Source organism: Amblyomma maculatum, chromosome 1 (genome assembly GCF_055883805.1).
Source record: "Amblyomma maculatum isolate TAMU_Amacu chromosome 1, ASM5588380v1, whole genome shotgun sequence".
In the NCBI taxonomy this organism is placed as follows: Eukaryota; Metazoa; Arthropoda; class Arachnida; order Ixodida; family Ixodidae; genus Amblyomma; species Amblyomma maculatum.
This window is the reverse complement of record NC_139344.1, coordinates 8,449,232-8,593,410: the sequence shown is the minus strand read 5'-3', so window position 1 is coordinate 8,593,410 and position 144,179 is coordinate 8,449,232. Positions and strand designations below refer to the sequence as shown.

Genomic DNA, 144,179 nt, shown 5'->3' with positions numbered 1-144,179 from the left:
CCCTTAAATTTACTGAAGGTTAGCACACAGTGACCCAAGTGGCTACAATTCACTTGACAAAATTCTGGACTTTGCCCCAAGATTTAACCTGTACACAGGGCCCTCTCTTACAAAGAGCGGGTAAAGCAAACACGAGGACGCAACCTTTCCTTTCGCTTGTGTTGCCTACGCGTCGACATAATTGTGGTCAATTCAAAGCCACAGTTGTCAACGCCAATTCGGCAGTGACGTTTCGACGCATATTTCCCCTACTTCTTGCCGCCGTGCAAGGCGAGAAGTGGCTCTCTGGTTCCCGCGAGCTCTGTCCTGCGGTGACCTTCACCACGGTCCAACTAGATGCATGTAGATGCATGGCTCTCCTTTATTAAGGCGAAAGCCTTTATTGCCTCACCGTTGTCATCAGCAAAAGTGTCACGCTTTTGCGGCGGCTCTGATTGGTCGAGATGGAATGACGTCATGGAGGTCTCGACCAATCACAGAGAACCACCACATTATGCGCGAATGCGTGCCTCATATGACCATATGCCAATCAATGATCAATTACTAATTGATTATTATTACTTAATTAGACCCGCTGGTCGAGACCTCCATCCCGTCACGACCAATCGGAGAGCACTACTACAGTATGCGTGAATGCATGCTTTATTAGGCCATATACCAATGACCAATTACTAATTAATGACTAAATAAATATTTATGTACTAATACTAATTGAATAATAATTATAATACTAGCTAGGTAATTCATAATTATTATTTACTAATTAGTGACAGTTGCGCATAATTATTAATCACTAATTATAGCCGCGCCCCCGGTAAAATCAACCACACAACAGCAAATGTAGAACAACTGCGAAGATACAAGGAGCGCGACCTCGTCGCTGCTAAGCAGAATTCACTGAATAAATGCATTCGAAGAATGTGAGAGTAGTCATAGCAGCATTCATCGCTACACGTGCTACAGTCGCGTAGCAGAATGCAGCACTCAGGCTTTCGCCTTTCATCACTTTAGTCGCCAAAGTGTCCTCGAACTTTTATACACGGGTCTGCCCGGTCCAACCTCGACACACTAGTTAAAACTGGCTACGCCTGACGCTTCTAAGGCTTTCGTCGGTGCCGTCAGCTTTCAAAGCGCGAATACCTCATTGCTTTTCGATGGAGGAGAAAATCTAGGCGCCCGTGTGTTGTGCGATGTCTAAGCACGTTAATGAACCCCAGGTGGTAGAAATTTCCGGAGCCATCCAGTGCGGTGTCCATAGCCTGAGTTGGTTTGGGACATTACAGCCCGTAAACCAAATCAAACCTCAGTGCCGACACGCATTTTTGTACTATTGTCCCGTAGAGGGACAGTGCCGTTGGCGACAAATGAGGAGCATTGAAATTCACTGTAGTATACTTTTTATTGGGCTGGCTTGTGACCACAAATGAACTAAGCAATCGGCGGCGACGATAGCAGCAAGCGCATAGAGAAAGGATTTGGTAAATTAGAGCGGATGGTGCGACCAGCATTGGTGGCGCGCGCTGTGCGCGCAGGTACCTCCGGTGTAGACCAAAGGATAGTGCGGAAGGGCGCAGCCGTCGACACGCGCGGCGTGTTTGTTCGTGACAACAGACCGCGTATTTTCGAGTCTCCCTTGGCCTTTGAAGCGGCAATACGGCAGTTTGTCAGGACGGCAAAATGAGGAACGTTTTTTTCTCTTTTTTTTTTTTTTTTTTTTTTGCTGAACAACGCTGCATTTAAAACTGACCCCGCCGGCCGGTCGCTTGAATTGCGCAGCTCGTGAACAGGCACCGGTGCGCACGTCATGGGCCAGCCAGTTTGTGACACCAGGACAGCTTTCAGCAAAGGGAAGCTGAGAAATGTTTTCTTGCGAACTACGCTTCATTTCTAGCAGTTTAGCTCAGCTTTTTTGACTGGCGCGGTTGTGAAGGGAAGGCCTATGTGCACAACCATGGCGCAACAAGTACTCGCCGGTTGGTGCGCAGCTAGATAAGAGCGGATCCACGCTTACGCTTTTTGCTTGTTTTGCCTAGCGTTTAATTTTTCGTGGTTTCGCGTTAACTTTTACGCTTTGGAGTGTTTTTTTTTTACGGCCTCCACTAACACACTATTCCTTTTAGGTTCTATGTGTTAACCGGGTGAAATGTGAACACCGAAGGAATATGCTAATGTGGTAAAGACGAGCGATCTCATGCAATACGTGCGGGATCGTTATTGTTAAGATGGCCGAAAAAACGTATCGCAAAAAAAGATGGAAATCCAGACTTGGGCGTCGAAGATTCAGCCATCTGCGATGAAAGACCCTCATTGCGCTCGCTAGTACGAGAATGTGCTTTAAAAAATAGCCGCACAAAAGGAAACGCTGAGATCTTTTTAAAAAGCTTTATAACAAAGAAATGGTGCGTCGATAAATCTGTCCTCTGTTTCTGAAAAAATGCCTTCCACCCGCATTTATTTTCAATGCTCCTAACACACACTAGGCATATATTGCTGGTAGCCCACGTGTTGTTGCTGCCCGTGTATGAAATACGTTTATCGAATGAAACGCTAAGTCGACTGTCAGTGCAGCTTTTACAAACCAAAGCTTAACATTGGGAAATAGCAATGCTTGGAAATTACTAATAAGAAAACAAGCTTCACTGTGCTGTCTGATATGCGTATTTTACGTGGGCTTGCACGCGCGGTTCGGTAAATAATATTGACACTGTTCGTAATTTCATTCCTTTACAGCTTTCTCATGTTTCAACTGTTTACACAGCTCCGGTAAAAAAGATGCATCACAATGAGAAATACCTTTACTGTAAACTTTCCAGCTGATGCCATGACCTGGCATCTCTGCTGTGTGCCGTCGTGAAACAATTGCAGCATACGTGCAAGAGGCCCGAAGCAATCTTTCGCATCCCACGACTCAATATGTTTGTTGAGCTTTCACTCTCGCTTGCCATTTCACGCTACGTAATGTGCAGCTCATGTGTTCCAACAGCGATATAACTGTTAATCAACCTGAAATATGTGTTAATGGGCACGAAATTAATGTCCCTGATGTTTCCTGAGCGATAATATCAGTGCATCTTCTCACATTCTAACAAACTGACCATCTGGTAACATTGCATGCTAAGCTTGACTTATATGGTTTAGCGTCCAAAAGAGACAGTGATAAGCACATAATAGGGCAGCTATTTTTATATTGAAACTGTGCATGGCGGATATGAATTCTTTAACGAGCTCGTCGTGAAATGATTGTAAGGCAATTTGTGACATGACTTTGGATGTTTTAGAGTTTATTTTAGTCTTACAGCATATTTGTATTCAGAAAGTTTTCGAACTTTCTGAAGAAGGTAATGCTAAGAATGAAAGACGGAATTTTGCTGGAAGTGTCGTACCGAAAAGCACATGAGGATTTGGGGGATGGCATGGGCATTAAATTTAAGCCCCAAACAATGTTGTCTCCTGCGGAATAATGCCCAAGACGACTTGCAGTTCATTTTCTTGAAATGTGCGTTTAAAATAAAATACAGGGTAAAATCAAAAAACAGCGCCGCGACTTAAGCAGAAGAGAATAACGGACAAGCGCTGACTTACAACTGAAGGTTTAATGGAAAAGAAATCGGAGGTGATACTTTACATTTTTTAAAGGACCAGGATGCATGGGCGCCCCAAGCAAGCAGCAGTCTAATCATACGAATCCAGATATACCATTTCCCTATCAAGCAGATCACCGATGCGTGCTCAAGCAACTATCCCCTTCTCTATGAATGTGATATGTTTCAGATAACTCCCTGGCATGTTGGTCCCTATGCCTGTAGATTATTTTAGTGTTGTTGAAACCAGGTGTGCATAGTTTCTTATCAGGAAATTGTGGATCATTACTTAAAGGGCAGTCCCTGTAGTGCAGGGCAAGGTTCGAAGACGGGGCATTTTCCAATGATGTATTATGTTGGTGTAGACGGGTTTTAATCCATTTACCCGCTTGGCCTAAACACCTCTTTCCGCAAGAAAATTCAATGTCATACATCACGCCTTCAGCACATGGTGAGAACGTAATCTGGTAATATATTTGAAACGACCTCCTCTCGCCTATTTTTTGCTGATTCTTAAACTTCATTCTTCTGTCTGCTATGGCACATATCTTAGCAAGTTTCTTGGGGTCTGAAAATACCACATCAACACCATATCTTGATCCCATGAGACAACCGGTGTACGTACGGTATGACCGCGTATATTTCTTTCTACTGCCCGGCTCCTGTGACTGAGAACTATCGACCGACTTTAGTTTTCTTAAAATTTTATTACTGGGAAGCACGATTACCTGATTTGGATATGCTGCCCATCTTAATCTGTTAATCTGCTGGCCAAAACTACTGATCATTTCATGCACACATGATTTTAAAATGGCAGTTCCCAAGCACGCGACAGCTATACCACATTTCATCAATTTTGAGTGGAGTGATTTGTAGCTAAGTAACGGCTTCTCCGAACGCTGCCGGAAAGAGCAGCATACATGGTATATCTTTAATACTAACCTTAAATCCAAAATTTGCAACTCCGAGCCGCTCGGTACCTCGAAAGTAAACTTCAAACCTTGCCCGCAACTATCGAAGACCTCGAAAATTTCTCCAACCTGTCCCATTAAGTCCCCTTCCACAAAAATTAAATTATCATCAACAGACCTAAAAAACCTGTTTTACACATAATCCCAAGCTACTTTTTTATTGCCCTATCTGCATAGCAAAGAAAAATATTAGTACGGGGGATATTTTTGAACCTATGCATACCCCTGCTTTTTGAGCATACGTACAGTTCACCCTCCCATTCCACAAAAGTCGACTGCAAATAAAACGTTTACAGTTCCAAAAAAAGATTCAACAAACACCCCACAATCCGAAATAAACCGCTCTTAATCATTATCAATCGTTATACAATTTCTAACATACTGCGAGGGCCTATCCTGAGGAAGAGAATAAAACAAATCTTGGACGTCAATTCTGAACATTCCACTTGAACCGGAGTTATAACGCAGCAAATACTCTACAATGGCCACTGAATTAGAGACTAAAAAAGGATCATCAACTACAAGCATGTCCAAATATTTCTTCAAAAACCCGATACGGAATGTTGCCAAGAGGTGCGTTCTGTAACTATGCATCTGAAAGGAATTCCCGGTTTTTGGGTTTTAGCAGAAAAGAAAATTTCTAAACGGTTTCTTTGTGACTTAACTGACTCCCGAAGGCGTTCCAAATTCATCTCCTGCAACAACCTCAAAGCTTCGCTATTTTATCTAATAATGTTAAGCCGGACGTTTTTGAAGTTTTTTGTTACGGCAGTCCCTGCTTTTTTCGTGAAAATATTACCTGGCATAACAAAATGACCTTCCTTATCTGAAACCAATAATCTTAAATCCTCAGATGACATGAATGACAGGATTGTTTCTCTACCTTGTCTACCTATTGGCATCGAGATCGAGCACAGCCGCCACCTAGTGGCATATCGGCGAACCCTACTCAGTGTGGATGCGTGTTCACGTCGCGTGCCAGCCCGCAGTGCTTTACGTGGGCTTGAGCGGCGTGTACAAGAGTGCGTTTTGTTGGTTTCGCGGTTCCTGTGCGCTTTTGCTTACCTGTATGCCTCTTGCAAAAAAATATGAACAGGCTAGTACGCCACGCTTCATTAAAAAAAAAAAAAAAAACACTTATTCCCATCGATCGAGTATATCACGTTGGAAAGAACATCATCAGTCGCTGTCTAAGGTGCTTCATATTCTTTGACAAGCGGTGTCTCAAACGAAGCGCTGCTGTCGTTAGGCGCCATGTCAAAACAAAACAGGTTGCTGCCGTCAATACAACTTAATGCAAACGCTCAAAAATCGTATATACCCGTTTCTGTATGGAATACCGCAACTACTGAAACATGCAACCGCAGACTGCTACACAGAAAAATCCAGTTTGAACAAGCCACTCTGTGCCTTCTCAATCCGCGAGGGAGTTGTTTGAGCACTTTTTTTTTCTGTTAAACCTCTGCCGCGATGTCTCAGTGGTAGGGCGCTCGACTGCTGATTTCGAGAACGGGGGGTTCGATCTCGAACATTTCAAAAGGCGCTCGTCGGCTGTGAGATTTCGCTGCACGTTAAAAAATCCCACGTGGTCAACGACAACAAGGCCTGCCCCTACGTCATCCCTCATATAGCCGATTTCGCACAGCGCGTTAGACCCATATATGCATTTCTTTTCTTTTTTTTACTGTTTAAGAGCTCTGCGCATCCGTAACAGTGGTAATGAGCACATTTCGCTATAGAGAAATGCTCGAATGTTTGAGAAACAAATCTTCCTAGCACCTGTTACACTAAATATTACAAAATACAAGTAGATCAATGTACATTGGTAGCCCATTAGAATCATTAGAGACCCTTTTCGTCTGTGCTGCCTTTCGAGCAAAGTGGTTATTTCTGACAAGGGGAGTAAAATGGCTTTATACGGGCTTAACCATCAGTGTTTTGTTCGGGAACAAATACATATTTATAGTCGTATATATAAGGTGTACTCCATTTTTTCAGGATAGTTTTATTTCCGGCAACTGTTTTAGAAGTAAACGATAGAATCGCCCCCCCAAGTCACTGCTCAAAAATAATTACAATGATAAAGAAATCTTCAGCTTTAAACATTACTTGCCAGAACATGACAGCGACCATAGCACAGTTTTTACGGTGTCTTCGCATACTTATTGGCAGCTTGCTCTTTAATGTTTCTGAAAATTATACGCTACATGGTGAAATTGTCATTGAAAAAAAAATTATTACGCTACTAATTTACCATTTATAAATATCACATACATCAGAAACTCTTTATACTTCCCTCGGTTTCTGGAAATCATTTAGAGTCATTTCACAGTGCAACACCAGATTATCTCCCGCAAAAAGCATCAGCCTTGTGAGCTCGGCAAACAGTCCACTCACCGCTCTACAAGTATGAGCAGTCAGCTTTCCTGTGCGGCGAGGTTTCCTGTACAGTGTCGGCGTAATCGCATTTTTAGAGAATACTTGTGCCTAGCTGTCTAGCCAGAGCTGATGTCCACTCAGTCTACGGCAGCCCGTCGGGCAATACGCTATCAGTGCTACACTTAACGTGATTAATCCTCGAGTGAAGTACGATATAATGAACAAGGCTGCCTCGATTCATTCTAAAGTACTGCAGATCAGAGCACGAACCTTGTATCTCCGTGGGCTTGACACTCAATTTTATTGTCTTACCCGTATAAGACACGCGCACGCTGTTGAAAATGCGATAAGATATATTATGTTTAGGCCCATGTATCAGACCTGAGAGCGCCGTACAACGCAAAAAGCGTGCACAGCTATGCCAGTAAATCTAAAAGACGGGTGGTTGCATGCCTTGTTTTCCTAAAATCCGTGTATTTTTCTTGCTGCATTGGCGAAATCCACGGATTTTTTTCTACAATAGTGAAACACGCTAAACTTTAAATTCGTAATGCATTGCATAAGGCACGTTTCCGTCGCCAACAAACCCGCTGTAAACTCAGAATCAGACATCCGCCGCGTGCGTTTCTGCGAGCACCGCCGGCTGCCGATCCCCACTATCGGAGCGACGGTGGCGTCACCTTTAGGTCGATCTCGTGGCGAATATAGTAAGAGGCCCAAGGTCCTTTCTCATGCAGCAGATAGTGCGCTATAGTTGCACCAGTCATCGTCGTGCTGCAGCTTATCACCCCCGAACGAACGGGTTGATCGAGCTGTTAAACACGACCTTTGCAGATATGCCATGTTGTATGTGGACACGGAACACAGCGATGAGACGACTTACTTGCATACGTCATGTTCGCCTACATTACTACCGTACAAGAAACAACCGCCATGACAGCTTACTCCCTCCTGTACGGTCGTGACGTAGCTACCATGCTACCTCACGTCGACAGTGGCGTCTCTGACGTAGCTCCATTCTTGCAACGCACAGAGGAGGCCCGACAACTTGTCTAGGAGGAGGAGGAGGAGGAGGAGGAGAAGGAGGAAAATAAGAAGAAAAAGAAAAAGGATAAGAAGAAGGAAAAGAAGAAGAAGGAAAGAAGAAGAAAAAGAAAAGAGGAAAAAGAAGGAAAACAAAAGAGGAAAAAGAAGAGAAAGATGAAGAAGAAGGAAAAGAAGAAGAAAAAGAAGAGAAAGAAGAAGACTGGTAACTTACGCTCACGCGTCGTACTCCTAAAGGATGAGCTTAAGTGTCTCCAATGTAGCACCTTACACTGATAGGGCGTGATAGGGAAGTAATGTAGCAGGCAAAAGAGACTTCCGCCGTTGCTATCGCAATTAAACTAGGGTTAACCAGAGTTAAATCACAACTAATTTTTTCCCGAACTCCGTCACCGCGGCTGAGTGCTGTATACCACTTTTTCTCACAACTTACATCGCGCGCCCCTTGTCGAACACAACAAGCGTTTCGTTGAACCCATCAGGGTTCGCTGGCGTTCTATAATTGGTTTACAGAAAGGAAAGGCGCAGTATCGGTCACTCGCGAAATGTCGCGGAAAAATCTCGCCGACGCGAGATTTTCCCCATGCACCTGAAAAGGATTTCGCCTTTAAAAAATGCAATAGAACCCATAATAGGAGATATATTGTACACAGTGTAGTAACAGCTTCCGAAAAAGGATATATAGCAATGTTCTGCATGTGGCAAATATCAGAAATGAGGAAGCTGAATAATGCGGTACACGGGTCATTAACGCTATAATAAAAGCAAATCAACAAACCTCGCAATAACTGCATGAAGCTCGTAGAGAGTAAACTGGGAAGTGAACAAGAAGCTTCTTGGAATAGTGAGGTGAGCAACAAATTGCATCGATAGTCACGTCCATTACCGAATAATTGGAATCAATAATGGCTCTTTGTCGGCGTAATTCTATGCCGTCTCCGTACTGGATACATCTCACGCATATCTCCTTACTCCTCAAAGAGAAACCTACATGTGAAGCATGTTGATGAGCTCACAATAATCGATTTTCTAATATCATGCACAAAAGGCGGAGAAAATGGGAAAAAAATTACATGTCTTTATATTGACCACATATCGGTTCATCCAAGCGTTGCTCTATAAGAAAACGCCTTAGTTGAAATTGTATGTGTTATTCAGCTTCTTCAGAGAAGTCAGCCACAGCAAATCACTGCCTTTTTTTAAAGAAAAGTAAAGCATCTTTTATAATTTTAACATACACATAAAAAAATCCACTCCTGTTTGGCGTATGATGCCCTTGGTTACCAATGCAACCTGAAACTCAAAACAGCACAACAAAGCATTTTATTATGACTGGGTAGCATTTTTTCGCCTGCAGTTTAACACACTGGAATGAAAACCAACTACAATGTCACATCCGCGCCATAAAATAAGCAGCGATGCTATTATGCGCAGGAGTAAATGGTCTTAGCCGTTTCCCTATTTAAACTGCACTCATCGGGAGGCGTTTTTGGCCTTACGCCTATTTCCGATTGCAGGGTTTACGACAGCTGCTTTTCCAAAGGTTCCCGCCACGATTTTATTTACCAGCTGCTGTTCCTTGCCATTAGTGTTAAGTGTAGCCAGCCACATCGCTGGTATGGATCGTGCCGTACCCTACGCTTTCAAAATTTGGGGCATGCTCGGTTAACAGGACGAACAGCGGCGCGGAAATGAATGCACGTAGAAATGCGGCCGCGGCGCAAGGGAATCACTGCATCTGTGCGATAGGACACAAGAGTATTAGAAAGGGGCACATGAACAAACTGAAGGAGCGGCGTTCTGTAATGCGTGCCACCGAAAGTGTATACACCGAAGCGGCGGGCCTGCCGTCGACAGTATTTCAAGGTGGCCGGTCTCGGCGCACTCAGGCAACACATCTGAATAGTGGTTTTCCCCAAGCTGTGCAAACGCGTTGCGCATCGTGCACACGTGTTATAATGCATGTTTTCGGTAATCATGGGTAAGTAGCCCTTGAACCAATGCTTACCATTGAAGTGCAACAGAGTATAATACAAACCAAAGTGCAAAAAAGCTGCTGTTCTTGAAAGTACCCGCCGATTATAAACGGGAAACTTGTACAGAGGCCTGTTTTGCCGTAGGAGTATGGCCCATAGCTCTCATTACCCGTTTGGTGACCGAGGGTAGCCTGCTCCCTCGGCGGTAGCGATGAAACTGAGTTAGCGCAGATGAGATGAACAAAGGCCTCATTACCCACTGTTTACAGGGCATTATTTACAGCACAAAAACGGCAGAGGGGCCGAGGATTACTTGCCAGACAACTGTAGCCGCACAGCGACGGCAGGGCAGACTACGACGCGTCCCCTCCTTGCGAGTGGCACTGCACTCGACGAACGCTCGTGAAGGTCTCAGGTCTCCAGCGGCAGTGCGCTCGCCTATATAGTCTGGAAAGCCGTTGGCACTAAAATTGCCCAATCCGAAGGCAGCATGTGACGGCTGCCCGAAAGGTCCAATCAGCGAGGGCGCTGATCGCCCGCTTCAAATCTGCGGCGGCGCGAAAGCGATTCGTCGCTAGGGGACTGGCGTCAAGCTGTCTGGAATTTTACGGGCGTTTCAACACGAAGCTTACCGTTGCTGCCTTGCAATGCCCCGCTGCAATGCGAAGCAGCAAAGGGACTTGCAAAGGTTATATTAGGGAGCTTTAGAATAGGGGGTATTCACATGACGTCACAGCTGACGTCAGTATGCAGCCGACGCCATCTTTGCGTCCTGTTTTGACTAGTACTAGTACAGGGCGGCGGTTAGGTTAGCTGTTTGTGCGCGTCCGTTTGCTCTGTCACTCTGCCTCTTGCCAGCACCGTTGTAATGAAAGCTCAATCGGTATCATGAGTGACAGTTCGATTTATCAGCAAAGTGGGCTCGACGCGGACAGAGACCTGTACGAAACAATTAACTGATACAAACCCCGCGCAACTGCACGGTAAGCGTCGGCCTGTGCCCACGCATAAATATGTGCGACATTCATGAATTCCTTGTCCTACAGACGAGCTTCATCACAAGAAACCGATCGCAAGCCTACTGACCACTCGAAGAACGCAACTACGTTACAAGCGGCTGGGTTAAGAGCCGCGGTTGAAGCAGACGAATTCGCTCTTTGTGCAGTTACGTGCGTGCCGTCCAACGTTTACACCTACTAAACCGCTGAGTTTTTGTAGCTGATATTCTGCATAGAAATGGCGTTTAGTAGTCAGTATCTTTTATACAAAACTTGTTTCGGGTACTTGCCTCAATCGATCGGAAGAAGTCGGATGTTTGCATCGTCTGTGGCGGTAAGGAAGCAAAAGAAACCGCTGCCACACGCCACAGCGATGACACCGGTAGCGCCACCTCCATTGTCTTGCGGGCTCGAAATAACTTTTTGCAACAAAACTCTTGAAATAGAGCGCAGTTTTGGCCAAGCTAAACTTGATTTGTTATAGAGATAAATTTGTTTATAAAGTTCTTCAAACCTTCTGCAAAACATCTCTGCCCGCCTACGTTCCTTCGCCGAATCTGCATGCGGTCTGCTTTGACTAGCAGCCGACGCATACGATGCGAACATCCGACTTCTTCTGATCGAATGAGGCAAGTATGGCAACACAAAGTTTAGCGAGTCCTCTTTGAAGGATTTTATTGCAACAAAGTACGACGAGAAGGTTTTGGCGGCACGCTGAATGCATGCGCATGACTGCAAGCGATACATTGCCGCGCTGCTCTTTTACCGGGAATGTGTCGATGTGTCTTCCGAGTGCGTGAAGAACAGCCATGCACAGATAGTGACAAGAGCTGGCTGCTAGGACACATCCGGATGATTCCAATCCAGCCCATTTTGATATACATTTCCCATATTCCATGATAATTGTGCGGTTGTGCCGTACCAGCCATACGGGGCGTCGCATCTCGGGGAAGTGTCTCGTTCGGGTGGAGTTGTTCGTGTGTACTTCCGGAACCTTAAAATGCCGAGGTCTTTCGCGCAGCTCTTCAGTTTCCGTTGTTTACACTGTACACGCGTCTATTGCAGTCTACGATAGCTCAATAAACAACATATAGCTGCGGGTGTCACTGCTTGTAGAACCGCGTGACAGCACTTGATACGTACGTTCGCCCTGTTCGTTCCGTGGACACAAAAATGGCCGACTGCGCCTCAATTACCCACAATGCGCCGCGCACAGCGCGTCAGTGAATACCCCCTATAGGGGGACCCTATCGGTTAGGGGGATAGGGTAATAGCGGGGCGCGAGTGCGCATGCGCAGAACCCAAGCGTGCCTTGGGTTTTTGGGTCAGCGGACGACGCTCTCCCCATCTCGGGGAAATAGTGCGGACCCAGATAGGGTCGGGGAACATGGCGGCGTCGGCCAAGCGGCGGCCGCTTGCCTCGTAACACATTCGTCATTACCGCTCCATGGTGTCACGCGTTCACGCCAAACGAAAGGCGAACGAAGCTCGTGCTATGTCTCATGATGCCCGCACCACCAAATTTAAGCAATAGAACGCCCCATATTGTTACGTATATGCCACCGAAGAGGACGACGATAGAAAATAGAGTGAGACGACGAAGCAGAAGAAACCGTTGGGCTTGCCTAAACACCTGCTGTGTTCTGCTCTGCTGTGCTGTGAACACTTGCTCATCACCTGCTGTGGTTTCCTGTGCTAGCCTTCTGCCCCGTATCATCTTGGTGGAGGTGCGGGGTAGAAGGCTAGCACAGGATAGCACACGAAGATTCGAGCAGGCTAAACAACGACGCCTGGTACATCGCTTTGAGCGCCTTCCCAACACGGCAGCTACATCATCCTGCGATGATCTGGCTCCTCTACAACAGCCTTCCCAGTCCACTACCATGCCTCGAATCGTCAGGCGAGAACTCGAAGCCTTAGCTCCTGCACTACTCCCATCTCCATTGCCCGACACTGTGGCCATGATACAGGCTGTTGTCCGCCAGGAACTTGCCAACGTCGGTCTTTGCTCCAACCCCGTACCGCCCTCGTCACCATCGCATCCTGTTCCTGTAGTGGCGGCTGCAACCACTAGCCAAGCTCCCCCACGTCGCTACGTAAGTCGCAATCCTGCAGAGTGGCGCACCTCAGACGACAGGCCAATTTGTTTTATTCGCTGTCGAGCCGGCCACACTTCACGATATTGCCGCACTCGTACCTTCCCCACCCCTCGTCCTTATTACAACGCTGACCGTCGGTACTACTATGGACCTCGACGCTTCCCTGCCCAACCTGAACAACTCCGCCCCGCATATGATGGACCTGGAAACTTCCCTTCTCACCCAGATGAACCTCACACCGAAGCCGTCTCAAGGGTCCGTCACTCCAGCCGATCTCCATCTCCGCGGTCTCGTCGATCCCGTTCACCGGTGCCTCCTCGCACCTCCTCCCCATCATACACCGGCACCTACTCGGGAAACTAGCGAGTGCAGCGCACGGGAGTGACGCTGCATTACCGACCCGGACTGTCAACTCGGAACTGACCCTCGCACCCAGACGTAACCCCATTGACATTTTTGTGGACGGAGTCTCAGTTTCCGCTCTTATTGACACTGGCGCCCACATTTCCGTCCTCAGTGCCTCGCTCCGTCAACGCCTCAACAAAGTCCTCACACCCGCTCCCTCATCTACCGTTCGTGTTGCTGATGGCAACACAGCTACTGTGGTTGGTATGTGTACTGCGAGAATTACTATTGCCGACCACCATATCCCTGTGCTATTTACAGTCCTCACCAGTTGCCCTCACGACGTTATATTAGGACTCGACTTTTTAACTGCACATTCCGCGCTCATTGACTGTTCGTCTGGACTGCTTCATCTGGACCTGCCACTCTGTCCTGACAAACACGCCTCTGATACTTCAACGCTCGTCTCCGCTCCTCTACATTTACTCGTCTGCCACCAGAAGCTGCAGTGTACGTGCTCATGTCGCCTTTCCCCTCCGCTCCTGATGGCGACTACGTTGTTTGCCCCATAACCGACGTGACACTGGAGCATAGGATCGCTCTCCCTCATAACATCGTGCACGTAGAAAACAACAACGCTTATATTCCAGTCTTGAACTTCGGCCTTTTTGTGCACGTTCTTCCTCAGGGCATTACTCTCGCCGAACTGATCCCACTGTCTGACGTCACAGTTGCCGCTCTTTTACCTGACCCTACTGCTAAAGTGTCGACACGACCTGCATCGTCCCCACCTCCGGAGGCCCGCATATCAGAAATGATTGCACCTAACTTGCGCCCTGACCGAGCTACATCACTTACGAGTCTTCTGACTTCGTACAGCGATATTTTCGATTTTGGTGACCGCCCCTTAGGACAAACGTCCCTCGTTACACATCGTATTGATACCGGAGACGCCCGGCCAATTCACAGAAGACCTTATCGAGTCGCCATTTCTGAACGACGCGTCATACAAGGTGAAGTGAACAAGATGTTAGAAAAAAACATTATAGAGCCTTCGAGTAGTCCCTGGGCGTCGCCTGTCGTGCTTGTTAAAAAGAAGGACAATACCTGGAGATTCTGCGTTGACTACCGACACCTCAACAAAATTACAAAGAAAGACGTCGTTTACCCGCTCCCCAGGATAGATGATGCCCTCAACTGCTTGCACGGTGCCAGCTATTTCTCTTCCATTGATCTTCGTTCCGGTTATTGGCAGATCGCAGTCGACGAACGAGACCGAGAGAAGACCGCCTTCGTCACTCCCGATGGCCTGTATAAATTCAAGGTGATGCCTTTCGGCTTGTGTAATGCGCCCGCAACATTCGAGCGCATGATAGATTCTCTCCTGCGCGGCTTGAAATGGACGACGTGCTTGTGCTATCTCGATGACGTCATTGTATTTTCTTCTACATTCGAGAGCCATCTCCATCGCCTTGATACCATTCTTGGCGTCTTCCGAAGAGCTGGCCTTCAGCTAAACTCGAAGAAATGTAGCTTCGGCCGACGTGAACTCAAGGTGCTCGGTCACGTGGTCGACGCCCGTGGCGTTCAACCCGATCCAGACAAAATACGTGCTGTAAGTGCATTTCCTACACCCCGTTGTACCACTGACGTGCGTAGTTTTCTTGGGCTTTGCTCCTATTTTCGGCGGTTTGTACCCAACTTTGCGGAGACGGCTCGTCCACTCACCAATCTTTTGAAGAACGACGCTCCATTTTGTTGGCACCAAGAACAATCCCAAGCCTTTTCTGCGCTCATTGCAGCCCTCACCAACCCGCCCGTTCTGGCGCACTTCAATCCTTCGGCACCAACAGAGGTACGCACCGACGCCAGTGGTCACGGTATTGGTGCCATACTCGCCCAACACCAGATGGGTCGCACTCGCGTCATTGCTTATGCCAGTCGTCTCCTTTCAGCGGCTGAGCGGAATTATTCGATCACAGAACGCGAGTGCTTAGCCCTCGTGTGGGCCATTACAAAATTTCGCCCTTACTTGTTTGGCCGTCCGTTCTCCGTCATCACCGACCACCACGCCTTATGTTGGCTTTATACGCTGAAGGACCCTACTGGTCGCCTGGGCCGTTGGGCCCTCCGACTTCAGGAATACACTTTTTCTGTCGTCCACAAGTCTGGCCGTCTGCACGCTGACGCCGACTGCCTGTCCCGCAACCCGGTAGATCCGCCATCTGCGAGCGAGTGCGACGATGACACATATGTGTTGGCCGTCTCTGACCTTTCAAGCATTCACCATGAGCAGCGCTTAGATCCGAAGCTTTGCAGCATTATTAATCGCCTCAGCACTGATCACCTTGATGCTACCCTTGCTATGTTTGTGCTCCACAACGGCACCTTATACCGACGGAATATGCGACCAGATGGCGCCGAGCTTCTGCTCGTAGTCCCCGAACACCTGCGTACCACCGTTCTTCAACAGCTGCATGACGCACCCACAGCGGGTCATCTTGGCGTGTCTCTTACGTACGATAGCGTCCGCCGCCGCTTCTTTTGGCCAGGCCTCTATCGCTCTGTTCGTCGTTACGTGGCTTCTTGTGACCGGTGTCAGCGACGGAAGAAGCCCTCGGTTATGCCTGCTGGATCGCTGCAGCCGATCGACATCTCAGTAGACCCGTTTTCCCGAGTTGGCCTTGACCTCCTCGGGCCTTTCCCACTTTCTGCGTCGGGAAATAAATGGATTGCGGTGGCCACAGATTATACTACGCGCTACGCTGTCACCCGAGCGATACCCACCAGCTGTGCAACTGACGTGGCTGCGTTTCTTCTCCATGACGTCATCCTGCTCCATGGTGCTCCACGCCAGCTGCTCACTGACCGTGGCCGTTGCTTTCTTGCTCGAGTAGTCGACGAAATTCTTCGCTACTGCTCTATTAAGCACTATTTTACCACCGCTTACCATCCACAAACGAACGGCCTCACCGAACGCCTCAACCGCACGCTCACGGACATGCTGTCAATGTATGTCTCGAATGATCACCGTGACTGGGATATCACATTGCCGTTTGTAACGTTCGCGTACAATTCCTCTCGTCACGACACAATGGGCTACTCACCGTTTTATCTTCTATACGGCCGCGACCCTCCCCTTCCGTTTGACAGTGTACTGCCTCCCACCGCTAACGCCAGTTGCTACGTTCGTGACGCCATCTCCCGAGCTGACGCCGCCCGTGTTATTGCTCGCCGCCGACTGGCCTCCTCCCAAAATTCTCAAAAAAAGACGCCATGATTCTCGCCACCGGGATGTCCACTACTCTCCGGGCTCTCTCGTCTTGCTCTGGACTCCCGCTCGTAAAGTTGGGCTGTGTGAGAGGCTCTTGCCACGCTACGCAGGACCCTACCGTGTTTTACGGCCAGTGACTCCTGTGACATACGAGGTCGCCCCTGTACATCCGCCGCGACAGTCCTCTATGCCACGCACCGAGATTGTTCATGTCGCCAGAATGAAGCCGTACTACCCCTGCAGTAGTTTGTCCTAGTGCGCACCGGGACTGTGCTTTTCGTGGCGTGATAATGTTACGTATAGGAGGTATGCACGTGACGTCATCCGCTAGGGGCGCTAGCGGCCAGTGCAGAATTCGCCATACGCGTGGTCGTGTGTGTGGGCACCGCACCCAGCCGCAGTATACAACTCGTGATCCGTGGGGTGCGTTTTTCGCGTCTGTACAGAATTTCTGCGTGCGCCAGCCAAGAAACATGCGTGCGAGTGGATACACCCGTGGACTTCGTGGAACAAGAAAAACGACTGTCTCGACAAAATGTTTGACTTTGTGAAAACACCGGCTCGTACGGCGGTATACCTTCGTCGAGGTGTGCGGTGTACTACAAGACCACTGCTTCACGTTGAATTCCCTGACATCGGTGCCTGCAATATGAAGTGCGGTCTTAAGTTTTGCGACAAGGGAAGAAATTAAAACGTACTAAACCATGAATGTGTTTTAATTTTTGGCAAGAAAGCGAGGCCAAGAGCCACACGTGCGTGAGGGTGTCGATGACCGGCGTGTCGTTTTTAAAGGTGAGCACATTGCGACGTGTCTGTTCGCTTAGCTAACGCTGTCACCTCCTTCGACTTGCAAGTGACATGTTACAACTCTATCAAGCGTTATCGCTGCACATCGCGTTGTTGCGAACCTAGATTCCATGGGTTATGTACATTTCGAGCAGAGCTACGCAGGCGATACTAAATTTGTAAAACATGCTCTCTGGGTGTGCCGTTTATCCTGCGAGTGCGTGACAGTACTCTTTTTCTCGACCTTCTGTTACCCAAATTAAGCAACTGCATTGATTCGCTTTACTGCTGGAATAGCGCCTGTGGAAGCTTCGGCAGTTTGCCGACTACCGCCACTAGAAGTGTACGTTTCGCGGCCATGCGAACTTTGGAATCGGGGAATTTAATGCGCTCGCTGTCTTTTCAAGAAATGTTCGCCCAAGTGGCAGCTAACAATGGTTTTAACGAGTTGTACGTCGTTTTTCGCGAAATGGGTAACCGGCCACTTCTGCTGTCGAGCTGTTGCACGGGTGATGCTTAGTTGCAACACTGAACAGCTGTGGTATGTCCCGGAGCATCAAAATATCGCTGCAGACTCCATGCGCATAAAGAGTTCAACAAAGAAAAGTGGATGTGGGCGTATATACCCGCTTGATAAAACTTTCCGGATCCCTTCCAATATACGGTGGTCACCTGACAGCGAACCTGAAACTGCGCGAGCCAACGCTCGCCGATGCCACCGGCGACCTCCGACATGGCGGAAAAGGCGGGACGATGCTCGCGCCATCTGGTAGTACGACCTCAGTGAATACCTCCTATATGCCACCGAAGAGGACGACGATAGAAAATAGAGTGAGAGACGACGAAGCAGAAGAAACCGTTGGGCTTGCCTAAACACCTGCTGTGTTCTGCTCTGCTGTGCTGTGAACACTTGCTCATCACCTGCTGTGGTTTCCTGTGGTAGCCTTCTGCCCCGTATCAATATTGTCTGATTGCTTTCGAATTTACCGAGCTGTTAGGCTTAGCGAGTTCGCATCGTTTGGTTGCCATGGGGACCAGGCGTCTAAAAGCGTGGAAGGTTCAAATCATAGAGTTTCTTACTCTTACCTAGAGGGAAAGCTGTGCTGCCGTCTATGGGAGTTTACACGAAATTTCCAGACGGCCAGTTCAGCCATCATGGGCGCTCAAAGCCATCATGGGCGCTCAAAGCATGGGCCGGAGAGCTACCGAGTACAGAACTACAACTTTTGGCCAAAACTATTGCAAAGATAAACATTGTTCTACCGTAAATAATGTCCCAAGATTGAATACTGTGGCTATAAATTGCAAAAAGAGAGAAACAGCATGTCAGTGTGATATTTATCCACTATAAGCGATGGCTCTTTCTCCTATTGGCTTAGTTTTGAGCAGCACAAATACCAATATTTCGCACTTAATAGGCAAAATTTGAAATAAAAAAATGTTATGAAAATATTTATGGTTGTGCAATCACTTAAGGAAGGTTTTAGTGGCATTTCGGGAAACAAAAACCATTTATTGGCGACGTCTGCTTTTGCGCCTTCGCTACTATGACTTTCGCGGTCTATGTACGCACCTTCAGATGATGACGATGACGAAAAAGAAACATCGCAGTAATGCCACACAACGTACCCGAGAAAAACCGACTGTCCCGCAAGAAGTAGCACACCGGCCCATGATTCTTAGCGCACCCATGGTGGCTGAAGTGCAGCGCCCTCAGCTTTGCCCTCAGCTTTCCCTCTAATTAGTGTAAGGAACTCTATGGTTGAAATGAGGTTTCCCGGCTCAGCCTGGATTGGTTAAGATTGGCCGATTTCGTCTTGTCTGAAGAAAACAGATTATATAACTGGTACTTTTAAGATAGTTTTGTACAATGACAGCAGTTTCTGTTTAATAAAATAGCGTTGTTGGCTTTTATATATTTAAATGCGTTTCGCGGTTTACCGCCAGGGCGCTGCAATCGACGACCGCGAGCCCCGCTTCGCTTCGTCGGGAAAACCACTATTCTAAAACTCGCTGGTCGGCTCGAACGTTGCGCCACGGCACGCTATTTTCTTGGGGGCCCCAAGCCTTGGGTTTCCCTATTCTAAAACTCCATATTAGCAAGAGAAGCGTGATGTTCGGCTGAGCCGTATCCAGGCGGCTTGCCCGAGCACAACAGGCCACAGGCTGGGAGCCACAGGCTGTGTGATGGAGGAGCTTTGCCTTGAAAAGAACTCCGAAGGTGAGTGATCACGTGCGGAACGAGTAGTTTGTATTTCACTCTATATGGGCGTCTATGATCACTCTGGAGACAGGGCCCACGATTTTAAAGAATTGCGTGGCTTACTGGCGCCACCACAGGAGCCCTGAAGGTGGACCTCACACACCTTCTATGGCGCACACACTTTAAGGGAACGTGCCTATGTGTAAGAGGATTAGATGTCTCCCCTCTTCGGCTGCCTAGATGTGTGTCGAGCTGCAAGAGTTAATCCTTACTCGAGTTGCGAGACGAGGGGCGGTGGCTTCACTGTGGTACCAGTGCAGGGCTGAATTGCTGGAGAAGAGCAATGCGTTGCCAGGTAAGGCTGCGAGAGCTTGCAGCTGGTATTCCTTGTCACACCTGCTAATAAAATCATCTGGAGCTGCTTCATTAGAGTACTTATCTGTAAAGAAACTGCACTTATAAACCTACTTCAGTAACATCTATTAATTCTCCTAGTTTGAATTCTGATACTTAACGATGGCTGAAATATTTTTAACTGGTCTAAAAGCGCAATTCAGCTCTCCAGGCCAGCACTTCTTTATTTCGTAATGAGATGAACAGGAGCACCTCTTAGTGTGGCCTTTCAAATACCAGTTCTCGTACGTTACTTATTTCCATAACAAATCGAAATCTCTCGAACTTCTAGTCTTCCACCAAGGCGAAGAACTGGCAACGGAACCGAAGCCCTGCTCGAGGAGTTCAGCTCCAAGGCCCGCCTAAGCAGCAGTCTTTTTGGATTGCAGGGGTTCGTGGGGCTTGATGACACATTTAGACTTAGGCGCCGTTGAAATCTTTAGAGAGTTTCTCATTAAATATGTGCAGAACGTTTTATTGGTAGACACTCTCATGAGGAAAGAAGTAGACGCGTTCACGTGTGCTGCTTGAAGCTAGCGCCAATAGGACTATGTTGATTTGAGTCCGTAAGTTTAGGAGGTATTAGTTGCGGTCTACGCAAAAACGCATACTGGGATTGCAGACTCAGACCAGCGGTTTCCCAAGCAATAGATCCTTTCGACGCGAGGCTGCAGCTCCGTCCCGATCTGGATGCAGGAGAGGGTGACGCTGTCGCCGAAGTCGTATGAGTTCTTGAGCCCTTCCACCATGAGTCCACCCGGCCCAGGGTAAAAGTTGCCACAAGCTTCGACACCTGCGTGTTGAACGTATATGTCATGACTAAAGCATACAATATGCAAAAAACGCGCTATGTAAATACATACAACACATTATATGCAAATTTCAGGAAAGCATTAACTGAAACAATCAAGCTTATTTTTTCGCATTGGACGCAATTCACGCATTTTAGCGACATTGATTCGAAATGGCTTCGGCTGTAGGACGGGTTTTGAAAAAACTTCGAAGAAAATTTTGACTCGAGCTTCGCTTGCAATGTTGGACGAAGTGCATATTTTTGCACAAAAATCCAATGAATAAGTAGGCGAAATTGTGGGGTGTTAAGCACGGCTTGAACCTAGTAATAATACAAGCGAAAACTTTCTCAAGCATGGTTGTGCATAGTTTGAATGTTCGAATTTGGGGGACGCGCTCAAGCTTCGGTGTAGACGTGATAGCCTCTCTAACACTGCATTTTCAATCCCGCTTTTTTTTTCGCATTTTTTTTTCTTTACGTTATGTTCTCTGGGAAAGAATGGGTGGACACCGAGATATGATGGACACCTACACCTAATCAGGTCAAAGGCACACCACTTTTTAGGAACTTTTAAGAGCTTTTACTTCTCTAGTTTGGCGATTTCTGTCGGTTTCGATTTCTGGGCTCTAAATTTCTCTTTGTGAAGCAGTGTTCATCGTAGTGGTGTGCACCTCAGCAATCTAGCATGGCGTCCACGCTAAGGTCCAAGGTTCGAATCGGTGCTAAACGGTTCATTGGGTTGAAACAAACAAAACTGCTACTCCAGTCGAGCTTCAAATTGTGTGACGCTGTCGTACCGACGACCTCTGATCATTGCAACCGTACGGGGTATAACTTCTGGCAGCCGTGGCGATAAATTGTTAAATTAGTTTAGAGGAAAGGAAAGGAGCAGAAAAGGGACCCGCGACCCGCGCCGTAAAGGAAGCGAGGGAGGTGGGATTCAAAGGAGAGAGAAAGAGATGCCGCAGTGAAGGGCTCCGGAATAATTTTGATCCTCTGAGGATCTTATACGTACACTAAAATTGCACAGCACACTGACGCTTTTGCGTTTTGCCTCCATCGAAACGCGGCTACCGCGGTCGGGGATTGAACCTGGGTACTTCGGTTGAGTAGCCGAGCGCTTTAGCCACTGATCCACCGTGGCGGGTATGGCGGGCGAACAGAAGGGCGGCAGAAGGACGGGTGTAGTAAAAAACGAATCGTCGTTACGTATTCAACATGTTGATACACGTATTTCGAACCTAGGAGTGAAATTCAAACGTGCTTACCACTCAGGGGGGAACTGCTTTGGACAGCTAATGGCTCTTCAATTGAAAGTCGATCGGTGGTGCTTTTAAATTTAGATATAGAGCCCCACTTAATATACATATGACATTACGCTAAAATTGTGGGCCTATGGATAGCGGTAGAGAGACCGGAGTGGTGCCTAAAGATTAGTTGGGTTCGTACACGTAAAACTGCAATCTAAATCTACTCTCATTGTGATGAGGGGAGTCGCACCATCGACCTGCGAGGGTCCAAAATGGTTGAAAATTGCGTTTGTAGGGGGGTGCGTATCTGGCGAGCCACTTGTCGTAGACACATACGGTTGGTATCGAAGAGTTCGTCTCGGAGATGTCTATGCGAAATGAGATTGTGATATATAACATCTTACGCGCTTGCATTTCAACGCCTATCGGCGGTGGCTGCATTTTTTGAACTTCAAGCGGCCGGACAGGTTGCCCTTGGTTGACACATGACGCAGCGAAGCTTTCGCTTTCAAAATGTTAAGGGGTACCATGCTTATAATTAGCAAGAGTGAGTTAATGCGTAAGAAGGAACGACGCCACCGAGCGGTGCACATTACGCAGGTAAATAAAAAAAAGGCAAAATGTCTTTCTTGGCAAATGCTATCGTTAACCAGCTTTGCAATGACAGCATGTCAGGCATCATTTTTATTCTGTGTTTTCTGTTTCGTACCGAAACTGCCCAGCTGAATGAAATGTCCAGAAAAATTCCCCTTCTCGATATATAGGGTGTCGCAGCTAAATGTAACCAAGCTTTTAAAACAGACAAAGTATCCTAGCGCGGGGAAGCCATCTGAGGGCTTACAATCGCCTTGCATAGTCTATGTTTTTTTTTTTCTTCTTACATTTCAGCAGTGAGTAAATACTAATAAGCTAACGTTTCAACATTGGCTAGATAAAGAAAGTGTAAATTAAAAAGTTGTAGGTCATCCCTGAAAAAGATTTGACTGCAGTGCTGGCACAACAGTGCCATTTACGCAGCCTTATTTACTGGTACTAATCAATAGAAAGCTACCGCGTGACCAGCTGATGGCTCATTACTCTCCCACAACGGATAAGTAAAGCCCCTCCGGAGAGAAGGCTCCAGAGAAAGGCGAGTTTTTGTTTCCTGAGACGCGTCTTGGGACATTGAATTTAGCTGTCACGTCGGCGCGCTCTGATTGTGAACATATTATGTTAAATTGCCAATAAAAGAAACTACTCCAGCTAAACGGCAGCTTGGCGCCAACATATCAGTGAGCTTTATATAAGGACGATCTACAACTGTTATTGAAACTTTCTTCCCCAAGTCTGTGGTTCAAGTTAGCTAATTAGTTCTTACTATTAACAAACGTTTGACCACGGAAACGATACTGCGAACTTGGCGACGCGACTCTCAACAGCCCGCGATTTCACTTGGCTCAGACACCCCGCTTTTTTTTTTTTTTTTTTCAATTTTGGATAGACTTAGCTAGGACACTCTGCGGAAAAAAAAAAAAAAAAAGAACAGCGCGAAAACAAGGGCGTGATCACAGGACACAGGCGGTGACTGGCAAATGGGGTTTATTGACCTGCAGAAGGAACTAATAGTCACGCAAAAATGAAATAGCCCTAGTCGAGATGCCATCAGTCTAACAAAATATAAGAAAGTGACTCTGTTTAACACGGAATAATCCCGTGTGATGCAGGTTTAAAAGTGACACCAACTGCACCAATTAGCCCGACGTTGAAATGCTCTCTTAGACCCTATACAACATCTTTGGCTTCTGGTTTCGGTTTGTGGCTGCAAAGAATGAACGATACGTTTATTAAGAATGGGGATAGGTCAGATTCGAGAGAAGGTCTCGAAGTATAAAACGAAGTCTGGACATTGTACCGTGGAGACAAAAATAAAAGGGTAGGTTTGAGGGGTAGAAAGAGTTGACTTGCATAAGAGGAAACATCGACTTTATGATATCCTAGCTGAAATGAAGACGAAAAAAAAAAAAAAAGGGGCGTACGTAGGACATGTAATGCGGTGAACAGATTAGCGGTGCGTACATCCGACCGACTTTTAAAGACGTTTAACTTCGTCTAGCCGGATGCAGTCATTGCGCTGTAAAGCGCCAATAAGCACTAGGAAAAGTGCAGCGCACAAATTTAAAGAGAGAGCGAGAGATAAAGAAAAGTTGCAGCGGCTTACATTTCATGTGCGGCGGAAGTTCCCAAGTGCCATTCTGCAGGCAGGTTACAACGCTCTCATTTCCGACCAAAGTAAAGTTGGCAATGCAGGACGCCCAGAAGGTGCTGTTTTTTGGCACGTGAGTCTCATTCACAGGGATAGAGAGTCCACGAGGGGAAATTTCATAAAACTCTTGTACCGAACAGTAGTTCTCTGCAAAAAAAAAAAAGGATAACAGTGGAGATATTGATTACAAACCTGCAGGCACGCTGTCAGAACTTTGCAACCCCAGTTGACGTGAGCGGTGCAGTCATCCCACCTCACACAGAGTGTTGAAAACGCAGCCGTTCACTTTGAAGACAACGCCGAAATGTTTGTTGGGAAACGTTGCTAGGCATGGCTGAGCTGAGCTATCAGGCAACGCTGCCTACATTTTTGGCCAAAAGACAGTGAAGGTGTCACTATTATGGTGACAAAAAAAAACGATGCTTTTTTCTTTCTTTTTCTTTCAATTCCAAAATATGGCTTCGGTTCGCTTGCGATATTGTACAAAAATAAGGGTTCCATGCTTTCCGGTTCCAGTTACAATGTGACATCTTCGTTTACAGTCACGTCGTGCAAGTGAAAGAGTTTTTTTTTTTCTTTAATTCATCTATATGCATCGAAACGTTATCTCATGATGTTCATTTGAGTTTTTAAAGAAGGCTAAAATTTTGAGTTGGAAATTTGTCGAACATCCAAACAAACCACAGGAGGCGCTATTTTGGTAGCGTCCGCTTTATTTTAGAACCTTTCGGTACATTAGATAGGAAACATCTAATTCAATGTTTACGCCTCCTCAGTTTGGCTCAGCCATAGTCCCAGTCACGGCATAGCTCGCTACGCTTGCTAGAGACCGTAACATTTTTTTTTTCAATCATTATGCTTTACGCTCTTCTTGTACAGTGTGAAATGTAATTGATAACGAATTGAAAGTTCAGAATGGCGACATTTTTTCTAATCATTACATCGTTTCGGGCTTCACATGACGCTCTACCGCTCTTGCTTTGAAACTCTTCGGGCATTTGTAACGAATGAGAAGCTGTTCACGAATCAGCTCACCAAATTAGGAAATGAAAACCCTCCAGCTTGCGCGATGCTACCGAAACAACGCTACCGTTGAGAGAATCGCTCAGTTTTGTCACTGTGTTTGTTATACGCCGTAATATCAATATTGGTTCGGGTAAAGAAATTCATCTGCATCGCTGCCAACTTTCTTACGTTATAGTTTCGTTTCTTCTGTTTTGAAGCATAGCTGACGCCATAATTGCGATAAAAATAACACATATTTCAGTTATTATTATTTTATTTTGCTTGTAATCTGCACGAATGCACGAAGAAAAGCGAGAAAATATTCTGTTAGGTTGAGAGAACGGCGCGCTACTTTCTTTGTCATGCATTTTAAGGGTACTGTGATGTTTGCGAAGTGCGAATAAATAAATAATCGAGCATTGTGTTCTTGCGAGAAACTAAAGAAAATAATATCCCCTACGCTATGATTGGCCTCGTGAACTGTTGGACTCTTTTCTTCGTGTATCGTGACGAGCCCTTTATTTCCCCTTCAATTCACTGAGACGGCAAAAGGGAGATGAAAACTTCCAGGGGTGCACATAAGTCTGCCTAGGTGGCGTAATGCGAAAGCATGTCTGCATTTTTGTTTCTTAAAGCCTTGGTCGTTTGTGACGCGTTATCTGCTATAAATTAAGGGTAATTCGAGTTCGAGGCTCATATTGCTGCTTCCTTCCGCGCGCGACTGCTGTTAGGGTACCCCGAAACTGCTGTGCTACAGTTGTCTGCGTTAACGTCGCTAGATGGTTCAACGCGTCTGTCTAAAGTTAGTCTAACGGGAGATTCACTGTCTTAGTTTTGTTTTAAATTTTGCATGCACAGGTTTCGAAATGCTTTCGTTTCCTTCCATAAACTATACTGTGGTATAAGTTCTTTGAATATTTGTTCAGGTTTTGTCTCTTTTTTACAGCCCCTGATGTCCTTTCCATCAGCGTCCTTCGGCGCCCTTACACTGGACAAGGGTGACTACAAACGCTATCTCAGGCTTCAGCGTGACGTAGTCGTTGGCGCTCGGCTGAAGAGCGAAAGTGCTGTTGTTTGATCCCTGGCGGTGACACGTTTTCCTAAGTGCCAGTTCGTGCGGACACGTTTTGTGGAAACCAATTCGCGAACATAGCCATCTAATGCTTTCGCATCAATAACATGTACAGTCTTTGTCAAAAGTGTAGAGCCCGAGAGGTCTGCTTCTGAGCCACTTTATGCAGCTTGTAATGCATTTCCAGTGTTCCCAATCTCATGATGGTAAGAAGATTGTTTTGTCCTTTCCTCTCCAGTGGGAACGACCTCCACTAAAGCTAGGTCAGAGCCACTATACAGCTCAAAAGCAGACGCGCTGGGCTCCACACTTATGACAAAGGCTGTACGCACTGAAGCGGGGACAGGCACGCATGCACACACACGAACAAAAGTAAACAGCTGCTGGAACATAATTTGTTGCTCTGCAGACGAACAGTGTTTCTTTGAATCTAGCTGCTATTTTCTGCAACATGTACCCTCACAACGTAACATGCTACTTTGTTTCAGTGACCCTACTTCAGACGCCATAGTGGTATACAGGCGCTCGCGATACGGTGTTGGGATGTGTCCGAAAGTGCCGAAGATGTACAGAAATAAAGCCCACTTTCACTTGTATTTTACCAGTGCAATTCATCACTGCATAGTCAACAGCGAAAAATCTAGAGAAACTGGTTGTGGTAAAGTTATCTGAAGTGTAGGAATGGCGACATATGCACATAAGTGGTCTCTGCAGTGACAGCGTGCTTAATAGCGCAGAGCTGTCATTCCAGTGCTTTGTAATCAAAATAACCTCGGGTCAGATGAAGTAAATTTGGTCCAGCTAACTACTAAGCTGTTTGAGAAAAAATAATTTGAAAGGAGAGAGAGAACTCCTGCAGAAGAGGCTCGAGGAGAACGCTCATGCGACCCTGAAGTGGTGCGGATGTAAGCGCGGCACGCCTCGGATTTTGGATGGGTATACATCGATCCAGCACCACATTTGCAGCATTGAACTACTTCTGTGTGGTCTGTTCAGTAACTTTGGTGTTATTAATTTGTCTAACCAAACCACCTGTTGTCATGATGCGAACGAGAATGTGTTAGTAAAGTGCCGTATTATGTTTCTATACTGAGATAGGGCAGAGCGGTGGCTGCAATCATGCTCTAATCATGCTCTTATCAAAAAATCATGCTCTAAATTAAAAAAAACAACAACAACAACACTGAATTAAATTCATCTCATGGCAGCATTATAATAATTTCAGCCAAGAAATCAAGCTATATTGTAGAAAAGGAGCTGACAAAAAAGCAAGGTCTTCGTCCATCGCAGTGGAATCATGTATGGGATACATACTGCGTACCAGAAAACCTCAACAGTCATTATAGTATGCTTCGCTGTTCGTGGCTTCCTGTCGCTCACATGGAGCCGATTTACTAGACACGCCGTGTTTAAATGCCGCCAGTGCACATAGCACACGTGTAACAAAACTAATACGTTCTTACCCAGACATCAGCGAATCTAGAAACAAAATTATGACAACGTACAAGGGGCGTTCATAATGTTCCTGTGACGAAAGGCAGATGCAAAAATGCGGCTTGAGTGGGAGTTTCATCATTATACACATATTCTCCATCCAATACATTTCTACAATACAGCGGCACTTCTGCCTCTGATGGACAAGCTGATGCCGACCATCGGTCTAGACCTCCTCATTACTTTTTGTTCTGGAAGAACAATCACTCCAACAATCCGTCCCTCCTTGTTCCTTGTGCCTCCCACGTGCGCCTTTCTTAAAGCTGTGGTACTCATAATAAGAAGTTTAGCGCCCCGCGTACTGTCGTCGCTTAGGAGGAAGCATACTCACCACCGGATGGCACGTCTGCAGCGGCTTCACTCGAACTGTTTGTTGCAGGCTGGACAGTAGACATTGTAGAGACGTACTGCACATCGGGTGGCTGCTGTTTACTATTTTCCTGGCGGTTCGAAGGCGCCCCATGTACTTGTGCTGGCAGTTCCGTAATGTCTGTGCCTTCTCGCAGTTCGCTCATTGAGTGCTGAACATCAGATGTCCTGCTGCCTGAGGCATTCTTTGTGCTCTGCTTGCCGCGCTCTGAAACAGCATTTGCATTATTAGTAGTAGTACTGCCGGCCATCAGGGTGGCTGCAGCGAGAACTCTTTCGCCGTCCACGGATGATCCGGTGCAGTTTACACGCTCGCTTGAGCTGCCTGAGGAGGTATTTGGCTCGCGAGATTGTGAGTTAGCGAGTTTATTTAGTTGGGGCTATGCGCCGGCACCTTAGCTTTCTCTTCAGCCATCGATTCGGCCTCAATCGGGGAATCACTGTTGCAACCACCATTCGAGTCTTTACTCGGCACGTTATGTACACCAATATGGCTACGCGTAGAATACTGGCCTTTAGAAACAGGACTCTCAGTCGCTTTGTCTCCATCTTCCGTTTTCGGTGCGTTGCTTTTGTTACTTATATATACAGGTATATATACAAAAACAGCTGTTTTCTCGCTCTCAGTAAACGTTACTTGCAAGGAAGTGCGCATATACGAAATGTTTGAATAGCGAGTTCGAATATTCTCCTACTCGGTACCAGAAAAGGTCAAATAATACGAATTCAAAATTATTTGAAACAAATCGAACAAGGCTTCAAATTTTTGGAATATTCTAATGCAATTGCATTGAGGCTGTAATACTGCATATCATTATAGTTTTTCTTAGGAGTGTTAGAAAAACAGGGTTCAATGCATTACCGCGCAGCACGCAGGAGCGGTCGTTCTGCGCGGTTTAGAAAGTTCAGCTCCATGATGCGGCCCATTTGAACAGCGGCATTCATGATGGCCTTACTTGGCCTCCATGGCAGGGCTGCGTGGCAGCACTCGAGAAGCTTTAGTCAGCCGTGCCTTGATGCCCGGTCTCTGAGACCATGCCTGAAACGTAGCTCCTCTCCCTCTGATCTATTGATAAATGACGCTAACTTATTTGTTGGGAATGACACGGTGCTTAGGGTACCGAAGCGGTGGCGTTGTGGTTGAGCATCCGCCTCGCATTCGGAGGTACCAGGACCAATCCCTGTGTAATTGACCCTTTGCCAAGCAGTTCACCCCAGATGAGCCGAGGATCAGGCCGGAGGAAATCATGCCCCCATTAGAAACCGGTGGGTACCAAGCGGCACCGGGGATTAAACCTGGTACCTCCCGAATGCAAGGCAGATGCTCTAGTTATTACCCTCCAGGTTAGTGCTGTGTACCCTATTTGGAAGTCATTATTGATTCTTATGAGAACTATCGCGAGAAGTGCACAATTTAAGGTATATCCAGACGACGGATCACGGACCAGTTTTGGCTCACGGATCAAACTTCACGTGACGCCCCACCTCCGGGCTATGAGGTCTGCGCGAGGTCCGTGGACCGGAGCAGGAGATAAATGCGAGAGCAGTTTTTCCAGGCCGTGGACCGTGAACCTGGCGGCGGCGGAGAGCGACGTGCGCTCGTCGGCGCCCGAGTAAAGCCAACGAGTTAGCCCACTTCAACAACGCATGCTCTGCACTCGTTTCAGCAAATCACTTGGGCTGCGCCTAGAGTGCCGTCCGCCGGCGTTTGTATTCAGCCCTCTAGTATTACCGTGCGGTGCAGCAACAGCGTGAATTGCATCCCCGTCTCGGGGTGTCTGTAGCATCATTAGTGCGGTATATTTAGCCGTAAACATCCAAAACGGTCGGGCCGAGCCGTTCATTGAAAGCAGAGAAGTTAAATGAACGCTTGCAACACTGGATGCCGCGAGCTTGCCGCAGCGAGCGTGCCAGACGACGGCGCTCAGACACCGCGCTGTTAATTTCCCTAGTCGTCACTAAGCCTGCGTTGTTTTGCCTCGAAGGCACAGCGGACGGCGGCCTGGAATTGACCATCGTGATAGCAAATTGCCCACTCACTGAAACATAAAGGTCTACGCACTGTGTCGTTATAAAATAAAGGTGTGATAATTATGGCGAAGCCTCAGCAGCGGAGCTAACGCACAAGAGGAGAAAGCTGGCTCTGCGTCGGCGGCACCTGCTATGCTGGTGTCTCTATGGCACCTACCGCCATTCCGTGCTATTCAGTGTGAACTCGCGTTTATTATAGGTCTAATTCTTTAAGAGAAAAGAAAATGGCTATGGCTTAGCTCGACTAATACCGGTTATGCGGGCGAAAGTTTTGTCGTGCTTGGTTATACTTTGTTTGCAAAGCCAGGTTATACTCATATATAAATAGCCTAATTTAAAGAACGGCAGCTCAATTAAAGGTGATCACGCACTGTTTGCTGTAGATTAACTCCTTCATGGCTGTCTGCAAATGCCAAGGAAACGCAGCCGAAGCGCTGGTTCAAGCGCGCGACTCTTTCATGTACGCCTGCGAACCTCACGGACACTGCAGCAGGGTCTAGACAACACGAAGCCGTCGAGGGCATTTTGAAGGGGTGGTCCCAGGATGCAAGCCACATCTGCAGCGGTGGCGGGAGGGACACGGTAGGCAGGATATTGGAAGGCTGCATGGTTGTAAGGAGCTAGCATATAATGGTGTCTAACACTACCCGCAAAAGGGAGAAGAGAAAACGATGACGCAATTATGAGGCGCATACGGGGAACTCCCACGAAAGACATAGTGACACGTAGGACAGAGATCGGCAGAGCAGTGTTGCAGGAGGCCGGGTGGTCAAGGAGCTGCGGTTTATCGCGTCCCGCCTGGCCTACGACCCGGGATGCCAGACCTGGGAGTGGCCATGGAGCTCCTGCGGATTGCGTCCCACCTGTCCTATGACCCGGGTGACCAGACCTGTGAGTGGCCGACTCCTGCTGTGCTCCTGGAGCACGTATCCAGCACGCACGTTCGGCGTCGTGCTGGTTGCGCTGTACAGATTCATCTAGCAATCAGGCGTCTCTGCCACATGACGGCAACCTGAAGCCTCTCGCCTCGGCCGAGCGTCTCCCGCCGCCAAGCCATCTGCTGACTTGACCCAAGCGTCTGTGGGCACCGGACATTCCGTGCACTCTGAGCACGCGCAACCGGCAGCGTCCACAGCGACTTCCTTCTTCCAACGTTCCGGTGCCTGTTATTAGTTCGTATTTATATTCATTTTGTGTTGAGCTCGTTATTATTTTTTTTTTTGTGTAGTCTGATGTGGTATGCATAAAAAGAAATGTTCTTAGTTTGACCGGTCTGGTCGTGTGTTTCTTTAATCCCACTATATCAGACATTTTATTTGTGGGTTTTAAAGAACCTCCTCACAATTTTGGCCTCCGTGACAGGAGCAAACCACTCTCCAGGCTAGATAAAGAAAATATTTTTGGAGGCAATATGAGTGCTTTGGAGTATTGTCGCCTTAGGTGAGCGCATGGGATTGAAGGATGCCAAGTAGTGAGAGTGGGTGTAAGAAGAGCTTCAGAAGGCATGGAGAGAATCACTAAGCGCGAAGCTTCGAAAAAGAAACTAGATTTAGCGGCATGAGCTACAAGGGAGGAAGTGGAGTTAGAACAAGCTGCGAAGCAGAAACTGGAGTTAGAGGCACGTTATTTGGAGTTGCAGATAAGGCTTATCCTGCTCATCAGTAACACGCAGAACGCAGTGTCATTCAGGTTCCCTCCATAAACCCCCATAAGCTTATACCGCCGTTCCATGAACGTCGAGATGACTTAGATGCCTATTTGAAAAGGTTCGAACATTTGGCCACAGGACAGGATTGGCCAAGAGAAAAGTAGGCCACAGCTTTGAGCTTATGCCTCGGTGGGGAAGCCTTAAAGGTATTTGGTCGGCTCTCGCCTGAGGATTCGGTTGACTATGAGAATGCTAAGCTTGATTAACTGCTGGGACTTCGATTTACTACTGAGGATTATCGCGAGAAAGTTCGCCAAAGTAAGCCCCAGGATTGCGAAACAGCGTCGCGATATGCTGCTAGGCTTTTCAGCTTGTTTGACCGGTGGGTCGAAATGCAGAAATAGGACCACACATTTCAGAATGTTCGTGACACGATGATGGCTGGGCAGTTCATATACTATTGTCACTCCCATCTTGCTGTGTTTTTACGTGAAAGGATTGTAAGATGGTTTACAAACTGACAAAGGTGGCCGATCATTTTCTCGAGGCACAGCGGCAAAGTAATCTACTTGTTTTCAAAGAGAAGGTAGAACAAGATCAAGTGACACCCAAAACCTATGCTCCTCGCTCACAATCCCAGGTTCGGTGCTTCATTTTCGAGAAGACTGGGCATAGAGTCGTAGATTGCCGTGCGAAACTAAATCAACCTTTCTCTACAGTCTGCCGCAGGCGAGGACATTGTGTACTGTGATTCATGTGTAAGAGTTCAGGGGATCGTGTGGAGTCTGCATGTTGCCTGACTCCTCGCAATTCTTCCCCCATCGCATCTCCAGGGATAAGGTATCCAGAAAGCCAGCTGGAAAAGGTGGTCCAGACTTCGAACCCTGTGAATGCAAACGCCCGTGATGCACGGTGAGGTGTTCGCACTGCCAGCTTCCGTGTTGCGTGACACCAGCAGCAATAGCATTGTGGTAGGCCAGCCTCTCGTACCTGCGAAGGGGCTTATAGGGAAAAAGGCAATGTTGTTCTTGGCGGATGGAACTAGCATTGAAGTTCCAGAGGCGGAGGTGGTGATCTCGTCGCCATACTTCTCAGGCAAGGCCATTGCACGATGCCTACCTCCTCCCCTTTACGATTTTATAATTTATTTACTTATTTATTTGTCTTTACCCTCAGGGTGGTACAGGCATTTCAGAGGGGAGTGGGCAAAACAAATACAGGAAGAAAACACTGTAAAAAGCGGGTACATAAATAATAGATCCTAGATATACAATATTAGCTATGAAATCGTGAATAATTGTATCAGTAAAAACAAACCTAGTAGTACTTATACAATGCAGGTCAAAGCTTTGCGAAAGTTATTTGTACCAGTAATAGATATAATTTCATTAGAACGATCGTTCCATCCTTTGCAAGTACGGGGAACAATTGAGCATAAGAAAGAATCTGTTTTGCATAGGGGGATGGCTACTTTGCAGGGATGATTAATGCGATGCGATATGTAATAGGGTCTCTGAAAAAAATTGCTGTGTAAGACGGAATGACAATATAATTTGTGGATAATGGTTAGCCGGCAAACTTTTCATCGTGAATCCAGTGATGGAAGATGCAAAATAGTTTTCATTTCTGTGACACTATGGAAGGAGTTCTGGGTGCAAATGTCCTGGATGCAATTGGCAATGTTCTGGGTGCAAAGGCTCCACTTGTAGGTGATTCATCAGTTTATAAGGAGCAGACGACTTCCCTTGCCACGGTAGGATTGGTTAATGTGCCTTCTCCTTCTACAGCGACGAGCGTTTCTGAGGGCCGCCAAGATTTCGCTCACAATTCGCTCAATGTGTTATTTTCGGTGTTGCGTCTTGAACAGGGAAATGATACCACCTTATAGAAAGGATACCACCTGAGAGGAGTGTCGGAAAAAGATAGGAAAAACATGTTTTGGCAAGAGGCAGACCACCCATCCTTTTCATCTTGAGGACGGGGTTCTTTTCCAGTGGTATCAAATGCGTTTCGACCGAGTAGTTAAACAGGTAGAGGTACCGAAGTGCTTGCGTCCTAGGGTCCTCATGCTGGCGCATGAAAGTTCGCCATCAGACAATAATGAGATCCAGAGAACCAGAGCTAATGTGTTCGGTGAGTTCTATTGGCCCGGAGTACAGGCGGACGTTAAAAGGTTCGTCAGGTCATGTGACACGTGCCAACGCGCCGTGCCGAAGAGTAATGCCGGGCTCAATAGCGACCGAAGTGTATCGTAGAATGAGGTTCCGGGCACTGATGTCAGCGAGGCAGGGATGATGGTTGCTTCTCGTGAGGGTCCCAGTGAGACAACCAATCATGCAGCATTGTGGTAAGGCAAAGGGGCTGCATTCAAGGCCACAGCGGTCACTGTCTTAAACCCGAGTCAGTACCTTCTAGTTTTACGGCATACGGTTCCGAAGTGTACTGCTCTTTAAAAAGTATTAAGGTTAAGACGAGCAATACGGCATCGCAGCGAAGTACAAAAGCCTTCCCGTAGGTGACTTTGTCTTCGAAGTCAAGGAGACGCATGGATGAAATGCAGGGCCGTCTCCATGACGCACTGACTGAAAATGGCTGCCTCAGGAATAGCAATGGTAGGGTCAAGGACCTACGTATGTTTCGCGTTGTGTGAGAGAATGTTTACTCTCGGTATAATTGAGACATTGTGTGCGCTGGGCAGTTGAAAAAAAGTGTATGTTCCTGCCTGTGGTGGTTCTAGGAGGTAGATTGATTTAATCAATCTTCACGGTGTTGTTGTGCGTATCATATCGAAGAGGGCATGATTGCAAATCCGGAGTGCTCACAGAACAGTTAAGCAGATCGGAAGCGTGTGCGATTTGGTGTGCATCTTCCGCGTCTGTTTATTGCTTTTTTTGTCAGTGCTCTCATGTTCACCGCGTTTTCAGAACACAGTGCATAGATGACGTGCACTACTGTATAAGAGCTTTGCTTTTTGCTGTGTGGAACTCTTGTGGAGACAGGAATCTGAACGCAGGTGACCTTCTAGAATAGGTGATGTGCGTGAGATCGACGAATCATCGAGAACACCATGTGCCACGCTCCTTGGGTTGAGGTTTTTTGACACTAGAAAAAACTTGCGAAGAGGGGGAATTTGTAAGGAGTTAGCGCCACAGGGTGTCTAAAACTCCGGGGACGAGGGAGAAGAGAAGACGACGACGCAAGTATGAGGCGCGTGCGAGGAAGTGACACGCAAGACATTGACACGTAGGACCGAGATCGGCGTAGCAGCGTTGCAGGAGGCCGGGTGGTCAAGGAGGTGCGGTTGATCTCGTCCCGCCTGGTCTACGACCCGGGATGCCAGACCTGTGAGTGGCTGACTCCTGCTGTGCTCCTGGAGCACGTAGCCAGCACGCACGTTCAGCGTCGTGCTGGTTGCGCTGTACAGATTCATCTAGCAATCAGGCGTCTCTGCCACATGACGGTAACCTGAGGCCTCTCGCCTCGACCGAGCGTCTCCCGCCGCCAAGCCATCTGCTGACTTGACCCAAGCGTCTGTGGACAGCGGGCGCTCCGTGCACTCCGAACACACGAAACCGGGAGCGTCCGCCGAGACTTCCTTCTACCAACGTTCGGTGACTGTTATTAGTTCGTATTCATATACATTTTGTCGGTTAAGCTGGCTATTAATTTATTTTGGTTTAAAGAACCTCCTCACAGTAGCATTGTTTCAGGCATTTTGTTTTATTTATTTATAAAATACTGCAGGCCCTCAGTGGGCCCAAACAGGAGGGGCGTAAGGAACACAGTATTGTGGAACATCGGTTTATCGCAACAGAAATACGAAACATAGCTAACAAGCATATTACAATGAGACATGTTCAACCCTAACACGAAAATATTCATAAATATGGGTAAGACGCCAAAAATTTGTCAATATATATATAGAATCAATGTTCAAAATTACAAACAGAAGACAGCTTGTTCCATTCCGCAATAGTATGTGGGTAAAAAGAACACTTAAATGCATTAAGTTTAGCTTGATAAGGAATTAAAGATTGTGTATGATTATGCCTTGTTCGCGAGCAAGGAGTTAAAAAGGGCGTGAGATCAGGTTCAGGACTCATGACAAGTTTTTTTTTTTTTTTTTTTTTCAGGAGAAATAGGAATTTTAGTCTCTGGATTGTTTTTTATGTTGGAGCTATTCGATGGAAGTTTTCTTTCATTAAAATGGAGGGAGATTCAGACGTGCGATATATTGAAAATATGAAGCGCACGGCGTTCCGCTGAATGTCCTCTAATGCCTCAATATTCTTCTTTGTGTGAGGGTCCTAGACAGTGCAGGTATAATCTAGCTTAGGTCGGATGAGGCTGTAGTATGCTAATTGCTTCACCCTGGAAGGAACGTTTTTAAGTTTGTGGCGAAGAAGACTAAGTTTTCTTTAGGAGGATGAGCATGCATTAGCAATATGACTCTTCATGCTTAGGTTGGTAGTTATGGCAACATTTTTGTATATTCAGGGAGATATGTACCGGCCCGAATAAAGTAGTTATTAGCTATATCTCCCACTAACGCTGACTCAAAAAGAGCCATCCGAAAATTGACGAGGGATGGAATATCTGTCACCGCAACACAAGTGCTTAATCAGGGCACGGGACGAGAGCTTTGGGTGGTGGAAATAATCTAGTTACCGGCATACTCTAGGAGCCCTGAGAACAAGGCGGATTACATGAATGCTCATGTTTCGTCAGCCGAGCAGATGAGCCGCCGGATGTGCGAGAGGGGGGGGGGGGGGGGGTTGGGCATTCGGCATTGTAAAATGATGTTCACAACACAGGTGGGAGGAAGCATGCTAAGAGGGTACTGCGCAGCTGCGAGGTCAGCAGCGTATCCGCTCCCTGGTCCGGGTTGCCGGCTGCTATTTTGGCCCGCCGTGTGGATGCTATCGCGTGTTGCGTGCCGGGCCGCACACGAACGAACCCACATGACCGGTCCATGGCCCAGTCCGTGATCTGCCGTCTGGACATACCTATGCAGCACCGTGCTGCCAAAATGGACATTTTATGGCTCTACAGCGAAGTTTGGGAAAGAAAAGGAAGGTAACGGACTTTTCTCCCCGTCCTATGGAGATCGAATAGGCCACCTCATTCCAATCCCACTATATCCCACTGTACCCCTATTCCGAACAATACAGCCATAGTATGGTGGCAAGCACTTGTCTCCTTCCTCTTCCTGTCTAGCTTCCACTGCTGAGCCACTAAAAGCTGTAGCTCGCATAGCTCTTCCCAATTTTGCAACATTATTATTCATTCTGTAAATATTCGCAAACACTGTTCGACCCGATTCGATTCGGCATTAGTTGCACTACTTACACACTTCTTGTTATTTGAAATCAGTCAGTCTGCAGAGCATGACAAATTCAAGTATTACCTGTGAACACCGCTAGAACTTCCAAAGTACCTTTCTTTCTGAACCCTTATTACATACACGGTCACAACGCTGGTCGCCAAGGTAACATTAAGTTTGAACCCTTACCTACTACTTTTACCGTGCGCTCTCTGTCAGGAATCGTTCAAATATACAGGGCAGTTCAGCTAACTCATGCTAAGCATTGAAAAATGGCAACACTCTCTATGGAGATTGAGGCTTGTAGGCAGTGGACTAGTTCAGGTCAGCATATCGTTAAATGTGCCTTATTCGCTAGCTAACGGCGCTAAGTAGCGAACCTTTTTTGCCCTCGAGCCTTTAAATAATTTTTAACGTTAAAGCTGTAGAGCAGGCTGAGAAGTGCTCGTTTTACTTATTGTCTTCGAAGAAGCTTCAGTGGGGTCAGTTTATTTAGGCTAAAATAAAGCTGCAAGGTCTCAGAATTGAAAAATTGACTATGCACTCAGGCGTCGTTCTACCAGAATCTCCAAATGCGCCACTAGAAAGTCTGAATGAATGAGCATGGCTGCAGATAACAGCACTGGCTTTGCGTGAGCGTTACCCCATCGCTTTCATGGAATCATGATGCTGCAGTGGGAGTGCGGTACGCCGTCCTCTTTTCGCAGCATCTCCAGGGGTAACAAACTCTCGCTAGTTTCGGTTTACCCTACATCAGCGCTCCTGGTGACTGAAGTTAGCGTGGGCAATTAAAAAAAAAATAAAGATAACGTTTCTCAGCCCCAACCGCCAAAAGCACAATGGGCTTAGAGCGATAAAATATAAAAGATGAGCGAAAAAGAAAATTCTGCATTGCAGAAAAGAAGGAAAAACAGAGAAAAAACAAAAATGAAAAATAAATGAAAGTGGCTTAGGGGGGGGGGGGGGGGGGGAGTGTACGTCCAAACTATGAAAGTGTTTACAGGGAGCGATGAATTTTTATTTCCCTTGTACGTCTCTATCCTCTGTTTTTTCACATTTTCCGATTTATTTATTCTACTATTGCTTGATAATTTGCCCTTTATATGCTCTGAAAAGGACTGTAATAGATTTAATAATATCAGTGTAGAACTACTATATTTGTAGGCAAATCGACCGTTACTGAATGGAAAGAGTTGCGATTGTTCAGTTACACATTGAAGGAAACTGACGTTTATGAAAGAACGACACCCTTCGCGCACGTGTGCGATGTGATAAGATGCGGTGGTGGCCGAGTTGTCGAAGGCGCCGGCCATCGGGAAGAACTCCTTTTTCGCCGGTGGTGGTTCGAACTCTCCACTAGGCTTCCCTCCGGCCGGTGTAAAAGAAATTGACGCTAGCTTCTTAAATGAGAAACATAAAGGTTCCTTTGAAAGTTTTCTGCCCCTGGCATATCGCACCGATAGGTTTATGCTGTGCGGCGTGGTCGTGCGCATGGTGCAATGTTGTGATCCTAGGAAAGCGAAGTGCTCACACTGGTCACAGAGTCATCGCTCCGGTGGCCTGCCTATTCCCCGAAGCTTTGGACGTTCAGGTTCCGTCAATACGAATGCATTTGAGGGTGCTGTCGCCGCAGAACTGCGTAAACACCTGACCATTATAATCAACAATTCCACTAAAGTTACTTTGACAAAATAACTAAAAGGGTATTTTTCCTTGCGTTCTACAACTTTTACAATGAAGAGTGTGCTCTGAATCGAAAGAATAAAGCTAGCTATATTTAGTACTCCTCGTACCAGGTGCATTAATAAAATATGCTATCCTGATTACGAGGTTTGCCTACAACACCGCGCTAGTCTGGTCTCCAGACAGCGCGCAGCCATTTTTTTTTTTTTTTTGGTTTTGAAGCAGCTTAGCGTCAGTTATCCGAAATGTTTTGGACTGCCTTCCGTCCGCTACAAGGGCGTTAAACTGTAGAGAGCCCCCTCCCCCTCCCCCCCCCCCCCCCCCCCCCCCGAATTAAAACATCCAAATATTACACTCCTCAAGCGACTGCAATAAAAAGAATAAAGGTGCCTGCCGCACCGTACACTCACTCTGCTGGCATGTTGACTCAGGACTCCATCTACCACGAACACATTGTAACCTCCTATAACGAATTTCTTCGTTGCGACAGTCGAGAAAGATGACAGCGTTGTCTTCAAACGTTTCCGACTGGTTCACCTGAAAACGTAGGCAAGGAGGGGGGGACGTGAAACTGGAAGTTGCCTTTTTTATGGCCCAAGGGCTGCTGTGCCCAATGAGCGCTTTGACACAAGGTGATTTCTGTCTACACAAACTGAGGTCCCGTAGCCATTTCCATTTCAAGTCAGAGGACCCGAGCACCAGGACAAGGAAAAGCTTGCACTCACTGGCAGACCGGTTGGTTCCCATTGGCGGCAATGGGTATAGGGCACTGCTGAGCTCCGAGTATGTGTACGAGCAGTTGCGACTACTGTTATTATTTTAGATTTAAATATTATCCAGAAAGGAAACACTAATACGCGGGAAACCTGCCGACCATACAGGCAGTGTTGCTTTAACGCAAACCCCTCTTAAAGGCGGCGGTACTTTCAGAACATAATCAGACATAAAAATCGAAAGAAGTATAAGACGTTCACAAGAACCTGTTATCAGGTAGTTCAAAAGCAGTTGCAATTGTACAACTACGCCTCTAACATGTTTGGTTTGGTTAGGTGAGGTGAGGTATTGGAATTAATACCAAAACAACTCCGGCAGGGATGGACGCTATAATGGAGGGTTGTGTGTAATTTTGGCCACCTCGGGTTCTTTTCATGCACACTGAGAGCTCACAGCTCATGGGCGCCCATCGAAACGCGGCGGCAGTGGCTGGGATCGAACTCGGGTTTGCCTCAGCAGGCAATTGCTGAACCACCGAGACACCGCGGCGATGCCGTTGAACAGGCGGTGCTGTGACTAACAGGAAATATACTGAGAAATCTTCGTCTTCGTCTGGGCGAAGACAGGCCCCCTTGTCGAAACGTTGGCTCGGCTTGCGAACTGAGGCTCCCTCTGAACCCTTGTTCAGCGCTATTTCATGCTTACAGAACAAGAAACGAAACAATAGTTTTAACAGTCGGTTTTGCAAACTGCTCGTACATATACTCGGAGGTTGCTTTGTGTAACATGATGCAGCCTTTGTTCGTTTTGGCGTGGTATCAAAAAACATAAATTGACATTCTGGAACCACGCAACCACAATGAACGCTTATGCTGTTTTTTCTAGTTTATAAAGCCCGAGTCACCATCTTTGGGAAACAGTTATTTCATAGGCTGACAACGGGAGTTACAAGGGTATAGAATGCATACGAGAGACGAGCAATGTGCCTTGCACCGTTTATATCATGTGAAATATGGTGAAATTTTCAGAGAGCTCAAAATTGCATACGAACATGCACGAAAATAACACAGACCTAACAAACTGGAAGAATAGGGACACGCAATCAAAATGCAAGTAAGTATTTTTCTCGGCACACAGCTCGCATGTAACATTTCAAAACGGTAATAATGTAATAAATATTATCTATAGATTACGTTGTTCGTATTGACTTTGCTTGATTGTAGCACTTTAGATCGGTTTAATCGCCGACCAAAAAAATAAACACTACATAAAGATACAGACACAGCTATCATAGTAAAGATCTAACTTCATGCAATTTTAATTACGTGTGCACTTCCTACAGAGCTCACACTGGTATAATCTATGGAAGGGCTCACATCACGAAGTCGTAGGTAGTATGCATTAGCGTAAGCAGATGATGTAAAGTATTAAGCACTTTAAAAGTCCTGCCCTATGCGGCAAACAATGCAGTGAAAAACAGAACGGCAAAAAAAAAGAAAGGAAACCAGCCTGATGCGCTAAGAAGTAAACATTGAAAAATACAAAGTACAGAAATATGTGAACTTTGGAAATCGAGAAGAAATGGAACAGACCGCACATAAAAATACCGAACAGAAAGTAAAGCAATAATATTAAGAGCAGGCTTTTCAACATTGTTGAAGCAAAAAAAGTACGCTTGCAGAAAAAGGGTAGAGCGACAGAAATCCGATGGCTACAAATAATGAAAAAGCACTGACCAAGAGTTGAGGGAAAGCCTCAGTTCGCAAGCGAAGGCAAAGTTTCGACAAGGGGACTTGACTTCGTCTGGGCGAAGACAAGGTCCGTTGTAGAAACGTTGGCTCGGCTTGCGAATTGAGGCTTCATCTCAACACTTGTTCAGTGCTTGTTCATGCTTACAAACTAGAAACGCAACAATAGTTTTAACAGTCGGCTTTCCAAAGCAGTTGGAACAGGCATTTGAGGGGCGGCGGCGATTTATGTAATTAGACTGTTCTCCTCACGAATTGGCTGTGGAAGGTACCGGATTTGATGGTTGGTTGGTTGGTTTGTGGGGTTTAACGTCCCAAAGCAACTCAGGCTATGAGAGACGCCGTAGTGGAGGACTCCGGAAATTTCGACCACCTGGGGTTCTTTAACGTGCACTGACATCGCACAGCACACGGACGCCTTGCTTTTCGCCTCCATCGAAAAGCGGCCGCCGAGGCCGGGATTCGATCCCGCGTCCTTGGGAACAGTAGTCGAGCGCCGTAACCACTGCGCCACCCCGGCGGGGTGGTACCGGATTTGAATGTGATTCGATCCTTGTACCTACGAACCTTTAAGGCGCGGTCAGGGCGATGGATTTGTGGCTAAGTTCTTTTATATTATGCGAAAGCAATACTACGCCATGTCTAGCCGCTCGTCGCGTGGTCCGTAGCCCGTGGAACCCCTGCTCCAGCAGCCCGGCATGCCATTTAAATTCACGTTACCCTTATGCCACAGACAGGAGCTGCCAAATCGGGTCGCTCCTTTCATATGGGAGAGTGATATCAGAATCAGCATGCCACAACCGTTTGCATTCTCATTACCGCTACGACGCGCATGCACGTCCATATACGGCTTGGTTTAAGCGTGACTTTATACGTGGGCTGGTAGCTTACGCTCTCGCGTCATACTCTTAAAGGTTGAGCTTAAATGTCCCCAATAATGTAGCACCTTACACTCGTAGGGTGTGATGGGGGAATAATGTAACAGGCAAAAGAAGCTTCCGCAGTTGCTATCGCAATTCAACTAGGGTTAACCAGATCTAAACCACAACTATTTTTTATTACGTTTTCCTTAAAGTGTCATTCAAAACGCCAATAAAAGAAGAGAGGCTCGAGTAATTGCGTCTGATTTCGAGTAGCGGCCAGCTCGGTGGCTCACGATTTTCAAGCAGGCCTGTTTTGGAGATTTCGACCATCAGAGGCAAACTGAGTGGCACTTCTAGACGCGTTCCAGTTTCCGAATATTTTGCTTTTATGAATATCCCAAGGGGTACGAGCATATTTAAGTATTGGACACCTGATATGCATACATAGAGCAGTCATGAGTACAGTAGGAGTATCAGTATAAGTACGTCACGGAGATGCTGATGTCCAGCTGCTTTGTCTCTAAACAAATGACGCGTGCTTTCCGTAGCACGCTGCAGAAAACAAAAAAAAAAAAAAACTCTCAAACAATTGTGAGCGCAGGCGGTAGATAAGCTCTTGTCACGAAGCAAAAAAATATAGGAGGACGCTGAAGCCTATCCTCAAGAGTAGACGCCATAGTGCTTTTAATACGCATTTATATTCAGCGAACTGTCGGCACTGGGAGGCTGGCGGAAACTTTGGGAAAGCGTTAAACGTATTTAGTCGGCTTCGTGTTTGAGTAAGGAAGGCTCAGCATCGGTCCCGCTCCTCGGTGAAAACCTAGGGTTACAATGAACGGCATTCAATTGGGGTTACTTACATTATCGGTTCGAATCCGCATCGCAAACTATGTTACAACTTGACTAGGGGATGGATGCTAAATTGGAAGCGAAATGGTGTCATCATCAGGAATAGCCGCACTATACCCAGTACGGTGCCAAGGACTCTGCCATATTCTTCCAATTAACCAGATCCTGTGCTGGCTGCATCCACTTGACCCCTGCGAACTCCCTAATTTCATCCGCCCATCTGCCATTCTGCCGCCCCTTCTAATCTTATAGACCATCGGTTATCCCCCATGAGCACTACATGACCTGCCCATGACCATTTCTTTTCTTTCTTGATCTCCACTAGAATGTTATTAACTCGAGTTATTTCCCTCACCAACTCTGCACGCTATATCATAACGTTACACCTACCATTTTGCGTTCCATAGCTCTCTGCGTTGTCCTCAAATTAAGTAGAGCCCTTTTTGTTAGCCTCAACATTTCAGCCCCATAGGTGAGTACAGGTAAAATGGAACTGTTATAAACGTTCTTCTTGAGCGATACCGGTGCCGATAAGCTCATATTCAAGCAACAGCGCTTGAAGGACAAATACGTAAGTAAGAAGGCACACACGATGGACACACATCAGCGTCCTCGTGTGTCGCCTCTTTCTCTAGACTTTGACCTTTACGCGCTGTTGCTTAAATATGATTTATCACGAACTAGCCCAAATCTCCGTTCTTCAACCGATAAGCCGCTTGTCATAATCTCCGAATACTTGCCAAATTCGGTCCATCCCAATCATATTCTCCTAGTTATTTTCCCTTCATGGTCCATATCTGCGGTTACTACCTGTCCTAAGTATAGACATATTCGCCTACCACTTCCAGTGCTTCTGTCTCAAACACAAGAACGATGTCCTTAGACGAGGTATCAAAGCAAACTATCAGGCCACTGCAGTCCGAAACCTATGCAACCACCCAGAAAATGTATATTCGCGTTTCTATTTAGAATCCGACGGCTATTGAAGGATGAGATCGCCTGAATACTGCTGCCGAACAAAATGCAGGTTGAACAGGACATTCCGTGCCCTCTCTATGCGCAATCAAGTTGTTTGAGCACTTTCTTCGTGCGATTTTAATACTTCCTGAAAAATGTATGTACACTATTTGTATATTACTGTTTTTTCGGTTAAACGACCACCGCGACGGCGAACTGGTTAGGGAGGTGGACTGCCAAGTCTGAGGACGTGGGTTCGAACCCGGGCTAGCTGGAACGCGAGGCTGTTCTGTGCTGTGTGATGTCCTAGCGCCACGTTAAACAATTGAATCGAAGTGATCAAGATTATCAATACGTACGGCGTTCTTCTAGCCGACGTCGCGTCTGAACGTTAAACCCATTTGTACTTCTTTTGCTGCTAAGCTCGAAAACTACTACGCATCCGTAAAAAGGACAGTAAGCAATTTTTGATTCAGAGAGCGACGAAAACGTTTGAGAAGGCACATATAGCCCAGTACTTGAATGTTACTCCAAATATTTCATGGCAAAGCGAGATAAATGTACGTCACTGTTACATTATTAAAATCGCCATTCGGCTCAGCGCTGCTAGTAAAGTAGCACTATATTTCATACGGGTTTAAGTACCTCGCTTCTCTCCTTACACAGCGACGCTTACACTCACAAGCGAGGAGAACGCACACACGCACGCACGCAGGCACGCACACACACACACACACACACACACACACACACACACACACACACACACACACACACACACACACACACACACACACACACACACACACACACACACACACACACACACACACACACACACACACACACACACACACACACACACACACACACACACACACACACACACACACACACACACACACACACACACACACACACACACACACACACACACACACACACACACACACACACACACACACACACACACACACACACACACACACACACACACACACACACACACACACACACACACACACACACACACACACACACACACACACACACACACACACACACACACACACACACACACACACACACACACACACACACACACACACACACACACACACACACACACACACACACACACACACACACACACACACACACACACACACACACACACACACACACACACACACACACACACACACACACACACACACACACACACACACACACACACACACACACACACACACACACACACACACACACACACACACACACACACACACACACACACACACACACACACACACACACACACACACACACACACACACACACACACACACACACACACACACACACACACACACACACACACACACACACACACACACACAATTTGATACGATTTCGTTAGCTTCAAAAAACGTTGGCGACTTCATACTCCCTCTTAGGGTCATTAGCGCAGCGTCACACTGAAATTCACTGACAGTGGCTTATACACGGAACTTATCCACTCCGTGCGCTACACGTGAACTCTGAGCGTTCTTGTTCTTGCGGCGAGAATTCCTGTAGAAAATCGGCGCGATCTTATTTTGTGGATTAGTTCGGAGCAGGGCTGCGGTTATCTGGCCGGAGTTGGTGCGCTCTCGCAATGGCAACCGGCCAGGTAGAACGCTGCCAGAGTCTCGATGCAAGGACGGGGTAGTGCTAACACAATAATTATCATATCGTCCCACAGTTCGCCGTGCCGTAGGAAATACAGGAAATACAGGCGCAGTATCTTCGGCTCACAGAAATAAAGGAGTACGAGAGAAAGCGCATACGAACACGTCCCTCGAAAAAAGAGTACATTCTAGATTAAAATTTCCTTGTGGTAACAGTGACTTTTTACGAGGCGAAATGTAGAAAAGTTGGAAGTGCGATTAAATTTCTATGTTTGACACTTGGATATGTATGAGACACGCGCACACAGAAACGGTGAAAAAAAAAAATCAAGAACAAAACTGTCATATTACAAGTGTGACACACTGGAAATGTCAGGCCCGCGAGCACGGTACAACGCAAAACGCGTGCGAAACGACGTCAGGAAATCCAAAACAGGGGTGGCTGCTTGCCATGCTTTCCTACAGCCCGGTACGTTTCAGTATCGCTGGCCAATTTTACGATTTTCTACACAAAACTGGAACACTCTCAGCACTAAGTTATTCATTGCAAAGGGCACATCTTATCTGCGGGAATCCCCACCGTTAACTTGAAAACAAACCGACGCTGCGTACCTTTATTACAGTGCCTAGAATATTCTAGGCACTATACCTTTATGGAAGCATTGCGGCTGCCGAGCCACATTAGCGAAGCTACTGTTTCACCTCCTCTAAGTACATAGGTTTTTTTTCTTCAGTGTTCTTAAACTTCCACGTCCGCGGGCACTGTGTACTCGGCCTTTTTCTCTTCTCTCCAGCAGTGACATTTTGTCCGCTTCCATCACACTGTGACATCCAGCGCATTTTATAAAAAGGCTGTAGCTTTGTTCATGGTCCGCCTGTATGCACAATGTGCACCTTTCCTTCATCCACTTCACTCATATTCAGAAAATCTTTCTCTTCTCCGGACTCTCTCGTCCATTTCCACTCGTGATTTCCTTATGAGGTACTCAATATGACACGTATTTCTCTCTCACATCTTCGTACTATTTACCTCCATCATATGTCATCGCTTATTTTTGCCCCCGAGGAAACGAGCTGGCGGAATAAGTTGCCTCTGTCGCGTACATTGGCGGCTTGCCAAGCCAGTTTTGGCGTTCGATTGTCTCCAAACTGACTCATAATCTTGTAAGTACTCGTCTATTTTGAGGTACAGTGTGCTCGTCTAACAACGCCGAGGCTCGTTTCTTCTCGTTCCCTTGTCCCTCACCTTTTCGGTTATGGTCGCCTCCCGGCACACCCACATCGGTTAGCCTTCCTGGCTACGTCCTTATGTCCGCGTGGTACGAACGTTAGAGATGTCTATCATTACCTTATGTTATGCCCTTCACTGCCGACCTGGCGCAATTCGTGCCTGGCTCTACTGCATCCACAGTGCCTCGTAATTTGATTTATTGGGTTTACCCACCCAAAGCTACTGGGGTTATTAGGAATGCCGTAGCGGAGAGCTCTGGACATTTCGACCATTTCGGGTTCTTTAACATTTAAAGATTTGATGTTGGGAAAGGTTTGAGGGTCGCCGGAGAAGGGGTAGGCAGCGAACGCGATGGTTAGATGGCATCCTCGAGGCATCGCAGATGAAGTTATGTGATGTTAGGAAGATAGTGAGAGACCGGAAAGCGTGGCGTGACATGATCCACAGGGTCACGAAGAGTCGGACACGACTGAACGACTTAACTGGAACTGGAACATGAAATGTCATCGCACAGCACACGGGCGCCATGCCCTTTAGCCTGCATTAAAAAGGCCGCTTTGGCCAGGTTTAAAACTCTGTCCTCGACATTGGCAGTCAAGTGGTCTAACAATTCAGCCACCGCGGCGGGGCTCCTCCAGATTGGCATAATTTCAGACTGAGCAACCAGAACTGCCCCATTTTTATTCGCATCATCGCCCGTGTCTTTTTGATAACCTCCTTCCTACTTGCCGGCGTAGATACTTCTCTTGATGTTCCTTAGAATTCGTCTCTTCGTCTCTTCGGTTTCCTCGTGCCTTCTGTGGTCGGGGGCACCAACGCCTGCCGCATCAGCGTGGGGACCTTGCAGTTGGTGCGATGTTCGTGCGTAACTGATAGCGACTACTGACGCAGCGCCTGACTGCTGTCGCGTATCGCCGTTCACAGAACTGCCCATTACTATGGTGCGACTTCACTAGTAGTAGTATAAAACATAATTTTGTTGCATGAGTTATGGGTTAAGGGGGGAGTTGGTCGGGTCCTCAGTCCGAGACTCCGTTGGCTGATGCCGCTGCCCGAGCTCTCGCCAGCAAGGTCCTTTGTGTCGCAAGGTCGGAGATGAACAGGGCCACCTCCGGACAGTTAGTTGACGTCATTGAAACGGATCCTTCCGCTTTTGCCCGTCTCTAAAAGGCGCGTCGAGTAATCATAGGGTGGACTTCCGTCGAGGTGTGCGAAGACCTGCATATACCTCTGTGCACATTTTGTGCACAGTATGGGCACACTTTGAAGAAGTGTAAGCTGGGAATGACCCTTCAAAGACGCGTTGCACCCGTTGTGTGGGGCCGCATGCCTTGGCAGCTTGCCCGAGTTCCATCCGGGATCCCAACGTTAAGTGTGCCCCTTGTGCTGCCGCCGGTCCCCATCAAATCATCATGCGGGACACGTGTCGTGCTCTATTTTCAATGAACGCTCGGACAAGATCCGCGCACGAACTCAGCATGGGCCGTGCACGGAACATACGCACAGCGAAAATGGCTCACAATAAAAAGACGCGTCGATCTGCAGCCTCCGGCATCACAGTCTAGCAATGGAACTGCCGTAGCTTCAGACGAAAAAGGGCATCACTACAATTCTACATTCAGAACCACGCAACTACACCGGATGTCATAGCCCTTCAGGAAACAGGCTGCTCGCCCACTTTGACCGGATACAATACCACCTCCCTATCTGCACGCACTGCGATTCTCGTCAAAAACACTCTCACGGCCATAGACCATACACTCAGCAACCAAGTAATTGAGCATACGCTCACTGAAATAAACCCGCCGGGGTGGCGCAGTGGTTACGGCGCTCGACTACTGTTCCCAAGGGCGCGGGATCGAATCCCGGCCTCGGCGGCAGCTTTTCGATGGAGGCGAAAAGCAAGGCGCCCGTGTGCTGTGCGATGTCAGTGCACGTTAAAGAACCCCAGGTGGTCGAAATTACCGGAGTCCTCCACTACGGCGTCTCTCATAGCCTGAGTTGCTTTGGGACGTTAAACCCCACAAACCAACAAACCAACCAGCTCACTGAAATACTCCCGCCTACACCAGACGCCCCCAGCCTTTTCATAACGAACGTTTACGACCCACCCCGAGCCACAAGATACGGCTTCCTCACATTTCTGGCCGACATCCAACGCATATCCGGGTCACATACACTGATGGTAGGTGATTGCAATGTTGGACACACAGCCTGGGGATACCCTAAAAACACTCCCAAGGGCACATGCCTGTACAACGCTTTTATGCAACACTCCCTCACCCTAAACACGGACCCCAATGCCCCTACCCGAATCGGCACTAGCACCACCAAAGACACCACCCAAGACATTACCCTGACCAACATTTCGCTCTCCCATTTTCTAGACACTAAAGACACACTGGGCAGCGACCATTATATTATTCAAACTCAACTGCAAAATGGCGCAAAACAGTTCACCATCCAAGACCCAGCATCTAACTAATTGGAAAGAATTTCTTGAGCAATTAGCCGTAGTCAGTCCCGAGGACAGCGATCTCCCACTGAACGCCTGGGTAAAAAAGCTCCAGTTCGCACTCAAACTCACCACTAAACACATCAAAAACACTCCGCAAGCACCCCAAATTGATGCTCATCTTCTGCATCTCTGGGAGGCAAGGCGAAGCCTCGTTAAGAGATGGAAAAGACGACACAACAGAAACATCCGCCTCCGAATCACACACATTACCTCCAAGGCCATAGAGCATGCAGTCAATCTCGCAAACTCCAACTGTCGGAACCTCTGCAACAGCCTTCAGGGTACTTTAAGCACACGAAAAACTTCGAATGTTCTCCGACCCCACAACCACCAAACAACAGACAGCCATCAACAGGCAGCGCCTCATTCACACTAAAGCACAAGGCACAGACATCCTTCAATACCTCACACAGCGATACATTTCGCTCCCCCCTCCCACCTTCCTCCACACCCCCATCCTCTCCCCCATATAACCCAAGGCTGGATGAAGACATACCCACCGCGGAGGTAGGGGCCACCCTCCCCACATCACTCGTAGCACCACACCCGGGCCTGACCAAATTACATACAAGCTCCGTCGAGACCTCGATTATACATCTCTCTTTCAACTCAAAGCTTACTACAACTAACACTGGAGGGAGGGCACTTTACCATCCTCTTGGAAACACGCTGCAAACAACTTCATTCCTAACCCGGAAAACTTCTTTCCTTAGACAACCTACGCCCAATTTTTCTCACAAGTTGTCTTGGTAAGTTCCTTCAATTAGGCATACATAACAATGTTGAGATCATAGAGACGCACCTCTTCAGCCAACAACGTCGACTCCGCACAACACTTACAGGCACTCATCTCCTGCGCTCAATGGGCTACATTACCCCTGATCCCTCACCTCACACTCATATAGCCATCTCTCCGCAGCTGGGGAGCCTCCTCGAGCTCAAACCCCTCCCACGAAATATGGATCCCGAGCACCAAAAAGACCGTCGCGCATCCCGTGCCTCATATTTTTCCAAGCAGTACTCTACACGCCAGGACATCATCTACATAGATGCTTCACAAAATCCGGACATTCGTCACATCTGCACTGCTGTGTTCACGGACATTCGGCGCTCAACGTTCAATGCCGCCTCCAATCAATGCACTAGCATCGCCGAGGCCGCATGCTTGGCCATTACACTCGTTATTTAACAGATCAGTCAGTTGCAGACTCAGCACACCATGATATGCACAGACTCCCAAACAGCATACAGATATCTCCTGCGAGGAATCCTCCCACACTCATCTGCTAAAATATTATCCACTCTACCTACCCTTCCCGATCCTATCACCATCACATGGGTACCTGGGCACGAGGACATCCTCGGAAATGAGCGTGATCATGCGTTTGCACGAGAACTAAGCTTCCGGGCGCCGGTGGATGACCCCCCAAACCTTCATTATACACCCCCATCGAACCTCTTCACTTCAATAAAATTGTTCATAACTACCGTCGTTGAAGAGCCACGTACCCGCCACCGCCTCACACGCGTTCTCAGATCGACAGCACGTATACTGGCGACAACTCCAGACACAATCGTTCCCATCTCCTCAGTTTGCCCACATCTTTCACCCCACGAACTTCCCAACATACTGCATCATTCACATGCAACGCCACCCCACCTAAAACCCCTCAAGTTTATTGAGGGGCTTTAATCCCACCCACCCTCTACCATTACTTATGGGAATGCCCATATCCCATCCGCGTTCCTCCCATCAAACACCCCACATCTTCTCCTGGGAGGCTGCCCTTCTAGCCACGGAACCTGCAGATCAGTTGCAGCTGGTCGAGCAGGCTAAGCTAGAAGGAACAGCGAGAGGGCTCCTGGACTAAGAGGTCCTCCTGGGAGTGTTTACAGTTTTTTTTTATTTAAATGAAGTTTTTTCCTCCTCCTCCTTCTTCTCTTCCCAATCCGCCCACGTTGGGTTTTCTTTACGAAGTATGGCTTGGTTTTCTTGAGAAGCCCATGTCATGCGGCGAAGGTCTGCTTTCTGGCCTCAAAATGTGCATTCAGATGAGAAAGTACCTGGATATATTTTGTGCAGTCAAGCTGGGCTGTTGTACGATCATATTTGTAAACGCCTGAGGTGACACTCCTCTGATGTATCGAGACCTTTAGCAGGAGCTGGGAATGTTTGCTTCGCTAGGCGGACGTGTTGCAGTGTCTCGGGATATGCGGTTGGTCATGTGAGGGGAGTGATGAGGGATACCGGGTGAGGAATGCTCGGGCTGCGGCGTGTGCACACTAGTTTCCCTCTACTCCTTGATGACCAGGTAGCCACGTTAGTTCTTTACCTGAGGCCTGGTGTTTGGCTTGGGATAGGAATTTACAGGCTGAGAGAGAAACGCGGACTCGGATGTACTTTCTGTAGGCTGTTTGGGAGTCGGTGACGATTTATATGGAATCGGTATTAGCGGCTGATGCGATCGCTGCCTCCTCCATTTCTGCGACGTTGGTATTTTAGCCGTCAGCACCGCTACCGTATGGCTTAGGCGAGGGGCGGCTACTGTTGTGATGCCTTCACAGGGACCCGAAGCATCCATAAAGAAGGCTCCTTTGTCCTTGGCGTAGTTCTTATCCATCGTCCTGGCTGACATCCTTCGCTGACATCACATACGTCCGTAGCTATAGCGCTTGCGATGGGTCTCAGTCAAGATAAAGAGCATTTATATACTCTTTATAGCTGAATGAATATATATTTCAAGAATTTATTTTATTCGATACTTGACCATGGGTGACCATCCTACAGACGGAAGACCAAAATATGGTTTTGGTGCGCTTGCACTAGATTGCTGTATAAACTAGACAGCCGCTCGATTATTCACCACTTGGAAGGCAGGGCAGTGCTTATGAGGTGGACGAGGGAAGAAACCCGAGCGCTGCTTTCCAGCTGTGTGTGTACGTTTTTACACAACGCTTAGCTGCAGAAGCTGGCGCCGCAGTGTTCAGCGCACAAGGCAGCGCAGAGCAATAGGGGCAATGCGGCCCCGCGACAGGCCTCCTCACGTCCGTTCTTTCACCGCTCTTAAGGCACAGTGCACCTCAATCCCTGCGCCCCTGATGCCGGCTCACCGGAAAAGTATCCTCTATAATGTCATATTTGAGCCGTATGTACTAGCCTCATTCGACTGCGGCATTTACGGCTCGCCGCAGTTCCTGTCCTCTAAGAATGGAGCTGGCTAAACATGACATAACAATGCGTTGTGTCCCTATTTAGACATACTGAAAGGTGTTAACGCTACCGAATGGTCGAGAGGCAGTTCATTAAATCTTGTCACTACGCTGCCGAAAAGTATTGCCAAGCCAAGGACGGGAATAAAAACAAGGAGGCTTCAGGGTGCTCTCTCGGCTAATAAATTTGTATCGAATATTTTAGCCTTACCGAACACTCAAAGCGCAAGATAGGATCAGCTTTCCAATCGACTGCGAATGTTAAGCGTATGTTAAATTCGTATACGCAATTTCGGAACGTTCGGAAACACATGTTTTTGTCAAAGCAGTTCATTTTGAAGATTATATTAAACGTTATATTCCAAACCATGAGACGGGGGTTTTATATCAAACCGAATAGAGGTGCTCCGTTTGTATTTGTGAAGTCTTTATGCACTCCAGTGTAACCTGCAGCCAGTTTCTGAACTAATGCAAGCAAAAGACAAGTCAGCAAGCCTACCTGTCTCCATGTCATCATATTCTTCACGCGCATCGTCGTCCAAAATTCTCCATGAGCAGGCACAGCGCATGTTGAAGTGGGGCTCGCTGTGAATAACAAAAAAAAAAAAGAAAGGAATCAATCAACACGTTACAGACGTTTTGGCACACTCTCTGAATAGGAAGGAAATATACAGTACTATTTAGAAGAATTGAGAAATTCAGCTACAAGCCAATCATTTTCTTATGCTGATTCGGTTTAGCAGGGACATCACAGACGATTTGAGGCGCCTTTGAAGTCACGTAAGGCATACGAAAGGCCAGATATAAGAATGTCATATTTGTACTCTCTATACTGAGGCATAGAGAGCAAGAGTAGTGCCACGGGGTCGGAAAGAATCTACGGAAACATTTAGGACTAAATCCAAACTTTCTATCAGAGGTTCAGGCTTCTTTTGTTGGGAATTGAGATTTTCATGGATCACTCTAATTTAGCTCTTTCTTTACCTTCTTTGGATAGTAAGGATTGGCAAGAGATCAATAAGAAACATTTTAGAGTATTCTACATGTTTTATTTGCAGTTTATGTGTTTATAAAAGCATTAGCCAAGAATACGATAGCTATCACTTTTCTTGCGCACCGAGGAGGATTCGAAACAACGCTGACGCAACTCATGCCTCTTCAAATCCCACTTCAATAATACCACGCATATCACCGCATACACTTGTTCTGCGTGTCAAAATTGGTATATTTAACTCCACGGCGCCAATTGCCAGCAGCTCAATCGGTGTTCTTGGTGCAGGCGTGGAATGGAGCCACATCAACTGTTACATTAGAGAGCAGGCAGTGCATCAGGCCATGCTCATACACTGCGGAAGGGTATGCGTACTGAAGCATTGCACGAAAAGAGGCTCCGACCTAGTCCGCTGTAGCATGCCCTGCTCTATCCTGGCCCATTTTATCTCTTCCACTGATGCCAAAAAGTGCACGTATTTCATATTACAGACGTACACTGGGTAACTATATGATGGAAGTGGTAAACTCGAAGCGGTTGAAGAACAGCACCAAGTCGTTTTCTTTTTTAAATGACAATGGTGTAAGGCGGTACGCTGTGTACAATACCTATAATGGGGCGTGTTGCTGGTCAGCGTGCGACCCGGGAGTCAAAGTCCCGTCTCTCCGTCGGAACGTAGAGTTTGGCAGATCTGCTAAGGACTGGAGCTATCTATTCATGCATAATTGCAGCCACCGGTCGCATTTTTGTTTTGTAATTGGAGACCAAGTATGGGTCAAACGTCAAGCGCAAGTACCTCTTGGAAATTGGTATCTTGATTCAACGACGTTCATTGCCTCCCTGAGCAGTTAACACCTGCAAAATTCAAAGCATTCCGGGTGTCATCGTTGGCACCATGACTTCTAAACCAGCATCGAACGCTACATGCGTCGCAGTTAAAGCCACATGTCCCGCCAATGTCACCACTGACCAAACAGCAGCCGCACCCCGGGGAGTCAAGGAGCGAGTGTTGTGCAAACAACGCTGAATCAACTGAATATTCACTGCAATTCATATATATATATATATATATATATATGAATTGCACATATATATACACACACACATATATATATATATATATATATATATATATAGATATATATATATATATATATATATATATATATATATATATATATATATATATATATACACACATTGCACATATATATATACACACACATATATATATGTGTGTGTGTGTGTATGTGTGTGTGTGTGTGTGTGTGTGTGTGTGTGTGTGTGTGTGTGTGTGTGTGTGTGTGTGTGTGTGTGTGTGTGTGTGTGTGTGTGTGTGTGTGTGTGTGTGTGTGTGTGTGTGTGTGTGTGTGTGTGTGTGTGTGCGCGCGTGTGTGTGTGTGTGTGTGTGTGTGTGTGTGTGTGTGTGTGTGTGTGTGTGTGTGTGTGTGTGTGTGTGTGTGTGTGTGTGTGTGTGTGTGTGTGTGTGTGTGTGTGTGTGTGTGTGTGTGTGTGTGTGTGTGTGTGTGTGTGTGTGTGTGTGTGTGTGTGTGTGTGTGTGTGTGTGTGTGTGTGTGTGTGTGTGTGTGTGTGTGTGTGTGTGTGTGTGTGTGTGTGTGTGTGTGTGTGTGTGTGTGTGTGTGTGTGTGTGTGTGTGTGTGTGTGTGTGTGTGTGTGTGTACGTGGTGACAAGCGAAGAGACGGGACAACATGGCGACAGGATGAACGATGATTTAATGTGTGGCCTAGCGCGAGGGCTCCTCTCGCGCCACTGCCGATCTTCTTCGCACCACTTCCCGGGGCCACTGAGCGATAGCCCCGATCGGTTCGTTGAAGTCGATGGTGACTTGGTGGTGTAGATGTTCAAGAAAAGATAGTAGAGGATGAACTACTGCGCAGATGGCTGCAAGTGCTAGTTATTCCCCGGCAGCTACGTTCGCAAATCTGTGACTATTTCCACGCTGACCAACAATCCGGTCACGCGGGCGTCTTCAAGACATACACTCGTCTCCGGCTGCGTTACTACTGGCGGGGCATGTACACCTTCGTACTCAAGTACGTTCGCTCATGCCTCACCTGTCAACGTCGCAAGCCATCTCCTCAACGTTCCGCTGGAGAGTTGCTGCCGTTACCCAGCCCCCCACGCCCGTTAGACCGCGTCGGCATTGATTTGTACGGGCCGCTTCCCTATACTGCAGCCGGCAACCGCTGGGCTATCGTAGCCGTTGATCATCTGACGAGGTATGCAGAAACTGCCGCACTTCCATCTGCCACAGCGTCAGAAGTAGCTTCCGTCATTTTGCAGTGATTTGTTCTTCGCCGCGGCGCACCTCGAGAGCTGCTCAGCTTGAGGACGCGCTTTCTTAAGTGACGTTGTGAAAGCCTTGCTCACCAAGTGCAACATTATTCATAGAACCTCCTCCACCTATCATCCCCAGACTAATGACCTCACTGAGTGTTTCATACATACCCTTGGTGACATGCTCTCTATGTACGTCCCCTCCAACCACTCAAACTGGGACCTCGTCCTTCCTCATGTCACTTACGCTTACAATACCGCAACGAAGTCTACTACTGGCTTCTCTCCTTTTTTCTCCTCTACGGCCGTCACCCCTCTGCCACAATCGACACCATACTCCCGTATCAGCCGGACATATCAGAGTATACGCCTGCGTCTCAAGCAGCCCAGCATGCGGAAGCCTGTCGACAAATTGCCCGCGCATTCACGGCTAACATCTAGTACCGCCATAAATCCAACCATGACAACCAACACTCGACACAGGACTTCTCGTCTGGCGCTCTTGTGTGGCTGTGGATGCCTTCCAATGCTCCTGGACTGTCTTCACAATTTCTTGCTAAATACCATGGCCCATACCGAGTTCTGGAGCGCACCTCTCCGGTTAATTATGTGGTGGAACCTCTTACGCCGTCTCATGATTTACGTCGGCGCGGACGCGAGATTGTTCACGTCCAGCGCCTTGAGCCCAATTATGACCCTGCCGTCTTGCTCACGCCGTGAGACACGAGGATGTCTCCTCTTCGTCCCGCGGGTAATTGTGAAGAGGAAGAAGTACACGAGGAACATTCCAGGCAGTGACATCGTGATCGCTGCGCGTATTGAACTTGACGGTGTTCGCTGTCGCTGTGCTCGCCGCTGATCGAGTCCTGCTGATCTGCTCAATAAACCCTCATCTTACAATATATATATATATATATATATATATATATATATATATATATATATATATATATATATATATATATATATATATATATATATATGTATATGTATATATATATATATAGTAGGGGTGTGTTTATTCAGATGGATATAGCCGCTCAAGAGGAACTCGCAGCGGAGTGTCAGGCGTGGCGAATCAGCAAGGCAGCGACTCTAGTTCACTATAGCAGCGACCAACTTCTTCGTCTTCGAGCGCGCCAGCACGCGATGATTGACAGTGGCTATGAAGACGAAGATTACCACACTACAATATTATATATATGCTAACTTCATTTTGGTTTTTCATATTTACATTTCCTTCTCTATTCCCTAGCATTTATTTTTATTTACTTTTGAGATGTAGTTATACATCTCAAAATCTAATATCTCTGCACCCCAATTCTTGGCCGATCCCCCTGTGTGGGTATGTGCCATCAAATTAGAGAACAACAACAACAATAACAACTTCATCGAAGGGTTCAAAAATAACATATTTGAGGCCGGCCAGGATAGCCAGTTACATAGTGCTGCGAGCCATCTTGCGCACTGCAGGCTATTTTTCATTGAATTAAGTGTTTAATTAGAGCAATTTTTCTTATTTACTAAATACTGGCTTTAGACCATAAATCTGAATTTCAAAGTTGGAGAGGAAGCGTTGCAGGGACAGGCTGGCATGTTGGCGATGGTTGGAGCGGGCTCACCGCGCTCGCTGCTACTTGCACCGCCACGTGCGCCGGCTGGCTGACGCGGCCGAACCCGTTAATTAGCATCCCATTAGTTTCTTATGTTTAGAGCTATATTCAATTTCTGTTAGGCTTCGTGCAATTCCGCCACTCGACCACCAGTATTCGTCTTCTCTGGCTCATCTCTACTGGTGATGCGTTGACTTACATTTCATTATCCCTAAAGCATAAACAAAGACTTACTCTTCCCTCCTTGATATTTTGAAATATAAACTTCCCGGTCTTCAAGTGCATATTTATATTGTCTACACTCAGAACACTGTTGACATGAAGAATGCCTCATGTGGCTGCTCATCTCGGCTCATCTCTGAATGCCTCATCTCGGCCGCCAGCTGCCTGACACTGATGTAGCCTGAGTGAGCGGGGCTGGTCACAAGAGGAATGCGGCGCGTTTCCGGACACGAGTGTGTGCGAAGAGACCAAAGATTGCTCGTAATGCTCAACGGAGACAGGCTGCCGTCCTGCTTCTCCGGGTTCTTTGTCCTTCATGCTGTAAATAGCTGTATAAACCCCTTTTCATTTGCTCTTTCCAGCTCGATCTCCTATCTTTCGATTCATTGCTGTTCCCACCCCGGCAGCACGCTACCCTTGAACCACAATAACGCACCTGTGCTGCGAGACCAGTACGCTGGAGGCGTGGTCGCATGATTTGCTTTCTGAGAGGCACCCAAGGTTTCGTCGGTGGCATGGAACCATTGCTGTCCTCCCTGCAGAGACGGGAGCCGGGGTTCCTTTTGAAGGCTTTTCTCACCAAGCGAAGTCTTGTGGATGCTGTCCGTCGACTCCACAGCTGGGCCGGACGCGACGCCTGTGAACAGCGCAAATGATGATGCGGGGGGGGGGGGGGGGGGGGGGGGGTAAGCGATTGTACGCTTTAGGTACGTGGCGCAGCTTGGGTGAACTATGAACTTCTCTGCAATGACTACAGTGCATAGGCTTTTGTAACAGCGCGCAGACAGGGGCCATCAACGCTGTTACGTCCAACAATTAAAGGCAGAAGCTCAAGTGTCCCGAAAAAGTTTTCCAAATGATCTTTGCGACCAAGCACAGGAGCTACTTCTAAAGACTGGAAATGAGACCAGAAACCGCAAAAAGCCTGACACCCGATCAAGGGCTTATGGCGGCAAGATCAAAGCCGTAGAGGTTGCCCAAGTCCCCACTGCTCGTAAAGGGACCATGAAAAACTGTATACATGCACACGAATAATCATTGTTTCGCCAGTCGTCTGAGGAACGGAAAAATGTTTAGGCAAGCTTCAGCAGCATCGAAAAAATCGGCGATCAAAAATGATGCTCGCACTCTGCTAACTAAAACTTAACTTACGCCGGCGTAGAGAAAAAAAAGAACACAGGTCCCGATGGCACCTCACCCAGCCACATCTCTCCAGCGTCACATTGGCATGCACAAGGAGAGGGCGGAGACAGAAGGCCCTGTTGACATCTGGCCGGAGGGAGCTGTAGAAGTAGGCTCTGTGGGCGCGTATGCTAGAAGTAGGATCTCTGGGTGCGAAAGGAAGTACTTGAAGTATCCTAGTGAAGCCGTAAACTGCAGGCGAAACTGCTGATTGAAACTCGCATACACATACATGGATGACGGCGACGGAAGGCTTTGTGGAATGTCATGCGTGCCCTGAGAAGATGTCTGGTCCTCTCACCTTCTGTTTAAATTCCAAACCATGTTTAACACGGTTGTATTCAACGCCTAAATATTGGCTAAATTTGTAGCTCTTAATCTGACTATTTTAACGAGTCTTTTGAGGAGCGGATTATGTTAAGCTTACTGTCGTCCTCCACGCGTCGTTGTTCTGTCGCCGACGCTGCAATCAATGGTACAACTGAACACAGACATAATGGACCCAAATAGAATTGCAGGCATTTTGAGCTTTAAACTTGAGAAAATACAAGTGTCCAATGCACGTTAAACTGTTCGCGCACCCCGCTCCGTTTTCACTTACACAGCGTTCTTTCAGCATAAAATGCAACGCGAACAAAATAACTGAATCTCGCACAATGTCACACCCATCACAGATGACAAAATCGTATTTGATATTAGCTGAACTATAACGAAGTTTGTTCTCACTTCAAGTGCACAATGACATTAAAATGTTACTGAACTGGGTATGAATTCCTTGTCCAGGATGTACGAAAGAGAACAAAGCAAGGGCTGAGAGAGAGCCTCGGCTTGCAAACTGAGGCTCCACATCAACCCTCTTTCAGTTTTCTTTCATACTGAGTAGTGATAAATTTCTTGCTCTCGCTCTTTCCCATGGAGGAAGGAAACAACTAAGGAGAGGCCCTTGCCATTCCCAATTCATTGAAGAAAGTGTGGCGGAAGTTACGTCAAAATTTACGGTTAGCCAAGCCGGACCACTAGCAACAGCATCGCTGTTGATATGAAAATTCGGGCGACTCACAACAGCGTTGCTGAGGGCCCAAGGTTCGTGAGCGTCCCGGAGAAAGAAAAGGCGGAAGGTAAAGGAGGAGGAGAGACGTTAAAGCGGCCGGTCGCGGCGCGGCAGCGTCGGCCTCAAAAAAGTTACCTCAGGGCCTCTCCTAAGTTCTTTCCTTCATCCATGGTCTTCCCTGTCCAGAGGTAATATTTCCGCCTTTTTTGCGCTCGCCTTGAAGTCACCCTGGTCGGGTTTTCGTCTTTTTTTTTTTGCCACTTATAGTTCATTACTTATTCAGAAGAGTCGTGGCACGTTTAGAGTTTCATCAATCTTACCGCGTTTCGTTTGCAGAGCAACGCACATGATCTTTTACTATCACAAGGCTCTTTAAGTTTGAAGACCTCGCGACTGCCGAATGACAACTGGTCACCTTCCTACACTTCAAGGTTTCATTTCATTTGTTTCATGCCGGGGCGCATCTATATACCTGGTGTCCCAGCTAACTTAGACCAAGGTTTTAAAAAATGCGCTGGGCCCAGCTCAGTGAAACCAATTCAAAGATGTTCACTGTTAGCTATGCTAACCTCCAGTATTTTTTAGTTGACCCAAGTTACTTAATTAGTATGCACTAATTAGGTATTTTTAAATTTTTGCCTCGAGAGAAAATGTATCAGTATAAATGTAGATCTCGAAAAACAGCTAGGTAGTTTATTTCCATCACGCTACGACTTACGCCGCCCTATCTACAGGCCTTCAAAAAATGCTGTCACGTGACCGGTTATTTTAAATCATTCGCCAAGTGCGTACAACCAGATTCATCGTAAAGGGCATGGCCCAGAAGAGCGAATTTTGTTATCTCCGGCGCGTTTCGAGGCTTTAAAGTGACGCCGCAGTCACGACAAAGCTTTTAGAGCGCAGCTCCTTGGCGGCCGTTCCTGGGTTTTGCGGCGCCGTCGGCGTCGTCGGCCTCGTAACCAGTTCCGCCCCCCCCTTTCAGCCCTCCAGCTCATGCCAGCACTTCGGCAACCGGAGCCTCGCAGGAAAAAGGGGGGGGAGGGGTATACTCAGCGGCGAACGATGAGGGAAGGAGCGCGCACAGCAACCGGAGAGCACGAGGAAAGGAGGGGGGGGGGGTCACCGGAGGCAGCACTAGCAGCGACTGGCTGATGCCGTTGACGCCGCTAGCGAGTCAAGACAGCGTGCTGCGTAGAACATCGTCGCCGCAATGCAGAAAGATGAGGAGCCCCCCCCCCTCTTTTCCTGAGTGGCGGCGAGGGTGCTCTCCGGTTGCCAAAACTCCGACTCGCTAAGCGGATCACAGTGCGTGCATCTCGTTCTCACTCGTTTAACTCGCTAGCGGCATTAGCGAGTCGCTGCTATCTGTTCGTCGCGCAGCGTTCCTATGGACCCGCGCGCTGCCACCCGCAACCTCCGGATAATTAAATTGCTCACTTATTTTCTCCGACCACAAAGCTTCTTTCATGGCAGCCAAGAACTGTTAGTGGAGTGTTTCTTGAAGGAATACGTGTAAAAAATTTAAAAAAAAGTTGTCTCTAATTGTACATACGTGTCTTGCTCGAACTCTTTGCCTCAATTTATCGAAAAGGTGAAACAGCTGATGAGCTGTGCTCAAAGTTCGCATTAGGAAGTAACGTAATCGTGGGCAGTTTTTTTTACTGCGCCAGGCGTCGTTCTCGGCTGGTAAAAATGTCACTTTACGTAAACGTTAGTGTGATGGAAACAACGTAGCTAGCCGTTTTTCGAGATCTACAACTTGTGTATTGACACTTTTGATCTCATGGCAATACTTTAAAAATAGCTAGTCAGTATTTAGTAGTTAACTTTGGTGAAAGATAAAAATCCTGGAGATTAACATAGGCGGCTCTGAACACCTATGAATGGGCTTCAGTGTGTTAGGGCCCATCTCATTTTTTAAAACCTTGGTACAAGTTAGCTGGGGCACCCCGTAGATATTTTGGTACGCTTGGTTATATCGCTGCTATGGTCCTGTACACCATGAGGCGTTGACTCATCTCATCTTACTGACACTTCTTCCGCGCATGCCTGATTCGTTTATCGTCCGTGTTTTCCTTTTGCTATATACCTCGTCGAGACCAACGGAATATGTTTTCATTATTTTGAGTTCCACCATCTTTTAGCCTTTTCACCTGTTTTGTTTTTCATCGCTCTTAAGGCTCTTTGCGCCACGTGACGCTGACTGCACCTGATTGTTCTTGCCACTGCTTCTGTATATATTGTGCTCGTTTTGGTCTATAAGGATTAGTCGTCAGTCAGCGCTCTTTCCTGTCACTGCTTCTTTTCGCCTTCGGGCTACTTCATTCGCACTGAATGTTTTTTCTATGTCAATGAATTAGGTGAGTGGGAAATAAAACTTAGCCTTAGTAACTGTAGCTTAGTGCGAAAACTATACTTTCGGTTCCATTCTCGTCCAAAGTATGGCTGAAGCTTTGCGGGAAAACTTGTATACATAGTGATAGATGAATAACTACAACTATTGGCATCCTTTTTATATCGATCTGGTAGGCAGTACTACACTGCCCATTGAATTAAAGGCAGTTACTTGTACGTATCTTTTGCGGCCGTTATCTTCCCCATTTTCTTTACTTTAAATCATACTGTTACGTACTGAGTACGTAACCAGGCTTTTTTTCTAAGGGGGGAGGGGGGAAACCGAGAGTCCAAGGCCCACCAGCTTCCGCTTCTTCTTCTTTTCTTCCACCTCTTTCTCCTCCTCTTTGCTTCTGAACCTTAGCACGTAACACTTTCCCCTCGCAGACGAAGCCCCCAGGGTGAGGGAGACAGGCTGTCTGGGATGAAACGTTTTGAGCCGGGCGATATGAATCACTTGTAATTTCGTGAGAATCACCCGCTTTCAGTGCGGCGTGATATGAGACAGTTCGAATCACTCAAACGCTCCAAGATAACGAAAGGGCCAGCATAGTGGCACAGGAGCCGCTGGGATAACCCACGCTTGCACAGCGGCGTCCACAGCCACACTAAATCGCCAGGGGCATAGCAGACACGCGGGCGTCGGTTGTCGTGACGTTCCTTGGAGCGACCCTAGGTGTCAGTGATGCGGAGACGAGCAAGGCGAAGAGCTTCTTCAACTCGACAGAGAGCAGCGGCAATAGAAGGGTCGTCGTGTATGGTAAAAGGAAGGATGGTATCCAGATAGTTGCGGGGAACGCGAGCGTAAAAGTGGTAGAACAGACTGTAGCCAGAAGTCTCATTTTGCGTGGTATATTATATGCGTGCGAGATAAAAGGGAGGATGTCATCCCAGTTCTTATGGTGGGAATCGACGCACTTTGCCAGCGTAGAAGTTTCAACGAGGCCGTTCGTTTGAGGATCGCACGGTGTTGAATGACGGAAATCGCATGCAAGAAGTTCTTCAATAACACCAGCAGTAAACTGCCGTCCACGGTGACTGATTAGAACTCGCGGTCGACCCTGTCAAAGAATGACAAACCGCAAAAGAAGTTTGAACACCTCGGAAGCATTGGCTGAGGGTACTGCAGCTGTCTCAGAGTATTGGGTGAGGTGGTCGACACGCACAATGATCCATCGGTTGCCACTGGAAGGCCATGAAAAATGGCCCAAGGGGTCGATGCTTACTTGCTCGAATGGTGCGGTCAAAGCTGCGACAGTTGTAGCGGCCCCGGCAGGCGTGATGTACGGATATTTTAACGCTGGCACTGTACACAACTGGAAACATAGCGTTGAATAACGTGACGTATTTTTGGCCAGTAAAATCTTTCCTGTGTCTTGTGAAGGGTCCGGGCAAAGTGGCTAGAAGTGGCATAATCTTGCACTGTTTCAAAAATTAGAATTCGCAGGTTTGGGGATGAAATTCCGCTTGTAAAGTAAGCCATCGCGAACACAAAAATTGCCGACGACTGCGTGACTTCGCGATACGAAATTTGAGCGCAGCTCATCAGCTGTTTGAGCTTTTCTATAAATTGAGGTATGCGCTTGGGCTAGGGCGGTGCACATATCAAGATTCGCCGCCACCTACCCGGAGCTCTGATTGCCGCTGCACAGGGGTGAGACAGGAGGAGAAGCGAAGACAGCAATTCAGTTATCGGGAGCTCGCGGGAGGCAGCGCTTGGGCCCATAGGAACGTTGCGCGGCGAACAGATAACAGCGACTGACCCACGCCGCTGACGCAGCTAGCGAGTAAAGTAAACGTGGCTTTGCTTTTCGGCTTGGGATACACACACCGTGATCCGCTGATCGCGAGCCTGCGCTTCAGCAACCGGATAACACCGTCGCCGCCACGTAGGAAGAGGTGGGGGGGGGGGGGGGGGGGGGGTGGCGGCAGAACACACGCGGCCGGCGCCACGTAAGAAGCGGGAGGTTGTGAGAAAGAGGGAGAGGGGAGGGTACACACCGCTGCGAACGGTGGCGAGCGGTGCGCGCGCAGCTCCCGGGACACACGAGAAGTGGGGGGAGGGTAAATGCAGCGCCGAACGGTGGCGGCAGGAGCGCGCGCTGCCCCGGCTGCGGAGCAGGTTACGAGGGATAACAGCAACGGCGACGCGACACGCAGGAACGGGTGCCAAAGAGCTGAGCTCTAAAAACGGCCATGTGGTGAGTTACGACCCGCTTCGAAGAGCATTCCCAGCCATGTTGTTGCGCTATTAATTTCCGAAGGGGTGAAGGTCAAGAAAGGGTGATGATATGCGCGTCGTCAAAGCTGTCGCCATCGCAGCCAGTAGTCGGGAGCGGCAAGCGTGAGAGGCAGGCAGTAAGCGTCGACGTTTTAACGGGCGCTCTTGTACATCACAGTGAAGTTGAACTCTTGAAGTGCAAAGCTCATTGCGCGAGACGCCCGCAGGGATTACGAAGATTTACAAGCCAACACAGCGAATGGCGGTCATTGACCATAGTAAAATAAGTTCCATATAGATAAAAACGAAATCTTTGCACAACAAAGATAACTGCAAGGCACTCTTGTTCAGTCATTTTGTCATTGCGTTCCGACCTACATAGCGAACGACTGGCATAAGGTGCAGCGGTGGCGTAGCGGTAGAACATTCGCCTCGCATGCAAGAGGACCGGGGTTCAAATCCCGGTGCCGCGCAATTCTCCACCGGTTAAAAAAAATCTGCGTGTCTATGGAATCGCATAAACAGGTTTAGGGTGCGACCTGATCAACACACTCCCTCACCAGAACAGGAGTTGGGCCACCCTGGTGCAGTAATTGGCCGCAGCCTCTCGTGATTAGTTCCATAAAACCCCGGCCCTCAGTCCCCAGCGGCTGCGGAACAACTGACCACGGTGGCCGTCAGACCTGTGACGCAGCAGGGGGTGATAAGAATTCCTGGCTCCGCTGGATAGGCCGCCAATGAAAACTGACCCTGGCACCGTTTAACGCTAGAACCCTAACTAGTGAAGCTAGTTTAGCAGTGCTGTTAGAGGAACTAGAAGGTATGAAATGGGATGTCATATGACTTAATGCGGCTAGGAGGCCGAATGAGGCATATACTGTACTGGAGGATGAGCATGCACTGTGTTATCGAGGTTTACCGGAGAGGCGACAACTAGGAGTAGGTTTCCTCGTCAATCAGTACATAGCGGGTAATATAGATCAAGTCTATAGTATTAACGAGAGGGTGGCAGGCATCGTAATTAGGCTTAATAAGTGGTATAAACTGAAGGTTGTACACGCCTATGCACCTACATGTAGTTATGATGACCAGGCAGTTCAAAGCTTCTACGAAGATCTACAATCGGCAATGCGAAAAGTGAAGACGCAGTACACTGCGTCTTTACTTTTGGTCTTTACTAATGGGCGACTTCAATGCCATGGAAGTGAAAAAGGAGGCTCGAGACCAGGCAGTAGGTGACTATGGCATTGGTTCTAGGAATAGCAGGGGGGAATTACTAGTTGGGTTTGCAGAGCGCAATAACTTAGGAATCAAGAATACCTTCTTCAGCAAAGGGAAGAACCGGAAATGGACATGGAAAAGTCCTAACGGGAAGACTAAAAATGAAATTGACTTCATACTGTGTTCAACACCCGCCATTATGCAAGATGTAGAAGTAATCGGGAAAGTGCGATGCAGTGAGTGACCACAGGATGGTGAAGTCCCGAATTAGCCTAAATCTGAAGAAGGAACGCAACAGATTAACAAGAAAGAAACCCATCAACGAGTAAGCGGTGAGGGAGAGGGTAGAAGAGTTCAGGATCTCGCTACAGAATAGATATTCAACTCTAACCGAGGATGGCGACATTACCCTAGAAGCAATCAACAATAATTTCAGAGACATCGATACTGAGTTCGCTGTAGAAGTAGGCGGTAGGATAGCTAGAGAGGATACCGGTAAGCTGTCTGAGACGAAAGATTTGATACAGAAACGCCAGAGTATAGAAGCTTCCAATCCAACAGACCAGATAGAATTGGCCGAGATATCAAAGCTAATCAGTAAGCGCAAGGTGGCCGATATAAGGAACTATAACATGGAGAAAATTGAGCATGCTGTAAAGAACGGAGGAATTCTTAAAGCGGTAAAGAAGAACTTGGGCATAGGCGAAAACCAGATGTATGTGATAAGGGACAAGGCGGGCAACGTCATCACGAATATGGACAAGATAGTCAAAGTAGTCGAGGAGTTCTATACAGATTTCTACAGTAGCCAAAGTAGTGACGACCGTAATGAGATTGGCGGTAGGGAAAACAGTCAGACGTTCCACCAGTGACGAAGAACGAGGTGAAGAAAGCATTAGAAACTATGAAAAGGAGGATATCAGCTGGAGAGGATCAGATAACTACAGATTTGTTGAAGGACGGGAGGATATCGTGCTAAAAACACTGGCCACCCTGTTTTCGCAGTGCCTGGTGTCATCAACGGTACCGGAACCATGGAAGAATGGAAACATAACCCTCATTCATAAGAAAGGGGACTGTAAGCACCTTAAAAATTACAGACCAATCAGCTTACTGCCTGTTACGTATAAGGTATTTACTAAGGTAATCACTAATAGAATCAGGATAACCTTAGACTGCAATCAAGCAAATGATCAAGCATGTTTCCGGAAACGGTACTTTACTGTCGATCATATCCATACCGTCAATCAGGTGATAGAAAAATGCTCGGAATATAACCAGCCCTTATACATAGCATTCATTGATTACGAAGAAGCATTTGACTCGGTTGAAACCTCGGCCCTGATTCAGGCATAGCGAAATCAGGGAGTAGACGAGCCTTACGTGAAAGTGCTGGAAGATATATATAGTGGCTGCACAGCAACCATAGTTCTGCATAAAGAAAGTAAAAAAAATCCCATAAAGAAAGGTGTTAGGCAAGGAGACACAATCTCCCCAGTACCATTCACAGCTTGCTTAGAGGAAGTATTCAGAGACTTGCAATGGGAGCAGTTAGGAATAAGGGTAGATGGAGAATATCTCAGTAATCTGCGATTTGCTGATGACATTGCCTTGCTATGCAACTCGGGGGATGAACTGCAAATAATGATTAATGACCTAGACAGGAAACGTAGAAAGGTAGGCTTGAAAATCAATATGCAGAAGACTAAGGTAATTTTCAACAGTCCCGGGAAGGAACAACAGTTTACACGGCGAAGCACTGGAAGTAGTAGGCGAATATGTCTACTTAGGACAGGTAGTAACCGCAGATCTGCACCATGAAAAGGAAATAACAGGAAGAATAAGATTGGGATGGAGCGCATTTGGGAAGCACTCGCAGATTATGACTAGCAGCTTACCGGTATCGCTCAAGAAGAAAGCTTACAACAGTTGCATCTTACCTGTACTCACTTATGGGGATGAAACGTGGAGGCTGACCAAGAGAGTTCTACTTACGTTGAGGACAACCCAGAGGGCTATGGAACGAAAAATGGTAGGGGTAACATTAAGAGATGGGAAGCGTGCAGAGTGGTTCAGAGAAATAACTCAAGTTACCGACATTCTAGCGGAAATTAAGAAGAAATGAACATGGGCAGGACATGTAGTGCGAAGAGATTATAACCAATGGTCGCTTAGGGTAACAAACTGGATTCCATGGAAAGGAAAGCGTAGCAGGGGGCGGCAGAAGGTTAGGTGGGCAGATGAGGTTAAGTTCACAGTGGTCAAGTGGATGCAGCTAGCACAGAACCGGGCTATTTGGAGAAATATTGGAGAGGCCTTCGCCCTGCAGTGGGTGTAGTCAGGCTGATGATGGTGATGATGGCATAAGCTAATTCAGGTTGAGCGTCACCGTGGCGCTGTATGAGCACTGCGCCAACGCCGACACCACTAGCGTCAATGTAAACTTCGATTGGAGCTGAAGGGCAGAAATGGCACTGCACAGGGCCCAACGCCAAAAGAAATTTCAGATGGCGGAAGGCAGAGTCGCAGACAGCTGTCCAGTTGAATGCTGCATCCTTGTGCAAATAGGCATGTAAGAGGATAGGCAATGTCAGCGAACCTGGGGATAAAACATCGAAAATAAGAACGTAGTCCTAAAAAGCTCCGACGTTCATTCACTGATTTCGGTGCTGTGAAGCTGGTTACAGCCTCAATCTTCTGTGGATCCGAACGAGCGCCATCCTTAATAACCAAGTGTCCAAGGACAAGTGTCTTGCGTTCGCCGAGATGGCATTACTTCGAGTTGAGTACGAGGCCGGCTCTTTCAATGCAATCAAGAACAATGGCGAGGCGGCTGTTATGCTCATGAAATGTCTTGCCGAATATCACAACATCGTCCAGATAGCATAAACAAATTTGCTCTTTTAGTTCGTGCAGAATGGTGCCCGTGAAACGTTCAGATGTGGCAGGCGCCACATTTCTGGTTATCTTTTAAGGCGGTTGCTTTACTTGCCTGATGAGGGGCGTGAACACGGAGTGCGGACAGGAAATGGCAAATAAAATATTACGTTCGGTCGAAGAAGCGTCGCCGGTGCCGTAACCCATTATAGAAATAGAAGGCGTCAGAGAAAATACGCATGTGATTTGGTATCAAAATTGGGACGAAACGGTTTCTTTTGCAACTTTGAGGGTGGTTGAGGACTTCACGAGAACAGGAGTATTTCAGTGAGCTATAAGCCTTTAGCACACTTAGTACTCAATCGGTAACCTCCTTCCGCTCATCATGGGAAGGAATACATCTTTTTTTAAATATCGTACCAAGAACGCACCTGTGCTGCGAGGCCCGGTCGCATGATTCACGTTCTGAGAGGCACCCGAGGTTTGGTCGGCGGCATGGAACCCTTGCTGTCCTCCCTGCACAAACGGGAGCCGGGGTTCCATTTGAAGGCTTTTATCCCCAAGCGAAGTCTTGTGGATGCTGTCCGTCGACTCCACAGCTGGGCCGGTCGCGATGCCTGCGAACAGCGCAAATGATGATGCGGGGGGGGGGGGGGGGAGTGATTGTACGCATTAGGCACGTAGAGCAGCTTGGGTGAACTTCAAACCTCTTGCGAATCAATAACTTACATATGATTTGTAGCACTACGAAGACGGGAGACAATAACGCTGTCGCACATAGCCTTAATACGAAGCTTGTCTCCCTCGTAAGGCTTTGCGATGCAGCTTTCCGACGAAGCACAGGCGCTACTTCCAAAGACCGGGCGGAAGCCGGAACTAGCCCGCTCACAGAATCAGCCGTCACGGCTGGAAAGTGTATGGCCTGGAGGCCGCCGCAGCTCCACTCCAATTAAAAATAGCGTGAAACCTATTTTATAAAGTTATAAGACGCACACGAACAACAATTATTCCACCAGTCGTCTTAGTAATGCAAAACTGCTTGGGCTAGCTAGACTAGTGCAGCAGATATCGGCGAGATTCGATGCGCGTCCTCTGCCCCGGCAACTGAAAACGGACTCCGGAGGGCAAGAAAAAATAAATAAAACAGGTAGCTATCTACGGACCCCCCTCCTCCGCCCCCGTTCCATCTTGCGTGCGTCACATGGGCAAGCACAACGAAAGGTTGTGGAGTCAGAATTTCGCCCAGTTGGCGTCAACGGGAGGGCGGTTGCGAACAGTGTAAGGTGTACGTCGCCCTAATCGGCTTCACGTAATTTCCAGGAACACATTTCAAAATCTTTTTTGTATATTGTAGGCTCCACGCAGAGGTTTTAAACTTCTTCACTCGAATGCTCACGTAGTCCACATCTACTAACAGCTTCATTTTAATGCTAGAATAAATATTGTTTCCGCTCCCCTTCAAAGGCAGATGCTCTCCTCCGCATCGCTTGCGGCTGCTGTCGTTGCAGTGTACGCTGACGGCAGCGGTAGGCTTCGTGAGTGCGAAGTAAACTACGTGAAGTTACCGAATGTAGTCGCAGCAGAAGTCTTCTTCCCCTTTCTTTGTATTGTTTTTGTGCTCGATTCATGTAGGGTAAATGAACTAGCGAGACGAACTATCCCAAATTGTTACCCTTCGGCAGATGAAACTGCTGATCACACTCACGCACATGTACCTCGGTGGCGGGCATACAAATTTGTGTCATGTCCAGTCGTAATATGTACAGGTAAGTTTCGAGGGATCATCAAAAGCATGCGAGCAGCAGCCGCCCGCTACTGTCTTTCATCCAACACCACACCAAACAAAAAAGGGGCACGAGCAGTGGTCACCAAAAGGTGCGGTGCGCTCGATTACGACGTGACGACCGTGTGAATGACTACTTTGATCGTTGCCACTTCCGTGCATTGCTTCCTTTAAACTGTGAGCAGAACTGAATCAGGGTACGTTAATATTGTGAATATAGCAATGGCAGCGCTGGTTGTCAATTTCCTTCGTGCTACGCGTATAGACGCATGCGCAAACAGCGCACATTGAACTGCGCTCACAAGTTCGCCTTCCAAGTGAAAGAAAAATAAAACAATAAAAAACTGCGGCGGTTTAGTATAGCAATGGCTGCCCACAAGGCTGTCATGTTAGCTTTTTTCGCCATCTTTCCTGAGGGATAAAAACAAGGCGTGAACACTGCGCCAGAGTCCGGCTGTCTACCGTTATCGCCTTTGCACGCGGCGGCAATCCTCGATGAGGGAATTTTTTTTTATTATTGCGACAGCCAAATCGAGGCATCGGGTGGCCGAAGCTACGCCGTGAAGAGGCAGCTACCCCGTGAAGAAGCGTGGCTACGGTCTCATAAAATATCAGCCTGTCATGACATTTGAATTCACGTTACCCCTATGCCACAGGCAGGAGCTGCCAACTTGGATCGTTGCATTCTCGTTACCTCTACGACACGCAGACACGTCCATACCGCTTGGTGGAAGCGTCACTTTATATGAGGGCTGGTAGCTTGCGCTCTCGAGTCATACCCTTAAAGGATGAGCTTAAGTGTCCCCAATAATGTAGCAACTTACACTGATCGGGCGTGATAGAGGAATAATGTAGCAGGCAAAATAAGCTTCCGCCGTTGCTTTCGCAAGTCAACTAGGGTTAATCAGAGCTAAACAACAAATTGTCTGATACGACAGCATAGAACACTCCTTCGGGTGCAAACGGATAGAGCGAGTGGACGGCGTCATGTTAAACTTGGACGACCTTTAAAAACTTTTGATTGTCTTTCTCGCTAAATCATGACTGCAACGTCAGGCGCCGTATGTTGGTCTTATAACAAAAATTTTATGGCCTCAGTAGGACTGAAGCTTAAAGGTGGGTAGGGGGGGGGGGGGGATGGGATGTAAAGACGATCGAGCTTCGCTAGCCACAGAATTCGAACTGTATGCCATTCACCGATGCCTAACGTACCACGTTTGAAAATCAGTTTGTCGCGCAGTGGCGTGAATGTCGCTTTTGCATCGCCATCCCACCGCGCAGAAATCAAGCGCACTTCGAAGGAACCCCAACAACCTTGGATGTACGCTAAGAAACGGCAACCTAAACGTATTTTTCTTTGGGTCAGATTTGTCATTGTTGTTGTGCCATCAAATATTGCCACATATCCACGAGGGGGATAGGCAAGAGCCAACGATTGTTCTTTTTCTTTAAGCCTTCTTTTATAGAAGAAATGCCAAAATGTTTATGGGTGCCTCAGCGTGGAGACGGGGCTCTGTAACCATATATTCCTGTATTCTTGAACAATAGTTCCTGCTCAGAAGAAACAATTGTAATAAACACAACTCAGTTGTCAGTCCAGCGTAGTGTTGTGTGCTTCTTTCTTTGTCTGCGTCTTTCTGCTGGTTTTAATCCTTCTCTATACGTTGCAGACTGGAGTGACATATGTTTATTCTGGAGTACCGCAGCTCATGGAAGATCACTGCTGAGCAGTCAAGCGAAATGCAAATTGTTTCGCTACGAGGTGCCTGCAGCACCAGAGGCCCTAAATAATGCAAAGCCGAATGGGTCATAAAGAAGTGGCGTTTCTGGGTAACACAGCTAGACTCTGAACCCCGGGGAATTCTAAGCAAGCGAGAGATATTGTGCGTGCATTACATGAACTACGGTATGTACAATACAAGTTGGTGTTTTGGTTAGGTTCGTGGGTTTTAACGCCCCGAATAACTCGGGCTATGAGATATGCCGTAGTGAAGGGCTCCAGAAATTTCGACCATCTAGGGGTGCACTGAGATCGCACAGCACACGAGCGCCTGGCTTTGCGCCTCCATAGAAAAGCGACCGCCGAGGCCATGATTCGATCCCGCATCCTTGGGAACAGTAGTTGAGCGCCGTGACCACTGTGCCACCCCAGCGGGACGAGTTAGTGTGTTGTGATACTTACCTCATTCTGGACAATGCCTGCATTTGCTGTGGGTGAGGAATTTTTGGAGTAATAATCTTATTTTGCTTGTAAAAGTCTATATTTCACGCTCCAATTCGTATGGAACCGTCTGGAAAATTTTTTCTAACTCGGCCAAACATCACGCGACCACACAAACCTTATCAGCCTTTGTATTTTGGTTGACCTATAGCACTAACGCTGTTGTGTCAAGGGAGAGAACTGACCAGCATGCAAGCCGAGTAAATGTACACACTCCCGAAGAAGTTATCGAAACACGAAACACGATTTTTCTTGTGCTTGTTGCCACGGGCTGCGCCAAGAAGTGCACTAGACAGGTCGCACCGGGAAATAGACTGCTCATCATTCATTTTACATAGCTATATGCTTAGAACGCCAAGACATAGGCTTTTACACGGACTGCGCGTTCCGAATATTACTGTAGCCTTTATTGCATGAAACGCATTTTCTCATCCACTTACTCATACTCTCTGTTTCAACACTATATATACGCACCGAAGGACGATGAAATCCTCCTTTGAAAGCGCTACGCGTCTCGCAAGCTTGGCACATGCCACGACCTGCCGGCATGGGGCTCCGTCGGGCTATGTGTGCTGTGGGACCCTGCTCCACGCACGAGGCAGCGCAGCGCGCCAGCCACATTTGAAGGACGCGCCGCTTCCCGCCGCTCCCTGTGCACTGCCCCACTGCTGTCCCGCCGGCGGGGAAACCTGTCCCCGATCGGTCCCCGCTCGGACCCCATAAAACAAGGCGCGCCGACGTCTCGCACCCTCTTCTCTCCGGTTTCTTGCTGCCCGCACCCTGGCTGCTCTCCCTACGACGACCCCCTGCCCCCCCCCCCCCCCCCCCCGTATCTGCATGGACGGACCTGAATGCCCTTTGTAAGATAAAAATGTTTGTTTCACGGCCCGCTGCGTGTGTCTTGCATCTCCCTCGGACAGAGGAATCGCCCAGTGTAGAGACTTCGTGAAAAATATACTGCCCAAGCGGCCAGTTTCTAAGACCTGTAACGGGTCTCATTGTGCATCTCCAGAGCTCATAACCTCCAAGGTGTCGAGAAATCTTATCCTTACCCTTCTCGAGCTTATGTATTCCACAGCGATTTACGGAACTCTATATATAGGAGGACTCAGAAGCAAACCCCTTCTTCAGTATCTAATACTTTCGACTAAGGCTGTACGCACGTCACACGGCTGCGGCAGTACTTAGCAAGCTCGAACACTACAACGGATAGAAAATTCACAGCTCTGATTTCTGCTCTTAACTATATATATTTAGAAGGTTTCAACCCCTAGCGAATTGCGGATCTTGTGCTCCATCGGCAGCTCTCCGCCTTTCCGTTCTGCTACAGTGTGTTTCAGTATGCCTGAAGAAGTAAGTTTGTTAGTGAACAGCAGAGGCACGTTTCTGCCCATTACATCTGATTGCACACTTTTGAGTTTATGCCAGAGCCGGCGTTATCCCTTTCCATTCCATTTACGATTTCGTCGTTCCCCACATAGGGCGTAAATATTGCGAATAGCGCTGCGCGGCATGTCCCTCACCATGTCGCGCAGGCGTTGATATGGCTGCATCCGATGGTCTTGCCGGCGGCTGGGCACCAGTCTGCCCAGTTTGCGTCGCCGAGGTATGATTCGTTGATGTTCCAGACTTGGGCTTGCAATGGGGTATGGGATCGCTCCATTGTCCGTGCTCCAGGCAGTGAAGGTTACGTTTTCCTTCCATTTCGTACCCATCACTGCACGTGAATCGGTATGTGCGTGGATTCGTTTTTTTCATATGGAGGATCTTTGATGGACTTGACAGTGGAGGACACGAAAAGCGAGCTGACGCAATGGAGAGAAAAAGAAAACAAGAAAAACTATATTTAATCACGACATGTCTGACGGCCCATATTTCAGAGTGTGAAATGGTCACTCTTTCTGTGGCCGCAATTTCGCTGAAAGTGTTGATAAATTATTTAAAGTTCTTTTTTAAATGGGTGTTTGCATGTGTTGGTGCACACCACATTGGTGACATCCGAGTCTTGTCGCAACAAAGCCACCATAGTTTACGAGTTTGTACGGCCTGGTTGCAAGATGTGTCCAGCAACTACAACAAAGACCTGCATGATTTTCGCTTAATTTGACTAGTAATGTCTTGTGCTTAATAAATGCAAGAAAGAATAACTGTCTCTGAAACACAACGCCACACAGCAGAGATAGCTAATATAGTCGAAGTTCCACATCAACACAAAGTACTGCAGTTAGTATTTTTATTGGTCTTAATAATGAAATGAGTGGCTGGTAGCAGAACAGGCCCAGGTCCAGTCACAACCGTCTCGTGCTAGTGCTAATTAGCTAACCAACAATGACCAACGCTCATTCGTCTGCGCTAGCAGCATGGCAGAGATGATAGGAGAGGGCAGAGGAATGCGGTCAAAAGATAGTGGCTGTCCTAAAGGGGGGGTTAGATGAGGCAGATGCTCCTCCACCGCCCGAAAAAGAAAAAGAACATTTGCATGTTATTCGAAATGTCCGTTTTCGAGCTTCACAAAGTATGTAGAGGAATTTTTTTCTAGTGTGCATTTTTAAAACCTTGATACGCAAAGAGCTACGAAGCAGCGCGCTGGGCGGAATCAGCTGGGGCGAAGATTGGGCGCTGGCCACAATACGTTGTTCTGACTTTTCCCAGCCAACTCGGTCGACTTCCAGCTCAATGTTTTGTCGTATTTCCTGGATTCGGATGGCCACGAAACATGAAAAACTGTCGGGCTGTCGGGGAAGGCTTTTCCTGGGTCATCCTGGTGCTCGTACGAAATCGTCTTGAGGACAGCAATGCAAACAATGGTTAACGGCAAAAAACTGTCCCACAGCTCACACACAAAACAAAACCCTGCTCGCTTTATTAGCAGTGACTCCTATAGGTCTTGCTGTCAGCGAACGGAATAAATGGTATCGAATAAACCTTTGATATCGAGTAGCACCTTCCCCCTGCAAATGACATCGGTGTAGCCTATCGCATGGCAATTCATAATCTCCGAGAGGCATTTTCGAAGAGAAAAATGTTTTGCTTTTAGTTGCTTCGATGAGAAATCAGCGCCAACAAACTCAAACGTGTTATTCGGTCTGCAAGCACCATGTTCTATTCAGTCTTCTGGTACCTCTTGTCACGTTTTCCTGGTGCCGGACGACTGATTTTATTTTGTGACATGACCATCCGTGGAATAACTTGAATGTGTTAAACTATTCAAAGCAATACTTATATTAAGAAAAGTTGCTTGTGTTTTATGCCGTTTATTTTTCTCCTGTAGTTACTTTTGAGTGTCATAACTGGCGATATCATTCAAGTTTTATTATTGTAATATAAGTACAAGATGATTATATATGAATATTGTTCACTTAGTTGTTAATATGGAATTCATGTATTATGATCAAACATCTATGTCGGCTCGCCATTTATTATTCAACAATATAGGGCATAAAAATTGTTGTATGAATAAAGAGTAAAGAAAAATTATTGCTTTGAATTTTGGGGGGCGGGTAAAAGCCCACCTTGGTACTTTCATTGGGAGAACAGATGACACACTAGAAAGACGATAACGTGTCTAGAATGTCATCCAGTTTTGTTTTCTGTTGTCAGATAGGTGTAGCTGGTATGAGGATGGGGGAATTGAACACCAATGCAGCATTCAGCTGAAAATGTGGTGCAACTAGAGTTTACAAAGGCGGTCGCATACAGCCCGGCGCGCGGAATTAGTGACGTGGAAGCCTGCAGCCCCTTAATACTTCCACTATAGAGTCCACCATATATAGACTGCTTTAGTGAAGGCGACCCAAAGTCTTTAAAAGTAGTCTCTCCGAGGCAAGGCGAATAAGGTACTTTATTAGTACTGTAGTTGGACATCCGAAACCTGAAAAAGCGTGGGAATCTGGTTAGCCTCTTTAGGCGACACTTATCATTTCGATTCAAAACAAAACTTTCCCCGCTTAGATAGCATGTTCATGCCCCAGGAATAAATTACACGCATGTACAAACCTTCACACAAAGTTTTCAAGGAACACAAACAAAAAACGAACTTTGCAATATATGCAAGAATATAGCGAAACTCCTGCGAACAAGCTGGCTGTCCTGAGAAATATTCGCTGCGTCCTTATTCCGGATGGAAAGGCACACCCTTTAAAATACGAAAGATACCAAATTTGCCCTAAACAAAGGCGTCGGTGTTGGGTCTGCGTTTTAGGAAATTTGAACTTTCGCGTGTATGCTTGAAACAGCACGTGCCTTCGGCACGCAGTGTTTTTTCTTGCTCACCCACGCTGGCGGAGCTCGCTTATGCGTACTTCTTACTTCTCAGGTTAAAATGTCCAGGGTGCACTTCAGCCTGCTTAGGTGCAGTAATGCAAAATCTCTTACTGTTGCCGACTATGTTGCTGTATGTTCGTTTCATTATTCTTTTGCCGTTTCTAACAAGCGTTTTGTGCTAATTCGAGGCTCATTTGCCCACCCCTGGCGAGAGCCGCGCGCGACTACTGTGCCATAGCCTCTGAGATCAGCCTCGCGCGCGTGTTGTGCCACGGCCGGTCTCGAGAGAGAGAGCGCGCGCTCTTTCTTACGGCCTTCTCAATCGCCGCGGGAACAATGGGAACGTTTCTCCTTGAGTGGCGCTCTCCGCCTCCGCAAAGGGCGCGACCTGCTCACTGTTCGCTCCGCGTCTGCTTCAGCGGCGGCGGGTGGCTTTTGCCTGGTTTCGCGCTGTCGCTTGCGAGTTTCGTGGTTAGTGCAGCCCAGAAATTAAAGAACACACAAGGTAGATGCTGCAGCGGCATGTCGTCAACGTACTACACGCGTGAACGGATATAAAGAACACTGTCGTTCAGCAAACGTTCGACAAGCATGGCATACATTGCGGCATGGTAGCTACTTTTGTCCATTATAATCCGAATTTTTCCCAAGCCTGTACAAGAATACGAACAAAAAAAAAAAAAAAGAAAACTGAATGAGCAGTGATCACATCGAAGCTTTTTCAAGGCTAACATGACAGCAACTCGTCTGCAACAGCAAAACCGTCTTTCAGCGCTAGATGCGAAACCATTCATGTAGCACCGAAGATGAAAATAATTTCTTAAAAATGTAATGTAAATTGCAAAATTCTTGCATGATATAAAGTATTAGTGTAACAGTCAAAGTAAACGTTGTAAGGTTGAGTTTTAATTGTTATTACAATTCATATATTAGCCAATGTGTGGTATTATAAACATTATTTTAATTTTGCAAATAAACATTGTTTCAATGAAATTTTTACATGATATTAGGTTTATTATGAAAACAATAAAAAACGATTTGATATTCATGACACCACTTGCGCTCGAAATGCTATAAAGAGGCCAATAAATGATGAAGGTGATACTCGATGCAGTGACTTACATATGAGTTCGCCTGCTATATCGAAAGTATGCAAGAAACTTCTAAAGCGTTAAAGAAGGACACTCTCACTGAAGACTCATTTCAAGCCTTATATAGCGACCCATTGAGGCTCTCTTCGGGAAAGTAAGGTTAATGTGGGAAAGGGAACGACATATGCTAGATGCGAGGGCCGTAACAGCTAGCGGCACATGACTACATTGTCAAGACGGACGTTTAATCTGAGAGCAAAAATCAAGGCACTGAAGGAAGTGATGGCATCTCCTATCATCCCGTTTCCCACTGTCACATATTCCGGTTTACCTTACGTCGCTGGATATATCGTTTAGTTAATCAACTTCGGGTGTGACGCTTGCGCTAATCTTCTTGAAACTAGCGAAAGAAGCAGCCCCATGTAGTACGCTCTTCTACGAGGACGATATTCTAGTGGACTGCATTATTCGAAACCAGAGCTTGTTGCCCTATTGGACAAGCATTTCTTTTTCGAAAAAGCTGCCGTGCACCTACTACACACAAATGTTCTTGAAGTACTTAAGATCCTTCAGCATTTGAGAATTCAACACTGAGTTGCCCGAAAGGAATTGACAACAGCTATGTTATTAGGCCCGCTTCTTTGATATTTGAAAAATTTCTCAGAATTCTTCTTCTTACTTAATTTTACCAGGAAAGTGACAGAGGAGACCGAGAGGCTAACTCTTTATGTGCACAAGCCATGCAGGAAGATTTTGAGACTGAATTTTCTAGACGCAGGTCGCATTTTGATGAATTGATGAATATGTAGTGCAATGTGTAACCTTGGATGACAAGTTTTTTTTTTATTGTTTGCCGCTCTTTTCGATTCTGCTTAACTGTTTATGCCCATTTCCTTGATTAAAAGTAGTCGCGAGACTACATATAAATCTTCGGTCTTTCAACCGACTGATATGTTTTGAACGAAGCTAGAACAGCCCACTCCACTGGACAAGTGAAATTTTTGCTATATGAGTAAATTTTTGTTCTTTACTCTGAATCTGAGACGCGCCATGAATTTTTGCCGGTGCCTCTTCTGATCTAAACGAAAACGGTAGCGATTGACAGAATCTCCACCAAACAGTTCACCATGCACTCACGTCAGGTCGCGCTACACCTGCTCAAAACATTCAAAGGCACATTGCATAGCCTGGTAATTTTATTTTTGTACAAAACTTAGGGGCAAAAAATGTTGAAGTGTACCCGAAGCTCCATTCGACCGTGCACGGCCGCACTGGCGAAGGAGCGCGCGCGTGAGCGGATTGTTGACTGTATTTTATTCCTCGTACACGATAAATGTACGATGTTGATTACGGACTTTGTATAAACCATAAGGGGCGAAATGACAGGACCTGCCGGTTGCAACTGACGCGGGCGAAGCTAAAAGATAGCGCGCGTTTCCCTTGTGCGTGAACGGCTGTAGCGGAGGAGCGGCAGTGGGGCGATGGCGACCCCACCGATGCGCGGCGGGCGGTGGAAACAGACCCCATTGGAGAGGCCGTAAGAGAAGAGAAGCGCTCTTTCCCTCGAGACCGGCCGTGGTTGTGCTTGCGGAGGTGATCTCGGAGGCCATGACTGTGCTGTGGTGTTTTTTGTCAACCTCGCTAGATGGCGTCACGCATGTAACGAGAGATTCAGTGTTTGTTTGTTTTTTCCTATTTCGCATGCGGAGATTTCGAAATGCTTCCGTTGCCCCATAGCCCATACTCAGAGAACAGCTTTGTTGATTTTTTTTTATTTTATTTTTTATTTATTTTTTTTTTTTTACTGTCGCTGCTGTTTCACTCAGCACCCTCCGGTGTCCTTACGCTACGAAGAATTACGGACTCGTTTTCAGGAAGTCGGCGTGGAGTGGGCGTGCGTTTACGCGCTCGGCTGGGGAACGGAAGAATGGTGCTCCGATTCTTGGCGGTGACACGATTTTTTTTCTGAAGCGCCAGTTCTTGCGAACGCGCTCTGCTCACAGGCTCTGTCCACGCCCCCTGATTAGCCAATAAATGCTTTCGCCCTAAAATAGAGAGTGAAGGTTATTGTGTTTCAGTGTTTAGCTTTTTTTTTACGTTGCATGTTCGCAACCTAGATAACTCACTTAGTGTGCTAATAACGATGTGACGTAGGTTATATAAGCTCGCTATTGAAAATAAATGCTTTTTGTTGGGTTCTCCGTTACTTGATTTTGGGGCTCTCCGCCAGGTGGGTCCTTTCTTCAGTGCACTTTGCATAGGCTCCTCGCGATAAAACATAAATAGCGAGGAGGTAGAACTATATTGCGCATGACGCACGCCTACGAGCCTCCTCCTGACGCATTGTCTATACTTCAAGGATGCGAGTTCGAATTGAACCGTCTCCGACAGCAGGCTTCTTCGTTCGCGACACTACGCCGGCAAATTAGGCCTCGATGATCGCTGGCCCTCTCTGTCGACGCCTGCCTGCGCCTCACTTCACTCCGGTAAGCTATGGCTGCCTTCTTCAATTGCAACCCGCCGCCACCTCCATTTCTTGCTACGCCCGGTCCTGCATTATTGTCGTGGAAACAGTGGAAGATTGCGTTCCTCAGTTACTTAGAGGCCTTCATTGCGGAGGACCTCACGCAACGACGCAGAAAGGCTATCCTACTCAATGCACTGGGCTTGGAGGGGAAGCAATTATATTACAGTTTGGCACCACTAACAGAGGCGGCGCTCATCAACGTACACGTTGAGACCGTGCCTGACACCGATGGTTTCGGCGAGGCACTTGCACTACTCGATAAGCATTGTTCTACTAGCGTCAACGAGCTGATGAAACGGCACGGCTTTCGACAGCGTCTTCAGCTGCTGGATGAGCCATTCGAAGCGAATGCCGCTGCACCGCCCGAGCTCGCAGAAGGCTGCGACTTCCATGCCCAAGCGGAGAAAGCCATAAGAGGCCAGCTACTTGTAGGGGCTGCATCGCCGCAAATACGTGAACGCCTGCTTTGCGAGGGAACAAGCCTTACGCTGAGTCGCGCCGTGGAGCTTGAAAAGTACATTGGATAAACGCGTCGTGGTCTGAAGAAACTGTCAGCTAATTTGGTCGTGCGGAAAAAATTTGACAGGCCTGCACATGCGGCTCCTAGTGGCTTTACGGCATGGTATACCGTTGACGGTCTACCGATAATCGTGGGAATGCAAGAGAATGCCAAGTAAGTGAAATTCTGAAATATTGGCAAAGTCGGACACTTTGCATCGGTGTTCAAGTGAAGAAGCAAGTGCGAGTCTCTGGACAACCGGGGACACATGGACACGACTGAAACGATGAATGCCTGCAGTTTCTGTTCTCAACCTCAGTTCTGACGGTGTGCGAGGAAAAGGTATCTACATCAACGTTGATGTCAAAAATACTACCCTGATCCTCCTCATCGACACTGGCTCGTCGGCCTCGCTTCTGAGTGAGGCAAGTTTTCAAGAACATTTCTTCGGCTGCCCACTTACGGCCGCGAAAGTTAGACCGATGGACTACACGAAGCAATGAATTGCAGTAAATGGTTGCTTTCTGGCGAGCGTAGCCTACAAGCAGGTTCGAGCAACCGTTCTTTTTAATGCCCTAGAGCGCGGTGCTTCGCTTCTGGTACTTTATGCTATACAGAACTTCCAACTGCACGCTCAAGGGGATACGCTCCGTTGCCTCCAAACAGAATCAGAGACTTCATCACTTCTCTCAGTTTATCTGCGTGGCGAGTTTTCCTACCTATTCTCCGGTGAACTTGGCCTGGTCAAGGGCTTCGTGCACCAAGCCAAAGTCCGTCCTTCTGTGAAGCATGTATCTGCCAAGCTACAAAGATTGCCGCTGGCACTGCGGGAATGTGTGTCTGCCGAGGTGTGCCGACCGAACGGCCTGGTGTCATCGAATGAGTAGACGCATCCGAATGGGCGTCACCGATCGTCGTTATAGGAAACCCAACTCCGGGACTATGAGCTGACTTGCGCGAGGTGAACAAGGCGATTATAGTAGATGGGTTCCCCTTCCGCACAAGGCGGAGCTGCTGCATCAACTGGTAGGTGCAACTAGATTTTCTGAAGTGGAATTGAAGGCCTCTTACTATCAGTAGTGAAAGCCGTGAGCTTACGACATTTATAACGCACGAAGGTTTGTTCCTGTTTAGGAGGGTGTGCTTTAGCCTAGCATCTGCACCTGCAGCTTTCCCGACGTTTGTCTCAGCCATACTTAAAGAGTGCTAGGAGGTACTTTGCTACATCGATGATGTTATAGTTTGGGGCAAGATTGCCCGCCAGCATGATGAGAATTTGCGAGAGGTTCTGAAAGGGATTTCTAATGCAGGCCTCACACTGAATGAAAAATGTGTTGATGTAGACTAAATATCCTCTTCGGTTCATGTAGTGAGTAGTGAGGAGGGTCGTGGCCCAACGCACTCAAAGGTGAAAGCTACCGCCGAGGCAACCACGCCAAAAGATGCGCCAGCTTTGCGATCATTATTGAGACTTGCAGGCTGCTATTCCCGCTTCATGCCACACTATGCGAACTTCGTGGGACCACTGAGAAAACTCTTGCGCAAAAAACAACATACATCTGGGACGAAGCCACACAGCATAGCTTTGATGCAATTAAAAAAGCGTTATCGCCATTTAGCGCATGCCGCATGTTTGAAGCAGAACTTCCGGTGGTCTTGACTACAGATGCATCAGACACAGGGCTCGGCGCAGTGCTGTAGCAGCAAGCAGAGAACGAGCTGCGAACGGTAGCCTCTACATCCCAGGCATTGAAAGCATCACAACGCAAATTCTCTGCGGGGGAACACGAGGCTCTCACATGTATCTTCGCGTGCAAACACAGGCATGCTTACTTATGGGGCCGACGATTCCTTCTCCGAATTGACCATCAAGCGTTAGTGACGTTGCTATCGACAAGAAATGTTGGTAGACGGCCGTTACGGATTACAACGCGGTCTGCTAGTCTTGTACTACAATTTTGATATTGGGTACCAGAAAAGGAGTGATAATGTAGTTACTGACGCCTTGTGCAGGCTAGCCGTCATATCTGCGCCTTGAGCCTGAATTAGATGCTGAAGCGGTTTCCATTGTACTGCCTTGTTGTCAAAGGACAAATCCAAGCAGTGACTGCTGGACATGAAACAGAATGTGGCTAAATGCCTTGCTTCGGAATGGCCCTCAAAGAGACTTGGCCCAGATTTGCTGCCCTGTTGTGGGGTGAGGGATGAGCTCTCAGTGGTAGATGACATATTTTGTTTAGAGCGGACAGAATTGTGGTGCCCTCAACTTTGACATCAATAGTGGTGTTCGCACATGACACGCACTCAGGTATTACAAGAACAAAGCAAAGACTTTGGGAAAGATATGGGTGGCCCAGAATGGACCGACAGGTGGAACGAGAAATTGTCATGTTTGCCGAGCTGCTGACAAGTCTTCAAAGCCTGTTAATGCACCCCTGTGGCTTGTTACGTTCTCCGGAGCTGCCGTGGAAGAAGCTGGCTTTTGACATTGTAGGTCCCCTCAACTTGCCGCGGGCCAGCCCGAAGTTCATAATGACTCTCATAGATTATCATTCTAAATGGCCCGAAGTCTACTTCGTCATTACAGTGATGCCTGAAATTGTCAGCAACTTTCCGTGTGATGTCGTCAGCCCTGAATAACTTGTCTCAGACAATGGACCGCAGTTTAAATCCCACGTGCTTGAGAATTTCCTAAAGGAGAAGGGCACCATACACATGTAGCCTCGGTGTATCACCCGCAAGCCAACGACGTAGTGGAAAGGTTTAACAGAAGCTTGAAGGACTTAATTCAATTTTCTACTTTCGAGGGCCTATGTATCCAGTTGGTAGTCGTGGAGTATATGTTAACCGGGCGATCCCACACGTTACTACAGGAGCATCCCCGGTGGTCTTACTCCATCGCCACCAGTCCAGGACTAGCTTTGCGATTGTGGGCATGCCATCCAAGGAGCTGTTTGAAGAATCTGCTTTGGCTATTGGGCAGCTACGTGCCCGCGTTCAGGCAAGGCAGACGTATATGAAGGCCTATACAAACGAAAGGCGAGTGGCGAAGGCTCCAAATCTCCGGGAGAGAACCTACGTGCGAGTTCGCATCCCAGCGAATTCAGGTAGGACGAGACTATCCTATTCCAAGCCGTTGCGAGTGCTGAAGCAGCTGAGACCGAACACGTTCCTCTTGGAGGATGGAAAGACGTATAAAGCATCCGGCTGGTGTCAGTTCCAGAAGAGTTACAGACGAGCCCGCAGTCGCCATGCTTCTAACCTACTCGAGAGATGCAGACCTGGGTAATAAAGCCAGCTCCCAATTGTTTCTGATAGCTCCTACGAAGCCTGCGAAGTCACCACATAGTTCACTTCAATCCCCTGGAAATGACAAATTTGGGATATTGAGGTCAAAAGAACCATCTACAAGCAACTGACGGATTCCCTCACGTTTTCAGGACTTCTAAATTGTGACTTTTGTCTCTCGAAGAGGATAATGTGTTGTTTCAGTGTTTAGTTTTTTTTACGTTGCATGTTGGGAACCTAGATAATTCATTTAGTGTGCTAATAACCATGTGGCGTAGGATATATAAGCTCTCTACTGAAAATAAACGCTCTCTTTGTTTTGTTCGCCGTTACTTGAGCTTGCGACTCTTGGCCCAGTGTGTCCTTTTATTTTCGCGCCCTTTGCATAGGCGCGTCGCGATGCAACAAAGGTGGCAGGTGTGTGCACCACGAATTCGTGGTAGCTTGTAGGTGTTTCAGCAAACCGCTCGGCAAATGCGCGCGACATTTGAAACACAAGTACGGAAGCCAGAATATGTGAAACAGCAGCGCGGATAGCATTGGCATTTAAATAAATTAGAAGTATTATATTGCCAACAGCTAGCTACAAATATCTGTTTCCAACAAGGCACCTAGCTCTAACAGTTTGAAAGTATCACCAATGCATTACCCTGAATACTAGCTAACGAGATTCGCCCGATTCTTGATCTCAACAACACAGAGTTTAGAATACTGTGAGCGCCAGGCTCTACACTTCAGAAATCCTATATTTGAAATTTCGGTTCTCTTAGTACGAGTCAGCCATCTGATGCGGCTCTAAGACTTTTATTTTTTTTTACACGTTTACAGATAATGCGTATTTTTAGTACCCGCTGGAGCAGAGATATATTTAAGACAGTATGTGGACAGTTTTGGGCGTTCGGTGGACACTTGTTTCTGTAGGATTGGCACGTACCATACCCCAACCCTACCGATAACCTCACGCAGCTCCACACCTTTCGCCGCTATCTACGGGCTCCTGACCCTCCGCAACAGTCCTGATCACTTCTCACTGTCGGGCCGCACGTGTGGTACCAGTTTCTTCACGAAAGTCATTATTGTCTTTTCCAGCTGCTTTTCGATCGGCTGCCTCAAACCAGCGCGTACTGACAGCGTTCATAATTATCATCCTACTTACACGAAACTTCCCCGTCCAATGCATCCAGCCAACCTTATTCAGCTCCCGTGTCTGCTACAGGCAGCGATGTATAACGTTTACGCTCCCGCCTTCGTCGGGCTCGTTCACTACCGGGAGGACCTGCTGTAGCAGAAAAGGTCCCCGTCGCCGACTGCGCTAATCCCCAAACCGCCTACTTGCCCGTAGCCGACGACAACTAAGTGCGGCTGAGATGAATTGGCTCGAGCCTTGCCTCGTGTCTCCAGCCGGTTTTTCTCCGGAACCAAAAAAAAAAAAAAAAGATGAAATAGTGTTTCTCACAGGGGGAATGAAATGTATTCTCTACTCCTCTCTCCTACCGTGAAGATGGCGGGCGCGTTGTTTTTCCTTCCGCTTTGCATTTAATGCTCTTTATTCCAATAATCAACACACGACAACATTCCCGTAAAGGTCAACAGTGAGAATAATAAAAAAAAGTTTGCCTTGCACTCTGAGCCTGTTCGCTCCTTTAAATGCTATATATATATATATATATATATATATATATATATATATATATATATAGACATGGTGTGCTTGTTACTAATAGGCCAGAGTTAAATTCAAACAGGATGTCACACAACTTTCCCGATTATCTATTTTATTCCAGCAGTTTCGGACTGTGGACCATCCTTCTTCAATGTAGAATTGAGAATCAATTTTACCTCAATTCTCAATTCTCCTCATCAATTCTCAATTCTACCTTGAAAAACGATGGTCCACCGTCCGAAACTGTTGGAATAAAATAGATAATCGGGAAAGTTGTGTGACATCCTGTTTATATAGATACAATATACGTAATCAGCTCAAAGCGAACAGCGCACGCTTCATCCCGCGCTGTGAGCCATCGCACCATGTGCGTGAGGTGCTGACTAAAGCACAGCGACACTTTCGGGCCTAGCTTTGAATGTGCCCATACTGTTCTCCAGAAGCGAGGAAGAGAAAATGGCTGAGAACACGCAAAGACGCGCATGCACGCAACAAAGGTCAGGGCCCCAGTATAGTTAAACTGCCAGGTGTGCAACGTCAAATGGCGGGGCGATGCAGTTCCAATTCGTATTGCCTATTTTTGAAAGCTGGCGCGTGTCTTGTCTTATTTTGTCGCCAGTTGGATGTGTATCCAGCTTAGATGCCACAGGTACTCATAGATCGTTGTTCCCTATTCGTGCAAATTCATTGCACTCTGTCTATATCGCATTGTCCCCGGAAAATGGACTGACGTTCATTTCTCTATTGTATGAAAGAGGCGTGCAGACCACATTCGGTAAGTCCCCGCTATGTATCAAGACTAAAGGCAGGCGAAAAAAGAAAGACAGCATGCCCTTCTTGCCCGGTCTGATTACATGTCCGGAAACCAAATGTCCTGATCTATTCAGAAATTGTGAACAAACGAATTTTTCAACGGTAAGCTGTTTACGAACGCAATCTTTTCGCATGTTGTAAAATATACTTTAACAAATTAGAATACGAGCAGATCTTGCTTCGGAAGATTTGGTTTGGTTTACGGGGTATAATGTCCCAAAGTAACTCAGGCTATGAGAGATGTCGTAGAGGGGGACTCCGGAATTTTCGACAACCTGGGGTTCTCTAACGTGCACTGACATCGCATAGCACACGGGCGCCTTGCCTTTCGCCTCCATCGAAAAGCGGCCGCCGCGGCCGGGATTCGATCCCGCGTTCTCGGAAACGGCAGTCGAGAGGCTAAACTACTGAACCACCACGGCGGGTGTCGCTTCGAAAAATGTTGTAGGTTTTTTTTATTAATATTTTTGGCTCGTCAAAAACGCATTCTATGGGTTTTCTATGGCACTCTAACTACTAAAGGTGAGCAACAGACCAGCTTTAAATGAAAGATTTTGCTGAGATTGAACTTATTGTCTTTACTACATTCATAAGAATACCTTACAATATAACACAGTTGCCTCGTAATTAAAATTGATGCTCAACAAAGCTACGAAGTTCGACTTGAGTTATATAAGCCCCACGAAGCCAGGATCATTTTGAAGGTAGCGCCAAAAGCGAGGACCAAGAGTAGAAGGACACAACACGAGCCCAACAAAAGCGCTCGTATGGTGTCCCTCTAATCTTGGTCCTCGTTTTTCGCGCTACCTTCAAAATGAACCAGATTCAACTCGCCCAACTTTCAGCCTTGCTACGAAACTAGGAGTTCATTTACTACACTGTTTGCAAATACGTTTGGTCTTACAACCAACAGTATTTATGAAAAGATAAAAATAAATACTTTCTTGAGTATGCCAAGCTCGCAATGAAAGTCATGCTCATTATAAGCATGCATGCCTGACTGGGGCTTTTTTAAGCTCATCATAACTCGCCAAACCATCACGATCAAGGTGCTGCCCTGCACCCTGGCGTATCTCAGTAGTCACCGCGTTTGCCTAGGATAAAAACAGTGTGTTGACCGCGAAGCGACATTCACTAAGGCGAAAAAATGTGCATGAAGAATTGGTAATTCATGGGTAGCCCATGAAAACGAAAATATTTTTAAACTAGTACCACTAACATTGAAAATAACGGCACCCAAAATGATGCTCTTTTCCCTGCTCAAGTAAAAAAACATCGATGATCAAGAAGAACAAAAAATGAAACAGTTCACGGCGGCGCCTAACCGCGCCCCGCCCCGCCCACATCACTCCGGCGCATTTAAATAGCCCAGTTGACGCCAACGGGCAGAGCAGGCTGCCAACGCGCGGTGAGGGTCACCTGTACCGGTGACGAGTGGTCGATGAATTTAAAAAAAGCTGTAGACGTCCAACTATCATTGAACCAAGCTTCACGCTTGTTAGCCATCGGCCGCAGCCGCAGTCACTGCTACCGTTTCGATCATGGCTCGCTTTCGCACCCAGTAAGCCTCTCGGCAACGGTAGTCTGGCTTCTGATTGTTCGATGGCCTGGGAAGCCTGTATGGCACGACTGCTGCCTCTCTCTTTAGCGAGGTGGCGAATGTGTATGGCATACTTACCGTGGTTAAATGAAGGAGCGTCTCAGATGGAGACGACGATGTTCACTGTCCATCGCGAGAGTGTTTTGCAGATGCCTTTGATGAAGACGACAATGTTTACTGCACAGCGCGAACGTGTGTTGCAGTTTTGCACGAGGCGTGATCGGTTTCGGCGATAGAACGGTTTTCTTGTGCCTGGGCACAATGATGAAGACGGCGAAGGTTGTTGTACACAGCACGATATGAAACGACATGCGGCGCCCAAGGGTGCTTCGATGGCATCTAGGCACCCGAGCGGCGCACGTGTACGAGGCGCCATCTCTAGAACCCACAAGGTATTACGTCCAGGAACACGGCCGCGAGGTCGAGCAGAGTCGCTACCTTGCGGCGCAGTGGCAAAACTTAGTGTGGATGCGGGCTCGCGTCGTCTGCTATGCATCAGTCTTTATGATGGGAAAAAACTTGAGTGCAAATGAAGTAGCCCGAAGGCGAAAAAAACAATGCACATGAAAGAGCTCTGAAAAGCATAGCGAAGGGCCCACTCTAGAAGAAAGGTACTGAAGTAAAACTTTTTGTTGGGCTAGTTGGTCCATGACGATGTAAAAAAACTTTAGCGCTCTTTCCTGTATCATATATCTGCCATCGGGCTACTTCATTTGTGCTAACAGCACTCTTTCCTGTCCCTTATTCTTTTCGCCTGCGGGCTATTTCATTTGCGCTGAAGGTTTTTTACGTCGTAATAGACCAACTAGCCAACAAATTTTTGCAGCAGTGTTTACGCGCCTGCGTACGACCGGCCGTATGGTGTTTTTTCACAATTCTGGTGCGCTTTAATAGCTACCAGTCTGCTTCTTACGATGTTGGTATGATCAGGGTATGATCCTACGCTTCAATGAAAGCAATAACTGGTCTTTTCGAGTATTTCAGGCTGTATAATGACATTAAGTAATGCCGAAAGTTGGGCGATCTTTCCATTGTGTATAATGAAATCCTCCAACGGTATTCAACGCTTGAGGTTCTTTGTAGAACGGCGTCTCAAACACGGCAATGGTGTCATTAAGCATGCGCGACAACAAAACGAATGGATCTTCGACGTCCATACAACTTAATGTAACCGCCAAAAAAATTTATATTCTCGCTTGCGTTTGCAATCCGACCGCTACTGAAGCATACCGTTGCCGACCAGATGCAGATTTACAGGCCATTCTGAGCCCTACGCGCGATCAAGTTCTTCGAGTGCTTTCTTCTCCCGTGTTAATCATATTGGTAAAATCGCTATTCGGCTGAGTGTTCCTGCTCTCTTTGCTGCTGTTTATGAAAAGCGCCAAGCTTCATACGGGCTTAACTATCTCTCTTCGCCAGCTCTTTGCTAGATCGTGTTAAGGATAAATAGGTTTGATAGTCGCAAGAATACGTAGAAAATTCGTTTCTTTTCAAAACTGTTTTATATCCAGCCCCTGCTCTGATAATAATCCTACAATTCTGATTTGCACAACGAGATGACTGCTCCATATTTACAGTGATAAAGAGATCATTCCCTTAAAAGTATTTGCCTGAGCAAAACCGCGCTCATACTGAATTATTTGTAATGTCTTCGCAGCAGCTAACATTCCCAGCTTGAATTTCAAAGAAAACTGATTGTGGAAGGTAGAAGGTGCTAACGTTTTGCGAGTGTAAAATTCTCCTGTCCCACGGTCAAGTACAGTCGCATTATCATCCGTCATTACACTACTTATTTACCATCATTCAACTGCATTAATATTCCCACATGCTTTCTTATGCTCCCATATTCTTTCTTCCGTCACACTCTCATTGCCTGCAAAAAGAACTCGCCTCGTGGTGAGTTCATCGAACGTTGCCGCTGCACTCGACGCGCTACAGTCAGCTTTACTGGGCGGCAACAGTTCCTCTACTGTATCGGCGGGACATAATTTTGGGGTAACAGCTCGCAGCAGTGCCGGCTTTGCCTAGCCAGAGTTGATGTGCAGTGACAGCTAGAGTGTTGCAAACCCGCCAGGCAGTATATACCCTGCCTGTGCTGTATCTAATCTGAAATTTAAGGGACTACGCGGCGAGCCAATCTGTGTCTCTTTTTCCAAGGCAGGTCGGAGCACGATCCTTGCATGTGCCTGAGCTTGGAAGATGGTAGCAAAGCAACTATTATCGTCACGAATTTAACTGTGTCCTGTAGTGCACCAGTCGTTGAAGACAGGTACAGCGGCTTCATCTTACAAAAACAGACGTGGGGTAGGAAAAAGCATGAGTAGTGTACCTACATTCCTCTCAGAAAGTATATTTCGGATGACAATTTTCTTCACAGTGATAGCACCGTTTCACAACAGTGAACCTTGAATTCACGAGGCGTAATGCACGCGAGGTTTGTTTGTTTGTTGTTTTGTAGGGTTTAACGGTCCCAAAGCAACTAAGGCTATGAGAGACGCCGTAGCGGAGGACTCCGGAAATTTCGACCACCTGGGGTTCTTTAACGTGCACTAACATCGCACAGCACACGGGCGCCTTGCTTTTCACCTCCATCGAAAAGCGGTCGCCGAGGCCGCGGGATTCGATCACGCATCCTTGGGATCATTAGTCGAGCGCCATAACCACTGCACCACTCCTTGGGGTGCACACGAGGTAGCTCACACTAAATTTGCCTGTCTTTACTCGTGCAGTGTCAGACACGCGAATACAGGTGAAAAGGTGAACAGAACAAAACAAACTTCATTTCGCAAATTGAACGAAACAAAAATGCCAGGCTCAGATGCACGGTACAGCGAAAAATGTGTGCAAAACGACGCCAGCAAATCTAAAAGACGGATGGTTGCTTGCCTTGTTTTCCTACAATCGGTAATTCTTTTCAGCAGCATTCACTAATTATACGGTTTTTCTCAACAGTTAAAAATTCTAAGCGGTAAATCCCTCATGATTTGCAGATGCTATGTTTCTTTGCCAACAAGCCCGCTGTAAACTTGGAAACAAACCGACACCTTGTGCGTTTCTGCAAGCTCCGCCGGCTGTCAATCCACACTTTTGGAGCAACGGCGGCGCCACCTGTGGGTTGATCTCGCGGCGAATCACGAAACTCAGAAATGAACGCAATAACAAGCTAACGATCTAAAAGTATTTGTAAATTACAGGTCCCTCGTAGAACTGAGTCCTGTTTTGTTCAAAATGCTTGAATTTCATGTTTTTTCGCAGTACACTTTTTACCACTGATATTTATAAACAGAAATGAATACGTTTATCTCGATGGTGTTTTCATCTTACATAGCCATTGAAATAGGTGTGTCCAAGGCTCAGTGCTAAGCAATATTTTGTGTGCTTAAGATTTTCCAACAATTCTAACCTCATCTAGGGCTGTCTCATATGGCGACTACACAACGTTTTCAAACAAATCATTTATAGAAGTGAAAGCATGCTGAGTACAAGATTGATATAACTGAAATAAGATCCCACAAAATATATAAATATATGTTCCATTATCGTTCCAGAAATAAGTTTATTAACACATATATCCTGAATGTTATAATTGATGGGACAGTCTTAGAAGAGGTAGAATCAATGAAATGTTTGTTTTGTTCAGGAAAACTATTTAGGTGGCGACCTGTTACACTTCAAGCAGCACATTACAAAAATGCGCTCAAAACCTGCTTCAGCATTCTATATAGTTTTTCTGACACGCATGTATTTCAACAGTACTATATTGAAAACAGTACTATACTATAACATTTTTAATAAGTTATAATGTTACTTTTCAATATTGCATTCCCATTTAACCTACTTTAGTGAGTCATGGACATTTACATTCAAATCATAGTTATCTCCCATCATTATTCTCAAAAATTATAATGACCTCCTCAGAGTGGCATTCACTAACACCTTCATTAAAGTGTTCCTCATTGTGAATGCTATCATACTTAATGATCGTCCACTTTCGTTTACAATATTTGTTCTACACGCCAGAAACACAAGAATGACTAAACTTCAATCTGCCTGCTACTGTAGCTTTTACGGTCCAGTACCTTATACAGTACGCAGGTGCAAAAATACGAAATACCATTCTACTTGATGGCTACACGGTATGGAAGAACGCTGAACAAGGGTAGAAGGGGGAAGCCACAGTTCTCAGGTCAGACCAACGTTTCGACAAGTGGACTTGCCTACGTCTGGTACTTGGCTTTCCTCACACGAAGACAAGTCCACTAGTCGAAACGCTGGCTCGACCTGCGAACTCAGACTTCCTTTCCTCTACCATTGTTCAGTGTTATTTCATACCATTCTACTTGAAGTAATACACTGCATAAAGTTTTACTAACCGAAGGAACGGCGTAAGGACACAATCGCAGGAAAGAAGAGGGATAGAAAGAGCGCCTTTACTACCAACTGAGTTTATTGCTGAAGACACCACCTTTCATACTCCGGTGTACATCAGATATAAAATATTGCAACAGAAGCGGAAAGTTGCGACACAAAACCAGAGACAAGATGTTTAAAGGAAACGCATATCGCCGCCAAAACAAGGCATAGAAAAGAATCACTATAAAATGGCTCATTGTGGGGAAGCGCACATGACCATCAAAACCAGAACATGGTAACCAAAAAACCCCGATAAATAACATTCTCAGCATCTACACGTGACCGTTTAAAAACCCAGTTCCTGATCACTGCGTCTTACCGACGATGTGCTTATGCACGTCGGCCCAGCGTTCTGTGTATGATAAGCCTCAAGTATCTTCATTTCTTCTTGTTTCTTGTTTCTGTAATCTCTGTCAAGAACAGTCCATACAAAATGTTTGTACTCTGATTTTCTTCCGAGTTAAGACCAATGTATGGGTGTTCTGTGATATCCTCCCGAGGTGTTTCTTGAGTTTCTTTGAATGTGTTTCTTTGAAGTTTCTTGCTTTTTGATTGTCACTGTAGTTCTATTTTTGTAACCTGTAATTTGTAACCTGTGCGCACTAAGCACGTGTTTTAACCACTACTGTTGTCTGCATTGCCCTGCCGAACACGCATAAGCGATGGGAGCTTGTCAAGCCGCATGATGCGACTTTTTACGCCCATTGGAAGAAAGAAAGAAAGAAAGAAAGAAAGAAAGAAAGAAAGAAAGAAAGAAAGAAAGAAAGAAAGAAAGAAAGAAAGAAAGAAAGAAAGAAAGAAAGAAAGAAAGAAAGAAAGAAAGAAAGAAAGAAAGAAAGAAAGAAAGAAAGAAAGAAAGAAAGCACTCGTTCTCTGCTTTTGTCTATAGACACTGCTCCTTCCAGCACGGGTCTGCAGCCTTTGAATTCTCTTATTGTGTCGTGCCTTGGCGCCGTTCCATTGGTTAGCATGACTCAACTAGCCCTAAACCAGGTACTTCTCTAACTTTCGATTTTCCATAAAAATATTCTACTAAAAAAATTACCTAGTCACAACACTGCCTAAAAATAGATGACAAGGGAAACATTTCTGATGCAGTCAAACGTGGATTTGTTTTTGTTTTTTTGCGCCATCCAACATGTGCTTCTGCCCTCTTGTTATGCGGTTTGTATAAATCAACAGTCTAAGATTCCGTACACACCCTTTCCTGCTTTTACACGACCTTTCTGCGCTTTTCTTTTACGGTTCATCGATTGCCGTTATGCTTTTTGCCACGTGGCTTAGCTTGTCTTCAATTATTCTGAAGCCTCTCATCATGCGTCTTCAAGATTGTTTCCACTGCTAATAATGTCTACGACTGCTAGATGGCGACAAACGTCTAATCTAGCTTCCGCTATTGACCCAGGAATTGTGTGTTTGTCATTGCACATTTATTTATTAAATGATTGATTGAGTGAAAAAATAAACACTTAAATTCGTCTCCGGATACTCGCAATGACCGTCTCTGTGTATCTGATGCATTAGAATATGACCATAATCACCTTCTTGGAGTTGCTTTAAAATGACACGATCAATGAACAAGCATAGCAATACTTTGATCCTTTAGCACGTCGCTGCATGCTTCAACAACAGCCCTCCCTGCACCGCTTTCCTGCAGACATACCATTTGACTTTGCCCGGTCCACAGCCACCGTCTTGCCCCAAAGGATGACGTAGACAAACATCTGCTCCTTGAGTATGCCTATTACAGGCTCACCACCATCAGCCTATCTGTACGGCCACGGAAGGAAAAATGCCTCTGACACCAGCTTCCAATTAGCCCCATCTTGCGCCACCTGTTGCCAGCGCCTCATTCCATTTTCGCAAAATTCAAAACCTTGTCCGTTCAACTGGCTTGGTTTATCACGGCTGCGTAATAGTGTCCCCAAAATAAAATGGAGCAAAGGAACGAACGAAGTTTAGTTTTGCGGCGCGCCTAGCAAGTGGATGCGCATATGTACAGCTTGGGTGTGTGTGGGTCACCAGGATGTTCAGCTTCATACTCTTTGTTTTTGCCTCATCAGCAGCCCGCACCGGCCCATGTTTCGTTTTATTTTGGGGGCACTACTTACAAGGTAAGACTAGCATTACCTAATACATGTAGCGCCCCGAGCCATGGCATGGCGCCCGACAAGGACGAAGTGGACACGAAGCGCAGCAGCGCGAGCGGCGCTGATAAACGTGTCAGTTCTAACCTAAACGCTGTCGGAGCTAGTAATTATTCGCTGTAGCTCCGACAGACACACCATGTTACCTGGTTGCCCTTTCAGAGCTGTCGCCCTCAGTTTCTGGTCGTGCAGTGAAGTGTAAAACCAAGTGAATACTTACGTTGACCCCGCACGACGATAAGCCGGGAACGCCCATTTCGATCATCATGGCACACAAGGGTTGCAGTTGTGTTCCTGTTTAGCCTGAATCTCATTCCCATGGAATTTCGTTTTTTCCAGGTTGATAAAACTAGAAGTAAGGTAGCACAAGGATAAGCAACAGTCCACTTCAGAACAAAAGAACAGAGTGATACAAACACAACTGATTTCTCTTTTTTTTTACACTGATAACTTTAACATTTTATAACGAAGTCTGAGGTCTGGTCCCGCGAGCAGTTCATTATAGCCGTTTGGTACAATAGTAGGTAAGCCTGACCGCAAGTGTCACATGCTAATAGGCTCACGTTCTGCAATGTAGACCTAGGCCTGCTATACATATGGGGTTTATGCAGAGGCTTTTTCTTCTTATTAATTTACGAAGGCCTCATCATAATAATCGCATTTTCTTCCGCTGAATGCACTGTATTCTTCAGCACCTACAGAACGCATCTCTGAAGTAAAATGTGGAAATGCCCCAGATGACAATGAGAGAATTATCCAGATAATCTATCTCTGCCTTCTATGCTCTGCAACCGATTCGTGCTGCTGTTACGTGGGGTACGCGGCAGTAATTATGATTGCTTTGGCTGGCTTCCTCACATTATATATAAACTCCCTGGTTATAACACATTCTTGAACGACATTAGTGTCTTGTGAAAAATGGGAATTTTAAGCTGGGTGGTCAAGAAAATTATTGGCAAGGACATTCATTGGTTCGAAGAGAAGTAATGCGCTTTCTAATTTTCTCTTTCACACCACCGAGGGCTGTCGACAACTTGTTCACAGCGAGTTCAAAAACATTCTCTGCCTGGCATGTCTTCGTGTTCGATACCACTGATTTATTTACGACCGCCTTCCGGCCACAGTAAATTCTTTGGGCTTTTTTGTTTCGCTGCTGGTTGTAACCATATCTTTTTTGAAGCAAGGGGAACGTCGGTACTGTTCAGATAAATGCACTGCTAACAGTCAAAATTCTGCGCACGACATTTGAGAAGCACATCGCTCTCGCAGCGGGCCGAGTGGATAGAGAAGTTTCTAGAACTTGGGAACTGCAATGGCCTTGACAACTCTCGAGACGCAACACAGAGCGCGGGCCGCGCGTACCACATGGCGCAGGAGACTCTTTTGTATGTTTGAGTCGTGCAGACTATACAGGGGGCGGCAGAAAGTTAGGTGGGCGGATGACGTTAAGAAGTTCGCAGGGGTCAAGTGGATGCAGCTAGCACAGAACCGGGTTAATTGGAGAAATATGGGAGAGGCCTTCACCCTGCAGTGGGTATAGTCAGGCTGATGATGATGATGACTATACATGCCCCCCCTTCGCCGCTGTCGTATTTGAAGGCGAAAGTATTTCTTGCCTCATGCTTGGCGTGAAAAGAAAATGTCAGCAGAAATTGGGACCAGACAACGTTATCCGCACTGTAGAAGAAAAAAAAAACGGTCTCCACCGGGAACCGAACAACTTTCCCTCTGATCTCCAGCCGAACGCGCAAGCCCCAACTTCACGCTGGCTCGTGAGAAACAGATCGTGATTCGCCTTGTCTAGCTTAAGGATGAGCGCGTATACAGTAGCGATGACAATGACGGTAAATTAGTTAATAAAGATAACGATGTTGGCCACCACAGTGACGATGACAAGGACGATGCATTTAAGGAAGGCAATCCTGTAAAATGTCTTTCGCCATCTCTTAGGCAGACTTAAGCGCAGTCCTGTACATTTTTTTTCTTTTGTTATTTTGATCGATAGATTGTTAAGGCTGAACCATTCGATTCGGACGGTGGCGGTGCAGGTCACTTAGCTGCGAACAGTATTATATTTTGTACTGTTTCTTGCCTTGATTTTATCCACCAGTCAGCTAACCTCCGTTCAGTTATACCCATTGAAAGTATATTTTTCTTCCACTATCCTTAAACCCTACTGCCTTGGCTAAATTTTCCCCGTTGCCGTGAAATTAATGGTGAAGCCATATACAGGAAATCATTCAGCCGTTTCCTCCTCCTCTCCATATGCACCACATAGCATGTCTATCTCTTGGTACTCCTGTCCAAGCCTCGAACGACAATGCGCTGCCCCTAGAACTATCATAGATGTTTTATTTTTTTCCTAATTCCTCCTTCAATGTTCTGTACACTTCCAGTGCTAATTGACCGGTATCTGTATTTTACACACGGACATCTCTGTTTATTTATGTTTTTCATTTGCGATAATTACTGGCTGGTCCCCATTGTTCTGTCTAAGTATTTTCTTACCATTTTTTTTTCTCCACTTCATCCATTTTGGTTCAGCATTCCTCACGTAGAGGTAGCTAAAGACTTTCCTAGCCCACCGCTTTTCACTCATTTCTATCAATTGCTTTAATGTTGATGCCAGCTTCCCAGCCCTAAAATGATGACCATCTCAGTCACCTTGTAGCCTCTGGATCGGTGCCTTTCTATGAGCTCCCAGACCTACCCACCCCGCGCTGCCTAATTTCCAACCTATAATCTCATACACAAAACTGCAATGGCAGAAATCTGACAAAGAACTATCACCCGTTTCCAAATCCCTCGTACCACTTCATACCGATTGTAATTCAACAGTGCCCTATTTTCATGACCGCTGTGTAGCTGCTACCTTTAGCCATTACATCTTTTCACACATGAGGTTAGAAGTTCGCAGTGGTCAAGCGGATGCAGCCAGCACAAGACCGGGCAAATTAGAGAAATGTTGGAGAGGCGTTCGCCCTACAGTGGGTATATTCCGGTTGATGATGATGATGAGGATGCTCTTTTATGCACCGTTAGATACTCAGCTATATTATTTATTCACACACCAAGGTACTTGTACTTTCCACCACCTCCAGCGTCGCCTCCTGTATCCTATGCTCGCCGCCTTCATTATCATTAAAAATCATGACTGCTAACTTTTTGCTGCTAAACTTCAGACCTAATCCGCATCACTCTGTTCCGCATATATTCATAAATCCCTGCAAATCTTCCTTGTTCTCAGCCTTTAGTACCGTCCATCCACATACATTAGTCTTGGCGATGACTGTTGGTCCCATTCCCCTTGTTTAAGAAGGAAAGGTTCAAGATATAGTCCGCTCCTATGTAGTTTAGTCTAATTCCTTTCTCTACCTTCCGCCCTCCTTTTCTCCTTCTCCTCCTTGCAAGTGCAGCATGCATAACAAATGTGGCAGAAGACACCTTTGCCTAGGCTCCCGCTTTAGCTATAAAAGCTGAGATACTTTTCTTCTATTGAATGAGCAGCTGGCTGCTTTATAAACATATTTTATAAGATTGGTAACTCCATTTTCCAGACCTCATACATCCAGAATACTTCACAAGTCTTCTTGAAGTACACTGTCATATGCTCCTTTGATATCCAGAGCTAGCCATAGGGGTCTGTGTTCCTTTCTGCTATTGCAATACACTGTGTCAGTGACAATAGATTCTTCTTTACCTACTTTGTTTCCGGAACCAAATTTGCAGCTCCTCCAGCACGACCCCAACCTTTGATATTTACCCATACCTGCACTGTGGCCTTTATAATCAGCATGATCATACTATGGACGACTGACTTCACCATGGTCGTTTATGGCAGCTTTGTCCCCCTTCTTATATCATGCTAATTCTATTTAGTCTCCATTCATCAGGAGCTTACCATTCATTAAAATTTAGCTCATCACCTCTCAACATGTCCTTAGATTGTGTGCCCAGTTTCTTTATTAACAATTAGAAATGCTGCCAAGCCGTGCTGATAGGTGCTACTTGGTACCCTCTTCTTAGTCCTTTCCCCCTTCTTGTCCAAGTAAAACCACTTCGCTAACTGGTCTCTCCTCCTGTAATAAGGCGCCTGTGACATTTCTTTTTTTAATTTTCTGTTGTCATTATTCCTACATGCCCTATTACATTCTCCCCTTCTAGCAGGGTGCCTTCAGCTGTAACTATATACCTCTGGCCTCGGCAAGTCTTATTACTCAAAGAATTAAGATGTTGCCAGAACTTATTCGCTGATTTTTATCCTTTTTGTTCACTTTTCACATCGCCTATCGTAGGCAGACTTCTGAGAAATCTCAGAGGCGAGGAGTCGACTACGGGCTACTTGGCACGCTTTAGTGGCTTGCGCAATGGCGTCACGTGCGTAGGTGGTTATGGGGCGGCCAGCAGACGGAACCAGCTTGTCCAAAGGTAAAGCGGGGTTCATGTCAAAGAGCAAGAAGAAGGATGAACAACCCGTCGTGTCGTGCTTGGAAAAATTGTAGGCAAAGGTCACATATGGCAGCGCGAGGTCCCAGCCGTGGGGATCAGGTGATACATACATAAATAACATGTCCGTAAGTGTGCAATTGAAGTGTCCGGTAGGACCGTTGGTTTCGGGACGGTACGCGGTCACGAACTTATGCTTCGTAGAACATGAACACAAAAAGTAGCGACCGCGGTCGGTGATTAATTTGAGAGGGGAGCCGTGATACAGAATGACGCTGTGTAGAAGAAAGTCAGCGACATCCGTAGCGCAGCTCGTGGTTAAAGTTCGTGTGATGGCATAGCGCGTTGAATAATCGGTTGCCACTGCGATCCATTTGTGACCCGACCATGACGTCGGGGATGGGCCAAGGAGGTCGAGCCCAACACAATAAAATGGTTCGAGGAACACGTCAGTAGGTTGGACAAGGGAGCTGGTGGCCGCGATGATTTTTTTCCTACGTTGACACGTGTCGCAGGCTGCGATGTCGCGCTGGATGCTGCGATATAGTTCAGGAAAAAAAAAACGACGCCGTGCCCAGTCGTAAGTGCGAGACACACAGAGATGGCCAGCTGTGGACAGGTCGTGCAGTTCTTAAATCACAAAGCAACATAGTTTTTTGGGAATCACCAACAAAAGGGGAGAACCGTCATTATGAAAGTTACGGTGGTAGAGGACACCATCCTGCACAACAAAAAGCTACAGAGAAGAATCCGATCTTCCAGATGTCAGGCCTTCATTGATGGATCTTAAAGATGGGTCGGTGCGCTGTTCGCCTGCTATGATGGCGAGATTGGAGAGGGCGATGACACAGGGAATTGCCTCGGTGTCACCTAGATCAGGAGGCACTATAGGATAGCGAAACAAATAACCAGCATCTTGATAAAGGCGCCCCGACATCGACCACGTTGTAGGAATATTCATGAAGGCGCAGGGCCCAGCGACCAAGACGGCCGAAGGGATCTCCCAGATATGACAACCAACAAAGGGGAAAGCGCGTGATGGTCAGTTACAAGTGAGAAAAAACTGCCGAATAAAAAGCGTCGATATTTAGCGACAGCCTATGCAAGGGCCAGACACTCGCGCTCAGTAATGGAATAAATGCGTTCGGCTTTCGAAAGAAGGGGGCTAGTATATTTGATGACACGGTCATTGTCATGGGGGCGCTGAGCCCGCACTGCACCGATCCCATATCCGCAGGCGTCTGTTCGAAATTCAGTGGAAGTTGAAAGAGCGAAATGTGCAAAGACGGGGAGTAGACGTCAGTAAGTCTATAAGCATTGAAAACGAATCTTGCGTGTCAGGACCCCACGTGAAAGCGGCGTCGGTCTTGGAGGACGAGCGATACGAGCAAAATATTTTATAAAGCGGCGAAAGTAAGAGCAGAGGCCGACAAAACTGCGCACATCCGTTGAAGACTGGGGACGCGTAAAGTCTTTGACGGCTTGAATTTGAGCCGGATCAGGTCGTACTACGGATGCTCCGGAGGCATCAACCATGTATCCAAGAATGGCGAGTTGGCTGTGACCAAACTGGCATTGCAATGAATTGAGTTGGAGGCCGGCTGTACGGAGCACATTGAGAATCCTGGTGAGGCGTTCAAGGTGGAAAGAAAAAATCGGCGAGAAAACGACGTCTTCGTCGAGGTAGCACAGGCAGGTTGTCCATTTAAATCCGCGAAGAAGGGAGTCCATCATTCACTCAATAGTCGCCTGTGCATTGCAGAAACCAAAAGGCATGACTTTAAAGTGGTACAAGCCTCTGGTGTGACAAATGCTGTTTTTTCACGGTCCTGCCGTCGACAGCGATCTGCCAATACCCGGACCGCAAATGAATGGAAGAAAAGTATTTAGCTCCATGGAGGCAATCTAGGGCATCATTGATTCTAGGAAGAGGGTTTTGATGCTGTTGAGATGGCGATAATCGACACAGAAGCGCAAGCTGCCGTCTTTCTTTTAAACCAGAATGACTGCGGACGTCAATGGGCTCGTCGAGGGTTCGATGATGTCTTGAGCGAGCATCTTGTCAACCTCCTTTTATATTACCTGTCGTTCAGCACCGGATACGCGATAAGGACGGCGATGAATAGGAGCAGCGTCACCGGTGTGTATGCGATGCTGCACAAGAGCGGTTCGATCCAATGGGCGCTCATCAGATGACAGAGTGCATGAACTTGTGGAGCAGAAAGGACCGTAGCAATCATCTTGGCGTAGCCTTGGAGACTGAAAACTTCAGATAAAGAGCAGTCAGGAGAGGGCGGTAAACCAGTGGCCACAACAGAGAAATCATTCATATATATGATACAGAGTGACGAGCGAGATGACCTGCGAGAGGGGCTGGATTTGCGACGCAAGTTCTGAACAGGGAGGCATGTTTAGTTCGCGGTCATTGTGACGACAATATGAGCAAGGGCCACGCTTCGCCTTAGGGGTGCATTAAGGGTTGGGGTAAGAATATTGCCTCATTCCTTATTACTCTTGTTGCGCCGTTATGCGGTCAAACTGGATTACCGACGTTTTAGCTGGACTTAGCCAAGCTAGTGGTGATGATGGTGGTGATGACCTCAGACAAAATGGCACATACCCACGGCGGGGGATTGACCAGGATGCATTGTAGATTGTAAATATATATATATATATATTTAAGGACTGGAGTATTCAGATAAATATGGATGTTTAGCTATAATTTGGAAAAAATAAAAAGGAAAAGAAAAGGTAATGAATTCGTACCTAGCATAGGAATCTACCTGTTGAAATTACGTAATCATGTATAGATCCGCACACTGATTTTAACGCATATCCCTTGATGCTTGCTTGAAGAAGAGAACGAGAATGGTTAGTGGAAGGCATAATCTCGCAAGGGGAATTGCTAAGTAAACTTTGCGGAGAGATGCGAACCTCCGGCAGAAGAGAAAAAATTATCTATGGATTCAATTTTTTTGCAAGACTCACATATGTTAGTATGCGGATAGCCCCGAATGACGTAAATACAGATTTATTTTCGGTAATCTGCAGCGCAACAGTCATAGACACTTCACATAGCCTTCAAAAGCACATGCGGCCACGCCAAGGCAATCTGAGGTGTTGGTAATCTGGTGCAAAAAGGAGAGGCTCGTTACTGAGGTGATGGAGAGATTAGAAATTTTGAAATCGTGCTAAAGTTCAGTAAACGGTATTAGGTATGAATGGAACAAGAGGTCCACTAAGAGCGGACTTTGCTAAAAAATCTGCCCATTCATTATTCATAATACCACAGTGGCCAGGGACCCATTAAAACGCACATCTGAAATGTGAGGAGGAAGAAAAAATAAAGGGAAGGGCAAAGCAGAGTGTCTGGAATTTTCGAGCGATGACAGCACGGATAGGCTGTCAGAAAGAAAAATAACCTTAGAAATATTACAAGAAATTTTAGTCAAGGCCAACTCAATGGCCAGAAACTCAGCAGCGAAAATTGGCGCATAGTCCGCGACCCGAAATGAAGAACGCCAGTCAAGAGCCTGGGAGAATATGTCAATAGCTGCTTTTTCATCCTGCTGAGACGCATCTGTAAAAATGGCAATATGGCTCGGAAAATTCTCTAGGTAATCCTCTATAAGGGCATTTAATACATTGGTAGACAAATGCTTCCCCTTCATGGATCACTGCCTTGTCGTGACGGAGGGGCTTGCGAAACTCGATGAAGTCGTGAGCTCTGCTGTGTAGGGCCACCCAGGATAGACAGGTCACGGCAGAGAGTTCTGACAAAATGTGATTCACTGGAGAAGGTAATGGCCACCCACTCCAGTATTTCCTGCCAAGAAAACCCTATGGCCAGTCACAATACCATTAAAGATATGGCGCCGGAAGATGAGCCCCCCAGGTTGGAAGGCGTCCCACATGTTACTGGGGATGAACAAAGGGCCGTTCCTAGTAGCTCCAGGACGAATGAAGCGGCTGGGCTAAAGCCAAAAGGACGCTCAGTTGTGGATGTGTCGGGAAGCGACCGGAAAGTCCGATGTTGCAAGGAGATATATCACATAGCAACATGGAATGTAAGATCTATGACGCAAGGTAAACTAGATGTCGTCAAGCGTGAAATGCACAGATTGAACATGAATATCTTGTGTATCAGCGAGCGCAAGTGGACCGGAATGGGAGAATTTAATTCCGGTGACCATTATGTCTTTTACTGTGGGCACGAATCCAGAAGTAATGGGGTGCTCTCATAGTAAACAGAAGAATGGGCAAAGCAGTGCTAGGGTAAAACCCCGAAAACGACCGAATGATTGTACTTCGGATCCAAGGTCATTTCAACGTAACCCTCATGCAATACCCCTTCAATGGGGCCTTTGAGGTTATAATAAATAAATCCAAGTCTATGCACCAACCTCTACTGCTGAAGAAGCTGACGTTGAGAGATTTTATGCTGACCTGCAATGCCTTTTAGACCGGACTCCATCATCAGACGTCCTTTTTCTCATAGGAGACTGGAATGCTAAGGTGGGGAGTGAAGAAATATCGGGAATTACAGGCAAGTTCGGTCTTGGGGAGCCAAATGAAGCTGGGCAGAGGCTAGTAGAGTTTTGTCTAGAAAACAACCTGACCATAGCGAATACTCATTTTCAACAGCACAAGAGGCGCCTCTACACATGAACTTCACCGGACGGTCTGTACAGGAATCAGATTGATTATATTCTTTGCCGGCAGAGATGGAGAAGCGCTATACAAGCAGTAAAAACAAGGCCTGGAGCCGATTGTGGCACCGATCATCGGCTTCTTGTTGCCAAATTTAAGCTGCGATTGAGGGAAACGCAGAAAACTAGAAGGCCTTTCAGGTATGATCTGGATCAAGTTCCATCAGAATATGCTGTGGAAGTGAGGAATCGATTTCAAGAATTACATCTAAAAGAGAGAGAGCCTGAAGAGATGTGGACTGATGTTCGTGATATAATACAAGAAGTTGCTACTAAGGTAGTTCCACAGCAAAAGAAATGCAAGAAAGCAAACTGGTTATCTGAAGAGGCTTTGCAAATAGCTGAGAAAAGGAGGTTGGCAAAAGATATGTGGGAAAGAGAAAGATACAAGGTTCTCAATGCGGATTTTCAGAAAATAGCAAGGAGAGATAAGAATGCCTTCCTGAACATACAGTGCCAAGCAGTTGAGGACAACAGCCAATTAAGGAACACAAGAGCTCTGTATAAGACAATCAAAGATATCAAAGGAAGCTTCTGTGCTAAGCTGGGCGTGATAAAGGAAAAACCAGGCAAGGACCTCACTGAAGCCTCAGATATAAAGAAGAGGAGGCAGAAATACACAGAAGAACTGTACAAGAAGGACCCGCTAGTGCAAACCCAACATAATACAGTTGTGATTACTGATCTCGAGCCGGGCATCCTGAAGAGTGAAGTTTAATGGGCCCTAGCCAGCCTTGCTAAGAACAAAGCTAGCGGAATTAATGGCATTCCAGCTGAGTTGCGTCAAAACCTCAACCATGACGCTGTTAACATTCTGCATACATCATGTCAGGAGATTTGGACAACCCTGCAGTGGCCACAGGATTGGAGGAGGTCAGTTTACATCCCCATTCCAAAGAAAGGCAGTGCCAAAGATTGTTCCAACTACCGCACAATCGCGCTTATTTCGCATGCTAGCAAGGTGATGTTGAAAATCCTCCAAGGAAGGCTGCAGCAGTATGTGGATCGGGAGCTTTCGGACGTGCAAGCTGGGTTTCGCAAGGGCAGAGGAACTAGAGACCAAATTGCCAACCTTCACTGGATCATGGAAAAAGCACAAGAGTTCCAGAAACCCATCCACTTCTGCTTTATTGATTATGCGAAAGCGTTTGACTGCGTAGATCACAGCAGATTGTGGCAAGCTCTGCAATAGATGGGAGTTCCAATTCACCTCATCTGTCTCCTCAGGAACCTGTATGAAGGAGGAGAGGCCACAGTCAGAACTGGGCATGGTCTTACTGATTGGTTTCCGATTGAGAAAGGAGTGAGGCAAGGCTGCATACTGTCGCCCTGCCTATTTAACCTATATGCTGAGTGCATCATGAGGAAGGCTGGTCTGGACGAGTCTTCAGCTGGAGTGAAAATTGCTGGAAAACGTATCAACAACCTTAGATATGCGGATGATACCACTTTATTGGCAGAAAGTGAAGTGGAACTCAAGAGACTTCTGATGCGCGGACGAGAAGAGAGTGAGAAGTTCGGGCTTAAACTGAACATTAAAAAGACAAAGATCATGGCGTCTTGCCCTATCAAGTCCTGGAGCATCAATGGACAAGAAGTGGAAGCTGTGACAGATTTTCTCTTCTTGGGCTCCAGGATTACCTCGGAAGGAGACTGCAGCCATGAAATTAGGAGACGCCTGCTTCTGGGAAAGAGAGCAATGGTTAGCCTTGACCGCCTAGTAAAGAGCAGAGACATTAGTCTGCCAACCAAGATCCGTATAACTCGTGCTATGGTCTTTCCAGTTGTGATATATGGATGCGAGAGTTCAACTGTGAAAAAGGCTGACCGCCGAAGAATTGACGTGTTTGAATTGTGGCGCTGGCGAAGACTCTTGAGAGTTCCTTGGACTGCCAGAAGATCAAATCAGTCGATATTGTCGACCATAAACCCTGACTGCTCATTGGAGGGTCAAATTCTAAAGTTAAAGCTCAGCTACTTTGGTCATCTGATGAGAAGAGAGGAGTCGCTGGAGAAAGATTTGATGTTGGGAAAGGTTGAGGGTCGCCGGAGAAGGGGTAGACAGCGAACGCGATGGTTAGATGACATCCTCGAGGCACTGCAGATGAAGTTATGTGATGTTAGGAAGATAGTGAGAGATCGGAAAGCGTGGCGTGACATGGTCCATAGGGTCACGAAGAGTCGGACACGACTGAACGACTGAACTGAACTGAAGACAAATGCTTAGCATTGCCTGGGAGGGTGCCATCAAATGAGATTAAAGTATCAGGCAGCCAATGGTTAACTTGTACTAAAGAGGCGATTGATACTAGAAGTTTTGACCGCAAGGAATTAGTAAACACAACCTGAGAGAGCGTATACCTAGGCCAAATATTATCAAAGGAATATGGTGGGATCGAAGTAAATATGGGGCTAGCCACTCCAGGGACAGGCTCCAAAGATTTTAAATATGTTAGAAGCTGAAATTGCGAATTTAGATTAAGTATCCGAGCTTCCAAGTATAGCAAAGCATTGGCCACTGATTTGGGCATTCCTAAACAAAGACACAGAGCTCGTCGCTCCAAAACAAACAGGGGTTCAAGCTTGTACCTTGGGCAGCCAGATAAGAGAATGGAGCCGAATTCAAGTATTGCTCGTACGTACGTCTTATAAAGCAAGAGTAGAGTGTCCCAACGCATACCATATTTCTTATCGCTGAATCTTATCAACCGGCCAAGGGCACGTTTACCTTTAAGCACAAGGCTTCTAATTTGAGGCCTCCAGTCCAGTTCTTCACCCCCTCTCTCGAGCTCACGCCAGCCTTACCACGTCCCAGTGCCACGTCACTGTGAATAAACCCACCTTCTAACCTACGTTGGCTGATCTGGCTGTTTGACGGTGACATTTCATGGAGCCGCCGGGTATCCTCCCTTGTATGCTGACTTCGAAGGCACCTTTGAAGACAGTTCCGAGTGCGTGGACACAACACCTGTCCACAAGGCGAGTCGTCGTCTGCGGGGCCTACAGCCTTTCAGCGGCGTGAAAACACCTCCAAGAGCCATGACGTCTACCTCGGGTAGCTATCCTCCTCAGCAGGCTGGAGCGGTGCAGCCGTTTGTCTTACACACACCTCGGTCACCATCCTCGTTCCATGGTGATAGGTTCTAGTACATTGAAAGCTGGTTGGCCAGTTTCGACCGTGTGGCAGGCTTCAACCAGTGGGACGGTGAGTGCAAGATACAAAACGTTTACTTCGCATTGCTGGATTCGGCCTAAACATGGTACAAGAATTGCGAAGCTTCTTTTCCACCTGGGAAGCTTTTCGCCGAGAGTTGTTGGCGACATTTTGTACCGACGAGAGGAAAACGAGAGCCCAGCTCGCCCTGCACTCAACATCGCAGCAGCCAAATGAAAGTGTTGCCATGTGTATTGAAGACCTGAAGCGACTTTTCAATGAGGCTGATCCAGCTATGTCCGAGGCCAAGAAGGTGCACCACCTGATACGGGGTATAAAGGAGCAGTTTCTTGCCGCACTTGTGCGCAACCCTCCGAAAACTGTTGCGGAATTTACGAAAGAGGCAGCGGGTATGGAGCGCTCCTTTCTAGAGCAGGCGTGCAGTACGGATGACTTGCTTCTGTAGCAACCGCCGATCACTGGACGCCTACGTCGCTGTCCGCTGAGGAACTTCGAGGGTTCGTGCGGAGCGTTGTGCGTGAAGAGCTCCAGAAAATACGCTTCGAAGCTTCCCAGGCAGGCGTCGCTGCAGAAGCGAACGTGGTCCGGAATGAAATCCGGCGAGTGGTGCAGCCACCTCCAGTAGCCCCGCAACCGGAGCCGTACATAATGACTTACAGCGAGGTACTACGAAAACCTGCGCCTGTGCCACAAGCCATTCCTCCTGTGGCTGCTTTACCTTCTGTGCAGTACCATGTCCCAGCTGTGCCCATCCCACAGCAGGAATTCAGGCCCGCCTAAAGCACACAGTTGGCGAACGCGAAACAACCGGCCATTGTGCTACCACTGCGGGGAGCCCGGCCACGTTCGGCGCAACTGCCCCTACCGGCAGATGGGTCTCAGGGGTTTTTCTCCCGACGCACCTCGACCGCTCTACGGTGAGCGGCCGTAGGAGGTTGAGCACCACTTGGCCGCTAACGTGCAGCCCCCGACCGCACAACGACGCCCGTACCGATCCTTGTCTCCAAGAAGGTTCTCTTCTCCCAACCGTCCGTCGACCTTTGGCCAGTTCATAGGCACGTCCCTACGGCGGGAAAACTAAAGATGGCGTCCTGTAGCCACGAGCCAAGAGCCTCCACCCGACGATCTACCGCGTTGTGCTGATCGACGATGACTCGACCTGACGAGCCTACCGACGAGCTGCGAAACATTGGTTTCCGCCAAAATTACAGTGACCGCCGACAACCGTAACCTGAATGCACTCATGGACACTGGCGCTGATTGTTCGGTAATGAGCAGCCAGCTAGCTACGATACTCCGAAAGGATTTGACGCCTTGGACTGGGCCGCAGATCCCGACAGCTGGTGGCCATGTGGTGACGTCGATTGGTGTCTGTATCTCGCGAATACAGATCAGAGGCGTAACTTTCGCCGGCTGCTTCGCTGTGCTCTCCAAATGCTCCAAAGACCTGATATTTGATTTGGTTTTCTTCCGGGCGTATGGCCCTGTGATCGACTTTAAGGACCTAATCGTGTCATTTGCTGCCCAACGCACTCTTGACGCAGAACTCCAGCAACACATACCAAAACTGCGAGTGTGTGACGATCACGTTGTGATACCGTCCAATTCCAGCATGTTTGTGACTGTAGAGTGTGATAGCAGCCCCGAAACTCGTGGCATCCTCGAAGCCAACATGTCGCTGCTTCTGGATCGACAAGCCTGTGTAGCTCGAGGACTTATTGAACTGAAGGACAGACGAACCGAGCTTTTGGTGCCGAACTTCAGTTGCGAACCGCAACGCTTCGTGAGCAAAACAGCAATTGCGTATTTTGAAGAATTCTCGGAATGCGCAGGGCAGTACGCGTTGTCCGAAATCAAAAACTCATTAGAAATATCGACTACTCCAGTTAAAACCGACGTCAACCCGGACCTCCTGCCTAATCAAAAACCCTGCCTAGAGATTGTTATCGACTCTTTCCGGGACTGCTTTGCAACAATCTCCAGGGTTAGACAGACACCGCTTACAAAGCATCGACTTATAGTCGACGACAACCTGACCATTACGTCAGTCACCTTATCGGGTCTCTCCAAAGGAGCGGGATGAAATTCGCCGTCAAGTTCAGGAAATGCTCCAGGACGACGTGATCCAGCCGTCGACGAGCCCATTGGCGTCGCCTGTTGCCTGAGTGGCGAAGAAAGAAGGGACCGCATGGTTCTGTGTTGATTACCGCCGTTTAAAAAAGGTTACTAAAAAAGACGTTTATCCTCTACCGCGCATTGATGACTCCCTAGACCCCCTGCGCCATGCCAAATACTCATCATCGCTAGATTTACGCAGTGGTTATTGGCAGATAGAGGTGGGCGAACACGATTGGGAGAAGACCGCCTTTATTACCCCGGACGGGTTGTACAAATTTAGGGTGCTCTCTTTCGGCCTATGCTCGGCTCCCGCGACCTTCCAGCGGATGATAGACACTGTCATTTCTGACCTGAAAGGGCAGTCTTGCCTGGTGTACCTAGATTAGGTTATTTTTTCCGACACTTTCGAGGAACACGTGAGGCGCCTGCGCGCCGTTTTCGAAGCCATTCGTTCAGCCGGTCTGTCCTTTTAGCCAGAAAAGTGCCATTTCGCTTTCCAAGAGCTAACATTTCTGTGCCACATTGTGAGTGCCAACAGCGTTAGCCCAGACCACGGCAAGACAGCCGCCGTAGTTGTTTTCCCCATTTTGACCGACAAGCGAAGCGTGCGGCGTTTCCTGGGTCTGTGTGCCTGCTATCGGAGTTTTGTGAAGAGCTTCTCGCGGATAGCTGAGCCCCTAACCCGCCTCACAAAAGAGAACGAACCGTTCTGCTGGGGTCAAGAGCAACAACAGTTCTTCGAGAAACTACGAACTCATCTACAAAGAGCGCCTATACATGATCACTTTGACGAGCAAGCCGACACAGAACTGCACACAGACGCAAGTAGCCCCGGCCTTGGAGCGGCCCTTGTACTACAATGACAGGATGGTGTGGACTGCGGAATCGCATATGGAAGCCGCACCTTATCCCGGTCCGAGGGGAACTACTCTACTACCGAAAAGGAGTGCCTTGCTATTGTGTGGGCAGCAACAAAATTTCGCCCCTACTTGTATGGCCGGCTTTTCCGAGTAGTGAGCGATCACCACTCACTCTGTTGTTGTCGAGCCTCACATATCCATCAGGGCGGCTAGCACGCTGGAGCCTTCGACTTCAAGAATTTGATGTGATCATCATCTATAAATCAGGCAAGAAGAACATTGATGCAGACTGTTTGTCCCGCGCGCCTCTTCAGCATAGCAGCACTGAGTTCGAAGACGATTCTCTTTTTATTGGCGCTATCTCCGCGGACACTGGCTCAAGAACAAAGAGACGACCTTGAACTACGGCATCTCATTGAGTATCTAGAAGGAAATAATCCGACTCCGCCTCGAATCTTCTCGCTCGGATTACCATCGTTCTGTTTACGAGACGGGATCCTGTACAAGAAGAACTACGGGTCGACGGAACCTAATTAGCTTCTCATCGTACCTAAGGCTTTTCGCGACGAAGTCCTGCAGGCGTCCCACGATGACCCTTCTTCTGGTAATCTGGGTTTTCCCCGAACGTTGGCACGCATATGCCAGACGTATTATTGGCCTAAGCTCACTGCGGTGGTCAAACTCTACATCAAAACTTGCCGGCAATGACAACGTCAAAAGACGCCGCCGACTAAGCCGGCCGGACTGCTACAACCTATTGATCCGCCACAAGTCCCGTTCCAACAAGTCGGCATGAATTTACTCGCCCCGTTTCCGGAGTCCTCGCTCAGTAATCGACACATTGTGGTCGCCACCGACTATCTCAGCCGATACTGTGAAATGAAAGCTCTTCCCTGCGGAATCGCTGCTGAAATTGCGATCTTTCTTATGAAGAGCATTGTACCTCATCACGTGGCACCCGCAGTCATTATAACTGACACGGGAACGGCTTTCACCTCGGCGATTACGCAGGAGGTTATGCGACTCAGTGGTACAAGCCACCGAGGTATAACCGCTTATCACCCGCAAACTAATGGACACACCGAACGGCTTATTAAGACAATCGCCGATATGATTTCAATATATGTCGACGAGGACCTTTGAAACTGGAACGCAATACATCCCTATGTCACGCGCCGCAAGGAACGACGCACTTCACTTCGTTTCGTTTAGTCCACGGCCGCGAAGCCATGGCTATGCTGGACGCAGTGGTGATTCCTGATAGTGTTATTCCCGCAGTCATGGGTGCTGAAGAATTCGTTCTGCATGCCGAGGCCACCCTCCAACTTGCTCGACAGCGTATCCGGCGCCAGCAAGAAAACGACGCTCACCGGTATAACCTACGCCACAAAAATGCGAGTTCGAGCCCGAAGAACGAGTTTGTGTGTGGAGCCCAATCCATGTAAGAGGGCGGTCTGAGAAGCTGCTTCGGCGATACTTTGGCCCGCATGAGGTAGTCCGTCAACTCAGTGAAGTGAATTATGAAGTTCTTCCCCAGCGAACTGCTCTTTCCTCTCGACAGCCAACATCCGAAGTGGTAAACGTTGCACGACTGAAGCCCTACCACGCCCGTCAGCCGCTCGTTCGCTCCAGCCACCCGACCCTACCGATGTTCTTTGTTGCTCGGATGGCCAACGGTTAGCGCCGAGCACGGCGCCTTTCAAAGAGGGGAAGCAATGCCGCATTCCTGATCGCTCTTGTGGCGCCGTCATGCGGCTGTACTGGATTACCGACGTTTTAGATGGCCTTAGCCACGTTAGTGACCCCGGCGTTCTTCGTCTTCCTCTCTCGAGCTCCCACCAGCCTTGCCGCGTCACTGTCTGTAAATAAACCCACCTTCTAACCTACGTTGGCTGATCTGGCTGTTTGACGGTGACAATATAGTGTCCATCGGGAAGAGGGGGTAAAGAGCAGAATGTAACGAAAGTTGCGGCTTCAGGAGGCAGGCGGACAAAGTCGACACTACAAAAGCTGTGCATAACAGGAGAGGGTGGGTCGAAAGGAGAGGGGAGGTTAAAGGGGGTAGCAGATGGCTAGAATTGTCACTGATAAACATTTTGAATGTGCAGAACGAATGCTACCGAGCGTTTCCCCAAAGTACAGCTCCTTGCAACAAAGGCAGTGATATATTATTACTTTTGAAAAATGCGTTCTTTGAAATTCGTGGGATGCTCGGTTTTCACGTGGCGGTCAGATTCGGAACTATTCTGCCGTGATTAGCTACGTCACGAGTACCAAGACTGACAGGTCACGACAGGCTGCCATTGGCTGCAGCCGCGACGGCCATTACCTCGCGGACACGCGGACACACGGCGTTTTGGAATCACAGGCTTCGATGCGTCTCTAGCATAGCCGCTCGCATGCACCTGTACGCGATTCTTGTGTGTAGCTGCGGAAATCGGTGATAACCTGCGCTGCCGAACTGCATGTGCCGAGCTGCATTGCTGATGTTTTGCGCCGTCGATTCTGGCTCGGCCAATGCGCACACATGAGATAACACAAGCGTGCATGTTACGCATGTTAAGCATTGGCACTTCATAAGCGATGTGCGTCGGACTCAGAGCGCGCGTCTCGTGCAGGAGTGCGAAAAGAGCACGAGCTGGTCCGATTCAACACCGCACCGATTAAATAGGCAGCATAAACCTTCGTGTACCGACTGACGGCGGAGGAGAGTACTGTAGTCCCGTCTCGTCTTTGTAGCATCGACCATTTTTGCGGCGTGTTGATAATTAAATGGAACGTGCGTCAAAAAAGGTCTGCCCGCAGCTTCATCGTGAAAGTACAAATTCGCACCGCTTAAGTGCAGTACCGGATGCCGCCAGGTTACCGCAAATATGCCGTCCGCGGGCGCTGCAGCCGACGGCACACCGATCGTGCGCTATTCCCTGGTCCTCGCTAGGCCTTGTTTCTTTTGCGTCGAAGCCACGGCGGACAGCGCTTTGGAATCGCCCGCTTCGCTGCGCCTCTAGCGTAGCCGCTCTCATGCTCCTGTGCGCGATTATTGCGTGTAGCTGAGAAAATCGGTGACAACCAGTGCAGTCAACTGCACTTCCAAACTGCCAACTGCGGTGACAACTGCACTTGCAGTTACCAAAGGCCGAGCTGCTTTGCTGATGTTTTGCACCGTCGATTCTGACTCGGACGATGCATACACACGATAGAAAACACGCGTGCACGTTACGCATTGGCATTTCCTAAACGATGTGCGAAAGGACTTAAAAAAAAAGACTGCACAGCCCTTTTTGTTAATCCCAATTCTTAAGATTGGCGGACGAATAATTCGTGCTCACGAGTCATCTGATATCCAAACTCTGTAGCGATCATCAGTACCTGCTCTCGTCGGTGATACGCGTATACTTTCCATTCGTTATGCACAAGAGATGCCTATCACCGACCATAATGAAAGCGCTCCTGGCTAAAAACGACGACGACATGTTTACACGCGGGCAACTCGCATGCTCGATCGTCTGCCAGCATCCATGCAGAGTCGATGATATCGCGTCAACTCCGCGAGCGGTAACCGGCCACCGTTGGTCATACCGGGGAAGACGGTACCAAAGCTATAGACACCGGAGACTGACCCCGGCAGCGCGATAGAAGAAAGCGGTCTTGTAGAAAGCCGCTCCCGGCAGGAGTGCCCGCTAATTTGCGCTGAATGGGACAGGGACATGAAGGAAAGTGCTCCTCAGCGGTGGCCACTGGTGTGTGTGGACAACAGCCAGCCCACCTGCAGGTATGCGCTCGCGAACGACCAAACGACCCGAGTCGTTCGGGCTGCTGTCACACACATTTCCGAGAGGTCAAGAAACTGAAGAAACCGGCAGCCGAGGAAGACACCATACAAGGTTGAAAGCTATGCAAACGCAGACGGGACGGGAAAGGCAGAGACCGTGAGTGCGTGGGCGACGCTCGTAAAAACAGGCGCGGCAACCGGAAGTTTGAGAATAGAACGTCACCTGATGATGCTTCGTAGGCGGGGCTAGCGGGACGGAGTTCCCGAGCTGTTTTCTTGCTTTTTTCTGGTGTTTCCGAGCTCTGAGTTTAGGGGAGAGAGGAGGAGCGGCATTTTTAATCATCGATATCTTCGGTGTTAATGAAGCTAGCTGAAAAATTCTTGCGGTGAATTGACTTGTGAGGGAGTAACCATCTCTCGATTGATTTGCTTTACCTCATTTTAGGCATTGCATGACCCCTTTAAGTTCAACAACACTTGTAGCACATATATGATGGCTGCATAGTGAAAAAGAAAGTCGAGCCCAAGAATGATGTCGTGAGGGCAATGCTACAGAACTGTGAACAGAACGGTAGTATGGCGTCCAGAGATCGTTATGCGGCCAACTACCTTTCATGTTGCTCTATCTGCGACACGCACAACCTGTATAGGGGCAGGGATCAGCACTTTTCGCGGCAACAGAGTTCTGAGCTCATTACAGAAACTTGCGCACCGCTATCACTCAGGGCTCGAATGGCTGTTCCATCCGCGAGCATGATGAGCAAATTACGGCGCGCACGAAGAGCTCGACGAGCATTTTTGATCATGGCCCCCCACTGCAGCATCACCGCTAAACGCTGCAGCACCTAGTTCTCCGTCGGGGAGCGGCCATGGGGACTGGGAGATGAAAAGCGGCGGCGTTGGGGCGAACGGAACTGACGGTGGGGGGGGGGGGGGGGATCGGTTGAGGCGTGAAGACTCGGTATCAGCGGCTGTGCTTGAAGGGCCGTGACGAGGTGAGAAGGGATGGGAATGGTAGTCGTAGATATAGGACGGTTGAAGGCGAGACATTTGTGGCTGGAACCAAAGATTCCGGCAATGACGGGCGATATGGCCGACGCTGGTGATAGTAGAACAAATAGCCCGGTTATGGATGTGCGCCATTAGTCTGTATTACGTCGACGAGGGGCAACATAGGCAGGTCGACCAGAATAGAGTTTGCGAACGTCGGTGTCATAAGCAAGTCGGCCTGGATAAACTGCGCGAACATCGGTTTCATAAGAAGGTCAACCAGGATAAACAGCGCGAACGTCGCCAACAGTGGGCGGGCTGATGGCAGCAACGAAGTTCAGTCCCAAGGTGGCAAGCGCTTGGCGGACAACGGCCTGAATTCGGGGAACGTCCGGGTGGTAACTTTGCGCTGAGCTCCTGACCAAAGGATTTTCCAAAGAATTCGCGAAGCTTCTCTTTGCAAGTATCCCAACTGGTCAGCTCTCCTTGATGAGTCTCGTACCAGGCTAGCGCGGTGTCCTCGAAGCAAAAACAACATTGGCTAGCATGAGGGCGGGGCCCCAGCGATTATATGCGCTCACATGTTCGTACTTGCGTATCCATTCGTCCACGTCCGCAATGTCCGTGCCAGTAAAACAGCCAGGATCGTGCGGGTGGATGCGGACGACAGATGGCAAGGCCCCCGTTGGTGCGGGGAGGGTATCTTGAGGCATCTTCGGGAAGGAAATCAGGCGGCCGCAGCGGATTTCCGTCGTGTGGACTCTGACGCCAGGATCGACGGCCGCACCTCCACCAAAATGTTACGTAGAAACTCAATGCATTTACAGCATATTTACAACACAGCCGCAAATGGCATAGCAGTGAGCAGCAACACAGAACCAGTCCCACTTCGTCTTATTCCTTCCGCGAGGAAAGAGGAGGAGACACGCCGTCGTCGTCATCTCGTAAAAATATACCAATGTATTAATTTTCCTCTTGCACTTGCGTCTCTTGCTTCTCCTATGGCGTCTACGTTTCCTTGACCTAGTTTATTCCTCGTGGTCGTCTTTGTTTACACCGTTAGCCTCAAGGCCCTGGGCCCCCTTAAAAAGCCATTGCCTGCAGCGGTGTACCGTACACTCTACCCATCTACCGGGGGCACCACTTACTGAATTACATTGCTCAACCCAAGTTGTTGCCTTATATTCCTAATGACTCGGTTGGCCTTGACTGCTCTCCTTTATGTCCTGTTGGACTGCCCGTAAGCCTTTGGGATTGTGCGTATTGCCACACCACTGTCCATCTTGTGGCGCCACCAAGTGGCCGAACCATGTCTTGGCACTTGGCTGAGCATCATTCTCCTCCCTCGAGCTTCGCTTCATTAAGGAGGCCTGCTCGGTTGTCCTGCAGCATGCCACGTTTGTCAGTGACAAAATAGTCATGCGCACGCCTCTTTTAGCCTGTACATGCCGACATCTGACTGTACTCCCGAGGATCTGGAGCTTCCAATTCAGTACATCGTATAGACCAGCATAAATGATGACCAGGCTTTCTACCTCCTTGTTGTACTCTACCACCTTCTGAGTTTGTACCATCGCATCTACCATACGCTTCCCCGACTGGGCTTCCACCTTCCACGTGCATGTCTCCTTTCACTCTTGTTAAAATGGCCTCCTCAACCTTCCCTACATTGCAGTCCTCCACTACTAAAACCATTCTGAGTTCTTACCGTTCCCCTTGCGATAGCCGTACTCCGGTTCACGCCAGAAGGGTCACGCCGCAACGCCCGCATCACGCGGCCCCGTTCTGTCACTAGCCCTGCTAAAGACTGTCGTGATGCTATGCTTTGATGTCATGGAGGTGCCGCGTTACCGTTAATTTCCGTATGTAATTTTACCATGCCTATAGGTACCCTGCCTTTTCTTCGGCCTTGCTACTATTGCTTGTTATGCACGGGATTCTACGCTCGCCTCGTATATCACATATCTGTCCTCCAAATCGAGGTCACTCGCTGCCCGTATTCTAAGCGCTTCCAAACACTTTGCTGAGCGCGCGGCGCTATCGCTCGAAATGACATTGTACTATCCCAGGTAGCACAAAGTGGGCTATGAAGGGTGGGCCACGGTTGGTCCTATGTAGGCAATGCAGGACAGCCCCGGTGGGCTCAATATAGGGGCTGCAAGAGGGGACGACCTAGGCCAGAAGGGGGTGTCGACAAAGCCCCGATGGGCTTTACTAGGGACCGATGCAGGCAGCCCTTGCAGGGCGGTCCACATTTTTCCCACATTGCGAAAACGGCACATCCCGCCAACTCCCCCCGATGGTCCTACTTTGGACAGATTTGGGCAGCCGCTCTGGATGAACATTTTTTTTTTATTTCGGTTAGCCCCTCAGATGGACCGATGCGGATTCTATAACGCAAGCCGCACTTGGGCTTGCCCATATTATTCTCATTGGGGTCCGATGCAGGAAACTGATGGGAAGCCCTAGTCCAAGATTTACCAATCAATATTTATGCATATAATTAAGTAATTATTTTATACATGTCTGAACTTTCTAAATAGCCACAATATTAAATTTTACAATAATTCATCACATTAATCTAGCCTAAATGACTTTATGTACGTCTTGTTCAAGCTATGGAGATGTGCGTTCTAAACAGTAATATTGTGCCGAGAGTCGCAAGCTGTCCATAGCAACCACATAAGGAGCAACAGTTAGCAATCAGTATGTTTTAGCATTTTTAGCGCAATTTGCATGAGCGCGAGAACTAAAGCCATGTAATAATTCTAACCGACTAAACATGGCAACAACAGTTATACAAATCATCTATAACAGTAATTTAGGGCAACATCTAATACAAATAAAGGTTGGAAAAAATGATTACACAATTGCACGCACGACTTCTAGCCCCATTAGGCTGATGTGGGACCTACAGCGGTTTTGTGTGGGCAGCCCCAATTGGGCTGGGTGTTGTTTTTGAACCTAAAGCCCACTTGCGGTTGCGCGTGCTTTCAAATTCCCCATAAGGGACCGATGTTGGTATTATGCGGGCCCTCCCGCCTTCCGGCCCCATTACGGCCCATGTGGAATATAAAGCAGTTTTGTGTGGGCAGCCCCAATTGGGCTGGGTGTTGTTTTTGAACCGAAAGCCCACTTGTTGTTGCACGTGCCTTCAAAGTCCCCACAAGGGACCGATTTTGGTACCATATTGGCGCGCCCGCCTTCCAGCCCCAATACAGCCTATGTGGGACCTAAAGCGGTTTACGTAAGGCTGCCTCATTTGGGCTTCACGAAGGCTTGTCCAAATTGAGCTCTTATTCATATTTCACCTGCCCTCAAGTAACCTACAAGGGGCCGATTGGGGCAGCATGTGGGTATATCTGTTTTTTTTGTCCCACAACGGCCGATGTTGGTCCCACAAAGATTTAATGGGGGCGGCCTCATTTTATATCTATGAGGGCTTTCCCATAAAGAGCCCACATTTAGGTTGGATTGCCCTCAATTATCCGACAAGGGACCCTTGTGGTCTGGATGCAGGAATGTGCTCTGCATTAGCCCGAATAACGACGCTATGGGACCAATGCAGGAGGAACAGGAGCAAGCCCAAGTGGGGCTTGCCCACTTTTGCCCCATCGGGGACCGATGCAGGTTTTATGATAGTTGCCCCAGCCCCACTTGCCTACATCGGACCTACTGGGGCCCCACATTTTGTGCTACCTGGGATGGCAAGAAATATGCGTTCCGGGAATTTCTTGTTAGTTTTTATTTTACGAACTAGGGATTGTGTGCCGTAAGAGTTTGGGCTTGCTTCTCTCTCGGTCTTGATCATGCATTTTGTTGTTGCAGGTGGCTAAAGCAGGACTGGATGAAGGACGGACCATGTTCGCTGTAATTTGGAGGGCATGGACACTGGAGTGTCCATACGCACTTCGAACATTAGTACGGTCTTATCTCTTCATCACCGCTAGTCTCTCCCCTTTCATTCACCCCTGGAATACAGTGAAGCGGTGAGTGTGGGACTAATCACGTTTTCTTTCTTTTTGATATCGAACTCGTGTTCCTTCCTTTACAGCAACTCGCCAACATGTGCAGCGAAAACCCAAATCAATAAGTGCCATTATTATCGGCTTTGCAGATAATAGCTGCTTATTTTTTCGTCGTGGTTAAGGTGCCATAGTGATCTTCCCGCCAGCATGTTTGTGCTCTAAATGCCTCATTCGAATTTGGAGTACTTTTCACTCTGTAAATCGACAGCGACATCGCAGGCTGATTATTCGCACGCGATGTGAGAGATAACTCGAAGGTTCTCTTTTCGCCCACGTAGCACAGAAAACGCATCTTTGAAATATTTCAGTATATTATTCCTTCACTTCGAAAGCAAGGCAGATTGGATCAGATGGTGTTACATAGATGCTATAGTGCATCTGGTCTTTGTGTTGTAAATGAATGTTTTATACTACTACTTCTATTACTACACACATGTTAACAGATATGTGTGCTACAATAAACTGAAGACAGCTTATACAATGCAGGTACCACAGCCGCGCAGCGTGAACGATACTGGTGCAATCTTCTTTCATGTCTATTTTGGTGACGGTTCAGTAGCACTTGTACAGAGCAACTTCAGCTATTCATCCGCGCATTTTGCATTTTATAGTTTTTCTGGACTAGAACAGGAGTGGAAATATAAAGAGTCAGAGTCAGGAAATATAAAGAGTATAAGCAAGCTCAAAAGCGTCAACATATTTTGCAGTGTAAGGCTATGAAAACTACGCTGTCATGGTAATTAGTATGCTTACAGCTGTCACCCGTTAATAATTATGGAGGTATTATTAACGATGCGCCCTTAACGGTGCGCACACTCCCAGACACCCTTTGAGTGAGTGGGGATAGCTGTTCCGGTCGCAAAGGAGATGCCCTCGACTTGCGTGGCAAGCTCAGCCGGAATTCAACTACCTTGTAGTGACAGAAGGGGGTGGTCGTTTGGTGCCCAGCGGTCGCCGGTTCAAACCAGAGAAAGGATCGGAGTCGGAAGTAACAAACAAAACACAATTTATGCACAGCAAGAGACGATACAACGGAACGCACAAGATCACTTGAAATGCACAGACGAGAGGTTCACAGAATAACATACGCTAAGCATGCGATTACACAGATATTCAATAACATAGAGGCTTTACAACAGATGAAACACGAGAGAGTTACATAAACAAACACCAAATTGTTCACCGGGCACTGTTGCAGTCCGACGCCTCAAGAGTCACGATGTGGCCGCCATACGAGACGAGCGCCGCTCCCTTGAAAGTCCGTGGGCTTGCCAGCAGCGGGTGATCCCCGGGAGTCCAGTCGAAACACAGGCGAGCACGTCGCAAAACACTTGACGAACTGACTGACTGACTGACTGGCTGACTGACTGACTGAACAAGCGGCGCGGTCGCTTTAAATAGGGCGCGCCGCGTCTGTTTGTTATCATGCGCCAAAGCTAGCGCGCACACACACATAGCTTCGCTGGTTATAGCTCCCTCTTCTCCTCCCGTCGAGCCGCGCGTCGTCATTGGCTAGGTCCCATAGAAGATGCTCGATTTTTCTGGCGCATTCCAGGCCGATGAACCACCGTCTTCCCCGGGCAAGGGGAAAGAGGGTGACAACAACGCGTACAAAGCTACGCGCTCTCCCGCGCGGGGAAGGGGGCTTTGCTCTCCATGCCTTCCACGCGACGCCGTGCGGGCCTCGCGCCGTACCGGCTTGATGAAAATGGGCGCCGATTTCGTGACACTGCCCCTCCCTTAAAGAATATTGTCCCACAATATTCACAACAACCACGAACATCGCGCGCACATGCATGCGCTCACAATTGTATGGGGCAAATGTTCACATCACACATATTGCATAAATTTCACAAACTGTAATAACACTTTACAAAATTCATACATCAATGTCATGATGTTCACAAACATAGCACCACGCTGTCGTCAGATACACAAAAGAATCAACAACACACCGCTTTTCAAATGCGAAGCGCACGAACCTAAATTCTGAGCGTAATTACAGCCCGCGATCAGTGCGTGACACGCTTCTGTCCGCCAGAGATTCTGCCTTCGCTCTAGGCTCTCGCATTTGAGACACTTCTATGTTCCCCGATCGGGCTACTGAAAATTCTCAGAGGCATGACTTATCCTCTTGCAAATCACACAACCAATGTGTGCCGATAATTGCCCCTACAACCAGTAGCGCCGACGGATACACGGAAACCTGTGTCAATGCGCACAGACCAACAAAAAGAATCACTGTAATAGTGTTCTTTCCTGGGCACCTGTATTCCTTCCGCTGAAGGTGAAATATCCCAAGTAACGCCCCCATAAGTAAGAAAAACACTTGGGCTACCTGCATCAACGAAGGCCTAGGCAGTCCTGACTTTATTTCCTGTGTTGCCTCTTTCTTATCGGTTTCCTCCTGAGGGGCTTCCTTTTGTTTATTCTTGTCTCGGGGCTTTTCTTCCGGCTTCTCATGGCCTTGCTTTCCTCGCCTTGCCTTTTTCTTTTTAGATTCCTTGCAGCGCACAGGTGCGGGACCTTGATCAGGATCCTCGGGAAATGTTGCGCCCTTGATATTTCCCAACACCAAATCATAAATGGGGCGTTCCATGCATAGGGCTGTCAGTTTTCCAGAATAATATGGCGTCTGCACTTCCAATTTTGCCTCAGGGAGTAATTGGATTGAGCCGTCAATTAGCCTTACAGGGCATTTCTCGCTAGTCAGATCCTTCTCATGAATCAAACTGCGTTTCACGATTACGGCACTACTACCTGTATCTCGTAGCACAGAGACTGATTTTCCTTTTATCTTTCCCCTCGAAACCGGCATCCGATTCACCGCAGATCCAGGTTGTGCATGTACTACGGCGTTCACCACCCGGAGTTTCTTGTCCTTCCGATTAACCCCTCTCTCTGCTTCCTCCTCCTCTTGGCCGTGCACCACGCGGACTTTCCTGCCGTTCTTAAGCTCAACAAAGCCATCGGCATCTTCTTCCTCCAGGCGATATTCTGACTCTGACGGAGTCCTCGCGCATGCCGCCTGCGGTGCTGCCTTGTCAGCGTCGGGACACGACATTGCTTTGTGGCCCTTCTGTCCGCATTTCCAACACGAGGATGGATTGTTGGTTGCGAGTTTGCGGCAGTTAGGTGCATAATGGCCTAGTTGTCCGCAGAGATAGCACCTCGGGGTTGACTTTACGCTAGGTTTTGTCTGCCGAAATTCGGGCTTTCGAGGGGTTTCAGAATTTACAATTTTGCTCAAATTTTCGCCTCCCTGGGCTTCCAAATACTGGTCTGCCAGTTCCATCATTTCTTCCAGGTTATTCGCTTTTCTTTCTTTTAAATAAAGCGACAAACCAGGGTGACAGCTACCTAGAAATTGTTCCTTAATTAGGAGTTCGCGAAGTGCGCCATACTCAAGTTTAATTTTTGAGAGTTCAGTCCAGCGGTCGAAATAATGACTCAGTCGCGCAACATACTGTGTTGCCGTTTCTCCGTCCATAGGTTTTCCAGTCCTGAACTTCTCACGAAACCCATCCGTTGTAAATCTAAACCTTTTAAGTAATGCAGCTTTCACTTTGTTATAGCTGCCTGCATCCTCAGGAGGAAGTCTTCCAAACACACTTAATGCTTCGCCGCTGAGGCAAGTGCTCAAGATGGTAGCACATTCACTGTCTGTCCAATTTGCATTTACGGCGATCCTTTCGAAACGCAAGAGGAACGCGTCGAGATCGTCTCTTCTCTCGTCGTATTTCGGAATCAATTTACTTGCGTCTATCCGCAAGCTGCTATGTACTTCACTGCAGCTATGCACTTCAGCTAAACCGTTGCTGTTCCCGGAGTTTTGGAGCTGAAGTTTCATAGTCAGTAATTCCTTTTCTCGCTGAAATTCCTCTTCCCGCTCCTTTCGAGCCCTCTCTCGTTCCTTTTCTTCTCTCTCTCTTTCTTCTTTTTCTCTCTGGCTAACCCATTTGCGCAGTTCGGCACCGGACAACCCCAGCTGGGTGCCAGCCTCTACCAACTCTTTCAGATTCATATCTGAAGCGCGAACCGTCTGGGTGTAGCCTAAACACTGCTTAGCGAACTTCGCCTAAACGCTTCCGCGCGGCACTACCTCTCGCTACCGCTCTGCTGCTACACTGTTTACGACCTCTTCGTAAACTCTTCCAACTCGTTCACCGTCCTCTGAGCTTGAGTGCACCAAACGTCCTGTCGCGGACGCCAGAATAATTGTCACCCGTTAATAATTATGGGGGTATTATTAACGATGCGCCCTTAACGGTGCGCACACTCCCAGACACCCTTTGAGTGAGTGGGGATAGCTGTTCCGGTCGCAAAGAAGATGCCCTCGACTTGCGTGGCAAGCTCAGCCGGAATTCAACTACCTTGTAGTGACAGAAGGGGGTGGTCGTTTGGTGCCCAGCGGTCGCCGGTTCAAACCAGAGAAAGGATCGGAGTCGGAAGTAACAAACAAAACACAATTTATGCACAGCAAGAGACGATACAACGGAACGCACAAGATCACTTGAAATGCACAGACGAGAGGTTCACAGAATAACATACGCTAAGCATGCGATTACACAGATATTCAATAACATAGAGGCTTTACAACAGATGAAACACGAGAGAGTTACATAAACAAACACCAAATTGTTCACCGGGCACTGTTGCAGTCCGACGCCTCAAGAGTCACGATGTGGCCGCCATACGAGACGAGCGCCGCTCCCTTGAAAGTCCGTGGGCTTGCCAGCAGCGGGTGATCCCCGGGAGTCCAGTCGAAACACAGGCGAGCACCTCGCAAAACACTTGACGAACTGACTGACTGACTGACTGGCTGACTGACTGACTGAACAAGCGGCGCGGTCGCTTTAAATAGGGCGCGCCGCGTCTGTTTGTTATCATGCGCCAAAGCTAGCGCGCACACACACATAGCTTCGCTGGTTATAGCTCCCTCTTCTCCTCCCGTCGAGCCGCGCGTCGTCATTGGCTAGGTCCCATAGAAGATGCTCGATTTTTCTGGCGCATTCCAGGCCGATGAACCACCGTCTTCCCCGGGCAAGGGGAAAGAGGGTGACAACAACGCGTACAAAGCTACGCGCTCTCCCGCGCGGGGAAGGGGGCTTTGCTCTCCATGCCTTCCACGCGACGCCGTGCGGGCCTCGCGCCGTACCGGCTTGATGAAAATGGGCGCCGATTTCGTGACAACAGCGCACTGCCAAATTTTGTGCAGTTTTTTTGTTTAGAGGGAACTGCACTATGTTTATAACATCATGCATATAAAAACACAACAGTAGTAACTTTAGCTAACATTTGCTGCAAATAATGGTGGTTATGTCATCAGTTTTCTTGCATCGCATACATTTTAAGGCCTTAGCAATCTTGTTCGACCCGGCATGTGCATGTGGCACACACAACTGCATCTAACAAAAAGAAGTGCTAGGTGCCTAATGTGCCGCATAATTTTTTATTCTGCCACTGGAGGCTAGGCACAATTTTAGTACAAATTTAACCTATTGCGCAGTTGATCGGAAATATTAGCCTAATCTGCACACCTGCACGATTCCGCATGCACACCTGGGCATATACTGTAAATTTCACGCTAACAGATGCACACAGCCACAATTTTTCTTATTCTTTCCTAGTATGGCAGCCTCCTCTGCATAACCGCCATCGCCTTTCAATCTACATCCTGTGAAAGTGCTGCTGCTAATCTTAGGATTCGCTTCTCATTTCATATTTCCAGGGGGCGCTCGGCGTGCAAAGTATTTTTCGTCCATCGATCTAAAAAGTGGCTACTGGCAGATTGAGGTCGATGAGCGAGATCGTGAGAAGACGGCCTTCGTCACACCCGACGGCCTTTACGAATTTAAAGTTCTACCTTTCGGCCTGTGTTCCGCGCCGGCCACATTTCAGCGGATGATGGACACTGTCCTCGCCGGCCTTAAATGGCAGTGTTGTCTAGTCTACCTAGATGACGTGGTGGTCTTCGCAGAATCATTTGCACAACATCTTCAGCGCCTGCGGTCAGTACTCGAAGCCCTTCAATCCGCTAACTGGACACTTAAGCCACAGAAATGCCACTTTGGCTACCGAGAGCTTAAATTTCTCGGCCATGTCGTCAGCGCCGCCGGCGTGAAGCCCGACCCTGACAAGATTGCTGCTGTTGCGGAATTTCTGATTCCACGTGACAAGCAAGCTGTTCGCCGGTTTCTCGGCTTGTGCAGTTACTACCGGCGTTTTATCGATAACTTCGCTGATCTCGCTGAACCGCTGACTCAGCTCACCCGGGGAGACACCCCTTTTGTTTGGACTCACGAACAAGAAGCTGCTTTTGCCGAGCTGCGTCTCCGTCTCCAATCGCCGCCTGTTCTAGCCCATTTCGATGAGCAGGGGGAGACAGAAATACACACCGACGCCAGTAACATTGGCCTTGGGGCGGTTCTCGTGCAACGTCAAGAAGGCGTTGAACGAGTCATCGCCTATGCCAGCCGTACTTTATCCCGCGCCGAGACGAACTATTCAACTACTGAAAAGGAATGCCTCGCCATTATTTGGGCTACTGCGAAATTTCGCCCCTACCTTTATGGTCGCCCATTTAAAGTTGTCACTGACCACCATTCTTTGTGTTGGCTGGCCAACCTGCGTGACCCATGCGGCCGCCTGGCGCGATGGAGCCTTCGCCTACAGGAGTTCGATCTCACTATTGTTTATAAGTCCGGACATAAGCATGAAGATGCTGACACGCTCTCCCGCGCGCCTGTCGAGCTCGCTTCACCAGACACGGATGACGCTGGCAGTTTCCTCGGAGCTGTTGATGCTTCAGATATGCCACATCAGCAGCGTGCCGATCCAGATTTACGAGCACTGATTGATTATTTAGAAGGTCAGCCAGCCACCATACCTAAGTGCTTTTCTCGGAGCCTCTCAACTTTCTGCCTGAGAGGTGGTGTGCTTTATAAGCAGAACTCTAGATCCGAGTCAAGAACCTACATCCTCGTGGTACCCACAGCTCTGAGAGAGGAAATCCTTTCCGAGTGCCACGATGAACCAACATCTGGCCACTTGGGCTATTCTCGCACACTTGCTAGGATACGACAGACATTCTACTGGCCCAACCTTGCCACTGTTGTTAAGCGCTATGTCAAGAGCTGTCGGCAATGTCAGCGTCGGAAGGTTCCGCAATCGAAGCCTGCGGGCCTCCTCATGCCCATAATACCACCACGAGCACCATTTGATCAAGTCGGCATGGACCTTCTCGGTCCTTTTCCTCGGTCCTCTGGTGGCAACCGTTGGATAATCATCGCCACAGACTATTTGACTCGCTATGCCGAGACCAAAGCGTTACCTAGTGGTACAGCGTCTGAAATTGCCCATTTCTTTGTACACCAGATCATACTACGGCACGGTGCTCCTTCCTGTATTATTACTGATAGAGGGACTGCCTTTACTTCAAAAATGATGGCCGAAGTCTTTCATCTCAGCGGTACGGCGCATCGAAAAGCTACTGCTTACCATTCGCAGACCAATGGGCTGACGGAAAGGCTTAATAAGACCATCGCGGATATGCTGGCGATGTACGTCGACGCCCAGCACAAGACTTGGGATGCGATCGTACCATATGTGACGTTCGCATACAATACGGCAGTCCAAGAGACTACACGTTTCACGCCGTTTCGCCTCGTTTACGGCAGGGAGGTTCGGACGATGTTGGACGCAATGCTCCCTTACCAAACAGATACCGAACTTTGTTCTGACGCCGAGCAGTTTGCCCAAGATGCTGAGCAAGCACGCCAACTAGCACGCGTCCACATCACCCAGCAACAGGACAGGGATTCACGCCGGTACAACCTCCGCCACAGACAAGCTTCCTACAACACCGGGAACCAGGTGTGGGTGTGGACGCCTGTTCGACGCCGCGGCCTTTCAATTTGCCGCTACTTCGGACGGTATAAAATTGTGCGACGCATCAGTAACGTCAATTACGAGGTGCTCCCGGATGGATCAGAGCACACAGGCCGTCGGCTACCTCGTCCAGAGACAGTTCATGTCTTGCGATTGAAGCTATACTTTGCACGGTGACTGACAAACTACATTTACAAACTTTTTTTTTGAGGGGGGAGGTTGCTTTTGTACGCTTGTGTGCACGTGTCACTGTGTGCGTTACGCTTAAGGAGGGAGGAATGCCAGGGGGCGCTCGGAGTGAAAGACGACGTTGAAGTGAATCGGCTCCGGACTCGCAGGACGTGCCTAAACCTTGGACCGTGTAATTCTACCTGTTCCGGCTCTGTTAACCTAGCCCCAGTCGCCAACACCGTGACAATATATTACCCCACCCTTTATGTATACCACCAGTCAGTATCTTCAAGGTACAAAACAAATGAACCAGAAGATTTTCGGACTAGAAAAAGGATGGTCCAATTTTTTTTTTATTTTTTTTTATTTTCAGGGATGCTTCTCTCGTAAGGCTAAGAGGCTGAGGCTGATAAAACTTTATTCACAATAAGTGGGAGGAATAGGGGAAGTCAGCTAGCGTGCCTGGATATCCAGTCGGCGCCGCTAGTTTGAAATGGCCGCCTTAACCTCGTTTGCATATAATAAACTGAAAGTACGCACGTGGCAAACAACTTAGCGTCACGTAAAATACTATTCTAAATCTGGGGAATTTTTTTTACAAAATTTGCTGCGTACAGTTTTTGTTTATATTGCTGCAAAACATTTAAAGCTATATTTGCTGTTTATTAGCTGCCACCGGCATGCGGCCTTATCACTCTGATTACGGCACGCGGATCAATTTTGTATCCTTTATTTGATCATGATCGTTGTTAGCTTTATCAGTTTCTTTGTCGCGCAAGATGCACTGAGATGTGACTCGAAGATTCCGGCCACTCGCGTGTATTTCTGTAATGTTCCAGGTTGTGCTAGTCACCGTTTGCGGCTTTGCCTTGATGCTTCTTCCGCGCCTTTCAATTGAGCGTTGACGGGTGCGACTGGTATTCCTAATTCGATGACCAGCGAGCCCGTTTGCTGTAATCTCCACTGCCGACTGGTTCAGTTATTTTGAAGACGCAAGTCAGCCCAATAAAGAGTTGATTTCAGTGCGATTACGCCTGTCTTCTCTTTCTGCCTACGGCCTTGTCACCACCACGTGACAATATTCTTTTACGATAACAACTGCGCACGACGAAAGCCGACGATGCAGCGCAGAAGAACATTCTACATTGTTTGAAAAGGTTTCATAGCTGCCTTAGTGCTGCAAGTCAGTCATGGAACCGGCCGGAAATTTCCGATTATCTCAGAGAAATGAGTAAAGGCTACCTTGGAAGTACGAGGGAGAAGATACGAAATAAAAACGAATACCGGCGTTTAGAACCAGGTACCGCACGAATAATGTGGCTCTCTTTATTCAGAAGCGGGTAATCAGCGTGCCACCATATTGGTCCGCTGTTTCTGAGCAACGCTAAATGAGAGCTCTTAACGTGTTCTCACAATGCTAATGGCTGTGCGCGCGCCGATGTCACCAGCTGAGATCGTAACAGGAACACGGTAACAGGGCAAATGCCTCGCCCACATTCTTCCAATTAACTCGGTCCTGTGCTGGCTGCATCCACTTGACCCCTGAAAACTTATTTTATTAATCTCATCTGCGCACACAACTATCTCCCCCCCCCCCCCCCCCTCCCCTGCTACTCTTGACTTCTCTTGAAATTCTCTTTGTTACCTTTAGCGACAATCGGCTATGCTCTCTTCGCAGTATATTCTCTGCCCATGCCCATTTCTTCTTGATTTTCCCTAGAATGTCATTACTCGAGTTATTTCTCTGACCCACTCTGTACGCTTCCTACCTCTTAATATTACACTTACCCTTTTCCGTTCTAAATCCCGCAGCGTTATTCCCAATTTAAGTAGAGCCCTTTTCGTTAGCCTCCATGTTTTTGCCTCATAGGTGAGTACCGGTAAGATGCAACTGTTATATACTTTTCCTCCTGAGCGATGCCGGTAATCTGCTAGCGATAATCTGTGAGTACTTGCGAAATGTGCTCGAACTCAATCGATTCTTCTAGTTATTTTCTTTTCGTTGTCCGGATATTCAGTTACTATCTCTGGTAAGTAGACGTATTCCCTTACAGTCTTCACCGCCTATCAACCCATTGGAAACTGCTGTTCCTCTGCGTCCGGGTTACTACGTCCACTGTAACGATTATTATAGAACTCCGCGGATAATTTGACTATTCTATCCATATCGCTAATGACATCGCGCGCCTTGTCTACTAATTAACGCATACATCTGATATTTAGATACACCTAATATCCTCTTCACAGTTTTCAGGGTGCCGCCAGTCAGCCTTTAGAGCTTGCTCAGTTCTTTCCATGTAATACTTCGTTATGTCCGATATTTTACGCTTAGTAATTTGATGTAGCTCTGGGGTTCTGTCTTGTGGGTTGCTTTGGAGGTTTTCATAATTTGGCGTTTCTGCATCAGATCTTATGTGCCCTTAGATAGTTTACCGGTAATCTAACTATCCTACCACCTACATGTACCACGCACGCACTCTTGATATCCCTGAAATTATTTCTTATTGCTTCTACACTATAGACATCTGTCTCAGGTAAAGCTGAATACCTATTCTGTAGCGAGAGCCTGAAATCCTCTACTTTCCTTCTTACCGATAAAACATTGATGGGCTTCCTCCTTACTAGTTTATACCGTTCCTACTTTTAGTCTAGACTGATTCGAGACCTTACCATCCTATGGTCACTGCATCGCACCTTTCCGATTACCTCCACACTCTGTATAATGCCTGGAATAAGCACATTATAAAATTAATTTCATTTTTAGTCTCCCCATTCTGGCTTTTCCATGTCCACTATTATTCACGATTCGTAAACTCTACTACTAAATCACCCAGATATCCGTAAGGCCCATGCAATAGTCACGCACTGCCTGGTCTTCAGCCTGCTTTCTGCCTACCTTGACATTGAAGTCACCCATGAATGCAGTATATTGTGTTTTTACTTTACCCATTGCTGATTCTGCGTCTTATAGAAGCTTTGACCACGTGGTCTTCTTCATAACTATATATGGCTCCGTAAGCCTGTACAACCTACATTTTATACCGCTTATTAGAGCTCAACTACGCTACCTCCCCACCCTCGTTAATGTTACAGAATTCCTGTATGTTTCCAGCTATATTGTTATTGTCAGGTATCCTGCACCTGCTTCTCGTTTCTCTGCTTAGTACGTGCGCGCTTTATAGCCGAGTATGTGCTTCATTTACTGTCTAATCTATCTCAGCTTTGTGATATTCCGTTTTATTACCGCTATTTCATTCAACAGCCCTGCTAGACTAGCTTCACTTCATAAAGTTCTAGAATAAGATGTTCCGTTTAGAATGGCGGCCTGTACAGCCCCACATATTCTTGGGACCCAGCGCTGCGTCACAGATGTGACCGCCGCCGGGGTCGGTTGCTTCGCCACCGCTGGAAACTGATGGGCGGGGGTTAATTAGTATATCCAATAGGAGGGGGTGACCAGTTATTACAAGATAATGGCCAAATCCTGTTCTGTATGAAAAGTGCGTTTCCTGGTGGTGGTCACCGGTTACAGGCCATACCATAGACCTGGTTTGAAATTCAACCGACACGCAAATTTCTCGTTTTCTTTTTTTACAATGCGGTGTATAATTGGGCGTCACTGGGATTCGAACCACAGACTTTTCGTGTCGCAAGACGTATGTTCTACCTGTATGACATCGCTGCACCTGAAATGAAAAACATCACGGCGTATAAAAAACCCTGAAAATTATTTCTGGCTATGCCACTGCTACAGAGGCACCCTCACAAGAAGGCCCTGAAGAAAGCCCGCCGCCTGCTCATCCATTTACCTTCACCCTCCAGGAGGCCTCCGCCGGTCTCTTTGCTCGAAATAAAACAAGCATAGGCGAAACCTTTTAAGCCGTAGTGGAGGACTCAGTAATCTTCGCCACCAGGGTTCAGGTCATTCACTTGCGCATGTCACCTTGGCCCGAAGAAGCCACCATGGAAGCGGAGAAAATTTTGGCTACATGAGGGTCTTTAATATGAACGTGACCACGTGACTAGGCGAGGGGTTTAGAAACTGGTTCGTCGGCGCTTGGCTGTTCAGTTTTCCTATCATGATGCGTACCGATCCGAGTGCGTCAACGCTTCTGCGCAAGAAACGCTTTGTTAAGCATTGATTTACAGAGAACCTCCGCAGTATTTGTATGGTGCCGGGTTATGAATGTGTCGGTATGCAGCTCGGTGTCGACTTTAAAAAATGTAAGAAAAGATTTTATCGAAGTATCGATTTTATCGAAGCCGCATTGCTGGCGTGGAGGACAACTTGAATTTTCATTTCTACATCCGATATTTTTTATTATTACTGGAAATCCCCTGCAGTCTTGCGCAATCTCGCGGCGAACCATATGTGATCAGGAGCGCTGTACCGGAAAGCTGAACACGGGGTGACCTTATACTCAATTAATACGAAATGTGGAATAAGCGCATTTCGAAAAGGAAAAAAAAAAAACGAAAAGAAATTCTTTGCACTTACCATTTGATTGTTCTGGTGGCATCAAGGAGAGGTTAACTGGGGAATTGCTCCAGCAGACCACAACAACGTCTGAATGCGGCTCCACGTTTACTATCCCGCCGGGGCTAGTGAAGGTATCGCTTTGAAAGCGTACGGCGATATCACTTGCAGTGAGGCTGTAGCAGTGCGGTGGCTCTGCGGGATTCCATTTTCCATTCTCGCAGCGAGCTTGTCTGGGCCCTAAGAAATTCAGCTGCCCTACAGGTTCACAGTGAAACACGAGCTCGGTTCCGTGCGGGAAAGGACCTTCAGGTTTCAAGAAAATGCCTTTATGGTAAGCCTTGAAACGATCTTGTCTTCTTGTAAATTCACAACTTTTGCTCCCATCCTCTGCAGAGAGAAGAAAAAAAATTCAATTAGTGTCTTGACAATTCCACGAACGCCCTCCCCCCCCCCCCCCCCCCATGTCAGTATGTGGCATATGGCCGCCGCATGTCAAAATGTGAGCAAGACTAAGGTTACGGGGCGACGTTTGCTGCCGATTAAAGGAGCGTCTAGTGGTTGCGCAGTTACCTTAAAAACGCAATGACGCAGTTGTATTAGAGTTGGGGCGAAGAACGTAAGCAACGACAGAAGCAGCAATCTAGATCACTAAGCAACCAAACGTAGGCACAAATACTTTCGCATTATGGCACGTAAGGACACGTAGGTGCGCCACAGAAGTTGGTTAGATGAATCAAAATTGTTGCGCGCGGCAAAGATACGATTTATTGTATACTTTGACCCAAACACACTTCATGAGAGTCTTGTCATCAAGTACCCTAGTGTGACCTCACAAGTGGGAAAGATACAACGCGGGATTATGTCTCCTCTTTAGAGTTGGTCTCATTCGCGTTGTACAAGGTGTAACGAGAAAAAGGTTTTGCAAGAAATGGTTAGGAAGCAATGTTTCTTTACGGATGCAAGAATCTGAGTATTGTATATATGTTTAAACAGAATGGCGACCCGAAGCGCTCTTCTATTCTTGTGAAATTGGTAGATAAGAAAGCTGACCGTATGAAATGGCCAAGCCGGTCTGCGGAAATTATTCGAATTAAATTACTTTCCACCGGCTTCTTCATTCATCTGAGGGACAAGAAAGCGAGCAGAGAAAAGGAGAAGTTAGACCAGCTGCTATAAAATTGTGAAAACGTAGACCAAACGGACATTGACAGCTTTCTAGACTCCACGCCTCAGCTTTCTCAAGCAGTATTTTGAAGAAAAACAAATAGACTTGAGCGCGATGTACTGGCGGTGGTATATTAGTAAGAAATGTCATTTCTTGAAAATTGGTGCTCGATTTAGTAGTCAAAACTAACATTTTCTCCGATACTTTCACAATGTGCTCATAGCAGTTCTTGGCTAAATTTTCGGCGGGAAGAAGCTGTAAATTAATAGAGGCGTAAATTTGGTATTATATTGTGTAAAAACGGTGGCACTCTTTTCCCTTCGGGGTCATATTTTCAAGTTTAGTGCAGTTTAAGAAATGGTAATTGGAAAGCTTAGATATCGTAGATTTCTTTTCACTATACTGTATTTCTACGGCAGCTAACAGTGAATAGCGAAATAAAGGCATAAAAGTGGTCGAATGTACTTATCCACACAAAACCTTTAGAGTAGCCTATCTCTTCAAGTTAGTATTCCTGAGCGTTTACATTAGCGCAAGCCCATATCTTGTTTATTGAGGGGTTTGCCTAAGAAGTAGGGCTTTGGATAAGTCTCCGAAGTTACAGACAGAAATAGAACTTGTCTTTCGCAAGGACGGATATGCAAAAAAGGGCGCTGCATTTTGCCAGCGAGGTCAAAGTGGTCTGACTCCTACTGAGACATTTTAGTCGAGAATACACCGACCGAGGTCACACCTCTGCCGCTTTACCAGGAGCAGAAGAGTGACCAAGAAAGCTGAAAGCTGTTGGCATGGGTAAACGTGGCAGTGCACTGTAAAGGCTGTCCCCAATTCTATTGTTTTATTTTTATACGCTAAACCAAGCCCTGAAATGAAATGATGGAAGATTAGAAAGAAGGACAGTGCATTACTCGTTATCCTCCCCGACCCCCAGACAACAGCTCTGGAGCCATAGCAATAGCATGACACTGATTGTTGATGTTCTCGAAGGCGGCGTCAGTTTCGAGAGGAAACAGAAAACATAACACCAGAATAAAGTACGTGTGCTCGTCTGGTAATAAAGTACAAATAGCACGGCTGCTAAGAAATTGCATCCCAAGTTTAGTGCTCATGATTTCCGTTTTGTTTTTTGCAGTAAGTCTTACAAAAAAAGAAATGAAAGCAGAAAAAGCAGCTCTCTCCATGATATGAGTGTGGAGCCGCAGTAGTCGTGTCGTGGACAACTGGTAGTTTAACGTACGGCATTTTGTCTCTGCCACCCACAGGAAGAAGTAATGATTTCCTGCAAATAAGAACTTGATGACTGACCGACTGAAAAAATAATCCTATATCAAGCTTCTATAATAGACTGCTACTATAGACTACCTCATTTACTCCTCTTTCTTCCTTTCTTTCTTGATAATTTCTGCCTGTTACAATTATTTTTATTCTCAGCCAGGTTTTTAGATTCACCACTAGGCTCCCACTCTTTTTAAGCTACTGCAGGTGCATTTCTTACCTGATCTCCCACCTTCCCTTCTATTTGCCTTTTATGTGTGAAAATTATTGGTCAGCCTACGTTGGCAGTTTTTTCAACAGCTTTATTTCTTATCCGCAAGCGGCGTCTACGGCTGCTGCTGGCCGCCTAGTTAAAGCAGACTGCTTGGAAGTCAGGGTCAAATCGACGCTTCCCGCAATTCCCGTTCATAACATGCGTGCCCTGCAATGTGAGCAATAGCAGACTTCAGAGCACTTTTACCAAAACTGTACCAAAACTACACTCGCTGGCTATTTGCATTAACTAAAACTTGTTATTTCGCTCTGAAGAATCGCCGAAAGCGCGAGCCCGGCGTACTCGATCGCTAGGCTTGTCGCGATGACGGGGGTAGCCGTCGAATAAAATGCAATCATTTGGCATGCGTTTATCGCCGATTGTGTGTTAAAGTGTGCAAATTGGGAATGTAGCCTCTTGCTTCGCTTATATTTATTACGGACAAAGTAGGTACAAACAGTGGAATCGTGACACCGTCGGCTCGTCAACTTATAATTTTTTCGTGAAGCCGCCGATCTGTCGAGGACATTAAGTCTACCATCCCAGTGTCGTTATCCTGAAAAACATGCCCCAGTACACTATTATGCGGTTGTTGGACGTGCTGGTGTCATTGTCGTCCTAGTGTGACCGTGCGATCCACCGTTATTGCGTCGCAGTACGTTGTATACACTGAAAACAAGCCAACGTACACAAGATTTGTTGAAGAACGGGTGGGTATATAGTGATAGAAAACCTGCCTACCCTGAATGCACAATGCCTGGTGACATCGACAGTACCGGAATCGTAGAAGAACGACAGATTGTCTTATTTCATAAAAAAGGGAACGCTAAGCGCTTAAAAAAATACAGACCAACCAGATTACTATATCCGTTACGTACAATGTATTCACTAAGGTAGTCGCTAATAGAATGGGGTACCTTAGACTTCAATCAACCGAAGGACCAGGCAGGTTCATATCCCTACTATCAAGCAGGGGATAAAAAATGCTCGGAGTATCACCAGCCCTTATACATAGCTCCATAACTGCAGCGCAAACGACAGGACAGAGACGAAGGAGGGACACCACACGGCGCTGTGTGATGTAATTCCGTCTCAACGGTAGGGTGCCGCAACTTCTTTCTCGTCACTGGTTGCCTCTCAGCGGGTTAAACAGCGATTGTTACCGAGAGGTGTGTCTGAACGCAACCTAAGGGTAACGTACACTCACCAAAGGCAGGAAATGATTACGGTGAAAATAATTAGTGTTAGCGTTGTCATGATGTTGTCTCGTGGCTGTGATCACGGCTAGTTTTGTGGCTATTAAGAAATAAAAACATAACATTATGCAACCTAAAGGGGAACACCCCCAGGAAAGATATTGGTAGCTTACTTTAAAGTTGCAATTTGAAAAACAAATTCAGAAAGGAGTTGAAAACATGGGATTCGAACATATATTTTATTCGCTAAGGGCTCAGATAAGTAATGTTCATCCATTGCGCCACTAAGGCAACGAGTATAGGAGGCTTTAAATGAGCTCTTGTTCATTTTTACAACATTTCCGCTATCTGTCACCAGGTGACGCTGCTCAGAGAACCCTACCGTTGAGAGAACGGAATCACGCGTGCCTCCTTCATCTCTGTCCTGTCGTTTGCGCTGTAGTTGTGGATCATCAAAAACACCAACTCGCCCAACAATTGCTTTTTGCGAACCTTATACATAGCATTTATTGATTACAAAAAAAGCGTTTGACTCAGTAGAAACCACGGAGGTCATGCAGGCATTGAGAAATAAAGGTGTAGACGAGCGTTACGTTAAACTGCCGGAAGATATATATAGCGGCTGCACAACAACCATAGTTCTGCATAAAGAAAGTAACAAAATTCCTATAAAGAAAGGTGTTAGGCAGGGAGACACGACCTCTCCAGTATTATTCACAGCTTGCATAGAAAAAATCTTCAGAGACTTGGAGTGGCAGCAGTTAGGGATAAGGGTAGATGGAGTAATCTCAGTAATCTGCGATTCACTGATGGCATTGCCTTGTAAGTAACTGAGGGGATGAACTGCAAAGAATGGTTGATGACCTAGACAGAAAAAAGGGAGAAAAGTAGGCTGAAAAATCAAGATGCAGAAGACTAAAGTAATATTCAACGAATTCGGGAAGGAACAGCAGTTTACGTTAGGTAGCGAAGCTCAGGAAGTAGTAGGCGAATATGTCTACTTATGAAAGGTAGTAACCGCAAAACCGGACCATGAAGGGGAAATAACAAGGAGAATAAGATTGGGATGGAGGGAATTTGGCAAGCACTCGCAGATTATGACTAGCAGCTTACCGATATGGCTCAAGAGGAAAGTATGCAACAGTTGCATCTTACCTGTACTAATCTATGGGGCTCAAACGTGGAGGGTAACGAAAAAGGCTCTACCTAAGTTGAGGGCAACGCAGAGGGCTATGGAACGAAAAATGGTGTGTAACGTCAAGAGATATAGGAAGCGCGCAGAGTGGGTCAGAGAAATAACTAAAGTTAGTGGCATTCTAGTGGAAATAAAGAATAATAAATGGGCATGGGCAGTGCGAAGAGAGTGTAACCGATGGCCATTTAGGACAACAAACGGAATTCCAAATGAAGGAAATTGCGCAGCAGGGGCGGCAGAAAGTTAGGTTTGAGGATGAGGTTAAGAAGTTCGCAGGGGTCAAGTGGATGCAGCTAGCACGGGACCGGGGTGCAGTAGCGGCATGCCCTGCTGCCACATGCAATAGTGCGATTTATGGCCCGAAAATAAGCTGCGTGGGTCACTGCCTAGCTGAAAAAAAAAAAAGAATGTACAATGTGTATAAACGAACAATAAGGATACTGGTTGTTAATAAAAAAATAATTCGCAGACAGCAGGTCATCGACCCAGAGAGAACACTTCGATTCCGAACTCCAAGCTGATATAAGTTACCGGCTGATAAAGGGTAATCCTAGCCGATACAGATTTCAAATTGAAGCAGATTTGACCCTCCCGATTGGAATATTACACTACTTGTTCCATTACTCAATCTTGCTTTCTGAACTCGGGCATACTTTTATGAATCTTTGAGTAAGTTCCTGCTAGCCACAGTGCTTGTAAAAAAAAAAATAATAAAAAAAAGAAAAACATGTGCCATAAGCTGCTGTCAATTCTAGTTGTTCTTGAATTAAAGCCATCAACAAGGAATATTCATTTAAACGATACAACAAAAGCTTGTTCATGAAGCGCGGCAAACTGATCATAAATATTGTTATTGGGGGCCCTGATATGGCAAGTTAACACAGCGCAGCACAGCTAGCAGAGCGAAAAATACAGTACCGCCTAGTTGACCGCACACACTTCAGCATCGTCGTCTTTCTGCAATATCTCTCGATTCTTCGTCACAATATAAAGTAGCATACGACTTAAGAAAAACAAACGATATTTGAGATTACAAGCTATTTTTCAAATACGCGATCACAGCTTTATTACGAAAACTGAATTTTTAACCTGCAGATTTCTTAAAAGCGTAGAAACATGGTTGCGTTTGTTATTGTTTCTCGCGATTAGTTACTGTGTCTAAGAAGCGGAAAAGCTCTTTCAAAAGTTATAGCTTCCTTTTGGAGGAACACTGTGTGGCTGCCACGAATGTGTAGGGAGTTTTAGTGTACAGTTAAGTTATGTCCGAATTAAACACCCATTCAGAGGTTCGCTTCCGGCAGCTCGCTGGATATACCAGTGTAGCGGCAAGTATCATGGCATACAATGGTCGTCACAAGTAAATTATAACGTTATGGTTTGAGAATAAAAACTGAACAATTATATTGTTAACCAGCTATAAGCTAATGGCCCAGACAGACGCGCATTTCCTTTTATACTTTAACAGTAAGTTTTATCATAATCAGTGTTATTGAACATTAAAAAGAAATGTCATAACTCTGGTGTACCATGACAAGCTTTTTGAGGCCATGAACCTGACCTTAAACTTGCACTTTGAGGTGGAAGTGAGGCTGAATGAAGTCATTAGCGGCTTCTGAAAAACTGAGGTGCGAGCATGAGCAAGCCTAAGATGTGAGGTTGAGGTTAAATGAGGCCAGTATATTTTAGTTGAAGTTGATGTGAAGTCACACTTTTTGATGTCAAATTCCCATCACTACCATATCCCTTCAATTAAGTCGGTCTTGTGCTAGCTGCGTCCACCTTACGCTCACTAGTTTCCTAATCCCATCTCCTCCCCTAACTTTCGTTGATACATTTACCGCTTCTTCGAATCCAATTAAATACTCATAAAGGAAATCTCTTACCTTGCCTTCGCAATACACGCCCTACCCATGCCTATTTCGTATTCTTGATTTCAACTTTAATCTCAGTAACTCGCTTTTGTTCCCTGACCTCTTTTGCGCGTTTCTTTTTTCTCACGTTAAACATTATTCCAACCCCCTGTCCTCGATTGCAGCGAAGCTTTACTTCCCCTTGAAGCTTCATGCATCGGTGGGTGGCAATCACATGTGGCATATTGTCCATCAGCGACCATTTGACCTTCTCTAGGGTACCCGTTCTCCACGTGAGGAAGATCGTCAACGCGACAGTCCTCTGTAGAAAGGAGATAGAAAGCCGCGTAAGTACACAGACACCAAAATGTCGAGTGGAACGGAGGAGGAGGTCAAACACCTCCTCTCTGGGCTGTTGCAAACCGGTCCCGCTTCCATTTCCATTGTGCGGGCATCAGGCGCACACAGCAGCCCAGCGAGCATTATGGAGAAGTCCCGCCGGGGTGGCGCAGTGGTTACGGCGCTCGGCTACTGTTCCCAAGGATGCGGGATCGAATCCCGGCCTCGGCGGACGCTTTTCGATAGAGGCGAAAAGCAATGCGCCCGTGTGCTGTGCGATCTCAGTGCACGCTAAAGAACCCCAGGTGGTCGAAATTTCCGGAGTCCTCCACTACGGCGTCCTTCATAGCCTTAGCCGTTTTGGGACGTTAAACCCCACAAACCAAACAACCAACCTTTATGGAGGCGCCCCGGGGGCATTCAGTGCAAAGGTCGTTATGTTGGAAGTCGCCATGAGCTTTGCGGTCGTTGTCGTTCGAGACTGATAGAGCTTCTATACGGCTGCCGGCAATTGCGGTGCGGGGAAAGTTGCTTTATATTGCATAAGAAATGCACTTTAGCCGTTATTCACAATCTGTGCTGAAAAGCACTTTTTTTTTTGCGTTTTGAAGTTTTCTTTGGTTGCTTTATTTTTGACGGTATTATAATGATTGATATTTGGCGTACAACAATGTGCTTTACCATAAAGAAATAGTTCACCCAGGCTTGTTAGAATGGTTTGCAGTTGTTAGACGTTTGTTAGAAGCTTCGGCCAGGTATCAGAAAGTACTGCTGTGAAAAAAAAAAAAATTACTCAAGAAGCGTATCTTTTGCTTTTGACGCTGGTAGCTTTTTGGCGAAAAAATTCCGCAATGCACACGTGACGTCCAATGGCGTGAAAGTTTTATTAATATTTCCCCGAACACTACTCAACACAGAGACAGGGATCCACAGCTCGCAATAACTGAGGACACAGCAAAATGAACGACGAGACACACGAGCGCTGACGTACAGCAGTTCATTTCGAGCTTCGGCCAGGCATACGTATATAGGATAAGCACGGCCAATGTCACGCATGCGCGGAAAATGGAGCATTCATGCGCTGGAGGAGCTACAGAAGTTCACTTTGGTGAGAAGGATTGGTGCCTTTGATACATATGAATCACCTAAACTTTTCTAGATATTACAGTTGATATTGCACTGCATTCTTATGTAGGCGGTGTGACACATAAAAACTTCGCTTTACATTTTAACTTCGTCTACGCTGTCAACCGCAGGCTCACATTTTCAGCAGTCTGCGTCCAGAAAACCACCTCGCTTTTCAGACACGTTGTTTGGTTTGGTGTGGCTTGGTTTAGGATTCAACGTCTCAAAGCGACTCCGGCTATGAGAGGCGCTGCAGTGGAGGACTACGGAAATTTTGATTGTCTGGGGTTCTTTAACGTGCTCTGACATCGCACAGAACACGGGTGCTTAATTTCAGACGCCTTGTAACAATGCTCCTGGAGGCGTTCGTTAAGATACCTTCTGCTTTGGACAACGTAGCTTTTCCTGCATAACAAAAGAATGCTTTACACAGCTCAGTGAGTGCATTCAAATATTCTGTGCTTCTTTCTGCACACATCATTCTTTGCGCCATCGGGCTTGGTCAAACGGCACAGTTCGAGCAGCTTGTCTGGGGCGGAGAAAAGAACTTCCAGATTTGCCATTGTACCAATTTATTTTTAAGCGGTAGGAGAAGTATGGAATCAACGTAATCTGCTGTGTGGCTGAAGATTGGGAAGGGATGGTGTGTTTTGAGCATTTGCTTTTAAGAATTACTTCACTGATGAGGGATATCGCCGCCTCACTGAGACGCAGAATCTGAACGTTGAAGCTTATAACCCTGCGCTTAGCACAGTACTTACCTAGAGCATTTTTCAAGCATAATCTTGCACTGCCTGTCTCCACAAGTTGTGAATGAGAAAAGCCAAACGGTAGCTGAGGCTTATTTTAGCGTGGTTAGTACTTCCAGAAAATCTGGTCGTTGCGAAATATGTCAAGAAATCAAACACTATCGTTCTAAGGCTTCTCGTGAGTGATCTTTAGTGACAATAGGCTATCAAGTACATAGGTTATTGTTAGCCACGAGTGATCTAGATTTGTCAGAATTGCAGCCAAGAAAGATTACGAAACCGTCAACATACCTGAAAACCCGAGATATTTTAAAATATAGAAGGCAGGCACAGAGGGCCCAGCTAGAAATAAATCACTAACAATGGGGGCGATACAGGAGCCAATACAAATTACCTCCTTCAGAAGATACGCCCCCCCTCCCCCCCATTTCCTACACTATGTACACGTTGACCAATGGCAAAAACAAAGAAGTCACAAAAAGTCCCTGCTTGTCGTACCAGTCACGTTCATAAAAGCTACAGCTCCAAACCTGGCAATACGGTACTGGACGCAAGAAAGCAAATTTGATCGAGGCAGTGAATATAATCACGCGCATGCGTGACGTAGGCCCTGTTTATCTTATATATGCTGGGCCGAGGTTCGAAATAAACTGTTGTAACTGAACGCTCGTGTGCCTCATCATTCCTTTTCTTATGTCCTCATCCTTGCAACGCTTTGCATTCCTGTCATGATACACCAGGGAGGTAAGGCAGGGAGGTAACCGATATGCCCTTTCTCACCATCCTCCCTAACAGCGCGTGCGTTGCGTCACGTTGTAATGGCACAATAGACCTCTCCCGCCTACGTCGCGAATGACGTATAGGAGAAGGGGCGAAGGGGGCGGCCGCCCCGGTGGTGGGCAAAACATTCCGCTGCTGGTGGCATGGTGCGGAGGATTTTGTCTCGTCTGGTGACAATTTGCTATGCTTTTCGCAACACCGTCAAGATCCCGCGTGGTGTGATGCGATATTCGATCGCAGATGACCAACTACATGTTTCTTCCGTTCTATAGGCGGTCCAAATGTGTTTTTTAGCTGTGCAAAGAGCCAAGCGACAAATGTTGTGCGCCGGCAGGCCTCAACATTGTTCTCAACCGTAAGCACCATTTTTTGGTATACAAATGCGTTCGCGTAATTCTGGGGAAAATAACAAGCACTTATTAGTTCGCTTTATTGCCCTTCCGAACGAATCATGCTGAATGCTGGCCAATCGCGCTATAAAAGGCCCGGGAGGCATGCGATCACTTGCAGCGCTTTTAGAGATTCTTGCTCGGCATTGAATTTATTCCAGTTCAGCAGGTCATCTTGGAGGAGCAAGCTCTCAACAAACGGCTCCCAAGGTCATGCCATGGGCATGACGCAGAAGTACAACAGCATCCCTTGACGGAATCATTATATAGCTCGTTCAAAAGCTATTGGGTCCCGAGCAACAAGTGTTTTTACTGAAATCATTTAAGCATGTCCCTTATGAATATTTGTGCGCCTTGCATGAATATTATTTTGTGGTACAAATCGCGCTTTGTTACTTTCCGTACCACGGGACTCATTCGTGTGTTATTGCTAGCTTGTAACACAGTTTTGGTGACAGTACTGCACGACTAGGCGGAAATAATGTTTTTTTCTTTGTCTGGCCAAACATAACAAAAACTAAAAACGTCTACCATGGGATGTAAATCATCCAGCCAAGCACGAAGCTCGCGCGTGCGATGCTGTTTTCGCTCATAGCTGCCTACGCTTCGTGGGGCTCACAGTCAATAGTTGAACATTAAAAAAAAAAAAAAAAAAATGATGCTTGTAATATGCCTGCATTGAACCGTTTTCCAGCATGCGTTTCAAGCGTTTGGTAGTAAACCAGGTCGTCCGCAAGCGGCCGTGCCAGTTCATTGAACAAAAATAATTGCATGCATGTTTGCCGACACTGTCATCTTTTTCAAGGCGAAATTTGCTAATAGGTGCGTGTACTAAGGAACGCTGCATATTGTGCCGAATGCGGATATAGCTTTCGCAAGATTTGAAATAAAAATTGCGCCGTATCGGGCAGCTTCACGCCGCTACTTGTAGCAGGGAGACCCGCGCCGGGCTTGGGAAACCCCCAAGCCCGGCGCGTCCCCATCGTCACGTGCCTCCCCGACGTCACATTGTTTGCAAACAGAGAGAGGTCTTTTGATTCATCGGCACCCTACAGTGTATACAGCAAGTGAATATACAGCGACAATGTCATCTAGATCTACCATCCACAAAGATAAACTAAGCCAAATTAGTGCTTTCGCCAATGATACTAAGTTCAGCCATGTTAAAACTGCATTTTTCTCTCTACTAGATGCCATTCAAATGAATTTTGGAGCTGTTTCAGAAAGGTCCGACTTTATATATACGGTTTCAACTTCAGCTTCACGCTTCGGTTCGCCTTCATATTCAGGCTCATTTGCGGCTATTGGCTGCGTTTAGGGACGATGCCCGTCTAAGTTTGCCGAGAAAGCGGGCAAAACCAATAAACACTTTATTCTTTTCCTTTTTTTTTCTTGGGGGGGGGGGGGAGCAGGAGACGTGAAAGAATTCTATTGTATTCCTCAGACTTAAAACCTACTTATAAAACTGAATTCCAATAACCAAAAATGTGTGATAGGAACTGCCTGAAATACACATATTTTCACTTTGCACACGCACATCTATAATACTATGCTGAAACCAATATGCTTCCTAAAGGGGTCCATATTTCTTGTCTTCTGTCTTATTGCTAACAGTTGGCGCTCACGAATTTCTTTGAATACGCATAAAAACACAATAGTGGCAGTTGTGAACACGGCTCTTTAAAAAAGAACGTCTTTATTCCATGAATGAAATGGAGTTCATATATTTTAAGGAGAGTAGGCATTGGGATTGCTCTCTAAAGAAGGGGCTCACATTGTTTTCCGGCAGTAGCGCAAGCACACACACACACACACACACACACACACACACACACACACACACACACACACACACACACACACACACACACACACACACACACACACACACACACACACACACACACACACACACACACACACACACACACACACACACACACACACACACACACACACACACACACACACACACACACACACACACACACACACACACACACACACACACACACACACACACACACACACACACACACACACACACACACACACACACACACACACACACACACACACACACACACACACACACACACACACACACACACACACACACACACACA

General features: G+C 47.2%; 1 protein-coding gene and 1 long non-coding RNA gene across 2 annotated transcripts; both read right to left on the bottom strand.

The window, feature by feature from the left end:
* Window positions 1-20,334: 20,334 nt before the first annotated feature.
* Window positions 20,335-39,493, bottom strand: LOC146201607 (uncharacterized). Its single transcript, XM_084583230.1, has 4 exons — window positions 39,370-39,493; window positions 28,237-28,482; window positions 24,290-24,481; window positions 20,335-20,842 (listed from the first exon to the last, which is right to left on the bottom strand). The coding sequence occupies exons 2-4, from the start codon at window positions 28,418-28,420 to the stop codon at window positions 20,643-20,645; spliced, it is 576 nt and encodes a 191-aa protein (XP_084439356.1). The 5' UTR covers window positions 28,421-28,482; window positions 39,370-39,493; the 3' UTR covers window positions 20,335-20,642.
* Window positions 39,494-74,272: 34,779 nt separating this feature from the next.
* Window positions 74,273-132,121, bottom strand: LOC146201606 (uncharacterized). The gene is made up of 3 exons (XR_014701668.1): window positions 131,756-132,121; window positions 95,319-95,447; window positions 74,273-74,599 (listed from the first exon to the last, which is right to left on the bottom strand). It is a non-coding gene; the product is annotated as an uncharacterized LOC146201606 (long non-coding RNA).
* Window positions 132,122-144,179: the final 12,058 nt, after the last annotated feature.

What these genes read in the sequence shown, in the direction of transcription:
- LOC146201607 (XM_084583230.1), bottom strand. Translation starts at nt 28,420, where the DNA reads ATGAGCGAACTGCGAGAAGGCACAGACATTACGGAACTGCCAGCACAA. An exon ending in TGCAGACGTGCCATCCGGTG is followed by an intron (nt 24,482 to 28,236) that starts GTGAGTATGCTT and finishes TTTTTTTTGCAG; the next exon opens with AGAACTACTGTTCGGTACAA. An exon ending in ACTTCCGCCGCACATGAAAT is followed by an intron (nt 20,843 to 24,289) that starts GTAAGCCGCTGC and finishes TTCAACACGCAG; the next exon opens with GTGTCGAAGCTTGTGGCAAC.